Genomic DNA, 126,015 nt, shown 5'->3' on the forward strand with positions numbered 1-126,015 from the left:
GGGAGAAGCTCATAGTCATAGTGTGGTAATGGACCCAACTAGATGTGAGACCTGACGGGTACAGGTATGGGTCCAATTTTTTACCCAACGAGTCAAGTCCATGTTGAAAACTTGAACCTAGATAATATTCGGGTCCGAGTCAGGGTCCATCTGTATCCGACCATTGCCACCCCTACTTCTTTGCAATCTGTCTTGCGATCATAGCTAAATGTGTTAAATAAATCTGTATTTTTATTTAATGCGTAATCTACACCTTCTTCGAGAAATCATCTACGAAGGAATTAAAGTATAGATATCCACATTTTGAGACAATCGATGTAGGGCCCTATACATCTGAATGAATATAGTCAGTAATGCCTTTTGTGGTATGTTTTGACGAGCGAAACTGCACCCTACACTGTTTACCATAGTCACATTGCTCACAAAAGTCCAAATTGCACTTTTTCATGCCATTGATTAATTGACTTTTGCTAAGTTCCACCAAAGCTCTCTCACCAATGTGGCTCAACCGAATATGCCACAATTGAGTTAAGTCAGAATCATCATCATCAGATACAAAACCTGCAATTCTTTTTGTGATAGTATTCCTAAGCAACACATGAATTCCGTCGGATCGTCTTGCCTTTCATCACAATTAGAGCACCCTTTAGAACTTTCAGAACTCTACGTACGCAGACAAATTTGCATCCGTCGGAGTCTAAGGTACCAAAGTGATAAGATTCTTCTTCAGATCTGGAACACGTTTAACATCAATCAAGGTTCTCACAACTCCATCGTACATCTTGATAGTAACTGCCTCAATACGAATGGTCTTGTAAGCCACATCATTCCCCATCAAATTGATCCACTATCAATGCTCATGTACGTGGTGAACCAATCCTGATAAGGGCACATATGATAAGAACATCCTGAATCAAGAACCCACAAGTCTTTAGTATAGTCACAACTTGTCGAGACTAACAACACATTATCTGTTCTACTTACCGAGCTTTTATAAACTGCATCGACTACTTTATTGGCTCGCATTTTGTTTCTCTTTGAGTTTCTAACTATCCTTCTTATTTTGCCATTTTGTCTTGCAATAATAACAATGAATATTATATTTTCCTGATCTGGATTTGGATTTGGACCTGCCCTGACCTTCACGTCCTTTTTCATTTATCTCAACAGATCTCCTTCTTGCCACTAAACTATTTACATGTAAATGAGTATTATAATGTCTTTTCATTAAATCATTAGAGATAATAGTCAAAATCACATCCTCCATTTCATGGTAACTTTTTTATAAAGCAATGTTGTGACAAGATGCTCATATGAATGAGGGAGTCAAGACAATAAAATTATAGTCTTATCCTCAGTATCCATTTTAACACCAATATTTAATAATGCATAAGTAATTTTATTAAAATAATTCAGGTGCTCAGGGATATATGTACCTTCATTCATCCGCAGAGTGTTTGCTTAAAAAATTGTCGATTTATAATGGACTTCGTCATATATAAACTCTCAAGCTTCGACCAAAGGCTTGATGTTTAATCATCATTGACGATATTAAATAACATTTTGCTCAATAAATACAATTAAATAGTGCTCATAGCCCTAGAATCTGTTTTCCCAATCCCCATCTGACATGAATTCTAGTTTCTTCGACTTTCTTTTCAGAGCTTTTATTTAGATTTTGTTCCATTAACAAATCTTGAACATTGATTTGTCAAATTTCAAAATTATTTTTTTTAACAAATTTCTTTACTTTAAACCTTACATTTGAAATGTTATCGCCATACTGACAACCCCAAACCAGGCTCTAATACTACTTGTTGTGTATGGAGCTCTAAACATGACGAGTTGATTTTTGGAAAATAAAGTACGAAAAAAATAAAAGATTTACAAAAAAATAAAGTAATAAAAGAATAACAGAAAAAAGAACTTCTGAATTTACATAGTTCATCGCAGATGTGACTACATCTAAAGACGAAAAAAATCAATGTTTTTCCTCTAATCAAGGAGAAAAAAATTTTAAGAGACTCACATATGAGAAAACCAGATAAAAAACCCAATATCCCACAATGCTTGCTCTCTACACTTTTCTTTCTCTAGAAAACCCTAAAAGTTTCCCTTGTTTACCTTGTACACACTCTCTTTACAAAAGTAACTTTATGTAGAGTTAAGAAGCCATCAAAATACGTACAAGGCTTCCACTTTTTTCTACTTTTATAGAATATTGACTTTTATGTTTATCTATAGACCCACATGTCTATCATAACTCAACTACAACTAACCCAAAAGACAATTATCCTACATAATAGGAACTACCAAAACATAGGAAGCCTACATTAAAAGAAAAAACAATCCCTTAAAATTAATGATTTAAGACAATTATCAACATCTCTTTCTAAACAAAACATACTTCAAAATTTCTCAGTCTAGCAACACCCAAACTCTTAACGCCATTTCTTTTTCCACCTTCACCCTACACCCAATCTTTTATTTACCCTTTTGGTTCCCACCTTCACCATACACCCAATCTCCTATTTACCCTTTTTGTTCCCACCTTCACCCTGTCTTAAAAATAAAGAAGAGGTGAGTAACTCAATTTTTTCCTATGCTCAAGTAACAAAAGAAGAAGACCCTAAATCTTATTCCTCTAACATAATTTCCTCGAAAAATCCACTCTTTAAGTTTCCCAGACCTCGAATCCTCTAATAGCAAGATCCTAATTTCTTAGCCAATGAAAAGGAACATAAAGCACATAGACCTAGAATCCATTGTCTTGTTAGATCAGAATTGTACGATTAGCTGGTTGTTTCATATCAACAATCTTCTATCTTCAAGATTGTTCCAATGCTTAGGGCTATAGCATCAAAATATAGGGTTCCCATAGTTGCTTCAAACCTGATAGTCCATTCAATGGGTTCAGAGAGGATTTACTACAATGAATAGTTGGAATGACATCGGTTTGCTCTCGTAAGGGAAACGTGCTTTCCCTTTTAGTCTGCCCCTTCAAGCTTGCTCTCTCACACACACGAACCCAAATCTTGTCTCTCTAATTCGATATATAAGGAACGAAGACAATCTTTTAAGTATTTGATGTGAGGCTTCGAGAGTATATATATATATATATATATATATATATATATATATATATATATATATATATATATATATATATATATATATATATATATATATATATATATATATATATATATATATATATAAGGCTTAGGCGAGAATATATAGTGATTCCTCCCCCACCCTATCGAACTGTGCGTTCAAAAAATTAAAATCAAGGGCTGAAAAAGCTCCTCGCGCGAAAGGCCTGGGCTGAAAAAGTTTCAAACATCTAAAATATTCCTTTTACCCTTTGTTTCCTCTCCTCTCCTCTCCTCTCCTCTGCCACCTCCCCTCTCTCTGCGAGGCTTCCCTCTCTCTCTCTAGCTTCAGCCTCTAAGACCTCCCCTCTCTCAGCGAGACTTCCCTCTCTCTCTAGCTGTAGCCTCTGCGACCTCTCCTCTCTCTCTATTTACAGCCGCGACCTCCTCTCTCTCTCCGAGGCTTCCCTCTCTCTCTTGCTGCAGCAGCTGCACATCCCTTTCTCTATTTATAGCAAACCTTTGGGCTTTGGCACCCCTATCTCTCCTTTGCAGCCATTAAAGCCTTCTCAGCCCACATAGAGAAACCCTCTCATCCCACACAACACAAGCGTGAATTATACGCTCTCCATGGCTCTCCTCATTAGTGTCGCAGCCAGGGACCTCTCTCGATCGGTTTCAGGCAGTGTTTAAAAAAACGTCGAGTCGAACCGGTTCGACTCGGGAATCGACAGTAGGCGTCTCAAATCGCTCAAAAAATTGGGAATCGCCCAGTTCTAGAGAGAACTGGGCGATTCTGTACAGTGACTCGCCGAGTCACTGTACGGAATCGGCGAGTCCCATGAAGAACACGGGCTGCACAGTGTTCTTCACGGGATTCTTCAAAATTTGTCATTTTTTGATCATTTTTTTTGTTTTTTTTAGTATGTGATCTAATATGCAGGCTTTAAACAGCTTTATTCAGCTTTTTCACAGATTAAATGGTTGAAAAATTTTGTGTTTTTGGATCACGAAAGTTGTATTTTTAGGGTTTCCTCCTTTCCTTGTCTTTCATGCCAAATAGGGCATGAATCTGTCAAAATTTGTAGGCATTTTGATCGTAAAGTTGTTCATCAAAACCTTCTGTTATGAATTTGTGATAATCGTTGAGAAAAGCAAAGTTATTTGGAGATTGAAGGCTCCGGTTCACAAAACCAGGTAAGAAGTTTGGGTTTTTTTTTTTCCGCCATATGATTAATTTCACTGCATATTTTGAAGATAAAGAGTTCAATTTGTAGGTTTTTAATCTTTATTGTATCTATTATGATTTAACATATTCAATTTTATGTAATTTGGTCAATTACAGCATGAAATTTTAGACGAACACAGAGATGTCTGTAGAAAAAAATTTGTGCTGTTTTTTTTTTTTTCTTTTCCGCCTTTTGATTTTTTGTTCATGATATATTAGAAATAATGTGTTAGATTTCTAGCGTTTTTAATCGTTATAGTGTTGTTTATAATTAGATGTATTCAATTTGATCTGATTTATTCAAATTGAGTTTCACTTTTTAGATTCAATGACTGTTTGTGAAGAAAAGAACTGCTTTTTTTTTTTGCTCAATTTAATCAATTTAATTTGATTTATTGATGATAATGTGTTCAAAATTTAGGGTTTTCATTCCTTATATTGTTCTTTATCAGAAAATATACTCAATTGGATGTAATGTATTCACTTAGAGGTGGATTTTTGAGTTAAAATGGCTTATGTAAGATGGCTCTGTGAAGAACATAATTTTGTTTTTTTTTCCTTTTTTGTAATCCATGATCGAATTTTTTGTAATACATGATCAAATTTTTTGTAATCCATGGTCGAATTGTTTTTTTTTTTTTTTTTTTTTGTAATCCATGATCGAATTTTTTTTTTTTTTTTTTTTTTTTTGTAACCCATGATATAATTTTTTGTAATCCATGATCGACTTTTTTGTAATCCATGATCGAAATGTTTGTTTTTTTTTTTTTTGTAATGCATGATTAAATTTTTTTTTTTTTGTTTTTTTTGTAGCCCATGATAGAGTTTTTTGTAATCCATAATCGATTTTTTTGTAATCCATGATCGAATTGTTTTTTTCTTTTTTGTAATCCATGATCGAATTTTTTGTAATCCATGATCGAATTTTTTGTAATCCATGATCGAATTTTTTGTAATCCATGATTGAATTTTTTGAACATTTGTGATTTTTTTTTTTAATCCATGATCGAATTTTTTGAAAATTTGTGATTTTTTTTTTTAATCCATGATCGAATTTTTTTTTGTAATCAATGATCGAATTTTTTGAAAATTTGTTTATTTTTTTTTAATCCATGATTGAATTTTTTTTTGTAATCCATGATAGAATTTTTTGAAAATTTGCTATACTTTTTTATTTATTTATTTTTTATCCATGATCGAATTTTTTTAAAAATGATGATTTTCTGAAAAGATGTGAAAATAGTGATAAGGTTTTGATTATCATGATGTATTAAACCCAATTTTTAATTTTTATTGTTTGAGTTTGCTGTACTTTTTTTTTTTTTTCCATGATCGAATTTTTTGAAAAATGATGACTTTTCCAAAAGATGTGAAAATCGTGACAAGGTTTTAATTATCATGAGGTATTAAACGATATTTAAAATTTTTATTGTTAAAGTTTTTGTTGAAAAAATTGTATGTTGATAGATTATTTATGCCAAAAAATGCAGGTTATTATATTTTAATGCAAAACTGTATTTTTTTAATCTGTTGTTAATGCATTTTTTAGTGGGAATGACTGATGTTAGGTGGCTCTGTGAAGAATTGTTTTTATCATTAATTTTTTAATGTAAAAAATGTATGTTCTTGATAATTGAGTTGTAGCCATGTTTGGAGCTTGCATTTTGTATTATATTATCCTGAATGTTTGTAATTGATATGTACGAAAATATTATTGTCAATAGAGGTATTTTGCAATAACAAGTAACAACAAATATGACGACATGAACTACCCCAACATATTATCACTACACACGGTAATTATTTTTCTTGTTGAACTGTCAGGTTAATTTTTAACTTTTTATATCTTAAAACAGTTGAATCATGTCAAGATCTGCAGAAGACCCTGCATGGCAACGTGGGGTCAGACTTGATCCCAACGAAAAAGATAAAATTATTTGTAATTACTGTCAAAGAGTGATAAGTAGTGGGGTATATAGGTTCAAGCAACACTTGGCAAGGGTTAAGGGAGATGTTTTTGCATGCACTAGTGTCCCTAGTAATGTAAAAAAACAGATGACGACAGTTCTTAATGCTAACAAAGGTAAAAAAATTGCCAACCATAGGATGAATGAGGAGATAGCTAGTTTATATATGCCATCAAGCAGGAATGATACAAAAAAATAATATAATAATGACCTAGAAGAGCAATATAATAATGATCTGGACATGGCCACAAGATTGAGTTCAATATCAAAGGGAACGTGGGTTTAGAATGCCTGGTGGGTCTAGCTTAGACATGCATGGTGGGCCTGGCTCAGACATGCATGGCGAGCCTAACTCGAGCATGTATGGCGGGCCCAACTCAAATATGTATGGAGGGATTGGTGGCAATATGTATCAAGGAGAATTAGATGTTGAAGAAATTGTTTTTAGGTTACCTAAGAGTGTCAGTATTGCAGGTCATGGTCGTAAAGACCCATTTCTCTCAAAGCCTGAGTCACAACAGATGACCCTAAAAGACATGGTTAAAGGTACAAGAAACATGTTGGGCAGATATGTTGGTAAATAGTTCTACGATAAAGGGATTCCCTCTGATGCAGCCAATAGCCCATATTTTCCACCTATGGTCAGTGCAATCCAGAGAGTCGGACCCGGGGTAAAACCCCCGACGGCATATGAGCTCAGTGGGCCAATATTAGATGAAGAGGTGGAGGAAGTTGCAAAGTAGATTGAAGAATATAAACAGAGTTGGCCAAGGACAGGCATTACTCTCATGAGTTGGTTGAATACAGTTAGCAAAAAGGAGTTTTTAAACTTCTTGGCCTATTCCCCAAAAGGTACAGCTTTTTTGTCTAGCAAAGAAGTATCAGGGACGAAAAATGATGCAAACTTCTACGTACGACTATATAATCAGATAGTGGAGGAGGTGGAAGATAAGCATGTAGTCCAGTTTATTACGGACAATGCGTGTGAATGTGTTTCTGCGGACAGCAAGTTGATGGATAAGAGGAAGCATCTAGTATGGACCCCGTGTGCTGCACACAACATTGATCTTATGGTAGAGGAGATCGGTGAGATCAAAATTGCGAAGGAGACTCTAGAGGAAGCAAGGTTGGTGTCGAGATTTATATACAACCACTCTAAATTTTATTTATGTTTAGAGAACACTCTAAGAAAAAAGAGATAATCAGGCCTATCATAACCTGCTTTGCGACCGATTACTTAGCTGTGGACTCCATTCGAGAATCTAAAGGTACATTAAAGAGATTGTTTACTTGTGAAGAGTGGTTAAATGACCACCTCTCGAAGTCCAGTATAGGTATAAAAGTGGACAACATAGTCGCAAATAGGCAGTTCTAGTCTCGATGTTCCAGTGTTGTAGAGGCCACTGCTCTTTTGGTCACGGTGTTAAGAATGGTGGATGCTGACAAGAAAGCTACCATGGGTATCCTTTATAAAGGTATTGAGAGGGCAAAATCAGCTATTGGGGAAAAGTGTAGTTTTGCTAGCAAAGTGATCGAGATTATAGAAAGGAGGTGGAACACTAAATTTGGGCGTCCAATTCATTATGCTAGTAAATATATATTTATATCATTACAATGTTTCATTTTAAATCATTTTTTTATGAAATTGTAAATGACTTTTTTCTATCTATATATTTTGTAGGTTACTACTTCAACCCAAATTATTTGACACCTGAACATTCCCACAAGATTATGGAAGGGGTCAGATACATTATTGCAAGGTTGGAGAGAAGCCATCGAAACCAAGTAGCAGCAATACAAGAGGTATTATTTAATGTTTGGGTAAGAACTTCATTGAGTTGTTATATTTGTGAGGAATAATGCACTAAAACGTAATATATTTGTTTTAGCTTGTTATGTATAAGGATGCTATAGGATCCTTTGGAACTAGACTTGCCAGGAATTCTCGAACTATGATGGATTCAGGTTATCCCCTCGCTAATATTTTGTTCATTCATATATTTAATCTTATGAATGGTTCTTGCCCTTATCATACTTTTTGCATTTTAATCCAGCTGAATGGTGGGAGATATATGGTACTGATGCACCTCACTTAAAAAGGATAGCAATCAAGGTGCTCTCCCAGACATGTTCTGCTACTGGCTGTGAGCACAATTGAAGTACGTTCCAATGGTTGCACACTACTAGGAGGAATCGACCTTCTTCTGGGAAGCTTCATAAACTAGTGTACGTTCATTATAATTTAAACTTCCGAGAGCGACAAATAAGAAGGAAGCTTGAAGACTATGAGTCGATAGACTTAGACACAATATTTGTCACAGACACAGTAGATCAATGGGTAGTAGAAGAGGAGGAGTCAATATTGCATAAGAGAGCGTTCCTTGAGGCTATCGATGAGGAAGATCTTGAAGAAGGTGATGAGCAGCATGAAAGAGGAAGCAGCCAGCCAACGTATCCACAATTAGTTGGAGATGACGGTGATATTGCACTTAATGAGGGAGAGTGAGAAGGGGGTCTAAGAGAAAATGAGAGAGACGATGATTCTGAGGCCAGCCTATCCCAGCCATATTATTCACATATCGAGTCCCAACAGCAACAGTGTAGGGATGAGCACGACAGTGTAGGTGAGCATGAAAGATGGACAAGCTTCGGAGATTTTGGATTGGGAACACAACAAAACACTAACACTCAGGGATTTGGGTATAGTCAGATGCCTGCTAATATCGATGATTCGTTTTTCGATCGAATCAATGAATTGTCAAACGAATTCAATCAATGGCACCAGCGTGACCAAGAAGAAGAACAACGTCATCTGTCATTTTATTTTTAGATCGTATGTTACTAATTGTATGCTTTATTGTAGTCCATGCATGTTGATATACTTATTCCATGATAATTCTATGTTTATCCTTTTGTGTGATGTAAATTAAATGCTGAATAGTAGTTCAAGCAGGGAAAGAACATATCAATATGCGCATATTCATGCAAAAACATGAAAATTCTTAATGGGGTACCCTCATTTCTTATTGAATTCCTAAAAAACAATATTTATAATGAATTTTAATAATATTTTCGGATTTTTTTGAAGCTTTATTTTGACTGATTCACCCAATTCTCGATCCGGATCGTTGATTCGTCGATCCGGATTTGTTTTTGAGGTGCCCGATCCGGGTCACCGAGCCGCTTTTTAAACCATTGGTTTCAGGTATGGGATCCAAAACCCCAAAATTTTGAAGCTTCCTCTTTATACATGTTCCTTCATTTGATATATAGATTAGATGGAAGGAAAAAAAAAAGGATTTTCTGTGATTCTCTTCTTTCTACATGTTCCTTGCCTTTGGGGATTCTTTGAGTTCTTGATTCTCTTTCTCTTCCCCTACAATTATGCGATTTAATTGGAGTTTTTTGTTCCCTTGAATTGTACCATGGGAACCTGGTATTCATTGTTGTGCTATTTTTTGCCAATTAAATGGAGACTCTTAGTGTTGGTTTTTTGTTCCACCGCAAAATCCATCATTAGGTTTCACCTTCCCTAAACAAAGAAAATTGTCTCCTTCTTTGCATCAATGTCCGCAATATTATCCCTGATTCAGGTCTTCCAGTCTACAACTTTTCTCATAAGCCCTGAAGTCGTTCTTTGTCAAAGGACAAACATATCTGAAAACTAAAATTTAGTTTCTAATGTTTTTACCTTCTTGTGTGAACATGGGACATGTGCTTTATTAGTTCTAAAATATATCCATGGGTGACATGACGTGCCTATATTACCATTTCTTTGGGATGGTTTGCTTTCTCTCTCATGCAGTAGTTTATTTATTTGATATTCAGAAATGTGATGAAGGCTTGACAATGCTGATTTTTCCATTTGATTATCAGTTCTCATTTTTCAATGTTACAATCATTATTTCATGAGCTTTTGGTACTGTTGTTCTCTTTCTTGCATAAATATTTAGATTTAAGAAAATGGGAAGAAATGGTAACTATTTTTGGTGTAACATGTTTTCTATCATGATTAAAAAATATGAGAAGAAAAAGAAGTGATAAGTGGGCTTGCTTTACAATTTGCATCTTGATCCATTTGTACGCGGAAGGATGGGTCAGGAATATGAGTGGAAAGGATGCCGATGACTCACCGTTTCCTAATGTTGAAAGTCGTAGAGTCAGTGAAGTAATTTATGCTACAAGATCAAATTACTTACTAAATTCTTTCCAAACTACCTAGTCCTTCCCAATTTCTTTTGTTGCTATTGTCAACATCCTTACTATTCCATTCATGAAGTAGACGTCTTGATTTCTCATACCACTTCATTGATGTTGGTTTTTTTTACTCTGGAAATATTTCTCCCATCTTCACGCCTTACTCTTCCTATCTATCATTTCCTTGGGTTTTGTTTTATTGTAACAGTTATAGACTAATTGAATATTTCACTAAAGATGTCAAAGATGATTGGGATGAGGAAGCTTTAGAAAGCAGAAGCAATGCGATTTGTAACAAAAGCACAGGGATTTGGACTGAGTTTTTGCAGGGAAGGAATTCGAGTGGGAAAAAGAGGAAGAGAAGATGAGTAGAAAGTCCTGGCTGCTGGTTAGAATGTGAAGCTGGCTGACTTTAGTTGTAAAGTGAGAGAGAGGGAGAGATCATGTATGTCTAATAACTTAGCAAATTTGTACTCCTTTTCAAATTTTTACCGTTACCCATCATGATTATCAAATTTTTAATGTTTGCTTGAATGAATAGTGGAGCAGCCCGAGGTGTGCTGTACTTTACTCTTAAAGCAGAGAATTGTGCATCTCTTCCATCACTGTTTATATCACTCCTCTGGTATAATGTTTGTTTCTAATTTTTTGCATTCTAATAGTGGAGCAGACCATTCACATATTTTTTGCATTCGAGCATATAATGTTTGTTTCTAATTGTTTTGCAGCCAACTTGATAATAACCAGTTCACTGGTGGCCACATTCCAGCCTCCTATCGTAACATGTCAAAATTGTTGAAGTTGTGAGTATTATTTTCTTCTAGAGAGTACATTATGTCTTCTAGACAACCCCAAACAATTTGGGATAAGGCTTGGATGATGAATATGATGATATTACTTGTTTCTCTTTTTATTATAATGTACAACAACTATTTTGTGCTTCCAGTGTTTGTTTGATATGTGCTATTTATGGCACTTATTTCTTTTTCTTTTCTTTTTTAAATTTTGGTCATGTACCGTAAATACATGAAGAAGGATGTTGTGTAACTGTGCTTTATGGGGTTCTTCATAAGGATGTCGTGTTCAAGACACACCCCATGAATGTGCTCAATGAAAGGACTCTCAAAGGAACATTATTTGGAAACTATAAGCTACATTCTGATCTTCCATCTATTGTCGACAAATACATGAAAAAGGTACATGTCACATGGAGAAGTTCATCATACATTCAGTCTCATTCTCAGAGATCAATAAGACATTTGAATACATGCTTAAATGGGACGACCTTCGATGCATCATTCGAATGGAAGAGTGAAACTTGAAAAAGCAAAAAGAAATAAATTACATGTTGGTGGTTGAGTTAGCTCAGTTGGGTTAGCTTTTTTCAAGCATCATTTGTATATGGCTTTTTCCTATTTCATGAGGTGTTTAACCTCATTCTATTTTTCCAGTGGTTTGTAAATGATTGTAATTGGTTTTTGTTTAATTAATGGTAATCTTTTTTAAATGAAATTCTTTGGTTTCTGGTATTATTCAGTTTATGGTTTTTTTATTTTGAGACACACATAAAGAGAGAGAGAGAGAGAAAGAGAGAGAGAGAGAGAGAGAGACAGAGATCATTCAAATCCGAGGCTTATTGAGAGAGAGTTGGTTATTCAAAGCAGGTCCGTGATGGTTATAAAAATATTATGCACCCCCTCTGGTGTGGTAAAATGTGAGAATGTATCAAACGCTTGACATAAAAATTAAAATAAAGTGAAAACTATGGGGATATAAATGCATTTCATTATCCAAGTAAACCCACATTACACACGTTAATGAGATACATGGAAAATAAATAAATATCACACTTGTTACGAGAAAAATCACCAAATAGGTTCTTTAGATACCTCATAAAGAGGTCCTTTACATGCTCCCATAAAGGGGTCCTTTACATGCCAAAGTCCCAAAGTAATATTCAATTACATGAATATTGAATATTCACGTAACTCCCAAAGTCAAGTACAAAAAGAGGTATTTACATGTCTCCAAAATTCAAAAAATTTGTCAAGTCCTTTACATGACCCATAAATAGGTCTTTTACATACATGCAAAATTCATTGAATATTTATATAACCCCTAAAGTCAACTATAAAAATGGGTTTTTAGATGTCTCCAAAATTCAAAACATTTGTCAATACAAAAATATCCTTTAAAAAATCCTCGATGCGAATGTAGTCTCGCAATTTGTCATATCCTCCATTCAATTGCAGCCCCTTCATTTGTCATGGCTTCAACTCGGTTCGAGGTCCTCAATAGCTCTACATTCCACACGCCCTCACTAGATAATGACACTTGTCATGTCCACTCTCATTGCAAATTTTATACTTCTTCTAGTAGGTGGCCTTTCCTCCCATGAAAGTTTTATCCTTTTAGTCCTTGGTCATCCAACTGCTCGTGCACATGGTGGATCGAGTATAAGGGAGGAGACATCAACTGATCTAATACTGCCACATACTTTATCTTGAGTGGTACTGCAATGAGTGGAGGCTGACGGTGCATAAGTATTTGACAAAGACTTTCTTATTGCATTAACCTCCTCAGCTAACTTCGAGAAACCCATCTTCACTTTTTCAAATAGATCATCATTTTCTAATACTGGCTCTATAATTGTTCTCACTAGGTCATAAAGCTCATGACGTCGAATGAAAGTCAGAAATTTAGATATAGTCGAACTGCTAGCTCCACACTTGTCTTTGACATCCTTCTTTGCATCCATTGTCCAACAACTCAAAATATTGTTAGATGGGATCTTCAATACATTTCTCATGTTGAACACTTTGAGCACATGTGAACAAGGGATCCTAACACACTCAAAGAACTGACTTGTGCATGTACACTTCTTCCCTGATTCAATGAATGTAACTGTCTGAGGGATTGGCACACTACCAATGTCGTTCACCTTATATTTGGCAAAGTCATCATTGCCTTCTATTAATTTACTAAGGCAATTTGAGAACCTTACCACCTCTTCTTGGAACTTTCTAAATACTTTTTGAGTGTATGTCTTTGCTGCATGCTCCTCGATAAGGAAGGCTGTCATTAGAACAGGTGTGGATATAAGATCGTTACAGTCTTTCTCTTTTTCTTTGATGAACTTCTTGTTTTGCAACTTTTCAATAGCATTCATGAATTTTTGCAAACTTGTACTAGAAGTGACATATGTCTTTAAATGACGATTAAACTCTTCACTTTGTTATGTGGTTTTCATGCCGGTTGTGAACCTATCAGCTATGTATGCATTAACCCATGAGTGCGACAACCATATAATCACTTGAGCCAACTTTTATCTTGAAGATCACATTTTTGAATCATAGCCAACCAATTGGCATCAAACTGCTCAACTGTGTAGGCTGCAATACAATTCTTGAATACCACTAAGAATAATGGGTGTGCATGCTCAACATGGCTTAGATATGTTTTAAACTTTCCCATGTTGTGCCACCTAAATAGTGATGATTAATATTAAGGAAAACTGTCTTAACTGCAGCCATTATCGCTAAAGCCTGATCAGTGAGAACTGTACCTGGTTGGCGGCCTCCCATTGGCTCTAGCCAGTTCTCAAATAACCAAATGAAGGTTTCTGTAGTCTCATTGAAGATGAGAGCACATCCGAGGAAAATTGTGTTACCGTGATGAGTAACTCTAAGGATTGGGCCAAAGGGCATACTATATTCATTTGTTTGGTATGTAGTGTCAAAAGTTACCACGTCATTAAAAAATTGATGTGACAATATACACTTTGAATCAACCCATAAAACACCAAACAACCTCCCCATCTCATCAAGTCGAATTCTATAAAAGAAGTTAGGGTCCAATCCATTCTTTGTATGCAACCAATTCATAACAACATTACCTTCTTTCCCTTTCAGTTGTTTCTTTTTCTAGTTATGTGATTCTCAAGGTCTTTATCAATGAAAGTGACATTTTTCACCCCACCAGCTTCTTCAATAAGGTAATCTATCATAACCCTATGTTTAGCAATAGAAGACTCCAATGTGTCAATCGCCTTTTTCAATGTGTTTGGTATCTTTCGACGAAAGCGAATGAGTCTAGTCTTGCTGGGCATTGTGAGAATACGATTATGTTCTCTTATAACCTTTGCAATAACCCATCTATTCTTCTCATTCTTCTTAATGCGGATCTTTGCCTGATATTCACATTTTGTGTGAGGGTGAGCATTTTCACTTCCATCATACATCTCACTACGAAAACCTTACCTACAACATTCTAAAGTCCGACTAACTCTTTCACCATGTTTCCATATGGTCTTTCCCTTTCTTATACCAAACCCTACCAATTTTGCGTACTTATTATAATAATCATAAGCTTCATCTTCGTTAGTAAATGCCATTCCTATTGTCGGTTCGATACTTGCACCTCTTGCTAGGGCAGCCTCAGCATCTATAAGTATAGGATCTCCTTCTCCATTTATTGCAACTATGTCATCATCAGATGGAGAATCATGGCAAGCTTCATCCACTATAGCTAGAGCACCACACTCATGCCCAATATTTGAATTAGTAATGTTGAGGGGAGATGAAGGAGAAGCTGATGTTGAGGTACCCATGACACAAGCATAGTATACCTGTCCAACCTCAACAGCTCTATGCTATGGTGGATGTCCTCCCACTACATTATAAAACTGAATGTTAATTGGCACAAATAGCACAACAAGGATAAAGAGAGGTAAAAATTTAGAAGTATGATTCGTAAGGCACCTGGCTGGCCGACATTCAATATCAGGAAACGGTGAGTCATCGGCATCCTATCCACTCATATTCCTGACCATTCCTTCCGCCTACAAATGAATCAAGATGCAAATTGTAAAGCACAAGCCCAATTGAAAACATGTTACACCAAAAATAGTTACCATTTTCTTCCCATCTTTTTAAATCTAAATCTTAATGCAAGAAAGAGAACAGCAGTACCAAAAGCTCATGAAATAATGATTGTAACATTGATAAATGAGAACTGATAATCAAATGGAAAAATCAACATTATCAAGCTTTCATCACATTTCTGAATATCAAATAAAGAAACTACTGCATGAGAGAGAAAGCAAACCATCACAAAGAAATGGTAATAGGCACGTCATGTCACCCATGGATATATTTTAGAACTAACAAAGCACATGTCCCATGTTCACATAATTCAGATGTGTAGTACATGCCAAAAAAATTTCAATTGTTTCCCCACACAAGAAGGTAAAAACATTAGAAACTAAATTTTAGTTTTCAGATATGTTTGTCCTTTGACAAAGAATGTTACTACCCAAGCGCTTCAATTTGACATCAAATGATTAAGAGTGATTGTGACCTCCTTGTAACAATAATAAATTGTTTTATAATAAATAATTCCCCCTCCCACACACTCACACACATGCACGCATATACACACACACACACACATATATGGGTTGTGATTGGTCAGATGCCTTGATCTCGCCTCCCTGGATCTAAATGATTAGGTGACATGTGTCTCGGGTTCGAAAGACTCAGAACCTGACACCGCTCTCTCGAGAACCTTGTTCGCAGAATAAGGGTAGGTGCCCAACTGGTGAGAGAGGAATTTAAAACATGAGGTGGGGACCAACCTCACCTGGGTCTGTGACTTACTTGAGCTGACTCACGCAAGCACCCTCTTAGATCACGGCAGAAAACCCCCCAGCTACTTTAGCTAGTTCGGACTCACTTCCCTTGACCTGCATTCTCCTTGTTTTCTTCACAACACTAACATGGTTAATTTGCAAGACAAGTGGGCCGAAGGACCCACCCTTGTCTTAGGACGATGCACATTCATATGGCAGAGAAGATGAGAAATTAGGGTGATGAATAAAATGAGAAAAGAGAAGAGGATTCGACAAGGGGACGAGACTAGCATGATAGTTGGACAAGTACAGTGACCGGCTCAGAATGGTAGCAAGATGGCCACGGTAACTCAGATTGGCACATGACAATACTACTCAAAACCAAGGCCGATATGACTGTCCTAATCTGGTGTGGCAAGAACACGGGCATGGTACTTTGGACCACCACGACGATAATATTGCTCGATAGCCAGACCCCTATAACAGTACTCGACTGAGTCTATCCTTCAGTCAAGTGAGAAAAGAAAAGAAGAGAAGAGAAGAGAGCAAAGAGAAGATGCGAGACAAACGAGAGGGAAGGTCCTAAACAACATTAGGCATCGTCGTCGGCAGTCGTGGAATAACAACATTGTGGCCTCTAGACAACATTGAACACTGCTGCTCACGGCAAAAGGGCGAGCAGTGAACTGTAGATGGCGTTAGCCATCACCGTCGGCAACACGAGAAGGCAGCACACGACAATAGGTACATAGCGTAAGAAAGAAGCCGGTAGATGGTGTTATGCATCGCTGCAACCCTTCGTGGGCGGCGATAGGCATCACTGTCTGCGATAGGTGCAGGGCGCAAGAGAAGCCTACGGACGATATTACGCATCACCTCTTCGCAGGTCGCCATAGGCATCACCATCTGCAATAGGCACAGGGCGTAAGAGAAGCTTGCCGACGGCGTTACGCATCGCCGTGACCCTTTGTGGGCGGCGATAGGCATCGCCGTCTGCAATAGGAGCAGGGCGCAAGAGAGGCATGCGGATGGCGTTACACATCGTCGTGACCCTTCGCGGGGAGAGATAGGCATCATCGTTTGCGATGGATGCGAAGCATGACTGAGACCCTAGTGGGCAACGATAGGCATCGTCATCTGCAACCCGTAAGAGGAAGAAAGATAGTCTGTGGTCAGCGATACACATCACCATGCATAAACCATGTTGAAGAAAGAAATGAACGAAGAGAGAGAGAGAGAGAGCAGTTCACACACAGTGCTTCCATCGTCATGTGCGACCTACGAAGTCACAAGAGGAGGAAGAAAGAAAGAGGCATGCCCGACACTGCCATTGTTGTGCATGGCCTTTGAGAAAGACTCAGCAGAGAAGGCGAAGAAGAAAGAGAGAAGAAAGAGAAGAAGCGAGGAAAAGAAAACCAGAGAAAGAAGGGAAGAGATAGAAAATACCTTGAAGGTAGGACGAATACTGCTCTAAACTTTCTCTCTCCTCTCTCTCTCTCCAAGACGCACTCACGAATTCAAGGAAGAATCTCAAATTTTATTACTCAACGTAGAGAATGAAATGGGTGCTCTTTACAATGAGTTTTCTAGCTTCTTCTCAATGAGAGGTAGCGTCTATTTATAGACTAGAGCTAAAACGTGGGTGGATCACCCAAAACTAATCCTAATTGATGATAATTAAGGTTATATTGAATTCAAAGAAAAATAAAACTAGGTGAAAAATGACTGATTTGCCCCTGTCTAACAATTCATGGAATTCCAAAACAGTCTCTTTTGCTTCCCTAGAGTGTGTGTGATCTTCCTTGGATGATCCGGGGTTGCTCTGGTGCCCGTTTGTCTGAAAGATGATTGTTTTCTTGTAGGGCTTCGTATGGCGATCGATTTGATACCAACTTCGAGCCATAGATCATGTTTTAAGCCACGATCATGCGACTCAAAATTTTCATAGATAATGGAAACGTCGGTTGGATAATGGTCTCGTTTCTTGATGTTTTTCCATGATTTCTTCACTGGATCACACTGAGCATGCCGTCATGATCGCGTGGCAATAAACACAGCTCGATTTCATGCCTAGACGAAGATTTCGCAACTTTGGAGTTTTCATCGGAATCTTGAATTCCGACGTCAAAATTTTCAGTAACTTTATTGGCTTCTTGTGCAAAATCCGTGTCACACCCCAAGAATTTACAATACTGATATTCCTGAGATGTGACAGTCAAAACATATATATATTTCTTGATAGGACAAATTTAAAGTGGCGAATTCTTATAAGGTAACAAAAGAAAGTTAGCACAGCAACAATATCTTCCAAGGTTGATCTTGACTAGCACTCAAAATGAATCCGCATTTATCCCGAAAAAAATGTTTACCATAATTTGATGAGTTTGGCTACTCAGTAAGTGATCATCATAATCCTAAAAATAATCATGATTGAAAGATATCAATATTTTCAATAAAGAGATCTATTAACTGGAATGCATTAACAGTTTCACTTTAAAAAGTGCATAATTAAGTATAATCCGAATAATTGAAATACATATCACATTTTAAAATCAATGCATAATTAAAAAGATTTTATCAAATACCCTACTGGCGTCCCAAGTAGGTCACCTATATGCCCCATCAACGTCCTGATGGGTCCATTTAATCCCTATCGACGTCTCAGATAGGTCCACTTAATCCCTGCAGGTCCACTAATACCTCACCGACGTACCGGATGAGTCCACTTAATCCCTACCGGCGTCCCGGATAGGTCCACTTATACCTCACCGGCGAACCGGATGAGTCCACTTGCATACTTAAAGTATTTCTAAATCTCTTTAAACATTCGAAAGCAGTAATATTATGTACTCAACATATCACTGAAATCATTAATATGAATCTCACTGAAACCATTAATAACATTCACTTTCAATAACATTTCAAAAATAACCAATCAAATATTTTGGGCTCAAATTTAGAAAGGTAGCAGTTCGTAAAGACATTCTAGCATAATTTCCAATTTAATATGTATAGAAAAACTCTTATAGAAATTCAAGAATATGGAATTATCACAATTTATGAGATATCAATTGACAAATGAACATTTCACAAACAATGCTATAATCAAATGCAAAAATATCAGTTTTCAAATAATAAGGCAGTCATTTGCACATGAAATTTACATTGTCTGAATATTCAAAAACAGTTGAAAGAATTCTCACAATTTTACTAACAGCATAAATATCACATTTATTTTTAATAATTTTACAGTATCTAAAATTTTCTAACAATAGACAAGAAAAATAAATAAATTTATTTTTCTAAGAATTTACAGCATTTAAAATTTCTAACATAGATAAAATATCACAATTTTTATTAAAAAGATTATTTTTAAGATAATGAGGTCGCATGCGCATAAAATTTATCGCACCTAAAATTCATGATAATAAGTAGAAATAATTATTTCATTTTATTTTTAAAAAGAATGGATTATTTTTCGAGACAAAGAGGTCACTTACACACAAAGCTTATAAAATAAAGATCCTGGACGGAAATATCACTATTTATTAAAAACAGACTATTTTTCAAGAAGATGATGTCACTTACACACAAATATTTGAGAGGGAGCTTCCGATAAAATTCGGCTCGAGAGAGGAGTTCACTGTGTTTCGACCAGAGAGAGAGAGATCTTAAAATTTTCTAGGGTGGGAGTCCTCACCTCCCCTATTTAAATTCTTATAACATATTATTATATTATTTTATTAGGCTCCACCTCATACCTGAAGTGTCGCTTTAAAAGTCCGTTTTTAACATATGAAAACCACGTCCACTAAAGGACGTGGCAAAGCAGCAAGCAATAGCTTAAACCAGGTAAAAATTTTTGAAAATAGTGATGGTCCCTAAGGACCATCATGCTCATACGAACCATCACCTATTTGAAATTTTAGGATTGTTACATTCTTCCCTCCTTAAAGAAATTTAGTCATCTAAATTTGTGTACCTGATTACTGAAAAAGATAGGCGTATTTTTCTCTGATATCGTCTTCTTGTTCCCAAGTTGACTCCTCTCTTGAATGGTACTGCCATAATAAGCGGACCAAAGGAATCTCTTTCTTGCGCAACACTTGCACCCTTCTATCCAGTATCAAAATTGGCTGCTCAATGAAGGATAAGTCCTTCCTGATCGGTAAAGGTTCATATTTCAAGATATGGGATGGGTCGGGCTGATATTTTCGTAGTGAAGATACATGAAAGACATTATGGACGTCTGCCAATTCAGGTGGTAAGGCAAGTCTATAAGCGACACCTCCGATTATTTCCAAGATTTCAAATGGTCTGATGTAACGTGGGCTCAGCTTTCCTTTCTTGCCGAATCTCATAATGCCTTTTATTGGTGAGATTTTTAGGAAAACTCGATCACCTTCCTCATATTCAAGATCTCTCCGTCGATTATAGGCATAACTCTTTTGCCGACTCTGAGCTGTCTTGAGCCTTTCCCGAATTAATGCTATTTTATCTGTGGTTATCTGGACAATTTCTGGCCCCAAAAGCTTTCTTTCACCAACCTTGTCCCAACAGATGGGTGACCTGCATTTCCATCCATACAGGGCTTCATATGGTGCCATCTGAATATTGGCTTGGAAGCTATTATTATAAGAAAACTCAATCAGGGATAAATGGTCATCCCAGCTTCCTGTAAAGTCAATAACACATGCCCTCAGCATATCTTCCAAGGTATGGATGATCCTCTCCGATTGTCCATCAGTTTGGGGGTGAAAGGCAGTACTAAAGGTGAGTCTCGTCCCCATGACTGACTGTAGTCTAGCCCAAAATTTAGAAGTAAACCGAGTATCCCTATCCGATACAATAATGACAGGAACTCTATGCAATCGCACTATTTCCTTAATGTACAACTAGGCCAGTCGATCCAAAGTGTATATTGTGCGAATCGATAGAAAGTGGGCAGCTTTGGTCAACCGGTCCACAATGACCCAAATGCTATCATGTCCTGAATTTGTTCTAAGCAAGCAAGAGACAAAATCCATAGAGATGTGCTCCCACTTCCATTCTGGTACGGGTAAAGGCCGCAACAACCCAGCGGGCCTTTGATGTTCAGCTTTTACTTGCTGGCATGTTAAGCATTTAGACACAAATAGTGCTACCTCTTTTTGCATATTATTCCACCAAAAGTTTTCTTCAGGTCCTGATACATTTTAATACTTCCGGGATGTATCGTATAACGAGAATGATGTCCTTCTTCCAAGATAGCTTTCTTCACACTCTCATCATTCGAGACACAAACTCGAGCTTTGAATCTTAGCAAATCCTCACTACATGTAGAGAATTCATCTCTCTTTCTTTGCTTCACTTCTTCTATAATTGTTATAAGCTGAGGGTCTTTCTTTTGTGCCAATCGAATCTGTTGGATTAATTGGGGTTCTGCCTTAATGTTGGCAATCATACTTACCACACCATTAATGGATGGCGTTGGATGTCAATCCACTATTTCTTCTAACAATCTCATTTTTGGGATCATTAGATGAGCTAAGACTCCCGTAGATTTTCTACTTAGAGCGTCAGCCACAACGTTAGCTTTTCCTGAATGATAATGGATTGTACAATCATAATCTTTTAAGAAATCCATCCATCTTATCTTCCGCATATTTAAATCCTTCTGAGAGAAGAGGTATTTCAAACTCTTATGATCCGTGTATATTTCGAATTGCTCACCATATAGATAATGCTTCCATATTTTCAAAGCGAATACTATTGCAGCTAGCTCCAAGTCATGAATTGGATATTTTTTCTCATATTCTTTCAACTGTCTGGATGCATATGCCACTACTTTCCCATATTGCATTAATACATAGCCCAAGCCTTTATGTGAAGCATCACTATAAATCACAAATCCCCCACTCCCCTTAGGAATAGTTAAAATAGGTGCTGAAGTTAATCGAACTTTTAGTTCTTGAAAACTCTCCTCACATTCACTTGCCCACTAAAATTTGACATTTTTTTGTGTCAATCGAGTGAATGGGGTTGCGATTCGAGAAAATCCTTCTACAAATTTTCTGTAATATCCTGCCAATCCCAAATAGCTTCAAACTTCAGTCACATTACTTGGTTGTTTCCAATTAACAACGGCTTCAACTTTTGAAGGATTAACTGATAGACCTTCCTTTGATATAACATGTCCTAAAAATGTCACTTGTTCAAGCTAAAATTCACATTTACTAAGTTTGGCATACAATTTATTTTCTCTTAATATTTGCAATACCATTCTCACATGCTGCTCATGTTCCTTCTGATTCTTGGAATAAATTAAAATATCATCGATGAATACCACAATAAATTTATCCAAAAAGGGCCTAAAGATCCGATTCATCAAATCCATAAATGCAGCCGGTGCATTGGTTAATCCAAAAGGCATGACTAAAAATTCATAATGGCCATACCTTGTTGTGAAATCTGTCTTGGGAACATCTTCACTTTTAATCTTAAGCTGATGGTACCGAGATCTAATATCAATTTTTGAAAACACTTGTGATCCTTGTAATTAATCAAATAAATCATCAATTCTAGGTAATGGATACTTATTTTTCACTGTCACTTGGTTCAACTGTCTATAATCAATACACAATCTCATAGTCCCATCTTTCTTTTTGACAAACAGTACTGGAGCACCCCAAGGTGACACACTGGGCCTGATAAAACCTTTATCTAATAATTCTTCCATCTGTTGTTTCAGTTCCTTAAGTTCTGCAAGTGCCATTCTGTAAGGTGCCTTAGAAATTGGTGCTACCCTTGGCAATAATTCAATGGAGAATTCAATTTCCCTGTCAGGCGGTAATCCTGGCAATTCTTTTGGAAAAACGTCGGGAAATTCTCGGATAACCGAAGTGGTATCCAAATTTACTTCTTCCTTCCTATCTGCTTTGATATAGGCAGGAAAGCCTTGACACCCTTTTTGAATGAGGCGATTAACTCGAATACAAGAGATTAAATATGATGGGGAGTCTTCTTTGACACCATTGAAGTAAAATACTGGTTGATTCGGAATACTAAAGGTAACAATTTTCTTATAACAATCAATACTTGCATGGTATGCAGAAAGCCAATCCATGCCTAAGATTACGTTAAAATCTTGAATTTCCAGGAGCGTTAAATCAACCAACAGTTCCTTTTCTTCTATCTTTATTACACATGATTTGTACACTATATTGGTGTTAATTGAATTTTCCATCGGTGTGGCTACCTCTAGAATGTATTCTAATTGTTCTGGTTCTACCTTTAAGTGGCATGCAAATTGTTGTGACACGAATGAATGAGTAGATCCAAGATCAATCAAAACATGAGCTACTTTTTGGAAGATAGTTAGAGTACCTTGGATCATTGATTTTGAGGCCTGAGCGTCTTGCTCGGTAATCGCAAATACTCTTCCCTTCATCTGAGGCTTTGGAGCTATCTCTCCCTGCTTTGGAAGCTGTTGTGTCTGTAGGCTAGGACATTGCCTAAATTTTTCACATTTAAAACAGGCTCCGGTATTCCAATAATAAGGGCTTGATCCATGGTTTTTCCGACATTTTTTACATGGTTCTATTGGGCTTTGAAATGGCGAGGGCCTTGGCTTCTTGTTTGGCCTTTCAAACTGTTGTTGATTAGATGATGTAGGTCTAACATGACTTTTCTGATTTTTTGTCTTTTGGTAATCTTCAAAATCTTTTTCGACAATTTGGGCTCGATCCACTATTTCAGCATAAGTTCTCAATTTCAAGACCGATATTCTGCTTCTAATATCTGGCCTGAGACCCCTTTCAAATTTCTTCACCTTTCTTGCCTCATTGTTAATCATATGTGGTGCAAACTTGGCCAATTCAGTAAACTTGGCCTCGTACTGTGCTACTATCCTATTTCCTTGGATTAATTCCAGAAATTCCATTTCTTTTTTGTCACGAATAAAATATGGGAAATAATTTTCATTAAATGCCTCTAAAAATACTTCCCAAGTTAAGGGTTTATTTTCTTTGACCAATACTCCTTTTGCCATTCGCCACCTGTGTTATGCCTCACCTTCTATCATAAAAACTGTCAAGGCCACCTTCCTATCATCAGGACATTCCATAACCTCGAATATTTTTTCCAATTGCATAATCCATCCTTCGGCTTCTAGTGGGTTTACAGCACCCTTAAAAGAAGGTGGGTTCAATTTCTTAAATTGTTCGATATTACTCCCACCATTTCCTGTAACTGACTGCCTGGGTGGATTGTTGTTTTCCATCTGATGTTGCATTAGAGTAACCATATTTTCCAAGGCTTTGTGAATTCCTTCCATATTAGCCTCAGCTATTCTGGATCTTGACTTTGTCCCGGTCTGTACACACAATAAATACGATTTTAAGTACATTCTTTTTAAATTTCCATTCCTAAGAATCTTAAACCTATTACCATAATTGTCACACCTCAAGAATTTACAATACTGATATTCCTGAGATGTGACAGTCAAAACATATATATATTTCTTGATAGGACAAATTTACAGTGGCTAATTCTTACAAGGTAACAAAAGAAAGTTAGCACAACAACAATATCTTCCAAGGTTGATCTTGACTAGCACTCAAAATGAATCCGTATTTATCTTAAAAAAAAAGTTTACCATAATTTGATGAGTTTGGTTACTCAGTAAGTGATCATCATAATCCTAAAAATAATCATGATTGAAAGATATCAATATTTTCAAAAAGAAGATATATTAACTGGAATGCATTAACAGTTTCACTTTAAAAAATGCATAATTAAGTATAATCCGAATAATTGAAATACATATCACATTTTAACATCAATGCATAATTAAAGAGATTTCACAAAATACCCTACTGGCGTCCCAAGTAGGTCACCTATATACCCCATCAGCGTCCTGATGGGTCCATTTAATCCCTATCGACGTCTCATATAGGTCCACTTAATCCCTGCAGGTCAACTTATACCTCACTAGCGTACCGGATGTGTCCACTTAATCCCTACCGGCGTCCCGAATAGGTCCACTTATACCTCACCGGCGAACCGGATGAGTCCACTTGCATACTTAAAGTATTTCTAAATCTCTTTAAACATTCGACAACAGCAATAGCATGTACTCAACATATCACTGAAATCATTAATATGAATCTCACTGAAACCATTAATAACATTCACTTTCAATAATATTTCAAAAATAACCAATCAAATATTTTGGGCTCAAATTTAGAAAGGTAGCAGTTCGTAAAGACATTCTAGCACAATTGCCAATTTAATATGTATAGAAAAACTCTTATAGAAATTCAAGAATACAGAATTATCACAATTTATGGGATATCAATTGACAAATGAACATTTCACAGACAATGTTATAATCAAATGCAAAAATATCAGTTTTCAAATAATAAGGCAGTCATTTACACATGAAATTTACAATGTCTAAATATTCAAAAATAGTAGAAAGACCTCTCACAATTTTACTAGCAGTAGAAATATCACATTTATTTTTAATAATTTTACAGTATCTAAAATTTTCTAACAATAGACAAGAAAAATAAATAAATTTATTTTTCTAAGAATTTACAGCATTTAAAATTTCTAACATAGATAAAATATCACAATTTTTATTAAAAACATTATTTTTCAAGATTAGGAGGTCGTGTGCGCATAAAATTTATCGCGCCTAAAATTCATGATAATAAGTAGAAATAATTATTTCATTTTATTTTTAAAAAGAATGGATTATTTTTCGAGACAATGACATCACTTACACGCAAAGCTTATAAAATAAAGATCCTGGACGGAAATATCACTATTTATTAAAAACAAACTATTTTTCAGGAAGATGATGTCACTTACACACAAATATTTGAGAGGGAGCTTCCGATAAAAATTCGGCTCGAGAGAGGAGTTCACTGTGTTTCGACCAGAGAGAGAGAGATCTCAAAATTTTCTAGGGTGGGAGTCCTCACCTCCCCTATTTAAATTCTTATAACATATTACTATATTATTTTATTAGGCTCCACCTCATACCTGAGGTGTCGCGTTAAAAGTCCGTTTTTAACATATGAAAACCACGTCCACTAAAGGACGTGGCAAAGCAACAAGCAACCGCTTAAACCAGGTAAAAACTTTTGAAAATAGTGATGGTTCCTAAGGACGATCAGGCTCATACGAACCATCACCTATTTAAAAGTATCTTTTCTCTTTCTTTTTTTTTTTTTTTTTTTGAAATTTTAGGATTGTTACAATCCGACTGTTCATAATGTACGGCGTTCGGACCAGAGATAGCCCTAGACCTTACGCATATGATGAAACTGGTCTCGTGTGAATCCTATGCACGAACGCTTTGATTTGGCCACTCGAGCAAGGCATGTCGTTGTTGATTTTCTCATAATTTTCTTCACGGATTAACAACTTCTTTCTAGCTTTTCTCCTTGTTCGGGCGTCGTCAAGGGGCGTGCCATATATCGAAACGCTCGTCTTGAAGAGATGAACACGCTCTCAAAATTTGAGCACAATCCAACTAGGGACGAATGAGATACGGACCTGAAAATCATTGTTCGAGACTGCCCCTTTAATGGAGATTTCTTGTAGGGTGCCTGCACGGGAATAGTGTGCAGCTCCTCTTATTTCGGTCTTTTACCCATAATGTCTTCCTGGAGTGTCTGTTTAAGCTGAAATTTGACCTCTAGGGATTTTTAACCATACTGAATCTAATGGTGGTGGTCCCATGGCCATTTGATACTTTGATAGTAGGGTTCCAGTTAGAGAGATCCGTTTCAGGGTTCCAGAGGCTAATTCTGTCGAAACTGTTTCACAGTCTGCACTACCTTAGAGATGTCGGAATGTGACGAAATGTGGCGGGAGGCTTTTTAGAGCCCTTATGAAGATCTTGACTAGTTCTGGAGCCATTCAGAAACTGTCAAAATTTTCACTGTTTTTCAAGCTTTATTGACTGGTTTTTCCCTTTTATTCAATATTGGGGACCCATGTTGCTAAAAAATGTCTTGAAACGGTATGCCCCGCCGAATGTTGGGCTTCGAGAGATGCAAGAAGGATAAAATTTGAAAAATTTTCTCTAGCTTTATTTCTTTTTTCTTCCTAGCCACAGGACTACAACGCCGAGGAGATTCACACAATGTTGTAACTAGGATGCTCAAACGTTTGGATGCAATGTACAGGTCCATCCATGAAGCCTTTAGGGGGAGAAGAGACTTTGGGGGATCTTGTCGTGGTCCTCACCCTCACGGGACTGTAGGGGTTTGCGACATGATCCTGTGATGGACATGTACATTGCATTCCTCGCCCTCACGGGACCGTAGGAATGTCTTCACCTTGTCAGACGAGTTTGCGACATGTAGAGATTGGTATTTACATCCCTCACGCTATCGGACAATACCGTTGAGGGCCATTTTTTGTTTGTTAGGGATCTTTCGATCATCGTCTTCACCCTCAAGGACTCTTCTTGTTTTTAAAGGGATCTTCGATCATCGTCCTCACCCTCAAAGACTCTCTTTGTTTTTTGAGGGATCTTTAGGTCAACGTCCTCACCCTAAAGGACTCTTTTTTATTTTGGAGGGATCTTTCGGTCAACGTCCTCACCCTCAGTGACTCTTTTTGTTTTTGGTGGGATCTTTCGGTCAACATCCTCACACTCAAGGACTCTCTTTTGTTTGTGGAGGGATCTTTCTGTCTTCGTCCTCACCCTCAAAGATTCTTTTTGTTTTTGGAGAGATATTTCGATCAACATCTTTACCCTCAAGGACATTTTTATATTTTTAGAGGGATTTTTCGGTCATCGTCCTCACCCTCAAGAACTCTCTTTGTGTTTGGAGGGAGGTCAACATCCTCACCCTCAAGGACTCTCTTTGGTTTTTTGAGGGATCTTTCGGTCTTCGTCCTCACCCTCAATGACTCTTTTTGGTTTTAGAGGGATCTTTTGGTCATCGTCCTCACCCTCAAGGACTCTCTTTGTTCTTAGAGGGATCTTTCGGCCAACATCCTCACCTTCAAGGACTCTTTTTATTTTTAGAAGGATCTTTTGGTCATCGTCCTCACCCTTAAAGACTCTTTTTGTTTTTGGTGTTTGGGAGATCTTGTGAGGCTCTCACTCCTGGGTGAGCCATCTTGTGTTTTTTATTGGATCCTGACAGCTAAGGATTTTGTGTGGACGTCATTAGCTAGAATTGTGCATGTTTGGCAATTGGGTGCTGGGTGAGGCTGTGATACTGCGTCAACCTGCTTTATTGGTCCAAGCACCCTTTGCGGGTTTTCAACTGGATTAGGGAAGTGGCGTCGCGAAGACGGTTTTGACCAACCTCCTTTATTTTTTGGCTCTTTTACCCATGACCTTGCGGCCATGTCCACATCTTTTCATCCGTGTTTGCTCACGGCGCCCTTTTGGGGTTTTCACCATGCCTAGGCTTTTATTTTTACGGAACTCTTTTACTCATAGTTTCGTGACCATGACCGTCCATCATTTTTACTCATGGAGTTCCCTTGTTTAGATATATTCTATACCCGTTATTTTCTTTCTTTCTTTTTTTTTTTTTTTTAAAAGGCAAGTTTAAGGTCATGCCTTAGGGACCTGTGCGAAGCCTTTTAATGTCATGCGGCCAAGACGTGCACTATAGTTTAGGGTCATACAGCTGGACCATTGTGGTGATGAATGACAGCCTTTGGAGGACATGGAGTGAGCATGGTGGTGATTATACTCATTTTGGGGAAATGGGAAGGGGCTATCCATGAAAGATGGATGATGTATGAATGGTGGGTGAAAAGTGGCAACCCACTAACTGATGGCAAGTATGGGTGGTGGAATGGATCACCGTTTTGTGAGCATGGGTGAAATTTATTGGGGAATGATCAATGGTATTGAGTGAATGGACTCACTGGGGAGGTAACGAAGGCAGTACCCGCACATGAACTGGTCAGTTGGGGAAGGCGTGCGTGAAGGGCGTGTGCGAGTATTGTGGGGGCAAGTTTAAGGTCGTGCTTCCTGGACCTGTGCAAAGCAATTTATCATCATGCAACCAAAACGTGCACTATAGTTTAAGGTCATATAGCTCGGACCGTGGTTACGCATTCTAGAGTCATGCAACTTGGATCATGCAGTTTAAGGTCATGCAGCTAGACCTCCACTACAGTTTAAGGTCATATAGTTTAGACCATGGTGCTAAGCCTTTTAACGTCATGCGGTCAGGGTGTGTACTATAGTTTAAGGTCATATAGCTCGGACCATGGCTGTGCAGTTTAAAGTCATTCAACTAGAACCAATCAATTTAAGGTCGTGCAACTAGACCTCCGCTACAGTTTAAGGTCATATAGTTTGGACCATGCAGTTTAAGGTCATGCACCTATATAGCAAGGACCACTGTGTGGGCTGCTGTATAGGTGAAGCTCCACGAGGAGATAGGGTGGCTCGATGAGAGGCGGACCCATGGGGATTAATGGGGTAAATATGACTCCATGAGTAACAATATGCACATAACTCTGTTGAGAATGGCAGGCCGGAGCACCGATGTAACCCCATTGCTGGTTGAAGAGATAAGAATGACTTTAACTCCACTAGGGATAATGGGCTATAATTCGGATGTGACTCCTACTGAGGATGAGGGATAGTGGCCTGCGTGTAGCACCACTGGGAATGACAGTTCAGAGCATAGGTGTAACCCCACTGGGGAAAGTGGTAGAATACATCCGGTGGAGAGATGCATCCATTTCACAGTCTAAAGTCATGTGCATGGACTATTTGTCGCACTGTTTAACATCTTGCTACAGGGACGTGAGTTACAGTTTTAAGGTCTTGTAGCTCGGACCATAGCTAATAGTTTAAAGTCATGTGGCTGGACCATGCAGTTTAAGGTCGTGCAACTAGACATCCGCTACAGTTTAAGGTCATATAGTTTGGACCATAGCTGTATAGTTTATGTAATGTGGCTAGGACCATGCAGTTTAAGGTCGTGCAACTAGACCTTCGCTACAGTTTAAGGTCATATAGTTTGGACCATGCCGTTTAGGGTCGTGCACCTAGACCACTGTGGTAAGGGAATGTGACTCCATGGGGAATAGAGATGTAATTGAAGACTTGACTCCCTAGGGATGCAGAATGGTGGCCATGTGCACGGCACTGTGTTAAGCCTTGATAATGTACACGGCGATAACTTCTTGTGAAGCGCACGACGATAGTTTCTTGTGAAGTGCACGACAATAGCTTCTTGTGAAGCATACGACAATAGCTTCTTGTGAAGCACACGACGATAGCTTCTTGTGAAGCGCACGGTGATAGCTTCTTGTGAGGCGTACGACGATAGCTTCTTGTGAAGCTTATGGTGATAGGTTCTTGTGAAGCACACGACAATAGCTTCTTGTGAAGCGCACAACGATAGCCTCTTATGAAGCACACGGCGATAACTTCTTGTGAAGCACACAACAATAGCCTCTTGTGAAGTGCACAACGATAGCTTCTTGTGAAGCACACGGCTTGTGAAGCGTACGACAATAGCTTCTTGTGAAGCGCACGGTGATAACTTCTTGTGAAGCGCACGGCGATAGCCTCTTGTGAAGCATACGGCGATAGCTTCTTGTAAAGCGCGCGACGATAGCTTCTTGCGAACCGCACGGTGATAGCTTCTTGTGAAGCGCACGGCAATAGCTTCTTTTGAAGTGCACGACGATCGCTTCTTATGAAGCACACAACGATAGCTTCTTGTGAAGCGCACGACGATAGCTTCTTGTGAAGCGCACGGCGATAGCCTCTTTAATAAAGCACGTGGTGTTAACATCGCATGATGATAAGGCATAGACAGCAGCAGGTTCACGAAGCATAAGCGGCAGTGACTCGCATTTCGGGCCTCATGCTTGACCTGCCCCGGCTTGGACTTATTGTCATTTGAAGATGAGGATTGGAGCGTCATTTCGAACTTGTGAGGGGCATTTCGCGTAACGCTTGCCTATAAAAGGGGTAAAACTGTATTTTACTTTTTACCTTTGGTAAAACAATGTGAGAGTTTTAGAGCGAGAGAAAACTCCTAGCAAGAGCTTCCAATGAGAATCATAATGCGCAGAGACTTCATCGGCAACACTTCAGTGAGTTTGAAGGTATTCGCAGAGTTCTTGCGAATATTTTTTTAAAGTGCCACAGCTTCTAGAGAGGGTAACAGTGGCTTGCGGGGATCTACCGAGACTTTTGCGATGAGGAACGGTAGCAGTTGGAGCTTTTGTGAGAAACAGTGGTGTCATCAGATTGCAACACTATTTCTGGTGTGCACAGGGACTCTTTGGTGGACTTCTGAGAATCTTGCGATCATTGGTAGGTTGCAGAGGCCTCGGGGACACCGGGGAGGAGAACACAGACTGCTGGCAGTCGCACTGGGCTTTTCGATGACTTTCCGATGTCTTTATGATTGTTGTCAGGCAGAACGGAGCTCAAACTATGGCTCTGCTAGAAGCTCAATGATTTTTTGGTGAGTAAGTGTGAAGAAGGGAGAAGGAAACTTGCAGAGAGATTTCTAGAGAGTTTCTGGTGGTTTCTTGGTAGAATTAGTCGTCAGATAAGGGGAAAGAACAAGGTCAGAAGGGGGTCCCCGTTGGGCGGAGAAGTGTTTCTGGCGAGACCTGAAGGGTTGTGGGGGAGGAAAATGGTCATGAGAAGGTTGACCATCACCGAGGGGTGACAGTTGGAGAAACCGAAGAGGCACAAAGGTTAATGCCCCCCAGGGAATTGGGAATGTGGGAACAGGGGCCTCACAAAGGCATGCGTGGCATTAAGTCGCATGCAACGCCGCCTTCGCCCAATGCTAAGCTGTGCATGGCGACAGCCACACTGGGCAGTATGCTGCTAGCGGCAATGGTCACTCGTAGCATTGGACTGCCCACGACGATGGTCACTCGTGGCGTTGAGTTGCGCGCGGTGATGATCATGGACGGTGGTGTCTTGGTTGTGACTACCTCTTTGGAGAGGTTCAAGGTTTGAGGGACAGCTTTCTTGGTGTCTGTCACGATGATAGACTCATCACCACTTTTTGCTGGTTGGCCCGATTATTGGAGCGAGAATTATCATTGCCCTAATCGTTTCCCAAGCTGGAGGACTGCTAGTGAGATCCACCATGGTGCTTGGACAAACCATCTATACAAATCGCTTTAGAGATGAGCTCTGACATGGAGGGTGGATTAGAGGCCTCAAAATGCAGGGCAATCTTGGGTAGCATATTTCGTATGCAAGTCTGTACTGCTTCTCTTTCAGTCATGGGAGAGGCATGATAGGTTGCCAACTCTCTCCATTGGGCGATGAACCTATCGACTGACTCACCAGGCTCTTGAGTTAGAGTGAGGAGCTCGATGGTTTATACGTTTCTCTAGACTTCGTAGAAGCGTTTGTAAAACAATTGCTCCATTTCCTGTCATGTATGCACCGAGCTTAGAGGTAGCCGAGCCTACCACTGGAAGGCTGGCCCTTCAAGAGTCTCTATGAACTGACGGAGGACGAGTCACTCGCCAGTTGCCATCTCTCGACAAACCATTTGGAAGTGAGCAGTATACTGGTGTGGGGATGCAGTACCATTGAACAGCAGGAGCTACCCCTTTTGATAGTTTGGGGGAAACGACACCTGGTCGATATAGGAGGGATACGAGTTTTGGTAAAGCGACACCCATTGGATGCCCGGGATCTTACTCTTGAGACTGTGGGTCACCATGGCATCTACATTGGCTTGCGAGACCATGTGGGGAGCAGAGCTGTCTTTGGAGGCCGGTGGGGGAGTTTGCCCGAGAGTTGTGTCCTTTCCAGGCTGGGAATTGGCCTCATGGTGAGGAGTAGAAGCAGGGGGCCTGGAAGCCTCCAAGTGATCCATCTTTTCGAGAATGAACTACATCATGACCTCGAACATGTTCATCCTCTCTTCTTGGGCGTCATCCGGTTTGTTGATCACCATGACGCTAACCGTTTCTTCTGGAGGGTCAGAGCCATGTGGAGTAGTGGACTGCCGGGGTGGGCGAGTCATACGTGGCAAGTCAGACTGCAGCAGCTCAGCATGCCTCGATTGGACTCGAGTCTTGTACGCGGATCGTGTGAGGACCAGTTCTTGACGGTCTTGGGACCATGACTTCTTGGCAGCTCGGTCTTCTCTTGTGATGGTAACCATCGAGCAATGTTCTTGGACCTCTTGTTCAGGCTCTGAAATCCGAACAGGGAAGAAGGGGTTGTGAGACAGGAGGTCATCAAGAGTGGTAACCTCAACTGACGTAGGAGCCTTTCTAATTAGGAGCGACAAGCTTCTCTTCTGCTTAATCTTGAGGCTGCAATAGACTCCACTCTAGAATTGAGCCTAAGATTGAACTGCCCCATCTTTCTTGAGCATTCGAGAGTTGTGTCCATCAGCTGGAGCAGAGAGTGAGGTCCAAGGATAGGCTGCTACCTTGGAAGTTGTAGACTTCTATCTGCCATTAGACCTTTTCCCCGAGTTTCCTTATGAGGCCCGCGTGTATGGCTGACCTGGGGTGGCTGAGTCAAGATGGTACTCTTAGGGAAAACCTTTGAGTACCAGGTCTCGAGGTGTTTTCCTGGCAAGGAAAGGGCGGCAGAAGAAGGAACTAGTTTGCTACTCCGCCTGAGTCGGGATCGGGGAGGCAGCTGTGAAGCTGGTGTGTGTCCACCTTTGGAGGCAGCCCTCTAGGTGACTTGGGGGTCAACCCAGGATCGGTGAGCAGGTTCGACCTTAGAAGGCCAAGACCTACGAGCTCGTGTTTGTGAGGGACTAGGTAGGAACCCATCTCTCACAGGGTGAAACCGTGTGTGCTGACAGGGAGGACGAAGTGGTTGACCCCCGTACACTCGAACTGGCGCAGAACTGGCACTGCCCCGAGCTGTGGGATGCAGATGCATGGCATGTGCAGGGTTTGGCCCGAGAAGGCCTAGCATTGGACGAAAGTTGCCCTGAGGTGTGGCTCGAGTGGATGGACCACGAGCCTTTAAGTGTGTGCGAGAGGTTGAGACCCCAAGACCTCCACCTTGGTGTGTCGAGCCTCTAGGGATAGAGGTTCGGGGTGGTGTAAGAGTATGGGGGGTGGCCTTACGAGGACCCTCAGGAGCGATGACAACCTGCTTGCCTTTCGTGAAAGTGGACAAGGCAGCCTTTCGATGTACCTTAGCAATGTGACTGGCAAGGGACTTGCCAATAGCAGGGTGCGTGTTGTGGGGGTTAGCAAATGTGCTACCAATGTGAAGGGAGCTAAGGACCTTCAAGTTCCTTCTTGCACCAATCTAAGAAAGAACTTGGGATTCGGACTGTGAGTCCTGACTCAAAAGGAGTCTAGGGAACGAGGCTTGAGAAGCTCACTTCCCTAGGACGGTTATGAGTACAGGGATGAGAAAATGCTCAACTCAAATGAATAGGTTGGATAACCCAGATGCCATGGAATGTAGTGCAGAAAATAAAAGGTGATACCGATCAAGCAAGAGCGAACCGACAAAGGGGTAGCATATCCCAATGGAGTCGCCAAGTTGGTCGGATGCCTCGATCTCGCCTCCCGAGATCTAGGTGACCGAGTGACATGTGTCTTGGGGTCGAAAGACCCAGGAACTGAGACCGCTCTCTCGGGAACCTTGTTCAAAAAATAAGGTCGTGACTTACTCGGGCTGACTCATGCGGGCGTCCTCTTAGATCACGACAAAAAGCCTCCTAGCTACTTCAGCTGGTTCAGACTCGCCTCCCTTGACCTGCAATCTCCTTGATTTCTGCACAGCATTAACATAGTTAATTTGCAAGACAGGTGGGCTGAAGGAATCACCCTTGTCTTAGGACGATGCACATTCATATGGCAGAGAAGATGAGAAATTAGGGTGATAAATAAAAGGAGAAAAGAGAAGAGGACTCGACAAGGGAACGAGACTAACATGATAGCTGGACAAGTACAGTGGCCGACTCAGAATGGTAGCATAATGACAATACTACTCGAAACCAAGGCCGATATGACTATCCTAATCTAGTGTGGCAGCAAGACAGGCATGGTACTCTGGACCAGCACGACGGCAATACCGCTTGACAGTCAGACCGCTATAATAGTATTAGACTGAGTCTATCCTTCAGTCAAGTGAGAAAAGAAGAGAAGAGAAGAAAGTGAAGAGAAGATGCGAGATGAAGAAGAGAGAAGGTCCCAGATGGCATTAGGCATCGTCGTGGCCTCTTGATAGCGCCAGACACTGCTGCTCACGGCGAAAGGACGAGTAGTGAATTGCAGATGACGTTAGACATCACCATCGGCAACATGAGAAGGCAGCACACGGCGATAGGTACAAAGCGCACAAAAGAAGCTTGCAGACGGCGTTACGCATCACTGCCACCCTCCATGGGCAGCGATAGGCATCGCCGTCTACGATAGGAGCATGACGCAAGAGAAGCCTACAGACGGTGTTACGCATCGACGCGACCCTTCGCGGGCAGCGATAGGCATTGCTGCCCGTGATCGGCACAGGGCGCAAGAGAAGTCTACAGACGGCGTTACGCATTGTCGTGACCCTTTGTGGGCGGATATAGGCATCGCCGTTTGCAATAGGCGCAGGGCGCAAGAGAAGCCTGCGGACGGTATTACGCATCGCCGCAACCCTTCGCGAGCGGTGATAGGCATCGCCGTCTGCGATGGACGCAAAGCATGGGTGAGACCCCAGCAGGCGGCAATAGGCATCATTGTCTACGACCCGTAAGAGGAAGAAAGATAGTATGCGGTTGACGATACACATTGTCGAGCGCAAACCATGTTGAAGAAAAGAAACGAACAAAGAGCGAGAGAGAGCACACTTCGCACATAGTGCTACCATCGCCATGCATGACCTGCGAAGTCACTGGAGGAGGAAGAAAGAGAGAGGTATGCATGGCACTGCCACTGCCGTGCATGGCCTCAGAGAAAGACTCAGCAGAGAAGGAGAAGAATAAAGAGAAGAAGAGAGAGAAGAAGAGAGGAAAAGAAAACCAGAGAAAGAAGAATGGAAGAGAGAGAAATACCTTGAAGGTAGGAGGGGTACCTGTCACACCCCAAGAATTTAGTATACTGATATTCCTGCGATGTGACAGTCAAAACAAAGCAATTTTAGATATCTACCATGCATTGAATAAAAATCAAAACCCCTTTTTATTTTATTTTATTTTTATTATTTTAGAATTATTATATAAACATTGTCCATAACTAATATTAACATACATCCCCTGACATGACAAATTTACAATGGCAAATTCTTACAAAGTAACAAAAGAAAGTTTAAGCACAACTACAATATCTTTCAAAGTTGATCTTGACGAGCACTCAAAATGAAACTGCAGTTATCCTGAAAAAATGTTTACCATAGTTCGATGAGTTTGGCTACTCAGTACGTGATCATCATAATCCTAAAAATAATCATGATTGAAAGATATCAATATTTTCAATAAGGAGATCTATTAACAAAAATGCATCAACAATTTCACTTTCAAAAATGTATAATTAAGTGTAATTCGAATGAAATTCGTATAACATTTTAACGGCAGTGCATAATTCAAAGGATTTCACAAAATACTCTACTGGCGTCCCAAGTAGGTCACCTATATACCCCATAAGCATCCTGATGGGTCCACTTAATCCCTATCGACGTCCCAGATAGGTCCACTTAATCCCTGCAGGTCCACTTATACCTCACCGGAGTAACGGATGAGTCCACTTAATCCCTACCGACGTATCGGATACGTCCACTTATACCTCATCGACGAACCGCATAAGTCCACTTGCATACTTAAGGTATTTCTAAATCTCTGTAAACATTCGAACGCAGCAATATCATGTACTCAACATATCACTGAAATTATTAATATGAATTTCATTGATACCATTAATAACAGTCACTTTTAATAACATTTCAAAAATAACCAGTCAAATATTTTGGGCTCAAATTCAGAAATGTAGCAGTTCGTAAAGACAATCTAGCATAATTGCCAATCTAGTATCTATAGAAAAACTCTTATAAAAATCCAAGAATACAGAATTATCACAATTTTTGGGATGTCAATTCGCAAATAAACATTTCACAGACAATGCTATAATCTAATGCAAAAATATCAGTTTTCAAATAATTTGGCAGTCATTTCTACATGAATTTTACAATGTCCAATATTCAAAAATAGTAGAAAGAAATCTCACAATTTTACTAAAAACAGAAATATCACATTTATTTCTAATAATTTTACAGTATCTAAAATTCTCTAGCAATAGACAAGAAAAATAAATTTATTTCTAAGAATTTACAGCATTTAAAATTTCTAACATAAATAAAATATCACTATTTTGTTAAAAAGATTATTTTTCTAAATAATGAGGTTGCTTGCGCATAAAATTTATCGCGCCTAAAATTCATGAAAATAAGCAGAAGTAATTATTTCATTTCATTTGTTTTTTAAAAGAGCGAATTATTTTTCAATATAATGAATTGACTTACCTAAAATATTTGAGAGGCAGCTTTCGATAAAAAAAATTCGGCCAAAGAAAGGAGCTCACTGCATTTGTAAGTGGGAGAGCGAGAAAGGAGTTGTTAGGCGACGTCTTACCTTTCGTCCTATTTAAATTATTTAAAACACCTCCACCTCATACATGAGGTGTAGCATTAATAATATGCTTCCAATGTTTACAGCCCACATTCACTAAAGGACGTGGCAGATGATAAGAAAAGTTAAGGGTAAAAAGATATAAAAGTAGTGATGGTTCCTAAGGACCATAATGCCTATATGAACCATCATACTACAAAGAGTTTTTTTTTTTTTTTGTGAAAGTTTAGGATTGTTACATTCTTTCCTCCTTAAAAAATTTAGTCATCTAAATTTGTGTTCTTGATTACTGAAAAAGATAGAGATATTTTTCTCTGATATCGTCTTCTCGTTCCCAAGTCGACTTCTCTCTTGAATAGTACTGCCATAATATACAGACCAAAGGAATCTCCTTGTTGCGCAACACTTGTACCCTTCTATCCAGTATCAAAATTGGCTGCTCAATGAAGGATAGGTCCTTCTTGATCGGTAAAGGTTCATATTTCAAGATATGGGATGGGTCGGGCTGATATTTTCGTAGTGATGATACATGGAAGACATTAGGGACTTTTGCCAATTCGGGTGGTAAGGCAAGTCTATAAGCGACACCTCTGATTCTTTCTAGGATTTCAAATAGTCCGATGTAACGTGGGCTCAGCTTTCCTTTCTTGCTGAATCTCATAATGCCTTTTATTAGTAAGATCTTTAGGAAAACTTGATCACCTTCCTCAAATTCAATATCTCTCCGTCTGTTATCGGCATAACTCTTTTATCGACTCTGAGCTGTCCTGGGCCTTTCTCAAATGAATGATATCTTATCTGTGGTTACCTGGACAATTTCTGGCCTCAAAAGCTTTCTTTCACCAACCTCATCCCAACAGATGGGTGACCAGCATTTCCTTCCATACAGGGCTTCATATGGTGTCATCTAAATTCTGGCTTAGAAGCTATTATTATAAGCAAACTCAATCAGGGGTAAATGGTCATCCCAGCTTCTTGTAAAGTCAATGACACAGGCCCTCATCATATCTTCTAAGGTTTGGATGGTCCTCTCCCATTGTCCATCAGTTTGGGGGTGAAAGGCAGTGCTAACGGTGAGTCTCGTCTTCATGGCTGACTGTAGCCTAGCCCAAAATTTAGAAGTAAATCGAGTATCCCTGTTCGATACAATACTGATCGGAACTCCATGCAACCACACTATTTCCTTAATGTACAATTGGGCCAATCGATCCAAAGTGTACATCGTGCGAATCGGTAGAAAGTGGGCAGTTTTGGTCAGCCGGCCCACAATGACCCAAATACTATCATGTCCTAAATTTGTTCTAAGCAAGCCAGAGACAAAATCCATAAAGATGTGCTCCTACTTCTACTCTGACACGGGTAAAGGCTGTAACAACCCAGCATGCCTTTGATGCTTAGCTTTTACTTGCTACCATGTTAGGCACTTAGACACAAATAGTGCTACCTCTTTTTTCATATTATTCCACCAAAAGGTTTTCTTCAGGTCCAGATATATCTTAATACTTCTGGGATGTATCGTATAACGAGAGTAATATGCTTCTTCCAAGATAGCTGTCTTTACACTCTCATCATTCGAGACGCAAACCCGACCTTTGAATCTTAGCAAATCCTCACTACATATAGAGAATTCGTCTCTCTTTCCCAGCTTCACCTCTTCTATAATTGTTATAAGCTGAGGGTCTTTCTTTTGTACCGATCGAATCTGTTGGATTAATTGGGGTTCTTTCGGAGCTGGATGCCAATCCACTATTTTCTCTAGCAATCTCATATCTTGGATCATTAGATGAGCTAATACTCCCGTAGATTTTCTACTTAGAGCGTAGGCCACAACGTTAGCTTTTCCTGAATGATAATGGATTGTACAATTATAATGTTTTAAGAAATCCATCCATCTTATCTGCCGCATATTTAAATCCTTTTGAGAGAAGAGGTATTTCAAGCTCTTAGGATCTGTGTATATTTCGAATTGCTCACCATATAGATAATGCCTCTACATTTTCAAAGCGAATACTATTGTAGCCAGCTCCAAGTCATGAATTGGATATTTTTTCTTATATTCTTTCAACTGTCTGGATGCATATGCCACTACTTTCCCATATTGCATTAATACACAGCCTAAGCCTTTATGCGAAGCATCACTATAAATCACAAATCCTCCACTCCCCTCAGGAATAGTTAAAATAGGTGCCGAAGTTAATCGAACTTTTAGTTCTTGAAAACTCTCCTTACATTCACTTGTCCACTCAAATTTGACATTTTTCTGTGTCAATCGAGTCAATGGGATTGCGATTCGAGAAAATCCTTCTACAAATTTTTTGTAATATCTTGTCAATCCCAAAAAGCTTCGAACTTCAGTCACATTACTTGGTTGTTTCCGATTAACAACAGCTTCAACCTTTGAAGGATCAACTGATAGACCTTCTTTTGATATGACATCCTAAAAATGTCACTTGTTTAAGCCAAAATTCGCATTTACTAAGTTTGGCATACAATTTCTTTTCTCTTGATATTTGCAATACCATTCTCTCTTGATATTTGCAATACCATTCTTACATGCTGCTCATGTTCCTTTTGATTCTTGGAATAATTTAAAATATCATTGATGAATACCACAATAAGTTCATCCAAAAAAGGCTTAAAGACTCGATTCATCAAATCTATAAATGCCGTCAGTGCAGTGGTTAATCTAAAAGGCATGACTAAAAATTCATAATGGCCATACCTTGTTTGAAAGCTGTCTTGGGAACATATTCACCTTTAATCTTAAGCTGATGGTATCTAGATCTAAGATCAATTTTTTAAAACACTTGTGATCCTTGTAGTTGATCAAATAAATCATCAATTCTAAGTAATTGATACTTATTTTTCACTGTCACTTGGTTCAACTGTCTATAATAGATATACAATCTCATGGTCCCATCTTTCTTTTTAACAAACAATACCGGAGCACCCCAAGGTGACACACTGGGCCTGATAAAACCTTTATCTAATAATTCTTCCAATTGTTGTTTAAGTTCCTTAAGTTCTGTAGGTGCCATTTTGTAACGTGCTTAGAAATTGGAGCTACCCCCGGCAATAATTCAATAGAGAATTCAATTTCCCTGTTAGGCGGTAATCCTGGCAATTCTTCAAGGAAAACATCGAGAAATTCTCGGATAACTGGAGTGGTATCCAAATTTATCTCTTCCTTCCTATCTTCTTTGATATAGGCAAGAAAGCCTTGACACCCTTTTCGAAGAAGGCGATTAGCTCGAATACAGGAGATTAAATATGATGGGGAATCTTCTTTGATACCATTGAAGTAAAATACTGGTTGATTCGGAATACTAAAGGTAAATTTTTTCTTGTAACAATCAATACTTGCATGGTATACAGAAAGTCATTCCATGCCTAAGATTACATCAAAATCTTGAATTTCTAGGAGTATTAAATCAACCAACAGTTCATTTTCTTCTATCTTTATTACACAAGATTTGTACACTATATTGGTATCAATTGAATTTCCCATCGGTGTGGCTACCTCTAGAATGTATTCTAATTGTTCTAATTCTACTTTTAAGTGGCATGCAAAGTGTGGTGAAACAAATGAATGAGTAGATCCAGGATCAATCAAAAGCTACTTTTTGAAAGATAATAAGAGTACCTTGGATCACTCTTGCTGGGTGATCGCAAATACTGTTCCCTTCATCTGAGGCTTTTGAGCTATCTCTCCCTGCTTTGGAAGCTGTTGCATTTGTAAGCTAGGACATTATCTAATACGGTGCCCCAATTTTCCACATTTAAACAGGCTCCAATAACAAGGGCTTGATCCATGCTTTTTCCCATATTTTTTTACATGGTTCTATTGGCCTTTGAAGTAGCAAGGGCCTTAGCTTCTTGTTTGCCCTTTCAAACTGTTGTCGATTAGATGGTGTGCGTCTAACCTGACTTTTCTGATTTTTCATGTTTTGATAATATTCGTAACTTTTTTGACAATTTGGGCTAGATCCACTATTTCAGCATAAGTTCTCAATTTTAAGACTGATATTCTGCTTCTAATAGCTAGTCTGAGACCCCTTTCAAATTTTTTTACCTTTCTTGCCTCATTGTTAATCATATGTGGTGTAAACCTGGCCAACTCAGTAAATTTTACCTCGTACTATGCTATTGTCCGGTTTCCTTGGATTAATTCCAGAAATTCCATTTCTTTTTTGTCTCGACTAAAATCTGGGAAATACTTTTTATTAAATGCCTCTAGAAATACTTCCCAACTCATGGGTTTATTTTCTTTGACAAATACTCCTTTTGCCATTCGCCACCAATGTGTGCTTCACCTTCTAACATAAAAACTGCCAAGGCCACATTCTTTTCATCAAGACATTCCATTACCACTAATATTTTCTCCAATTGCATAATCCATCCCTCGGCTTCCAGTGGCTTTACAACACCCTTAAAAGAAGGTGGGTTCAATTTCTTAAATTGTTCGATATTTACTCCCACCATTTCCAGTAACTGACAGCCTGGTTGAATTGTTGTTTTCCATCTGATGTTGCATTAAAGCAACCATATTTTTCAAGGCTTTGTGAATTCCTTCCATATTAGCTTCAACTATTCTGGATCTTGACTTCGTCCCGGTCTGTACACATAATAAATGTCATTTTAAATACATTCTTTTTAAATTTCCTAAGAATCTTAAACCGATCGCTCTGATACCATAATTGTCACACCCCAAGAATTTACAATACTGATATTCCTAAGATGTGACAGTCAAAACAAAGCAATTTTAGATATCTACCATGCATTGAATCAAAATCAAAGCCCCCTTTTATTTCATTTTTTTATTATTATTTTAGGATTATTATATAAACTTTGTTCATAACTAATATTAACATAGAGGTCTAAACATATATACATCTCTTGACATGAAAAATTTACAATGGCGAATTCTTACAAAGTAACAAAAGAAAGTTTAAGAACAACTACAATATCTTCCAAAGTTGATCTTGACGAGCACTCAAAATGAAACCGCAGTTATCTTGAAAAAATGTTTACCATAGTTTAATGAGTTTGGCTACTCAGTAAGTGATTATCATAATCCTAAAAATAATCATGATTGAAAGATATCAATATTTTCAATAAAGAGATCTATTAATAGAAATTCATCAACAGTTTCACTTTCAAAAATGCATAATTAAGTGTAATTCGAATAATTGAAATGCGTATAACATTTTAACGGCAGTGCATAATTCAAAGGATTTCACAAAATACCCTATTGGCATCTCAAGTAAGTCACCTATATACCCCATCAGCGTCCTGATGGGTCCACTTAATCCCTATTGGGGTCCCAGATAGGTCCACTTAATCCCTGTAGGTCCACTTATACCTCACCGGCGTACCGGATGAGTCCACTTAATCCCTACCGACGTACCGGATAGGTCTACTTATACCTCACCGGCGAACCGGATGAGTCCACTTGCATACTTAAAGTATTTATAAATCTCTTTAAACATTCGAAATCAGCAATATCATGTACTCAATATATCACTGAAATTATTAATATGATTTTCATTGAAACCATTAATAAATAACATTTTAAAAATAACCAGTCAAATATTTTGGGCTCAAATTCAGAAATGTAGCAGTTCGTAAAGACATTCTAGCATAATTGCCAATCTAGCATGTATAGAAAAACTCTTATAAAAGTCCAAGAATACGGAATTATCACAATTTATGGGATGTCAATTAAGCAAATAAACATTTCACAGACAATGCTATAATCTAATGCAAAAATATCAGTTTTCAAATAATAAGGTAGTCATTTCTACATGAATTTTACAATGTCTAATATTCAAAACCAGTAGAAAGAAATCTCACAATTTTACTAAAAACAAAAATATCGCATTTATTTCTAATAATTTTATAGTATCTACAATCCTCTAACAATGGATAAGAACAATAAATTTATTTCTAAGAATTTACAGCATTTAAAATTTCTAACATAGGTAAAATATCACAATTTTGTTTAAAAGATTATTTTTCTAAATAATGAGGTCGCTTGCGCATAAAATTTATCGCGCCTAAAATTCTTGATAATAAGTAAAAGTAATTATTTCATTTCATTTTTTTTTTAAAAGATCGGATTATTTTTCAAGATAATGAAGTCACTTACCTAAAATATTTGAGATGCAGCTTTTGATAAAAAAAATTCGGCTAAAGAGAGGAGCTCACTACGTTTGTAAGAGGGAGAGCAAGAAAGGAATTGTTTGGCGACGTCTTACCTTTCGTCCTATTTAAATTCTTTAAAACACCTCGACCTCATACATGAGGTGCAGCATTAATAATAAGCTTCTAATGTTTTCAACCCACATCCACTAAAGGACGTGGCAGATGATAAGAAAAGTGAAGGGTAAAAAGATATAAAAGTAGTGATGGTCCCTAAGGACCATAATGCCTATATGAACCATCATACTACAAAGAGTTTTTTTTTTTTTCTTTTTTGAAAGTTTAGGATTGTTACAGTACCGCTCTAAAATTTTTCTCTCCTCTCTCTCTCTCTCTCCAAGATACACTCACGAATTCAAGGAAGAATCTCAAATTTTATTACTCAACGTAGAGAATGAAAGGCGGGCTCTTTATAATGATTTTTCCTGCTTCTTCTCAATTAGAGGTAGCCTCTATTTATAGACTAGGGTTAAAATGCGGGTGGTTCACCCAAAATTAACCCTAATTGATGATAATTAAGGTTTATTTGAATTAAAATAAATAAAAAATAGGTACAAAATGACTGTTTTGCTCCTATCTAACAACTCATGAAACTCCAAAACAGTCCATACTGCTGCCCTAGAACGTGTGTGATCTTCCGTGGATGATCCATGGTTGCTCTGGTGCCTGTTTGTCTGAAAGATGATTGTTTTCTTGTAGGGCTCAGCATGGCGATCGATTTGATATTAACTTCGAGCCATGGATCGTGTTTTTAAGCTATGATCAAGCGACTCAAAATTTGCATAGATCTTGAAAATTTTGGATCGATAGTGTGCTCGTTTCTTGATGTTTTTCCATGATTTCTTCATTGGATCACACTGAGCATGTCGTCATGATCGCCTGGCAACAAATGTAACTCGATTTCGTAACTTTGGAGTTTTGGCCAGAATCTGGAATTTCGACACTGGAATTTTCAGTCACTTTATTGGCTTTGTGTGCGAATCCAACTGCTCTTGACGTATGGGGTTCGGACCAGAGATAGCCCTAGACCTTACACATACGATAGAATATGTTTCGTGTCAATTCAATGCGCGAGCGCTGTGATTTGGTCGCATGAGCGAGGCAAGTCGCTGCTGATTTTCCTGCAATTTTCTTCACAGATCAGCAACTTCTCTCTAGTTTTTTTCCTCGTTCGAGCATCGTCATGGGGTGTGCCACATATCGAAACGCTCGTCTTGACGAGACGAACATGCTCACAAAATTTGAGCGCGATCCAACTCAAGACGAATGACATATGGACCCCGAAAGTCATTGTTCGAGATTATTCCTTTAATGGAGATTTATTGCAGGGTGGCCGCACAGGAATAGTGTGCAGCTCCTCGTGTTTCGGTCTTTTACCTATAACTTCTTTTTGGAGTGTCCGTTTAAGCTGAAATTTGATCCCTGGGGGTTTTCAACTGTGTCGGATCCAATGGCGGTGGTCCCATGGCTATTTGATGCTCTGAGAGTATGGTTCCAATTATAGGGTCCGTTTCAGGGTGAGAGAGGTTGATTCTGCCGAAACTGTTTATTAGTCTACACTGCCTTAGAGATGTCGAAATGTGACAAAACTTGGCAGGATGCGTTTTGGAGTCCTTATGAAGATCTTGGCTAGTTTTGGAACCATTCAGACACTGCTGAAATTTTCACTATTTGTCAAGCTTTATTGACCGGCTTCTCGCTTTTATTCCACGTCGGGGACCCATGGTGCTGAAAAATGTCTTCAAACAGTGATCTCATGCAACAGTTGTATCATAGTATAATGCAACCACATTTCTAAAAAACCATATTTGTGGTTTTTATACGACCCAAAATTTTACACACACTCCCCTCATCTCAATAATCAACCCCAAAAAAAAAGTTCTATTTAAACCCTAGATATGCTCAAAATGAGTTCCCTCCAACAACGAATCTAAACCATTCATTTGGTGAATTTCAAGATCGTAGCATTTATAAACTCAAAATCATTTTTTTTTCTCTTTTAACATTGTTCATCTAATGATAATAAAGCCATCTAAAAATTTGGAAAATAAAAAATCCTTCTAAGGACTTGATCTAAGTATCTTATCGAAATGTACGGCCTATAATAATTGGGCTAACAAAATACATTTGGGGTTGCGTTTTCAAATTTTCCTTTTCTGTGATTGTTCATTAGAATGAAAAAACGGTATATTTTAAAAAACATTTCAAATAAATGGCCCTAAGATGGTTTTTTAAGATTGTTGCAATATATTACTATACAACTGTTGCATGAGATCACTGCCCATATATAGGAAAACACTACAAAATGCCTATCGGTGAAGTTCTACAATACTTCACCTATGGCTTTATATCAAAGTTTATCACTCGGTCAAAGATGTCTTATAGTGTTTGAATTTTAATATTTTTTTTCCAAAGCATAATGATCTGAAATTGTGTAGATGTGTACACCTTAGTGAGATGCATATGAATAAAATATAAAACAAATAATTTGAATGATAAAAATTACTCAAAATACCCTTATAAAGTTTCAGGGGTAATTTCATCATTGTAGTTTATGACTATTATTTTTTAAATATTTATTTTGGTGTAGCTTCATCATATGTACACACACCCCAAATTTTAGATAAATTTGATTGGTACAATAATTATAAAAATTCAAATAGTACAGAAAACTATGATCGTGTGATGAACTTTAGACGGTGATGAGGTGTAGGTGAAGCAGTGTAGAACTTCACCTATAGGCGTTTTGTAGATGTTTCATATATATATATATATATATATATATATATATATATATATATATATATATATATATATATATATATATATATATATATATATATATATATATATATATAGAGAGAGAGAGAGAGAGAGAGAGAGAGAGAAAGCTGGGATTAGCCCTCTAACTCATATAAACATATGAGCCCAATGGTCCAGATTGAATCTGGGCCAATCTGTCGATCACAGATGTCCAGTAGTGTTTGAAATTTTTTTTCTACAAATCCAAATCATTTGAAATTTTAGGCGTATGTTTATCAAAAATAGATAAATCTTTGAAAATATCAAAAATCTATTTTACATGAAATAAATTGATCAAAATACCCCTGAAAAGTTTCAGAGGTATTTTGGTCATTTTATTTTTCATGAATAATTTTTTTTATATTTTTATTAGGTGCGCCTTGATGGGAAGAACACACACCTAGAATTTCAAATGAATTGAATCTGTAGAAAAATAAATAAAATTCAAACACTATTGGACATGCGTGATCGTTAGATCTACCTAGATTCAATCTGGGCCGTTGGGCTCATATGTTCATATGAACTAGTGGGCTAATCCCAGCTTTTAATCTAGGCCGATCTGACTATCATGCACGTCTAGTAGTATTTGAATTTTATTTTTGTTCATATATATATATATAATTTGAGGTATGTGTACATATGACTAAGTCGCACCAAAATAAAATATTAAAAAATTAATAGCCATAAAATAAAATGATGAAATTACCCCTGAAACTTTATAGGGGTATTTTGCATGAGTTTTATCATTCAAATTATTCGTTTCATAGTTTATTCATGTGAATTTCATTAAGGCACACACACACCTATAAAATTTTCAGATCATTATGATTTGTAAAAAAAATATTAAAATTGAAAGAGTATCGGACATTTGTGACCATGTGATAAACTTTGAACGATGATAAAGTCATAGGTGAAGTACTATAGAAAGCCGCATTGCCCCATATAACACATCAAAAACTATGCACATTTATTTAGTGGGAGATGAGGGGCGAGCAACGGTCATGAGGAGCATTGGAAGTGATGTTAAGACAATGGCTGCTGGTACAGGTGTGTTGGGGATCGTTGGTGGGTCCTCTCTACCCATGGTTTTTGTGGAGAAAGCTGAGTGGAAGAAGCTTAACATCAAGCCGGATTGTTTTGTGACAGGTTTTTTTTCTCCTCCTATCTCTGATTTTTTTGGTTTATCTTACTGGACTGAGAGGGAATGAACCTTCCATATGGTTATGATGTAAAGGTCATTGTTGTGAATAAAGTGGTATTTAGACTGAGATATGAGGAGGAGGTCGTTAGAGCGTTCAAACATCGCTTCTGTAGAATTCGTGGAAGCCTCCTCTCTTTTGATGCTTGGAAGCCGAGTGATCATAGTTCTTTTGTTCAAAAAAAGATTATGTGTATACGTCTTAGTGGCATCCCTTTGTATACTTGGAACTTAGAAATAATTAAAAGGATTGTGGGTCCCATGAGTTGCTATCTAGACCTGGATTGGGATTCTTTTTTAAATCGATTGCTTTGGGGTTCTGGTTAAAGATCCAAAGCCAAAAGCCCGACACTACCTGACCATATTTGCCTCAATGTTGGTGAGGATTCTTTTATTATTCAGATTCTTTGCGAGTCTATGGCCAAGAGAGTAGGTGTTATGGAAGGACACCACAAGGGTTGCCATGGCAAGGTTTCATGGTTGCCGGAGAAAACTAAGCTGCTGGCGCTGGCTGGTCCTTCGGAAAGGATCAATCACCATAATGGTTTGCGGCGAGAAATTAGGGGCTTCAAAATTCAAAAAAACGCTACTCCCAAATTTTCAAAAAAATGGATTCCTGTGGGAAGGTTTCTGCAATATATGCAGGGACTTTTGTTTTTATCAGTAACCCCCGTAAATTGAAGTCAGATGTTATGGTAGGCCTCAACACGGATTTAGCAACTGCAGCCCAAGATATTGTAAAGAAGGTGCCAGAAGACATGCCTAAGGATTGGATTCTAGATGATATTCTTTTGACACAAGGTGGTCACCTCATGGCTACTGCGAGCTCATCTTCTTTTCTTGACGCAAAAGTTTAGGTAATGGCGACGGACATAAATGCATGCAGAGGGAACGTATGAATTGCCATCAGCTCATTGGTAGGAACCTTCCTGTCGTACAAGTGGTGTACTGTAGTGCTATTTACTTGGATAGAGAGGCTATCTCTCTCCCTGAAAAACCTCCTGCCTGCAAACCTCTCCTCTATCCTTCATCTTCGGCTACTGCGCTTGTTCTATTCCTGGTGCATTGGAAGGGGCTGCGTCAAGCGTGGTGCATCGTCATTGTCTGTGCCATACTCTTTCGCAAGATGCATCCTTTGCCTTACCTGACTACAACGGCCAAGAGCTTCCCCAAGGCAAGTCGTAGCCGTTTTGACCCCTTGCTTATGATCCACTAGCCATTGTGGTGGTGGATCCAGATGAGTCGCGGTTGTTATTGGAGTTGCCCTAGTCAGCCGATGTTTCTCTGGATGGTCAACAATTGGGTAGTGTGACAGAAACCCCTACGGACCACTATTTGCTGGGGGTTCATGAACCTATACTGGTGGTGGATGCTACACTTGTGCCGGCTTTGCCTTTGGTAATGGTATACAAACCTTTACCTGTGATGGACGCTCCACGAACTTGTGCCGGCTTTGCCTTTGGTAATGGTATACAAACCTTTACCTGTGATGGACGCTCCACGACCCCCCCCCCCCCCCCCCCCCCCCCCTGATGTTTTGGCATTACCTGGTAATGCTCTTTCTGATGTTTCACCTAAGGTTCAAAAATTGCTCTGTGACATGGGTTTGGAGACGTTGCCTCTTGCAATGGTGATGACTGAGATTCGCAAGTGCAGGAATATTAAGGAGGCGACGAAGGAGAAGGTGTCTCAAAATGCAAATATGGTGAACCCAATTAATGATGCGGTTTGTACCCCGGCTGGAAACGCTTCAGTGAAGGCTAAAGGAAAGAAGATCTTCCGTCGAGGTTTCCGGTTATTGGTCAGGTTGGAGGCTCAAGGCATCCTTAAAGGAGGCTATCTGAATGCGGGCATTTCTTTTCGTGAACCTGAATTGGTAGACGTTGGCTCCTCCTCCTCCTCCTCTATTGAAGATGAAGATTGGGAGTCCATGGACTTGACTGAAGCTCGAGATGGGGTCGATCCGTCTGGACCAGGTTATTCATCCTCTCCTCATTTGTTTTAATGAATATTTTGTCTTGGAATGTCAGGGGCCTGGGTGATCCTAGGCGTAAAAAAGATGTTTTATTTTTAGTTCCAAGTACAAACATATAATTTTGGCGTTACAAGAGACCAAATTTCATAGCCTGCCCCTTTCAATGGCTAGGGAAGTTTGGGGCTCAGGGGATGTTTGTTTTTGTGGTATTGATGTTGTGGGAAACTTTGAGGGTGTCTGGATTCTTTGGGATCATTTGGTGCTTACTAACTTTGTGGCGGTTGTTAAAGATCATTTTTTGCTTTTGTGTTTTGTGGGTCATAATCAAGGCTATTCTTGGAGATTTATGAATATGTATAGCCCTTATGTTTCTTCTTTAAAACCTGCTTTCATTGAGGACATGTCTACTGTGGCTCAGTCCTTTTCATTTTTAATTGTAATTGGGGGGGATTTTAATCTTTTCAGGTGGTCTGATGCATTCTTGGCAGGCCACCCAATAAATTATTTGATGAGGTGTTTTAATAGGTTAAGTGAAGATAATGCTTTTGTGGATCCTCCTATTATTAGATCAAGGTTTACTTGGTCTAATAATAGTGTTAGGACCCTTGCCATGTACAAATTGGACAGATTCTTGATTGCTGCAAAATGGACAGAGGCCTTCCCTCTTGTTACAGTTAATTCTCTAGTGCGGCTGTCCTCTGACCATCTCCCTTTACTTCTTTCTACAGGAAGTATTAGGGGTGGTCCTAAACTTTTTAGGTTTGAGTTAAGCTGGTTGGAGAATCAAGAGGTGGTAGAACATATTAGGAGGACATGGTCTAATACAATGGTGATTGGGTCCATGGATTTCCAAATTCACAAAAAGTCAAGCACAAACTTTTTGAATGGAAGAAGGAACATCAGGTGGATTTCAGATCAAAGATTGAAGGGATTTTAGCAGAGATCGAGGCTACTGACCTTAGAATTCAAGAGAGTGGTGTTCTGACTGATCAGCTAGTATGTGAGCGTAATGAAAAATAAAGGAATTGGAGGTTAGGAGAGTGGAATAAATTTATTTGAAGCAAAGATCAAGGAACAAATGACTTAAGGAAGGGGACCTAAACACGAAATTCTTCCATGCAATTAATAGTGTTAGAAGAAGACAAAATGATATTTCAGGTCTTTCTATACCTAGAATTGATTCAGATGATAATGAGGCAATGGAAGGAAGTGTTATTAAGCATTTCAAGGATGCTTTCACTAAGGAATTGGTTGTCTCCGAAATTTGACAATGTCCCCTTCAATAAACTGGATATTAACCAACAAGCCTCCTTGGAAAAGGACATTACTATGGATGAGCTAAGATTCGCAGTTTTTGCACTGTCTAGAGATAAAGCCCTTGGCTCGGATGGATTTCTTTAAGTTTTTTTCCACAGATTCCGGAATTTGGTGAAGGAGGATTTATTGGTGTTGGTGAAAGAGTTTTTTATTAGAGGTTATATTTTCAAAGGTGTTAACTAGACATTTTTTGCACTGATTCCTAAAACATCTGTGATTAATGGGTTATCTGATATTAGACCCATAAGTCCTGCTTACAAGTATTTATAAAATTATTGCTAAAGTTCTAGTTGAACGTCTTAAATGGGTCTTGCCTTCGAAAATTTCGACCTCTCAATCTGCTTTTATCAAGAATCATCAGATTACTGATAGTGTCCTGGTTGCTCAAGAGTGCATTCATTCTTGAGTGCTAAGTAAGAATGCAGGTTTGCTTCTTAAATTGGATTTAGAAAAGGCCTATAGGGTGGAGTGGGGGGTGCTGTTAAAAATTATGAAGATGAGGTTGGGACCACGATGGAGAAGCTGGATCTTTGGATGCCTTAATACTGAACATTTCTCTGTTCTTTTTAAAGGCAGCCCAATTGGTTTCTTTAGTGCCTCTAGAGGGCTTCGCCAAGGTGACCCTCTCTCCCCCTTCTTATTCACCATCTATGCTGAGTGCTTCAGCCTTATACTATCCAGGATCGAATTTTTGGGAAATTTTAAGGGATTCCAAATTGCAAATTCTAATATTGTCGTCTCGCATTTGCAATATGCTGATGATACTATTATTTTCTGTGATGTGGATGAAACACAGCTTGGAAATATTGCAACATTTTTAGAAATTTGTGAGGTTGTTATGGAAATTAAGGTGAATTCTCATAAGTCTTCTTTGGTGGGGAATAACTGTACAGGGATGAGACTTCAAAGTTTGGCCTTAGTGTTGGACTGCAAAGTATAATCATTTCCCATTACCTATTTGGGTTTGCCAATCTCAGACTCAAAATTTCCAATTGCAGTTTGGGATAGGATTATTGAGAGGGTGCAAGTTAAACTTGATATTTAGAAGTATAAATACCTGTCCTTGGGAGGTAAGGTCACATTTTTAAGATCATGTTTAGCCAATCTTCCTGTTTATCAGATGCCGATGATTCAGATGCCAACCTTGATTGCTAAAAGGATCGAGAAATTGATGAGGGACTTCTTGTGGGTTTCGCATAGTGATAATAAGAAATACCACCTGCTTAGATGGGATAGAGTGTGTACACCTAAGCGGGAAGGAGGTTTGGGTATCCGGTGTTTGAGATATTTTAATTTTGCATTCTTGTGTAAGTGGTGGGGAAGAAGTATCTATTTGAGGGATCATTTGTGGTGCCAAGTCCTAATTGCTAAGTATGGGATGAAAAGTTATGATGTCTGGAATGGTGGTGGTAGAGGCAAAGATATTTCATATATTTGGAGAGCTATTTATAACTGCAGGCCTATGATATTGGGCTACTTCAGATGGAACATTGGTAGTGGTAGGCATACTTTATTTTAGCATCATAAATGGTTAAGGGATTACACATTGAAGCTAGCTTTCCCTAAAACATTCCGGTTGGCTTCAAACCAAAATATATTGGCTTGTGAGGTAATTGAGAGAAGAGGAGATATAATTACTTGGAGTATTTCTCTCATTTACAGGAGGCTAAGTGACGTGGTACAAGCACAATGGTGTGCTACGATGGAACTGTTAGAGAAGGTATATGTTGCACAAGATGCATAGGATATTCTTGTTTGGTAAATCGAAAATGATGGCTTATTTTCAGTTAAATTGTAATATTATTCCATCACTGGTGGAAATGGTCATCTCTTTTTATTGCCCAAATTTAAAAATGGTCGATTCCCCACGAAGTACAAATCTTTGTATGGTTGGCAACGCAAAATAAAATTTTAACTATTGACAACTTGCTCAAGAGAGGTAAAATTATGTTGAATATTTGTTTCCTTTACAAGCAAGATGGGGAGTCGGTTAATCATTTGTTGCTTCATTACCTCTTTGTTTGTATACTTTTAAACATATGTTCTTTTCATCAAGACGCACATAATAAAACTATATAAAAACATTATTCATAAAAAATAAAATGATCAAAATACCCTCAAAACTTTTCAAAAGTATTTTGATCAATTTATTTCATGTAAAATATTTTATTAATATTTTTCAAAAATTCAACTATTTTTTGTAAACATACTCCAAGTGATTTAAATTTGTAAAAAAAAAATTAAAATTCAAACACCTGAACACCCGCCTCCTTTTTTTTTTAACATTTATTTTTAAGTTTCACCGCCAACATCCTGTATTCCCCTCGCCCCGCCCCACAAGAACACCTAGGCACTTGCCCAAGCAGCCGCCTCCGCTCTTTTGAACATTATTTATTCTCAAGTTTCACCACCAACATCCCATATTTCTCATACTAAACGTTCATAATCTGAAACATGAACAAAGATTTGCTCACGACTTTATTTCGTGATTCACAATCGTGCTCGCCGATGGGCACATTCTAATTACCACAGCAAGCTCAGGAAGCTCCTAAAAAACACAAAATTCCACCCAAACATAAATAAAACTTCAAAGCTGGGGCAAATTTCAAAGCATTCATTTGACTGCCCCGGTCCAGTTTCAGAGCCGATATGGATGTTGTGTTACAGAATCCGAAATTTTAACTACCTCCACAATTAAGCGACCTTTAACAGCAAAAGAACATCAAAATGATCCGGTTATGGAAAAGGGGCTGGGATCTAGTAAACCCACACTCAAGTCAGCACGTTGTAGTTTCCATTCCGACTGACACCACCCCACTAACACCTTCAAGATGACTCTTAAAACTAATTGAAAAAATAGGTAGGAACCGGTCTTCCCCAATAAATTACCGAAAGAAAAAAAAAATAAAAAAATAAAACAAGTAGTGGTAAGTTTTTAAGAGAGAATCATAATACGTTACTGCCATTTGTCAAGGGATCAAGAAAAAAATCCCGCACAATCCATTACTATCCTAAAGAAACAGGGGAGAGTCCATTTTCTCCATATAAGACTGGCAAAGCAATAAGTAAATGGCATTCGCTTACAGGCCAAAAATTGCAAGCCCCTGAAGCCCCCATTCACCAGACTGAGGCCAGGGACAGAATCCTATCCACTGTGATCCCTGGTACACCATCGATTCTGTCTGCAACCATATGTTAACTCATAACAGCCACCCCACGAACCCCATCAACACATAGTTGAGGAACGTCCACAACCCCTTGGCTTAGTCACATTTGATGTTCCTATAAATCCTCCTAACAAAAAGAGTTGAGCCCAAATAACCAACAGCACCTGCATAATTTCAAGAGAGGAAAATGTCACACTTCCCAATATATTAGATAGACAAGAATTACCCATTAGAAGAAAAAAAATTCGGAAAAGAGTACCAATCAAACTGCTAAAACTCACCACATAGAATGCCTAAACCAAGGCAAAACATCAGAGTGTAGCCAAAATAGAAACCGGTCTGAAAGAACCCCGACATCTTGGTCTTCACATAGTAGTAGTAAATGGAGTACAGGTATACATAGACAGCTGTTGATGCAGCAGAGAAAAATGAGGTCCATTGCCAGTGGTAGTTCTCGGCATTCAGCAAGAAGTATGTTCCCACAATTGTCACACACACCGTGACGATTATGAGAATTAGGAAGACGAGAAGCATAAAACCATAGACATAGTAAACCTGCCAAGGAAGGTAGGCAACAAACAAAACCAGGTGAGTAGGTGAGACTACAATATAAGCAACAACCCAATGACTAACACTTTCAAAGTACGGGAAAGCACTACATAAATCAACAGAAAATGAAACAAACATCATCCATTTGGTTAACCATCCATTGAAATAATAAACGAAGGGATGAGAGCGGGAGCAACCACTCAATTACTGCCTTCTTCACTGGGCCCCACTCCCTTTCCATCACTGCTGACTTAAATAGCATGTAGTACATTTTCCATGGACTGTTTGCCTACCTTATAGTTCCAGAATGATGTAAACACAAAATACATCTCGATGAATATGCTGCCAAAAGGAAGGAGGCCACCCATCAGTGACACAACAGATGGGGTGAGATACCACTTCTTCTCCGGAATGGGGCGAGGAATGGTCTTGACCCGACAAGGGTTGTTAGGAGCTCCACTCCAGTTCCTTCCAACCACCGTGCCAAGAAGTGCGAGAGGGAATGAAATAAAGGCCCAGATTATGAATACAACAACCATTGTTCCAAAGGGGATAGCAGCCAAAGATCCATAAAATATAGCAATTGTGTTTAGTATGAAGCCGATGCCAAAGCACATAAATGGGAAAAGTGAGGCAGTAAGGATCATCGACTTTATTTAAATGAATTTCCATTCTTAGTATATGCAGTTGTTAACCAACAAAACAAAATGTTCAGACGTGGTATCTTCATATTCCGTGAATAAATGCGTACCTCCATTGCGTGAATAGAGTCCTCCACTTACATGGCCCGAAATGAATGAAGTGAGGGCGTAACATACAATAAAAGTTGTCACAATTGCTCCGCGTCTGAATCACAAAGTAAGAACACTTTGAACCCAAAGGTTGATAACTTAAAAAAGGAGGGGGCAAAAAATAGGACTTCCACAAAAATATCAAACCAGAAAAAACGGAAAAGGAATAACACAAATGAGTACAAATGATAAGATCAGATACCCACAAACAAGATCATATACACACAGGGACTGATACATACACAAAGGCTTGCACAGACCCACAAGTAAATTCATTGGCACAACAAAAACAACTGTCAAACAATTTTGAATCCATGAAACTCAAAGAGAGGACAAGATGGACTATCCACAATATCTCACAATAACCCATTAAAGGCAGAAATTAAGAAACACCAGGAAGCAAACAAGTAAATATCTTGTCCAAATGATATATTGGAGCATTGAACCCATTTAAACCAATAAAAATCCCAACCGAAAAACATGAGTAAGAAAATATTCACCATGATAAAAGCAAAGAAACTCATGAGGCCCAATGAAAAGTATATGAAGATATTTATTGCAAATACATTTCCATGGAAATGATGTTCAGGGGAGTAAGAAAATATTCACCATGATAAAAGCAAAGAAACTCATGAGGCCCAATGAAAAGTATATGAAGATATTTATTGCAAATACATTTCCATGGAAATGATGTTCACGTTTTTGAAAGGGAACTTCCAAATCTCCTTGCGCCATTAGCATTCAACCAGACCCAGGATGTGTCTTGTGTTGGACCTCAGCAATTATATGATAGGGTCTCATGGTGGTTCATATCTGACAGACTACATTTTATGGGGTTTCTAGACAGTTTTATTGTTTGGGTTCAGCACCACCAACCCTTCTTTTTCTATACTACATAATGAATCCCCCATGGGCTATTTTAAAGGTAAGAGGGGCATTGCACCACCAACCCTTCTTTTTCTATACTACATAATGGATCCCCCATGGGCTATTTTAAAGGTAAGAGGGGCCCCAGACAGGGAGACCCATTATACCCATACCTATTCCTTTTTATTGTACATTATCTTAGCAGAATGATTGATGCCACTAATGCGGTTAAATCCGTCCCTCCAGCTTTTCCATCCGGGTGCAATTATGGGGCCAATCATCTCCTCTATGCAGATGAAACCGTTATCTTTTGCGAGGCTTTGGTCCCAACGGCAACGTCCATCAAGCACAGCAACATCATTGACGACTTCTACAGGGTGATAGGTCAAAAACTTAATTGCAACAAGGGCAATGTTATGCTCTTCAAGGTCAATACAAGTCTGAGAGCTCAAGTGCTTGATACACTTCAGTTCAAGTTAGGGGACCTTCCTGCCAGATATCTTGGACTTCTCTCCTTCATGGGCGTCTGAGGCATCTACTCTGCCACAGTCTTTTTTGGGAAGACCATCGGTCGGATTGGCTCTTGGCAAGCATTATCTTTTCGTCGCAGGGCAACTTCAACTCTTACGATCAGTACTTGGTGCCTTTTCCATTTAATGGTTGCTCTCCTTCTACCACCCTAGCCTTGCAATATGATTGAAAGACTCCAGCTTAACTTCATGTGGACAAGGACTTCAGAGAATAGGGGCTTGCACTTGGTGAGCTAGGATACCATATGTCGAAAACCTAATGAAGGAGGGCCTCGGGATTTGTAAACTTCATGACTTCAATATGGCAGGCATGATGAAGCTTGCTTGGAGAATCATCTCCAAACCCTCCTCTCTCTTGTCCCAGTTCTTCAAGCACAAATACTTCCACCACAACGGTCCGGTCGGTGCACGATAAGAGTTGCTCACATGCTTGGAGGGGTGTAGCCTTAGGTTTGAATAGATTGTAAGTTAATGTAAGATGGATATGTGTTGGTGGCGAGCTGATTGATTTATGGGCTGACTTGTGGCTATCAAATTCCTCCTTATGGGAGATGCATGGCGCCAATGTTCACAAGGCACTTGGCAACCAGGTAAGGTTCAAGGTCTCAGACTACATGGAGGGTACACCACAAAGATGGACTCTCCCGACACCTACCTTCGGCCCACTCATTCACGCCTGGGAGGAGAATTATTCACATGTGCTCCCTATTCGTCCCTCTCAAGATCAGCTGCCTAGATACGTTCAGCTAATGACAAGCTCTCAGTGAATGCGCCAATACAACCAGCATTCAGATCCCTAAGGACAACCCCATCCCACCATAGAGGGAAGTGGTTTACTCGGTTGCCCTGCACTCTCAACTGCCTAGCATGAGCCTGCTCTAGTCTATGGGCCTTTCCTTGGTCACCATATGCCCATTTTGCCTCCAAGAAGAGGATTCCACTAACCATATCATAATGTCATGCGTGTTTTTGCAGGTACTCTGGATATCCATACTTTGGAGATTTGGAAAATGCATACCACTCGAGCAATTTGTTATCATGATGATGGTAAAATGGCTGAAATTCCAGTTCAAATCCAATGGCATGAAGAATGTCTGGTTCTCCTCCACCACTGTCTAGTACCTGTGGGCCGAGCGTAATGAGCGTATCCATGGCGGGAGGACTTCTTGGAAGCATCTCCTACAGTGCATCATCCACTTTGTCAGCAAGCTAGCAGAAGGGAAGGGTTGGGCTTTTCACCCCTCAGAGCAACATATCACCACAAACCTTAAGCTCAAGTGACATTCTGCGCCGCCCCCCCCCCCCCCCCTTCTTGTGTGGTCTCTCCCTCCCACGGGGTCTTTCAAGCTCAACATCGGTGGGTCATCCTTTCATAACCTGGGTACCGCGGGGTGTTTGGGGAGGTCATTAGGAACGACACAGGAGGCTTTGTAGTGGCCTTTGTTGTCCCTCTTGGTTCCACCAACAATGCCACTGAGCACAAGAAATGAATTGCCGCCCACTTATCATAGATAGTTGACTCACTCAACCATCCTAACTCACCCCCAAGGAGGCGTCGCATCCTTTTGACCATCTACATGGCAAAGCTTTCCTCCCTCGCTGATCACCAGTGGTTATCACAGTCTTTTTTGGGAGGCGAACATGACTGCCGACTACCTGGCCAAGTAGGCAGCATCTATGGCTCAAGCCACGATTTGGCAGGCATGTCCTCCAGATTTTGTCACTCATCTCATTTTGTGTGAGTTTGCCAACATCCCCCTAGATAGGGTTGTTCATTGATTGTACATGTAATATGCCTCGTTGTAACCTTTTCTTGTGACTATTAATAAAAAAACAAAAATGGGTAAGGGCTTGTCATCCCCACTAATTTACCCAAAAACAAAAATGGAAAAGAGAACTTCCAAATCCATGATGGGAGGTCTGTCGTGATGTTATGGCAAACATCAAAGGCAAGCAGCCCAGCCTACAACCTTTTATATGGGAATGCCAAAAGCAACAAAAATTTCAAAAGAAAAGGACAAATGAAGAACACAACAGAAGCATAGTCTTTAAGGACAAACATATGACTCGAACCCAATCTTCTAAGCTTTGTACACTCTGGCTGCCTACGGGATGACTTTAATGGAGAACATAAATTCTGTATGCACACTCTGAAAATATACACTAGCTTAAGGCACATTTCTTTCCTTCTTTCCGTCTTGTCTTAGTAATGAGGCACAATTTCTTTTGGAACATCCTTGGCATCCTAAGGAAATGATAATAGTAAATGAGAGCACAGCAGTTGTACAAATCCTTACTTGAGTACTTGACTTTATGAGGTCTGATAGATGACAAACTTTTTTTTGTATTGTACTAAGACAGAAGGATCAGTTGGTAGGTACAAATAATGTGAGATGGTTACCATTCACTTAATGCGTGATCTATATGAAAGATTATGTGAAATATTACCAATTTCGGTGATTGGAACAAGATAGCTTCTCACTTAGAGCTTTTTTGAATAAATAAAAAACTAACAAAACTTCCAAACTTCAACCATTATTTAACAGTCCACAAGAGAATGACATCATATTAGCTATTAAGGAAGCCACAATCATCCAACGATTGGAAACTGACATATAGAATGCATAAGAGTCATAACTGGTAAATCAAATTCTAACAAGCAATTGCATAATGTAATAAATCAAATTCTAACAAGCAATTACATAATGGAATTCTAGTCACAATTTATGAACCAAGTATAGTTCAACATATATAATGTAGTCCACATACCCTATGTACAGCATTCCAACTATGGCCAGCAAGATCACCAGAAGAACAAGCATTGCTAGCTGTGCACCTGTCCCAACAACTGCTGATAGTATAACCAAGTTGCGTGGGGGACGGAAAACATCACCGTGTACAAGTTTCCAGCCCGACTCCTCACTTACATCTCTTTCCTGATAACCACAGAAACAAAGTTTAATAAAGGTATACATTAGCACCAAACATCTTCATGATAAGATTCATGAAATTGTTGAACCCTCCAAGATAGGAACGGAACAAACTGAAATGAAACCCATTAAATTGAGTGCGCACCAGAGTCTCCAGATCGTCATCTTCTCTAGCATATTTGGCATAGTCATTTCTGAGAGTTCGCATCAATATCATTGACACCAACCCAGTGAGGAAAATAACCATCATAAAGGAATTGAAAATGGAGAACCAATGGATCTGCAGAAGATAAGAAACATAATACGTTGATTATTTTTCTCTGCACCTTTTTTATGCTATTTTCTTTCATGCATGTCAAGTCATGAATTGCATCCTTACATGCCACTAACATATGGGAATCCCAGGGCATGTTTGGGTGTGGCTTATAACTCGCTACACCAAATTGCTCTAGTTGACATAAGGGAAGAACACCTTTTGCATAGTTCTGCACTTACGCCCAAAGCAGTCAGTACCATAAAAGTGGTGTGCACATGTTGTAGGTACCATCCCTGCACCAAACATGCCCTGCATCCAGTGGTTTAAAAAACGGGTTGGTGCCCCTGATTGGGCACCCCAAAAACCCATCCGGATCGGGGAATCGGCAATCTGGATCGGGAATCGGTCGAATCGGTTGGATTAAGCCTTAAAAAAATCTAAAATAATTATTAAAATTTACTATAAATGTTGTTTTTTAGGAATCCAATAAAAAATGGGGGTACTCCATTAAGAACTTTCATTTTTTTTGCATCAATATGCTAATATTGAGATTTTTTTTCCTGTATGAACTACTGTTAACCATTATTATTATTTGTAACATTATAGTAAACATGAATAAAAATGTATCAAAAAATGTTTCCATATCATATGCTTAAAAATAAAAATAAAACCCCCAATAAATTCTAATGTTATGATATTAAAAGATTCAAAAACACTTTATCCAAAAAAATGAAAATTCAAAAAATAAAAAAAATGTCTATCGACAACATGCACAATAGTTACAAAAAAATAAAAATAAAAATCAATATGGAAATAAAATATACCAAAAAACCATTTTAATAATAATTTGGCACTCTAATTAAGTCATTTAATTAGAGAATTATGTAGATGAGGCTCATTGAATATGACACGCTAATTTGGAAACATGATATGCTAATATTTATAAATTAATTGGCACACTCATTAATAACCTTAAACTCTCATTAATTCATTTTCTTGCGTTTAATGAGTAGCATATTAATACATTTAGAAATGGGAGTGCCGCAATATTTAATAAGTAGCGTTTAATTAAGTAGCGTATTAATACATTTAGAAATGGGAGTGCCGCAGCGTTTAATTAAGTAGTGTATTAATACATTTAGAAATGGGAGTAGCGTTTAATAAGTAGTGTATTAATACATTTAGAAATGGGAGAGTCGCAGTGTATTGTTTAGGGGTGCTTGCGTTTAATAAGTAGCGTGTAAAAAATGGGAGTGCCACAGCGTTTAATAAGTAGCGTATTAATTTTGTGAATAGGTTTGGGATCCAAGAATTGTCCCACATCTAAAAATGGGAGTGCAAAATGATGATATAAAAGCCACAATTTTGCAAGATTGAGTAACAAATTAATGAGAACGTGGGAGGCTGTTGTTGCCTCTCTCAATGCTAGTAGAGGGAGGTGACGCCTTGCATGCAAGGCTGTATGGGTCGTTGTCAGTATGCAACGCGTGGCGTGCAAGGGTACATACCAGGGTACAGTGCAAGGGTACATACCAGGGTACAGTAGTGCCAGTGTGCAATGCGTGGCATGCAAGGGTTACGTACCCATTCACTGTAGCGTATCGCTTGAGCGATTTTGGGTCGACTCGCCAACTTTTAAACCACTGCTTGCATCGAATTATGTAAACCAGAATATAAAAATCTTAGCTATCCACAATTCGTATCCCATCTACACACACGCCTAACTATGGCATTTATATGTACTGTTCAAAAAATCGGATACGACAACCTACGCAGTCATGAGCTGGGTGGCCACCTGGAAACCTATGCAACAGGCCAAATTTTCTTTTCTTCTTTTTCCTTTTAACAATTTTCTTTTTGTGGTTATGTGAGAGGGGGGGAATGCTGGGGGTTACATATCATTAGTATCAAGAGAAGATGGATGTCTTCATTCTAAAGGTGTAAATAGGGAAGAAAGAAAGGGGGAACAACAAGAAGGTGCTCATGGAAAGTATCAGGCAAGAAAATTTAAGTTCAGGCATGAATTCCATACAACTCAAGAAAACAAATGCACCACAAAGGCACATATAAGGGAGAGCTTCCTCACCTGGTGCTCAAAGAAAGGGTAGTCCAAGTAAACATCAAACCTCCGTGCAAATGTTACATTTGTAGAAATCCATTTGACAGAATAAGTAAGGTCCAATGACTTCCCAGCCTCAAGAGTTTTAGGATTTTCTTGGGTAAGATTTACATGAATAATCTGCGAACACAAATAATCAACAAGGACAAGGACTGGAGGTCACGGAAAAAATTACGGAAAAAGGCAGACGAAACATCACGAGAATTGACAAACCTGATCTCCATTGTATTCGACAACAATATTTTTATGTGTGAAAAGAACATGCTTATTGTCATTGACTTTGTCAGAACGAATATCACCAACATAGCCTAAACATCAACATCATACATTGGCACTGAGGATCAGAGCATGGGATAAAACGACCTAAACGAAGGATCAGAATATAAATGTGAAGTATTGAGTTCATACCCCGGAGAAGTAAATCATCTAGCCAGTGGAATCAGCAAATGCCAACAACAAAGCCAAGAATTAATGTCAGAAAGAAATATGATAAGAACGAAGATTCAAAATAAGAAAATAAAACTCTGGAACAACTCCTAAAACCATTACTGGCATAACGAACATGTCCAGCAGTGGAACATTGAGCAATAATTTAAGGAGACAAATTGTAAAACCATGAGCTAATAAAAGGGATGTAAACATACCCAACATCAGACAAGAAAAATATTCAAGCTCTATGTAACCACACATTTATTCAGCAGTACATAAGTTATCAACATCACAAAAAGTAACAGTAAACTAGCTGACATACCCATAAAGAATTCAAACCAGTAAGCGTTCTCAATTGCATCCTTGAACAGCTTTGCCTTCGCATCATCCAGCTCAAGCTCACAAATGGAGCGCTTGTCAACATTTCCTATCAAAACATTAACGCAGTATTAATCCAAGTGGAAGTAAGTGATGCAAACAGATATACATGTGTACACACACACACATATGCACACACACACAGATATGCACCCCTCAATGACAGGTAAGAAAGCATGAAAATAGAGTGATGGAAATGGCAGCAAAACAGATAAGAAGGTGCACATACTTTTAAACTTTATTTCTATTTGACTGTCAATGAGCTCATTTCCACCAAGAACCTCACCAAGACCTCCCCACTTATGAGCAGGATTACCAGCTGGTTGGCAAAATGGAAGGCTGTAATAATTATATGTCTCCTGAGGATTGTTATAAGGTCCCACCTTGTTCACCCAGAGCATAACAGGCTCATCTTCTTGATACTGTACATTACACATCGTGGTAACCATTAGTAAAAATTCAATAAATTATCTATCAATGAGAAAATGTTGAAGCAATAAAGCACGATCTTTGATTTTCTAGATTTGAGCATCTCATATAAAATTATATCTGCCTAATCAACTTAAACTATTATAAGTAAGGAACTTATAAATAAAAGTCATGCCCCAGTTAACCACACAGACTACTTTTCAAGCACTTTGATTATACCCGTGGTGTGAAAGAGAGAGAGAGCGAGCGAGAGAGAGAGAGAGAGAGAGAGAGAGATGGCTATATGATCATTATATGAACAATTTTAAAAAGAGAAAAAAATTGAATGTCATCCACCAAATGCATGGCCTGCACTCATTGTTGGAGTGGAACTCATATGGACCTTCTCTAGGGTGCAAATTCAACTTTTATTTCATTCTAATATCGATATTTTGGATGAAGCGAATGTCTGTACAAATATAGAAGTCATTCAAATACCATAAATATGTTCTTTTGAAGGACTGGATTCATTAATCATTATGTTACTATGAAACATTGCATGATATATGGGAAATGTTTTCTTCATACTGGAACCCTACTACAATAAGTTGGGATGCAGTCGTCCACACTATCCAATGTCCATTAATTTGGACAGTGCAAATTTCTCGCCAAATTCAACAAGGGAAACAGGGGTGTGGGAAGCACCAGTTACCCCTCTACTTTTCCTATTTCTCTCTCTCTCTCTCTCTCAATATATATATATATATATCCGTCCAGTTTCTAACTCTCTTTAATCCCACTTTCTCTGCAACTTCCCTCTCTTTCACTTCTCTCTACTTCTCTCTGTCTCTCTCTAAGCTTTATATCTGAAGAGGTGGTGGCTTGTTTGCTGACGTTTGTGGGATTTTTTGCACTTTTTGTAGAGTGAGAATGTAAGTTTGGAGTTTTGGGGTGTCTGCTATTGGGGACGGCCTTGTTTTGCAATGAGATTATGTGGGTGTCAGTTTTGGGGGTTTGTAGAAAGAGAAAGTGAATCCATTCAGAAAAGTTTAGGTGTGGCACCAATAGGCGATAAGAAGAGAGAGAGAGTAGACTTAGGTGACCTGACCATGTGGGACGTCGACCTAGTACAACACCTGTTAGGGGGTGCAAGTTAGTTCAAATGAAAGGATTGACAAGGGCAAGGGGTAAGCCCAAAAGGACGTGGTTGGAAGCAGTCCAAAAAGATATGGGGACTTATGGCCTCACTGAGGGTATGGCCTTAAACAGAGCAGAATGACGAATCAGGATTTGTGTAGCCGATGCCAATTAATTGGGAAAAAGCTATGATGATGATGATGATGATGATGTATGGGGGAGAACTACAGAGTGAATATTTTAAGAAATGGAGGTTTAGGAGGGGGAAGGAGAGTATAAGGAGAGGATGATTATGGATGAACACTTTACAAGAGAGATTCATAGAAGTTGCATTTTGATAGAGAGAGAGAGAAAGTGAGAGATAGAGAGAGAGAGAGATGAAAGGGGATTTGATCTCAAAGAGAACAGCAATGGGCTTCATGGTTGAACATAGGTTGTGCACATTAAGGTTACAGCATGGAGAAACAATTGAAGCAAATACTAGCTTGCAAGAACAAGAAGGCTGCCTTCGAGGAGCTTCTCTATACAGTGAAGAGGCAAAAGAGCAGCCCTGGTTGGAGGCTCAACCTTTTTGAGAGAGAGATTTTGCCATTTCTTGGCCGGAATTTTTTCTTTCCAGCAGTGGAGAATGAAAATCCAGTAATCTCAGCCCATTTTGTAAGAGAAAAATGCTTTGGAAGAGAGGAAAGAACAGATAAAATGGGCAAAGAGGATACATAAGGAAACCCAGGCCACTGGGAAGTCACGATTCCTTTCTTGGCTAGGGCTGCAGCCTTATAAATGACATCACAATGCACACAAACATTCATTGAAACATTATAAACCTACCAAAGGGAGGCCATCTAACCATGACAGCATTTTCAGTTATGCCTCTCAATTTTTGATCTTGATCAAATGGAGAGGAGCGCATAACACCTTTTGGATTTTATCGCTTTTTTTCCTACATACCATTTTGATCTAAAATTTGGGTATTGGGCAGATTTAACTGCAGCAAACCTGTTAAAAATAACGGTTACGTTAGGATCCAGAAGAGGTGACGAGTCAAACACCTTAGGACAGGGTGCTTTGGCCAGAAGTCCCTCTAAACAGCAGCCATTTAATGGCCATGAGGAACAATTCTCTGACAAACTCAGAGCGAAAGACATGTACAAGCCCAAGGCTTGTTGTAAGTTTTGAACTCCGCTTTTTGGACAATGTTGACATTGACGGTAGATTTTCTGCAGCCCCTCAAACTCCCAGCAATCCTTCTCTTTCTCCCTTTTGAGGCCTCCAAAGCTTCGACAGTTCAAGGCCAAGGGGATGCACTTCATCCACATTGGGAAGCTAGAAGTCATAATTACAATACTGACTTGTGAGAACCACGCCACTTACATCTTTTTATGTGTTTTAAACAGCCGCAACATACACTGTGACACTGCCAAAAAGACCATGAAAGCATCCATAGCTAGAATAAATATGATTCGTCATGGCCCCGAACTTCACGACCTCCCTCACCAACCAACATTTAAATCAAGTCCTCAAAACGCAGACTGAAACACAGGGCTTCAACATGCTCAAAGGCTCTGTGAACAGCATAGTAACTTGGAAGGTCTGCTATAAGGCCATTAACACCTGTATGTGCTGGTTATGAGAGATATCATCATATTTGACGGTATCTAACTGGAAGAGGACATCGAGGGCAACAATAGTGCCACAAAAAATAAAACCAATAGAAGTGCATATCGCACAGGGTTGGACATTTGAGCACTCGTCAACTAAAGCCATTGAGCCACCAAGAGGAAGGGTTAGCAGTGATAGCTTGGGCAGATTCGCCATAGACACTTGAATGTCGCCAAGATAACTATAGCAGAGCCATATTTCCTGGATAGGTAGTCTGGGATGATAAGGCGAGAGCAAGACAAAGTCTTGAATAGCAAAGATAGAAAGATTCTTCATCTTGCCTCATACAACTGAGAAATACTTGTTTCCGTTGCAAAAATGGCAAAGCTACATTGATTTAAAAAACAGACCGCCCAGCACCTTAGGCGATCCAGAAGGCCTGGGGACTTCGCCCAGGCCTAGGAGGTAAAACTGGGCGGTCCGTCCCCGCCTAGGCGGTACGAACCCGCCTGGGCGGCCGCCTTGCGCCTAGCCCTGAGCGGCCGCCTAGCGCACAGCCTTAGGCAGCTGCCTAAGGCCTGCACCCCACCCAAAGGCGGAAAAAATGATTTTTTTTTTTTTTTTCGTTTTGTTATTTTGAAAGATTTAAAGGTTAAGAATGATGGTTTTTAGGTTCATTTAAACCCTAAACCCACAAGAAGCCCCTTTAGACTAAAAAAAGTCCAAAAAACTACATTTCATTGGATTGATCATCGAATCATCAAAGCGTTTATCAAAGTTTTGGAGTTCAAGCCACCAAAGTAAGTGCATTTTTTAGATTGCTTGCTTTATTTTGAGATGTCTTCTTCAGGAGTTAATCGGAGTGGAGATCCGGGTTGGAAATATGAATACAACCCGAATCCAAACGACAAAAATTGCGTTAGATGCTATTTTTGTGAAAAAATACAAAATGAGGCATAAACCGGTTTAAGAAACATCTTGCCGGTATTAAGGAGGATGTTACCCCTTGTAAAAATGTTCCTGAAGCTGTATCTTCTCCAACTTCTAGTGGTCGGAGTGGTAATCTGGGTTTGAAGTATGGTTATATCGCGAATCCAAGTGATAAGAATCATATTAAATGTAATTATTGTAGAAACGATACTAATGGGGGCATTCACAGGTTTAAAAAACACCTTGTCGGTATTACGGAGGATGTTGCCCCTTGTAAAAATGTTCTTGAACCAAGGAGGAAATTATACAATATTTGAGTTTAGAGAAGCACAAAAAGAAGGATACAGCAGCTAAGACTCTTAGGGCCTCATCTACACAGACTACACATACTAGTAAGAGGACGGTAGAAGAAGAAGAGGAAGAGGCAAATTCAGAAGGAACAGAGGAAGAAGAACGTTATATTGAAGAGGGAGATGACTCTAATGATGATGGCCTCGACTTTTATGCATATGATGAGGCTTGTGCTATTGATATTCCTTCTGATGATGTTGATGATGATGATTGAAGACTCTTGCCTCTTGGTGCTGAGTGTTGAGTCTGTTGACTGTTGTGTTGAGTCTGTTGATTGTCGACTTTTTTTAGACTGTATAGTCCAGTGTTGAGTGACTTGAGTCTGTTGACTGCTGTGTTGACTTTTGTTAGCCTGTATATTTTCTATATTTCTATATATTCCTGTTGTGTTGGGTGATGACTTTTATATCACTTGTATGGTTTTACAATTTACTGTTTTAACAATATGGATTATCAAAATTCTCTTCGCGACTTCTATTTTTTTTTTTTTTTTCAAGTTGGATTGTTGGAATATGGTATATTGGGACAATGGGATTTTTATTTTTTTTCAACTGGGCAGCCGACCAGGTTCTAGGCGCCCGCCTAGGAGCTAGGTGGCCTGGACCCCCCAGGCCGCCTAGGACCCACCTAACGCTTTTTGATACACTGCAAAGCTACACCTGGAATACCTTGAAGATCCCTGGTGGGAGCTCGCGGCCTAGATCAGAGATGCCACCTAAACATAGCCTAGATCAGCGATAACAGCTCAAAAATATAAGGCTTGCGGCACAGAGAGGAGGCATAGAAGTCTCCTCAACTACATCTATGAAGAGCAAATTGCAGCAGCATCAAGATTCACAAGGTTATTAGCTATATGAGAATACTTGGAAGTCACCACCTTCCCCTGTTCAAACGCCTAGAAGGGGACAAAGATATGAAAAATTCCAATCTTCAATTCGGAGGGGAAGTATGGTCAAGATGCCTTTCACACACACCTAAATTGGATGAACATTGCCCTCCACACCATCAATCACCATATTGGCAATAATATAGAGGAGATAGTTGAGAGCTCATCCTCTTGGTGGAAATCACAAGCAATACCCTTGCCACTGCTAGAGAAGACCCACAGTCCATTTGTGAAAAAAACTCATCCCTGCAAGACCCAAGATTTATCCAAGCAAAGATGGCCCCAAAGCTGCCGAAGTTGTAGAAACCGACAAGAACTAGGACGGAAGTTCCGCAATGACTTGAAAGTAGTTACTAATATGATATACACAACTCCACAGATATCTAACTTAAGCTTGAACCCTAGATTTTTACCAAATTTAATTAAAGAATCCATCTCATCCTACTATCTTGCTCAACCATCAATGTTCCAGCAACTTTAACATCGATCAAACCCTTTAACTCAAACCCTAAACTTTACCTTAACCTCATCAAAACTTCCCCTAGACCAAGATTGATTCCTAACCCTTTTATGTGTCATATCATCCACTCCTACTGAATTTAGGAAAACCCAATACATCCAAAACCCTCCTGTACTAAACTTCATCCAAAACATAAGCCCTTTAGAACAACCAAATCCTAACCTAATTATAAGCCATCCCAGGCCTTAGACCTATGTAGGAGCCCAGCCCCCTTGGTCCTACATCAAACTTGTGCCGGCACGAATGCACACGCAAGTGCCCAATCAAGACTGAAAACAAACAACAATAGCACTTCCACTCAACAAAATGTAATCACATTCAAGTAAATGTAAGTTGTATTACAATTTTAAAATAGAATCCATCCAATTCCATAGAACGTGAAGAAAGGAAAAAACTTTGAAAGACTCCGGGGAACAGTAATCAAGAAAAGCCGTGAAATTTGGCCATTAGTCAAACTAAGATCAATTTTTTGAGAAAATGCATGGGGCAAGCTAGCAAAAACATCTGATGTACATTAAATTTATAAAGGAAACAAGAGCATTACGTTTCAAAAAAAAAAAGAGGAAACATGGCCATGAAAGCAATAATAGACATAATATAAGCCTATAAAAGAGTTGGACATTTCAGGTTCAGACTAATGAAGCACAAATACTCCAAGATGTGACAAAAAAAATTTTAGACATCAAATAATCTTAACTTCCTAACAGTGACAACAAAATCAATCCCAGATCTAGGAACGTGATGTCTTAAAGAGAAGAACAATCCACTCAGTGAACGGCATAGCCAGAGAAATCAAAGCCATAAACCCATTTTCTCTTCTTTTTCTACCGCTTAATAATATATCACAACCCCATATATACAGAAGCATCTACATGAAAGCAGAGAGTTCAGATCTCACAACTGATAGTGCAACAAAGCCAGAAAAATAATTTTAAAAAAAAGAATAAATGACAAATCAATAATAGAAGCAATTTCTTCCAATTTAAGAGCTTAACAAATAAAATCCTAAAAAAATATATATAAAAAGAAAAATTATTTCCCATGAATCTAATAAGTTTTTTTTTTTTTTGAGAACTACCATGAATCTAACAAGTTAAGCCATTACAAACGCAAAGAAATCTCAAACAGAAGAAGAAGTGGATCTACCAACACCAAGTCAATCCACCCAAAAACCCTAATCATTACAGTGAATTTGTTGAGAGTAGAACAAAACAATAACCAGATCTAGAAACGAACAGGATTATAATAGCAAAAAGAGGAAAAAACTTTGGGCAAGAAGGTACCTTGTGATCTGATTCTGAAGCAATGGATGGGGTGATGAACAGGAAGAAGAGGAAGAGGTCAGAGAAGAAGGAGCGGGATCGGAAGGTGGGGAGCATTGCGGGATATGGCGAGGGGCGGATCTGACGTTGTAGATGTTGGAGGAGCGCCGCTCCCACAAAAGAGAGAGACAGAGAAAAAGAGAGAGAGGATACGAACCCGAGCTGCGCTTTTAAAACTCGTTTGAAGTTAGATCAAACCACACGGTTCTCGTCCGGCCTGCGTTGCTCTTTCAATTCGACTCCTCCAGCTTTATTTTTCCTTTTTAACATCCGCCCCCTCTCTCTCTCTCTCTCTCTCTCTCTCTCTCTCTCTCTCTCTCTCGGCTTTTCTCTCCCTCTCTTTTCCCTTTCGTCCCCAACTTTGCTCGGATTGCCTCTAGAAATCTAAGGCGTCGCAAGCCGATCCCGCCGACCCGACTGGACCTAATGCACGGGGTAGGGCGACTCATCCCAGGTCTAGGTCTAGACTCAGTTAGTGGGCTCAACTAGTTGGTACGAATCCAATTGACTTCGACGTGACTAGGGTTGGATTTGGGGCGGTCCTTTCCAAACCAAATCAAATGTTTCGAGTCGATCAACAGACCAGATTATATTATAGGTAATATATATGTTTTTTTAATAATTTTATATTCTTTTATGTAGATAGACCTGGACTTGACCCTGGCCCAGGTCTTACTAGGTGCTAACCCAATCGGGTTCAACCCTGACCCAACCCATGGACACCCATTCTCTAGAACTCATGCAATGTCATCATGCATGTCTGTGGTTTCTTATGCATCTGTTTGTTTTTGGCATGTTGACTCAATATCAATATCTCTATAGACTTTTTAAAATTTATGTTATACCTAAAGGAAGTTTGACATCTAAATTTTTTACGCACATCCATATTAGAGACTAACATATACATTATTTTTTACACTCATAGCTATATTAGATACTCACTGCTAAAAGATTGAGGCCAAGTTTCCATAATTTTTGAGAATCAATTATCCTTTAAAATTGACATAAGAGCCTTAGGTTTTAAACTCCTTCCTAGGCATTAGGTTTGTGGAAAATCATAGATATTTGAAGATTAAGTTTGACCAAATATAAAATCCCAAGATTTGACTGATTGAATTTCTCAAATTGAAAGTTAAAGATGCATGCAATGTTAGTGGGAGATGTTGTGTAGTGGGTCTGAATGATTGAGAAAAAAACTTACAAAGATAAATGATGAGGAATTTGATGAAAAACATGAGTTTGACCAATGCAGAAACTCTTTTGGCTTCAAATGAATTCATTTCATTCAATGTTTCCTCAGAAAATGCATCAAAAGTTTTATGGGATAGGCTAAATATACTTAAGAATGTAAGTCTCTTCCTAATAAATTTTTTATTCGTTGACAACTGTTATAATCTCGAGATGCGTGATTTTTTTGTAAGAGCATTTCAATGAGTTTAATGCTTTGATTAGCAAGTTGATAGTACTAGATATGAAAATTGATAAAGAAGATAATGCGACCATATTACTTTATTCTATGCAAGAATCATGGGATGGATTGTGAAAATCAGTAGTGTAAAATCTCTTGAATTTGATTATGTTGTTTCAGCATTTTTTACAGAAAAGTTTCGACAAAAGTCCGATAAGGAATCTTTTGGAATGTGTTTGTAACACTGGGTAGGTCGATGGAGAGACTATATGAAGAGGTCAATCAAGATCCAAATCCAGATGGCATAAGAAAGTGAAGTGTTGGGAAGTAGAAATTTAGGCCATATAAAGAAATATTATAAGGGACGAAAAAGAAACCAGGAAGCCCCTAAATCTAGTCCTAATAACAAACCTAGTTCAAGTGAGTCTCAAAGAAATTTAGTTGAAGGAATTGAGTTATTTAAAGATGGAGAAGTTTTGGCAGTGGATGGAAAAAAAGTTTGGCAATATTGGCAATTTGATTCAGGTGCATCCTTTCACATGACTCATATAGGGATTGATTCTATGAATACCAACCTTGTGATGAAGGTATTATTTACATGGGAAATAATGACTCATGTAAATGTTGGGTGTGTTTTTAGTCACATACAAAGATTGAATTCATTTTGATGCATACTCAATAACGATATGTCAATTAAGCCTCATATGAAGCTGGGTGAAAATGAAATACCCTATGTGACATGAAAGATACGATATGATCAAGATCAATTCTATAAGAAGGCCTGAAATGCCTGAAGAATTCCCAACTCATGACTGATAAAGATATAATGCCAAAATCCCATCAGCTAAACATATTCAAGGTTGATTTAAAATAATGAAGCCATCTCATCTTGAAACAAGTTCTAGGATACATATACTCCTAAGGCTCTATGCACGCCTATCCATATGATATATGGGAGAACAGTGTCACGATCCCGCCCCCGACCACCGTACCTTATGCAGTGACGGGAGATCGAGCGTGGGTTTGTGATTCAATGTAATGTTTATCACTTAGGTAAGAGTGGACTCAACGCCTTTATATTTGGAAATCGAGCAAACCATGGAAGAGAGCTAAAGCGACAAGCTTAACTAGCAGAAGAGAAAGGAAAAACTCTACACACCAAAATTCATAATATAAAATCTTCCAAAATATTACATTCAATTCAGGGCATCTAGGCCCAATATTACACATATCCACCAAGAATAAAACAAAACCAGGACAAAATAGCCCAGACATAAACAAGGTCTAAGCCCGTTCTTCAAGAACACTAGCTTTGTCTTCTAGCTGCCAAACACGAACTTTGAGCCCTGCACCAGTCACTATCAATCTACAAGGATATGAGAAATAATAGCATACTATACAACCCAATAAGCAGGTCTAGTGTCATGCATCTGTGGTGGTTCTATCAATGTATGAAAACAATACAGTTCATCAATATAAAGTCATAGTTTAGCATAAATGCATATTAGGTCAAGGCAATGAATATGAACATTTCATTTAAACGACAGTTACCTTTGAATCGGTGTAATCATAAGCATTCGATCAGTGAAATCATTAATCATCCAATCATTGTACTATTAAACATTCCTTATACAGAAAATCAACTCTTATCCACTCACTCCCTAAATCACCTACTCCCGCAGTAGAGGCCCTATTCATCAGGCTAAGCTAATCCCATTGCTTAAGACCTCTACCATCGTACAGAAGGGAGGGTAATGAAAAGTGGGTTAATCCAGTTCGTAATACCCTCAACACACGCACACAATCCTCAACACGCATTGGGGGTTCGCTAGGTCATTACCTTGCAAGGCATCAATTATTTCATTTCATAAATCTATGGTGTGACTCTATCCTCTCCCTTAACCCTTTCCTATCATTGCACAGGTTAGGGGATATGCCAACATCCCTTTCCTTACTATCGATGAGTGTCCCATGGCATAGCAAGCAATATCATAGCAGTATCCACCACCAGTAAGTGTCCCACCGTGTAATGGTCAATATCAACATAAGCATTGGCCATTAATCACAGTATCATAATAATATCCACTACCGGTAAGTGTCCCACCGTGTAGTGGCCAATTCGTTACAGTGTCATAACAATATTCACTACTGGTGAGTGTCCCAACTCGTAGTGGCCAATTCATTACAGTGTCATAACAATATCTACTACCAGTGCGTGTCCCACCACGTAGTAGCCAATTCACTGCCTCATAATAGATGAATCACATTTTCATAAATCAATGCTTCATATAGATGAATCATATTTCATCATAAAATCATAGCATTAAGCAAAATACATGCATTTCATAAGCTTTCACAGGGCATTTACACATAAGCCCTCTCAGTAGCCTTTGGCATTCATTATGAATTCATTTCATCACTATCGCACTTGTGGCCCCTCTTTCTCACAAAGTGCAGTTTACACGGCATCAGTTACATATCTTTATGGTATTCTTATGGAATTTATCATATGGCATTTACGTTTATCATATAGCAAGATAACCTAGCGTCACATGGTCATACAAGGATGCAGTGACAAGTAACACTGACATGCCCCTCTTAGCGAGGGCGTGGATCCGGACTTAGGGGGAGTTTCAAAACGTCCCAAACATGAAACTTTGAGCTAATGCACAGTTCTTTACAAAAACGGTGATTTGAAGGAATTTGGATGCCATTTGATGGGTCAATAGCTCAGTACAAAGTGAGCATTAGTTTCTGGAAATCTCCCCTACAACAGTGTGCAGCGACATACTCACGCATTTTGGGTCATAATTCAAAATCCGTGGGGGATTTCAAAAGCTTCAAAACATACAATTTTGAGTAAATTCACAGACCTTTCCAATGACAGTAATTTCAAGGTTTTTCGACACCGTTTACTTGGCCAAAAGTGTTGCCCAACAAGGGTCACAGTCGCTGGAAGTTACAACGACTGTGCGTACATGTCTCTGGATCTTAAGCTATATCTCCTAATACGTACGAGATCTCATCACGCCATAAAAAGAAAACTTGAAGTAGACATACGTGCTTTTCACTTGAGACTGATTGGGTCCCATTTGGAAGCCATTTGGTCATCGAACATATAGATGCAATCACATTCACAGTTCTCGAAATTCATATTCTCAAGTTAATATGCTTTTAAAGAGCACTTAATAGTTCCTGGCCACGGTACACTTTGGGAGTGGAACCTTGTTCATGTTAGCAAGCCTCATAATGAGCAATTTCATGAGCCTTCATGAATAACAAAATTATCTATGCATGGCTAAAGTAGTCATGGCATTTAGAAGCATAAAAGTTTCCAACCTCATGTCAACCCATTCATACTTCATGTTTTCCTTTATATCATCTAATCCATTTCAATATTTTTACAACAGTCATAGAAGCATAAAAACTAAACCCACCTACCTTGACTCTCACGGTGTCTTCAATTTCCTTCAACAAACTTCTTTGGTTTTCCCACACCTTCACCCATTGGCTGTCTTCAAGGGGCGACATTGAGCTCCAAAGTTGAGAAAATGGGGAAGACGGTGTTACATAGGGGAGGAAAAATGTTTAAAAAGGAGGGGGTGGTTGGAAAGCATTGTGGCTGACATTATCACTCATGGCTCTGACACGTACAGAGAAAATTGGCATTCACCATTAGTTATGCACATGTGTTATAACTTGTGGTTTATAATGAGAGATCATGAAGACGTTTCTATTTGAGATGAAGCTCCGGAATGCATATGTTCCTTGGCACAGAAATGCATCTCCACTGGATATTGGAGGAGTTTTGGGCGAGATGTGATATGCTTCTCTAAAAGATCCATCATACATTGAAATAATGGGGCTCTAATAGGCGAGACTTAAGGAGAGCCTCATTATATGATGATATATTGAGGTAAATCCCTAAGATGTACATGTTAAGGCCTCATATGCTTTAAAGTCCAATGGTGATATGGCTTGGGAAATATTTGGACCTGGCTTAACCGATGTATGTATCTACCATCAGTTCAAATATACCTTAATTAACACCCCGAAGCTTGATGCCTTTGGGATTAAACTGAGACTCTCAGGAAACCATGTTCAAGGAGTTGTGACCCTCTCCCTGAAGTTTCATATTAATCGGATGTGGGTCAGCCCATTATTTGTATAGCTCGACAGTTGGAGCTTTAAAAGCCTTAGGCCTCATGCATTCGAGACAGAATAATATTCGAGTATTGATTTTGGAATTCTCCCTTAATGCCAAGAATTTTCCCATGAAATCAGGACCGTTAGATTCTTGGATCAAATATTTTGTCACCCTTAAAAGGGGTGGAAATATTTTATATAAATGAAGAAAGCATATATTTAGCTGGAAGAGCAGAAAGTCGAACTAATGAGCAATGAAGAAGGACATTATCCTAATTTTTCTCACAAGGCAGTTCAGTTGGATTGCGAGACTGCACTCTCAAATTCGAAAGAGGATGGTTGACCAGACGTGATAAGCACAGATTCAAATTTGCACATGGTTGAGATTGGGCTCAAAAGATCTACCCGCATATTCAAGTTTGCATGAAGACCCGAGTTCGAATTCAAACCTACGTGAGATCAGCTGACCTAATCCAAAATTCAATCCATGGATTCAAATTCGTATCAGAGATAAAGATGGAAATGAAGATTCAATGTGAAAGTTAAGGAAAGGATAAGCAACATCAATAGTAAAAGCTTTGCGAACAGTCAAGAAAGGGTTTCACATATCTTTCCTTAAGAGAAACGAATGTATAAGTCTTGAGGCTAGAATCAAGGGTAATTGGCCTTATCTATTTCTGCTGTAGTATTTGGTCAATGTAAATTGTAACAGGGGATTGAACTCCTGTAGCTATTCTATTCCCAGTAATATAAAAAAAACATGTGATTCTATTATATGGAATGCATAGGTGAAGCCCCAAGTGTGATGTTCTCTAGTAAAGAAATTAATTGGAGTATGTGTTTGTTTTAATTATTTCTTAAAACATCCTCATCCCTTTTACGATATTCACATTTCGGAGGATCCAAATCTTTGGTGACTCCATTGGGGAGTAGTTCACGCTTCATCTCTAGTAGGGTATAGCGAAGAACATAATCTTTTTCTTTTAGATATACCTTCAATTCGGGTGTCTTTCTCTTTAATATTATCACTTACTTATCACTTTGAAGAGTGATCCCTTGTGTTATCGCACAGGTCGTCAAAAGTTATTAATGTTTGTGATAATGATCTCCTTTCATGTGAGCACTATGGAAGTTCTATTGAACTTCTCCGCATGCGTGGATCACCTTGCCATCGCCGAGAACCAGGGCAACTCAGATGTTACAAGGCCAAAGATTGCAGGCCACAATCGTGACCCCAAGTGGCCTTGGTCCCGAGCATCAAGCTGCTGATATTAGTCTTGACTTACCCCAGCGAAAAATAAGGAAGGAGGGGTGGCATCAGTGCTTTAGATAATACTGCACATGAATGCACGCCCTCACTACGTTTCGCGAGTTCCATAAAACCAACTCATAGGGAGAATCCTTACGTGGTCCCTGCAAAGGTTCCATCAAGAAACACGACTCCTAAACTTTCGACCCTTCCTTCGCAGCGGTCCCGATTTTCGCCTCTGGATGCACATTTCATGTCTTTGATCATCCACGATGTCAATACGCCGGGTTCTAAGTACTTCAACAATCAATCAATGGTTAGTCTTCCTTAAGATACTAACGTCACTGGCTCGCGCCATTTTACTCACATCCCGGATGTTGAATGTCTTCGCGACGTCAACGCTCAGGGTGCCAAGTACTTCAACCATCGACCAACGGTTAGTCTTCCTTGTGATAACCTCACCAGTTCGAGCCATTTCACTCATACCCGGCTGTTGTACGTCCTCTTGATGTCAACACCCTAGGTACTAAGTACTTCAACCATCGACCGACGGTTAGTCTTCCATGTGATACTAACCTCACCGGCTCGCACCATTTTACTCATACCCCAATTGTTGAATGTCTTCGCGACAACACCCCAGGTTCCAAGTACTTCAACACCTCGGGTTCCAAGTACTTCAACCATCGATCGACGGTTAGTCTTCCTTGTGATACTAACCTCACCGGTTCACGCCATTCCACGCACACCCTCGTTGTTGTACATCTTCATGACATCAACACCCCGGGTTCCAAGTACTTCAACCATTGATCGGTGGTTAGTCTTCCTTGTGATACTAACTTCACAGGCTCACACCATTTTATTCACAGCCTAGCTATTGAACATCTTCGCGACGTCAGCACCCCGCATTCCAAGTACTTCAACCATCGACCAGTGGTTAGTCTTCCTTGTGATACTAACCTCACCGGTTCACGCCATTCACTCACACCCCGCCTGTTGTACGTCCTTGCAATATCAATAGCTCGGGTTCCAAGTACTTCAACCATCGACCGACGGTTAGTCTTCAAGGTGATACTAACCTCACCGGCTTGTGCCATTTTTCTCACCAGCTGTTGCACGTCTTTGTGACGTCAACACCTCGGGTTCCAAGTACTTCAACGATCGACCAACGGTTAGTTTTTCTTGTGATACTAACCTCACCGGCTTGCACCCTTTTACTCACACCCCAACTGTAGAACATCTTCGCGACGTCAACACCTCAAGTACCAAGTATTTCAACCATCGACCAATGGTTAGTCTTGCCAAGTACTTCAACCATCGACAAGCGATTAGTCTTCCTTGTGATACTGACCTCACCGACTCATGCCATTTTACTCAAACCCTGGTTGTTGAAAGTATTCGCGATGTCAACACCCTAGGTTCTAAGTACTTCAACCATCGACCGATGTTTAGTCTTCCTTGTGATACTAACCTCAGTGGCTTGTGCCATTTCACTCACACCCCAGCTGTTATACAATTTCGTGACGTCAACTCCAGGGTTCCAAGTACGTCAACCATCAACTAACGATTAGTCTTCCTTGTGATACAAACCTCACCGATTCACGCTATTTTACTCACACCCCGGCTGTTGAACTTCCTCACGACGTCAACACCTTGGGTTCCAAGAATTTCAACCATCGACCATCAGGTAGTCTTCCTTGTGATACTAACCTCACCGGTTCACATCATTTCACTCACACCCCGGTTGATGTACATCCTTATGACATCAACACTCAGGGTTCCAAGTACTTCAACCATTGACCGGTGGTTAGTCTTCCGTGTGATACTAAGCTCACCGGCTCGAGCCATTTTACTCACACCCCAGCTATTGAATGTCTTCGCGACGTCAATACGTCGGGGTTTCAAGTACTTCAACCATCGACCGATGGTTAGTCTTCCTTGTGATACTAACATCAATGGCTTGCGTGAACTCACTAACACCACGACTGTTGTATGTCCTCGTGACATCAATACCCCAGGTTTCAAGTACTTCAACCATATCAATGGTTAGGCTTCCTTGTGACAATAACCTCACTTGCTCGCATTATTTTATTCACGCTCTGGTAGTTAAAAGTCTTCGTGACGTCAACACCCGGTGTTCAAAGTACTTCTACTATCGACCAGCAGTTACTCTTCGTTGTGATACTAACTGCAACGGCTCGTGCCATTTTACTTACACCCCTTCTGTTGAATGTCTTCGTGACGTCAACACACCGAGTGCTAAGTACTTCAACTATTGATTGACGATTAATCTTCCTCGTGATACTAACCTCACTGGCTCAAGCCATTTTACTCACACCTTGGCTGTTGATCGTGTTCACGACATCAACACCCGGGGTTCCAAGTACTTCAACCATCGACTGATGATTAGTCTTCATTGTGATACTAACCTCACCGGCTCATGCCATTTCACTCACACCCCAGCTGTTGTATGTCTTCGCGATGTCAACATCCCTGGTTCTAAGTACTTCAACCAATGACCGAAGGTTAATCTTCCATGTGATACTAACCTCACCGGCTCGTGCCATTTTACTCACACCCCGGTTGTTGAAAGTCTTTGTGACGTCAACACCTCGGGTTCTAAGTACTTCAACCATTGACTGACGGTTAGTCTTACTTGTGATACTAACCTCACCTGTTCATGCCATTTCACTCACATCTCGGCTGTTGTATGTCCTCGTGACGTCAACACCACGGGTTCCAAGTACTTCAACCCTCAACCGACAGTTAGTCTTCCTTGTTATACTAACCTCATTGGCTCGCGTCATTTCACTCACACCCCAGCTATTGAATGTCCTCACGATGTCAACACCTCGAGTTCCAAGTACTTCAACCATCGACTGATGTTTAGTCTTCCTTGTTATACTAACCTCATCGGTTCACGCCATTTCACTCACGCCCCGGCTGTTGTTCGTCCTCATGACGTCAACACCCCGGGTTTCAAGTACTTCAATTGTCGATCGGTGTTTTGTCCTCCTTGTGATACTACCCTCGCTGGCTCGTGCCATTTTACTCACACCCCAGCTGTTGTACGTCCTCGCGATGTCAACACCTTGGTTTCCAAGTACTTCGACCATTGACCAGCGGTTAGTCTTGCGATATGTTTCTAAACATATTCATGGTTGAATTAAAATGATGAAGCCATCTCATCTAGAGACAAGTTCTAGGATACATATACTCTTAAGGCTCTATACACACCTATCCATGTGATATATGGGGGAACATATATAACTCAATATTGGCATTCACCGTTATTTATGCACATGTGTTATAACTTATAGATTATAATGAGAAATCATGAATATGTTTCTATTTGAGATGAAATTCCGGATGCATATGTTCCTTGGCACATAAATGCCTCTTCACTAGATACTGGAAGAGTTATGGGTGAGTGTGATATGACTCTTTAAAAGATCCGTAGTACATCGAAATAATGGGGTTTTAATAGATGAGGCTTAAGAGGAGCCTTATCGTAAGATGATATATTGAAGTCAAAATTTGATTGTACACTCATGTTTGACTCCCACTTCTATATTAGCACATACCATCTTCATGTAAAGGGTCTGGGCTAAGTCAATAAAATTTTTACTTTTTTTGCTTAAGTCATGGGTCACGGTTTGGAGAGAGAGAGAGGAGAGAGAAAATCTAGATAGGTACCCTTAAGCCTCAAAGGTAACTTTCTCTCTCATCTATTCTTTCTCTTCCTTCTTTCTCCTTCTTTCTCTTTCTTTCCTCTCTTCTTTTTCTCTCTCTCTCTCTCTCTTCTTCCTCTCTCTTCTTTCTCTCTCTTCTTTCTTCCATTTTTCTATCTTCTTTCTCTCCTTCTTTCTCTGTCTTTTTTCTCTCTTTTTCTCTCTCTTCTTTCTTTCTTTTCTTTATCTCTTCTCTCTATCTCACACGACGGTGCACACTATCGAGCGTGACCTTCTCTCTCCTCTCTCTTCTTTCTCTCCCTTCTTTCTCTCTTCTTTCACTCTCTCTTCTTTTTTTCTCTCTCTTCTTTCTCTCCATTCTTTCTCTCTTTTTTTTGTCTCTTTCTTCTCTCCTCTCTCTTTTATCTCTCTCTTCTTTTTCTCTCTTCTTCTTTCTCTCTTCTCACTATCTCGCATGGCAGTGCGCATTGCTGAGCACGACCTTCTCTCTCCACTCTCCTCTCTTCTTTCCCTCTCTTCTTATTCCCTTCTCTCTCCTTTTCCTTCCTTTTTCCCTATTATTCTTTCTTTTATTTCTCTTCTTCTTTCCTTTTTTTCTCCCTTCTTCTTTCTTTTCTCTCTCTTCTTCTCTCTTTCTCTCTCTTCTGTCCTTTTTTCGCTTTGATCATTTCTTTTCTCATGCCTCCCCTATCTGTCATGCACGGCAGTGCACACTGTCGAGAGTGATGTTTCTCTCTCTCCTCTCTTTGTTTATTGTGCATGGCAGCGTACACTACCGAGCACGACCTTCTCTCTTTTCTCTGTCTCGCACAGCAGTGCACACTGCTGAGCACAACCTTCTCTCTCTTCTCTCTTTTCTCTGTCTCACACAACAATACATACTACCATGCACAACTTTGTCTCTCTTCTTTCTTATCTCTGTCTTGCATGGTAGTGCACACTACCGAGCGTGACTTTCTCTCTCTTCTCTCTTTTCTTTATCATACATGACAGTGCACACTGCTGAGCACGACCTTCTCTCTCTTCTCTCTGTCTCACACGACAGTGCACACTGCCGGGCGTGACCTTCTTTCTCTTTTCTCTGTCTCGTAAGGCGATGGACACTGCCAGGCATGATACTTCTTTCTCTCTCTTTCCTCTCCATCTTGCACGGCAGTGCATACTGCCAAGTGCAAAGTCTTTCTTTCTCCTTTCTTCTTTCTCTTCTTTTCTTGTTTGACCAAAGGGCAGGTTGAGCTTTGTGTTATTGTGCCAGTCTTGTCGCTGAGCAGTTTAGCCATTGTGCCGGTCAAGTTACCGAGCTCGTTTAGTTGCCGCGTCAGACCAACCGCTGCACCAAGCCAGCTGTTGTGCCAGTCTTGTCGCTGAACAGTTTAGCCGTCGTGCCAATCAAGTTACCAAGCCCGTCTAGCTACCACGTATGTCTAGCCACTGTGCCAGACTAGCCGGCGTGCCATTCTTGTCACCAAGTAGTCTAGCCGTCGTGCCGATCAAATTACTGAGCCCATCTAACTACTGTGTCTGACCAGCCGCCACACCAGTCTCGTCGTTGTGTCAGCTTAGCCACCCGGTCAAACTTCTTCTCTCTCTTTCACTTCACTTCTTTCTTTTCTTCTCTTCTCTTATTTTTTCGTCTTTTCTCCCTTATGGAAGGTTTAGTGAGAGCCAAGCTAACATTCACCTTCTCTTATCTCTATTCTTATTCCTCTCTTTAAAACAAATATTTTTCCTTTCTTCATCCTTGAAGTGCTGGGTGAAGCCAAACCAGCCTTCATCTCTTTTCCCTCTCTTTACCCCCCCACCCCCATCTCTTCCCTTATTTTCTCTCTAAAAAAAATTCTCTTCTCTCTAATATTTTTTCTTTATCTAACCACTCTTCTCTTTCTCTTCATTGTAAAATATGTATTAAAAGTCCCTTGCCAAGGAGGTACCGTATGGCTCTCAAATTTACATGGACTTCATTATGTTAATTATTTTATTATCCTTTGGGTACACATATATGTGTGCGCTCACCCTATGACAAGGTGGGGTCCCTAGACCCACTTGTTTGTACTCTAATGTATGTGTGTGGTTGCAGGTAGGAAGAAACAAGTCAAGGGAGGCGATTCCGAACCGACCACAGGCCAAGGAGCATTCCACGTGATCTAAGAAAGCACCCAAGCGAGCTAGCCCGTGTGTGTCACGGACCCACGTGAGGTAAGTCGTTCCTCATGACTCAAATTCCTCTCTCACTGGTTGGTATTCCTGCCCGCGTCTTTCTTATGCAGTTTCCAAGAGAGTGATCTCAGGTCCCAGGTCTATCTCGAACCCGGAACCATGCCATCAGGTCAACCCGACCGAGAGGGCGAGATCGAGGCATCTAACCAGCCTGACAACTCCACTAGGGACATGCTATGTTGGATCATTCTTATTTGGCCTTTCCTTTATTTTGTTTCCTGCTCACTATACACACACTTATCTTTGGGGTTGCTCAATCCCTTTATCCGAGTAAGGCATTTCGTAATCCTTGCACTCGTGAGTCTTCAGGAACAGTGGAGTCACTAAGCTGGTTAGATGTCTCAATCTCGCCTTCGGGTAGGGTTGAAATGGTGGCATGGTTCCAGGTTTGAGATAGACTCGGGACCTGAGACCGCTCTCTCTAGAAGCGTATAAGGAAGAGAGGAATTTGGGTCTTGAGGCGGGACTTACCTCATGTAGGTTAGTGACACGCTCGGGCTAGCTCGCATGAGCGCTCTCTTAGATCAAGTGGAATGTCCCCCTAGCCTGTGGCCGATTCGAAATCGCCTCCCTTGACCTGTTTCTTCTTCTTACCAGCAACCACACACACACACATTAAAGTATAGACAAGTGGGTCTGAGGACCCCACCTTGTCATAGGGTGAGCGCACACGTGTGTGTGTACTCCAAGGAGAACGAAATAAATAACATATTGAAATCTGTTTCAATTCAACAGCCTTACGGTGTCTCCTTGGTAAGGGGCTCTTAGTACAAATTTTACAACGAAGGGAAATAAAAGAGTGGTTAGATAAAGAACGAATATTAGAGAGAAGATAATTTTTAGAGAGAAAATAAAGGAAGAGAGGGGGGTAAAGAGAGAAAAAGAGACGAAGGCTGGTTTGACTTTTACTCAACACTTCAGGGATAAAGAAAGGAAAGGTATTTGTTTTTTAAAAAAGGAATAAGAAACAATATAAGAGAGGGTGAAGGTTAGCTTGGCGCTCGCTAAACCTTCCAAAAGGGAGAAAGAACGAAAAAAAAGAAGAAGAGAAGAGAAGGAAAGAGAGAAGAGACGTTAAAGAGAGAGAAGAAGTTTGACCAGGTGGCTAGGTAGGCACAGCGGTGAGACTGACACGACACTGATTGGGTGCGGTAACTAGACGGGCTCGGTGACTTGACCGGCACGACGACTAGACTACTCGACGACAAGACTGACATGACGGCTGGTCTGATATAAAAGTTGGTCTGACATGGCAGCTAGACGACCTTGGTAACTTGATCGGCATGATGGTTAAACTTCTCGGCAACAAGACTGACATGACAGCTGATTGTCATGCACGACAGTGTACACTGTCGAGCATGATCTTCTCTCTCTTCTCTCTTCTGACTGTCCCGTACGGCAGTGCACATTGTCGAGCGTGACCTTCTCTCTTCTCTCTTCTTTATGTCTAGCATGGCAGCATACACTATCGAGCATGACCTTCTCTCTCTTCTCTCTTATCAGTCTCGCATAGCAACGTACACTTCCGACCGTGACATTCTCTCTCTCCTCTCTTTTATCTGTCACGTACGGTAGCATACATTGTCAAGCGCAACCTTCTCTCTCTTCTCTTTTCTCTCTTCTCTCTATCTCGCACGATAGTGTACACTACCGAGCGTGACCTTCTCTCTCTTCTCGTTTATCTCTATCTCGCACGGTAGTATACACTGTTGAGCACGACATTCTTTCTCTTCTCTCTTCTCTCTTCTCTTTATCTCGCACGACAGTACACACTACGAGCTTGACCTTCTCTCTCTTCTCTCTTCTCTTTGTCCCGCACGACATTACACATTAAGAAGAGAGAGAAAGAAGGGGGAGAAAGGAAAGAGAGGAGAAGAGAGAGAAAGAAGAGAGAAAAAAGAGAGAAAGAAGAGAGAGAGAAAGGAGGAGGAGAAAGGAGAAAGAGGAGAAGAGAAAAATATGAAAGAGAAAGAAGAGAGAGAAATGAGAGAGGAGAGAGAAAGTTACCTGTAGAGCTCAAGGGTACTTGCCAAGATCTTCTCTCACCTGTCTCTCTCTCTAAAATGTAGCCCAAAAACTCAAGAAAAAAGGGAATTTGTAATTGATTAAAGAAGGGTCCTTTACATGAGCACATCACGTGCTTATATAGATTTTATGTCTAAACATGGGTGGATACCCAAATTCTAACATAACTAATGAAAATTAACAATTACATGAATTAAATAAATTCTAAAAAAAGGGGGCAAAATGGCGATTCAACCCCTGCACTAACAATCCGTGAAATTTCTAATCAGTCCCTATAATGGTCATGCAACCTTCACAATCTTTCGGGATTCGTTCAGGGTCCTTCTAATCTTCATCTGGTCGAAAGATTATCCTTTTCTTGATCGGCTAGGGACGACGGTCGTTTTGATACCCATTTTGAGGCATGGATCAAACTTTCAGGCCACAATTATGTCGCAACAAAAACATGGGAAAACATGCGACCTTAGATTTAGGATTCAGCTTGTTTCTCAGTGTTTTTCACCAGTTTCTTTGTCGTAGCGTGACGAGCATGTTGCCACGATCGTTTTAAAAAATTGTGGCTTGATTTGGTGTCCGGATGACTGTTTTTTAAATTGGAAAACTGTGACTGGAGTTTGGATTTTGGTGGCCGAAATTTGCGACTGTTCATCCCTTATTTCTGATGAATCCGACCGTCCATCACGTACGAGGTTTGACCTGGAGGAAGTTCTCGACCTTGTGGTCATAACGGGTCCGATCTTGCATCGATCTAACGAGCGAGCACCGTGAAGCGAGCAATTGATTGAGAGGATATGTTGTTGGAAATGTTTTGCTACTTTTGAACTTTTTCAGCAAACTTCTATCTTCGAGATCTCTCGGCTCGGGTAGTGTCATCATGCGTACTGCGTATCAAATAGACCGGGTCATCGAGACGAACAAGCTCTCTTTAATTTGGGCTTGATCCGACCTGGGATGAGGAAGATACAACCATGTGAAGTTTGCCCTTGAAGTTGAGAACCATAGTTTCCATAAAAATTGGTTCACTGAGGGTGCACCATAATAGTGTACGACCTACCCATTGTAGGTAATGTGGCCATAACTTACTCCAGAAGCGACCAAATACACCAAAAATTGGAACCCAGGGGTTTTCGAACGTTCTGAATCCAACGGAGATAGTCTAGAGACCATTTGATGCTCCGATAATGGTGTTGTAGTTCAAAGTACATTTTCAGCATGATGAGCATAATTTCTTGAAACTGTTTTGTCGTCTGCACTGCCTAAAACTCGTCGGATTACGACGAAACTTGGCAAGTGTTCTTAGGAGACCCTTAGACATGATCTTGAACTTTCTTGGGCCATTCTAAGACTGTCAGAAATTTCACTTCTAGATCAGGGCTTATCGACCTACGGCTTCCATAGTCCACAGGCATTTTGATACTTGTGGACCTAAGTCGCAAACTGCTCTCTCCTTATTTCCACTAGTGATATATGTGATGGAAAATAATCTCAAACAATGTACTGCAGGTAACTCTAAATTTTAAGTTGCACTTTGTAATTTATTACTAATTCCTTGTTTCCATTAAGATATTTATGTTTATGTTTACACTACATTCAGGCTTCTTGTTTGACCCAGAATATTGTTTTAAATCGGGTCAGATCTAACACTTAGAGATCGTATAAGGTGTCAAGTACTATATTGAGAGATTGGAGCCTAATGAACACGCACAAATTAATACAGTGAGAAAGGTAAGCTTCAATCAATACTCAAAGTACTTAAACAATATGTTTGTTTATTTTGCAATATTATTTTAACTATGTAGAATGTTTATGTTTTTAGCTTCCCATGTATATGGATGCACAAGGAGAATTTGTGCTAACATGGAAAGGAAAGACAAGAAGTGAATTAAAAAGCTAGGTAGCGAACAAACTTCATAAATTATTGTTTCCTAATATAACATGTATAATTACATTTCTAGATTTTTCTCAATTGATTATATTTGAATTACTTCGTGTCAACTGCATGGTGGGAGTGATATGGACTGCAAACCCACACTTAAAAAATATTGCAATCAGGATTCTAGGCCAAACCTGTGACTCTTCCGGATGTGAGAGAAACTAGAGGACTTTCCAGTGGATTCATATTCCAAGGGGGAACAACTTGAAGACAAAGAGGTTGCACCACCTACCATATTTGAACTATAATCTCAACCAGAGTCAGAGGCAACTAGAGAGGGATGTTGCTAATTACAACCCAATTAGCCTAGACTACATATTCCAAGAGGACATTCCAAAGGAATGGTTGAAGCGGGTGCAGCCAACAGTGAATATGACAGCTTTGGAAGGATGGGTTCAAGATCTAGATGATGATGTGGAAACCTTAGGGACAATCCAGGAGGATGTGCAAGATGATGGACTCATACAGGAAGAATTGCAAGTGGGAGAGGTAGAGGGGACCGTTGGGGTTTAGTCTGGAGGGAGCACCACTGTGGTCACTGTCCGCAGGGAGCCGAGTGATAGAGTCCCTGAGACTGAGTCCCCGCCCTACTAGCTCTTGCTCCTCGACCTATCTAGCGCTATCTCAACCCTAGGCAAGCCCCCTTTGTCGAAAGAGGTCAGTGCACCAACACAAGAGACCCTCTGGACCCCTTTTGTGCTGGTGCAAGGCCCAAGGGACGTGCACTCCCGTTAGTCCCAAAGGCAGGATTCTAAATCGGCCTTACTACAATCACGGGGGTGTGACTCTAAAACTACCCCCTAAAAATACGGACGCATGTTAACAGGAGTCTGTGGCACCTCGAAAAGGGATCCAAACGCCTTCCTGGTAGGTGTCTGAATTCTAACTGCTAGTCCCCCTTCCTCAGAGTAGGTGAGGCACGAAATTCGAAATAAAAAGGCGCGGACAAAAGAAACCTCAAAACATCAAACACAATGGGGTAAGAAAAATGGTTGTCTTATTCATGAGAAAATGAGGCTACAAAATCTAAGGGGACCTTTGGCCCATTTACAAAAAAATAAGAGGTAAAAGGAGGCTAGCAGAAGCGGTCGAGTGCCTCCTGCATCTTCGCCTTCAGCTCCTGCGCCCTCTCCAGCGCAGCCTCTACCTCCTCTTCACCATGAGTGATCTTCGTGGCGATTGACTTAGACAGAATGGTCACTGCTGATATGTCTGAACGTAATTTCTCCAAGCGGTGGGAGTTTGTAGCCATCACCTCCCGATAGCACTACAGTCGGCCCCTCAAGTTAGCCACGCGAGTTTGTAGCAGAGCGATCTCGTCCACAGCATTCTGGATCTCTTATTTTATCTCCGCCTCCTCCCTCACAAGCCAGGCTTCACATCATGACCTCTCACGAGAGCTTGCTAAGTTGCTAGCTTCGTCTTCAAGGAGGCCAAACACACCGGGCAAGACATTCGTGCCGAAGTCTCCACTAGATGAGCCTCAACTCCCCAATCTATGAGGTTCTATAGCAGCTTCTGTACCCGATTGAAGGTCTCTGCATCCATGCCAATGGCCCACTGGCTGGCCGCACAAGCCTTGATCCCTCGACCCCTCTTGGAGGTCAGGAAGGGGGCACTCCTTGAGCTCCTTAAGGACCATTTGAAGCATGCGCCGCACATTCCAGGCTTTGAATCCCAACCCCAATGAAGCCAAAGCCGAGGAACTCACTGAAGCAAGCGGGGGCACGTCAAGGAATGGTCTCCCGACCACAAGGGCCAAAGACTTGAAAGTAGTAGTGGGAGATTTCGATGGGGGGCCACCAACCCCCTGCCAACTCTTGATGCCAGACGCCCTGAGAAATGAAGCTGAGGCCTAATCAGCAGAAAACCTCACATGTTTCGTTACTATAAAGAAAAAAGGGAAGAGAGAAGCCAAGGGGTCAGATCAAAAGAAAGCGGTGCACCAGCCATGTGACCAAAACTAGACAAGCAGCATTTCCTGAAGGAAGAGGTGGACTATTGCGGGCCATGGTCCCTGCTCAAAAGTGCTGCTTTGAAAAGAGGCAAACGCTGAAAAGGAGGCCTGAGCAGAAGGCACGAAGGGTGTTTGCTCTTACTGGGCATGCAGACCCTAGATAAGAGCAAAAGGCAACCACCCATCCTTTTATAAAAGCCCGGCAACCAAAAAGGGCCAATCAATGGGCGACCCGCTCTCCAATCGTAGAGGAACGTCTGCAGCACTTGAAGAGAGGCATCAAAGGAGGAACACCGAAGCACCGCCGGCGTGTGAATCGAAGCATCGCACGAGCTAGCGCCATGCACCTCAAAGGTACAATCATACGAACGACACACGAAGTGACATGCCACACGTGCCAAAGATTACACTGAGTCTCGAGAAAACAAAACCATCGTACGATGTCAACGCTGCCTCTCTCGTCTAGCATTAACTATTTCATGCATGATGTCGCCCGTCAGGAACGGCACGCTTACCGCTTTCCAAACGCCGCTCAGGCATGTAGCCCAACCCCGTTCGGTCTACCTACAACACGGGCCCACTCAGAGCACCTAGGGCACGCCTCTATGCTTAGAGGGCAAGCGAACCTCGTTCCTTGTCCCACCCACATATGGGACCCGCTGCGATCTCTAAAAAAACAAAAAAAAGTGGGGTCTTGCGAAAATTGGCAATGACGCATTCCCCAAGGGTTGGGATGAAAACCCACAAGGGCATCCAAACCATCACACACAACAGGGAGCAATCGTCCCACGGGCATAATGGGCATTTCATCGACCATTCCTTATCCCCATCATTAGCGAGGGTAAGGACTGCATCGGACCATAAAAAAAAAGGAGAGCAACACATAGCGGCACAAGGAAAGGAAGGAGAATTCAACTCAAAGGGGGATTTTATCTCATGAACAAAAAAACGGTTACATGTTTGTTGTTACAATACAATTCATAACCAAAAAAGAATGTTTACATCCATTCTGAAGTGGTTCCTTTCCCTTCAGAAGTCCCACCGCCTTCCTACGGTGGCAGTGCCTTCAAAGAGGTTGCATCCATCTCCTTAATAAGACTTGAAGAAGATAGGGAGGGCCTCCTCCTTCAACGCGCCCTCTGACGAGGGCGCCGGTATAGAAAAACTCGTGAGCCAGCTGCCCCCCTCATGCAATTTACCATCATACTTAAAAAGGTATGTTGGGACTTAGGGTGGTAGGCCCTCAACGCCTCATACATAGTCGTGAGCCTCACGCCATGGATCCAGCACAAACATAAGAACTTCAGAGCAATAAGCTCACCCTCTATCACAGGTCCATCTTCACTTCTGCGTGGGTGAATACATTCACAAGGACGCCCAACACCCACGCACACCCCAAAGGCCGGTATCAAGCAGTTAGCCCCTATAGTGGGCATTGCTCACCGGCCAAATTCTTCAAAGAAAATGAAGTCTCCGCGTTGCCTCCACACAAAGGAGCATCAAGAAAAGGGACTTCGTCACATAAGGGAAAATGCTGCCCTCACGCTTTCCGACCTAGCCCTCTTTTAAAGGGCCTAGGCTTCTCAAAGCTTGCTGCTTCCTGAGCAGCATGCCGCTCGGCTACTCAGCCACGTGTCAACACAATGGTTCCTCGTTGACCGTGAAATTTAAACCTTCTCACACCACACCTACCAGGTGTTGCTCACGAAGTTTCATAGTCAAATCTCACGCTGCCATGGTGCCAGCCTAGCATTATAAGCAGATCACTCAAAACGGATCTTGCGCCAAGGCATCGCCATCCACGTGGCCCTCTCCATCTGACTTAGCCCCAGCATGCAGGTGCCTCGTCAACTGAGCACTGCCTCTCTAAGCACGCTTTCTTTGGGACAGCTCATCATTCCACCCCCCTCGTGTACCATCTTCACTCCACCCCCCTCGGGTGCCTTCCTCTCACCACCCCCGGGGGTGATTTCTTCGTACCACCCCCTACAGGTACCATCTTCACCCCACCCCCCACGGGTGCCTTCCTCTCACCACCCCCATGGGGGTGCCTACTTCACAACACCCCCGCAAGTGCCTTCTTCATACCACCCCCGCGGGTACCATCTTCATCCACCGTTGTGGGTGCCTTCTTCAGACCACCTCTGTGGGTGCCTTCTTCATACCACCCCCGCGGGTATCAACTGCACAACCCCCCCATGGGTGCCATCTTCATTCCACCTCCCCGCGGGTGCCCACCTTCTTTCAACCATCGCGGGCACCATCCAACACCTCCCGCAGACACCACCATCATCAACCTCGTGCGGCCATGAACAGCCTCGGTCACAATAAATCCACTCGTCGGGGCAATACCAAAAAAAAGGAAAAAAAAGAAAAAGGAAAATAAAAAAAAAGGGGGAGAAGACCCCCTGCCTTGGCCATCAGCTGCTACAATCAACCAGAGGCAGGGCCACACCTTCAAGACTCCCCTGTCAAGGTTCACTACACTGGTGACCCCTCTTCCCCCTCAAAAAAAAAAGAAAAGAAGCCGTGCACGAAGGAAACCATCGTGAGTAAAAGTAAAATAGCTTCAGATGAACATAGCTAAAAAAAAAAAAGGGGCTATGGGTAAAATCGACCAAATAAAAAGTAGGTGCATGGTGGAAACCTGTAAAGGGGACCATAAGTAAAAATGACAGGCGGGCATGACCACGAAGCCATGAGTAAGAGAGGAAATCAACGGGTGGATGTGACTATGAAGTCACGGGTAAAAGCGCCCCAATAAAGGATATGGTGAAAACTACTTTGCAAGTGCTATATCCCCTCGATCCAGGTGAAAGTTCGTATAGAGCGCCTGGATCGAGCCTCCTTCTTCAGGCCTGCGGGCCAAACCTCTTCACTCCAAGACCTAGTGCCTTCTAAAAAAAAGCTGGGCCCTAGTGCTATCCAAAAAAATCTTAGCCCTAGTGCCTTTAAAAAAAAATCCGGGCCCCAGTGCCTTCGAAAAAAATCCAGGCCCCAGTGCCTTCCAAAAAAATCCAGGCCCTAGTGCCTTAAAAACAAATCCAAGCCCCAGTGCCTTCCAAAACAAATCCGGGCCCCAGTGCCTTAAAAAAAATCCGGGCCCCAGTGTGTTCCAAAAATCTAGGCCCCAGTGCCTTCCAAAAAAATCTAGGCCCCAATGCCTTCAAAAAATCCTGGCCCCAGTGCCTTCCAAAAAATCCAGGCCCCAGTGTCTTCCAAAAAATCTGGGCCTCAATGCCTTTCAAAAAATCTGGGCCCCAATGCCTTCCAAAAAAATCCAGGCCCCAGTGCCTTCAAAACATACGGGCCCCAGTGTCTTCAAAAAATTCGGGCCCTAGTGCCTTCAAAACAATCCGGGACCCAGTGCCTTAAAAAAAAATCCAAGACCTAGTTCCTTTCAAACAAGTTTTTCGGCCCCGGTGCCACCTTTTTTTCATCCATGGCCTTAGTGCCGCCATGTCAAAAAAAAAAGAAAAAAAATCCTCTCCTCCTCTTTCTTCCATCAAACTCTCACAGCCAGGGTGAAGTCCCCCTAAAATGGGATCGCTTCAGAGGTCATCCTCCTATTGAGTCTAGGTAATTCGAGAGACCCCTAATTGGACCTGTAGGACATAAGCCAAAGAGGTACCTTGCCTGCCATTCTTCTCATTAAACTTCAGCATCTAGGGTGAAGTTCCCTAAAATGGGACCGCCTCAGAGGCCATCCTCCTACCGAGTCTAGGTAATTCGGGAGACCCCCAACTCGACCAGTAGGACGTAAGCCAAAGTGGTACCTTACCTGCATTTTCTTCCACCACCAATCTTCAAGCATCCAGGGTGAAGTCCCCTAAAATGGGACCGCCTCGAAGGCCATCGTCCTTTCATGTCTGGGTAATTCGGGAGACCCCCAACTGGACCTGTAGGACGTAAGCCAAGAGGTACCTTGTTTGCTCCTAGCGTTTTTGTTTGCATAGGGATAAAGCTCACAAGAAGGGCCCCGCCAATTGGAAAGCTAGGACCTCCCCAGTCCGAATGGGATAAAGCTCACAAGAAGGACCCCCATTGGCTAGAAAATCAGGAGTTCACGTTGTGAAAAAAGTTGTAAGCCCGTTGAAGGCAGACCATTAGCGTGACCTCCCAAAAAAATAAAAAAAATGAATTCTAACAGAACCCGGAGAAAGCCCTCAACAAGGCACCGGACCACTAGAAATCACTTTGGTCGGTCCCCGGTCAAGGGAAAAGCTCAACAAGGTTTGCCCCTCTAGGATTGTGCTGTACCGGTGACCAAGAAAAAAAATATTGATTGAGAGACAATCAACATGTCTTGGCAAGGATTCATTAGAGGAGCTACGACGTTAAATCTTTCTGAATGTTGCACTTCTCACTTTTCTCGAAGCGCAACATCCGTCGGGGCAAGTTGTTGTACGTCATTTTTGACGTACTTCCATGAGCTCATGCAAATAAGGAGAGAGTCGGCGACAGTCTGGTCACATGAGTTCACGAAACGCATGCAGACTAAGATTGTGCTGAAAATAAAGCCTCTAGCCTAGTGACTTGGAAGTACCCTTCATTGTAGCCCTATGCTAGCAGTTGCAACAGGGGACCTGACCGCCGCCATTGCACTTAAAACCTTCGAAAAATCCCTGAGGACCAAATTTGGGGTCAATCAGACCCTCTAACGGGATCTACCAGCATACGGCCTGGCAATTGATAAGTTTTACCATAGCACGATGCCACTTCACCAAACCAGTCCCGAAAATGTGGACTGCTATGATGTTTTCCAAAAATAACTTTGCCAACCCACGACACCTTCCTCCAAAACCAAATAGAGCTCAAACATTGACATGTTCTAGATCATGCCAGCCCCATCATTTTGACCTATGGTACACACTATGGCGTGACTGAGAACCTCTATTTCTCTGAGAGGAAAGTGGCCGGAGAAACCAAGGACAAAATAGGGTTAAGCAATCTCCGGATTCGGTGAAGCATAGCTCAATATTTAAGCTCTGAATTAATGTGATGAGGAGTTTAATAGAACCACCTCGCAAAGAGCTACATTGTGATGCAACTCTTGCAATCAATCCTTGGTTCGATGAATGCAAGTCTTCAAGTCACCAAAGAAGCAAATCCAGCAGGTTGTCGGAATCCCTTTCTCCGGCAACCTTTCAAATTAGGCAAATGCGCAAATCTACACCAAATCAGCCCATATTTGGTGCACAACGATTGCAGCAGCCTCCTCTCTGACTTGCAAGCAGAGCCAGGGGAAAAAATGACGCAGCTCGAAGATGCATTGGCAGACAAAGTTCACAAAAATGGCTGAGCTTTCACCCTCAGAAGAAAGGCCACCACAACACGATTGAAGGGCATCAAAATGCTCACAATCAAAAGAAGAACGAAGATATGTTGCTGAAACAGTCGAACAATTGCCACAAGTTACAGGACTAGCTTCCAAGTTATGCCCATGGCGGAGCAACCTGCATGCAGGGATGGTCTCGTATTTGGTGAATCCTCTATATAAACAAGCTTAACTCACTTGTAAGAGGACCCTTTTTTTTTTTTGGAAGGAGAGATAACCCTGTCTTTGCAAGATCCATTACCCCTAAAGGCTGGGAAGAATCAAGGCTAGATTTCACTTGTTAGCTTGTATTTATTTGTGAGCCCCTAGTCTTTGTGGGAAAGGAGAGAGAGAGGGAGAGAGAAAACTGTGAGAGAGTGAGGATGCCCCTGAGTGTGTGGACCCGTGGGTACCCCGATAGCGCGGGTCACCCCCACTTCACCTAAGCCAAGTCACTCTTCCTCTCTCTCTCTCTCTTTCTCTCTCTCCCACCGCCGCGTGCGACTCTGCCTATGCTGTAGCCCGCGTCTACCTACGGATGTGAGCAAGCTCGTGGGCCTCGACCTCGGGTTTCCCCACGCCCTCCCTCAGCGGTCAGCAACCCCCCACTCCCCCCCCCCCCCCCCCCCCCAACCCCCCCTAAGTGGATGACTATGAAGGAGGGACATTCGAATCCCATCCCAATAGCATAGTGAAGGTAACAGGAGAGAGGTTGAGTGTCACACCCCAAGAATTTACAGTACTGTTACTCCTGAGATGTGACAGACAAAACATATATACATCTATTGATAGGACAAACTTACAGTGGCGAGGTCTTACATAGTAAGTAAAGAAAGCTAGCACAACAACAGTATCTTCCAAGGTTGATCTTGACTAGCACTCAAAATGAATCCGTAGTTATCCTGAAAAAATGTTTACCATAGTTTGATGAGTTTGGCTACTCAGTAAGTGATCATCATAATCCTAAAAATAATCATGATTGAAAGATATCAATATTTTTCAAAATGAGATCTATTAATAGAAATGCATCAACAATTTCACTTTCAATAATTGCATAATTAAGTATAATCCGAGTAATTGAAATGCTTATAACACTTTTAACGACAGTACATAATTCAAAGGATTTCACAAAATACCCTACTGGCGTCCCAAGTAGGTCACATATATACCCCATCAGCGTCCTGATGGGTCCACTTAATCCCTATCGGCGTTCCAGATAGGTCCACTTAATCCCTGCAGGTCCACTTATACCTCACCGGCGTACCGGATGAGTCCACTTAAACCCTACCGGCGTCCCAGATAGGTCCACTTATACCTCACCGGCGAACCGGATGAGTCCACTTGCATACTTAAATTATTTTTAAATCTCTTTAAACATTCGAAAGCAGCAATATCATGTACTCAACATATCACTGAAACCATTAATATGAATTTCACTTAAACCATTAATAACAGTCACTCTCTATAACATTTCAAAAATAACCAATCAAATATTTTGGGCTCAAATTTAGAAAGGTAGCAGTTTGTAAAGGCATTCTAGCATAATTGCCAATTTAATATGTATAGAAAAACTCTTATAAAAATTCAAGAATACGGAATTATCACAATTTATGGAATATCAATTCACAAATAAACATTTCACAATAATACTATAATCAATTGCAAAAATGTCAATTTTTAAATAATAAGGCAGTCATTTGCACATGAATTTTACAATGTCTAAATATTCAAAACAGTAGAAAGAAATATCACAATTTTACTAAAAGCAGAAATATCACATTTATTTCTAACAATAGACAAGAAAAATAAATAAATTTATTTTTCTAATTTACAGCATTCAAAATTTCTAACATAGATAAAATATCACAATTTTTATTAAAAAGATTATTTTTCAAGATAATGAGGTCACGTGCGCATAAAATTTATCGCGCCTAAAATTCATGATAATAAGCAGAAATAATTATTTCATTTTATTTTTAAAAAGAATGGATTATTTTTCGAGACAATGAGGTCACTTACACACAAAACTGATAAAATAAAGATCCTAGACGGAAATATCACTATTTATTAAAAATAGACTATTTTTCAGAAAGACGATGTCACTTACCCACAATTATTTGAGAGGGAGCTTCCGATAAAAAATTCGGTTCGAGAGAGAAGTTCACTGTGTTTCGACCAGAGAGAGAGATCTCAAAATTTTGTTTTAGGGTGGGAGTGCTCACATCCCCTATTTAAATTCTTATAACGTATTATTATATTGTTTTATTACGCTCTACCTCATACCTGAGGTGTCGCGTTAAAAGCAGACTTTTATCGTACCAAAACCACGTCCGCTAAAGGACGCTGCCAGCTGCAAGCAGCAGGAGGCAAAAGCAGGCAAAGGAAAAAAATTAAAGGCAAAGCAAAAGTTAATCCAAAGCAAAAGTTTTGAAAATAGTGATGGTCCCCAAGGACCATCATACTCAATCAGACCATCACCTATTAAAAGCATCATTTCCCCCTTTCTTTTTTTTTTTTTTTTTTTTGAAATTTTAGGATTGTTACATTCTTCCCTCCTTAAAGAAATTTAGTCCTCTAAATTTGTGTACCTGATTACTGAAAAAGATAGGGGTATTTTTCTCTGATTTCGTTTTCTCGTTCCCAAGTCGACTCTTCTATTGAATGGTACTGCCATAATACACGGACTAAAGGAATCTCCTTGTTACGCAACACTTGCACCCTTCTATCCAGTATCAAAATTGGCTGCTCAATGAAGGATAGGTCCTTCTTGATCGGTAAAGGTTCATATTTTAAGATATGGGACGGGTCGGGCTGATATTTTCGTAGTGAAGATACATGAAAGACATTATGGACATTTGCCATATCGGGTGGTAAGGCAAGTCTATAAGCGACACCTCCGATTCTTTCCAGGATTTCAAATGGTCCGATGTAACGTGGGCTCAACTTTCTTTTCTTGCCGAATCTCATAATGCCCTTTATTGGTGAGATTTTTAGGAAAACTCGATCACCTTCCTCAAATTCAAGATCTCTCCTTCGGTTATCGGCATAACTCTTTTGCCGACACTGAGCTGTCCTGAGCCTTTCACGAATTAATGCTATTTTATCTGTGGTTATCTGGACAATTTCTGGCCCCAAAAGCTTTCTTTCACCAACCTCGTCCCAACATATGGGTGACCTGCATTTTCTTCCATACAGGGCTTCATATGGTGCCATCTGAATACTGGCTTGGAAGCTATTATTATAAGCAAACTCAATCAGGGGTAAATGGTCATCCCAGCTTCCTGTAAGGTCAATAACACAGGCCCTCAGCATATCTTCCAAGGTTTGGATGGTCCTCTCCGATTGTCCATCAGTTTGGGGGTGAAAGGCAGTACTAAAGGTGAGTCTCGTCCCCATGGCTGACTGTAGTCTAGCCCAAAATTTAGAAGTAAACCGAGTATCCCTGTCTGATACAATACTGACAGGAACTCTATGCAACCGCACTATTTCCTTAATGTACAACTGAGCCAGTCGATCTACAGTGTATGTCGAGCGAATCGGTAGAAAGTGGGCAGCTTTGGTTAACCGGTCCACAATGACCCAAATGCTATCATGTCCTGAATTTGTTCTAGGCAAGTCAGAGACAAAATCCATAGAGATGTGCTCCCATTTCCATTCTGGCACCGGTAAAGGCTGCAACAACCCAGCGGGCCTTTGATGTTCAGCTTTTACTTGCTGGCATGTTAGGCATTTAGAGACAAATAGTGCTACCTCTTTTTTCATATTATTCTACCAAAAGGTTTTCTTCAGGTCCTGATACATTTTAATACTTCCGGGATGTATCGTATAACGAGAATGATGCGCTTCTTCTTAGATAGCTTTCTTTACACTCTCATCATTCGGGACACAAACCCGGCCTTTGAATCTTAGCAAATCCTCACTACATATAGAGAATTCATCTCTCTTTCCTTGCTTCACCTCTTCTATAATTGTTATAAGCTGAGGGTCTTTCTTTTGTGCCAATCGAATCTGTTGGATTAATTGGGGTTCCGCCTTAATGTTGGCAATCATACTTACCACACCATTAATGGACGGAGTTGGATGCCAATCCACTATTTCCTCTAACAATCGCATTTCTTGGATCATTAGATGAGCTAAGACTCTCGTAGATTTTCTACTTAGAGCGTCGGCCACAACGTTAGCTTTTCCTGAATGATAATGGATTGTACAATCATAATCTTTTAAGAAATCCATCCATCTTATCTGCCGCATATTTAAATCCTTCTGAGAGAAAAGGTATTTCAAACTCTTATGATCCGTGTATATTACGAATTGCTCACCATATAGATAATGCCTCCATATTTTCAAAGCGAATACTATTGCAGCTAGCTCCAAATCATGAATTGGATATTTTTTCTCATATTCTTTCACCTGTCTGGATGCATATGCCACTACTTTCCCATATTGCATTAATACACAGCCCAAACCTTTATGTGAAGCATCACTATAAATCACAAATCCCCCACTCCCCTCAGGAATAGTTAAAATAGGTGCTGAAGTTAATCGAACTTTTAGTTCTTGAAAACTCTCCTCACATTCACTAGTCCACTCAAATTTGACATTTTTCTGTGTCAATCGAGTCAATGGGATTGCGATTCGAGAAAATCCTTCTACAAATTTTCTGTAATATCCTGCCAATCCCAAAAAGCTTCGAACTTCAGTCACATTACTTGGTTGTTTCCAATTAACAACGGCTTCAACCTTTGAAGGATCAACTGATAGACCTTCCTTTGATATGACATGTCCTAAAAATGTCACTTGTTCAAGCCAAAATTCACATTTACTAAGTTTGGCATACAATTTATTTTTTCTTAATATTTGTAATACCATTCTTACATGCTGCTCATGTTTCTTCTGATTCTTGGAATAAATTAAAATATCATCGATGAATACCACAATAAATTTATCAAAAAAGGGCCTAAAGATTCGATTCATCAAATCTATAAATGCAGCCGGTGCATTAGTTAATCCAAAAGGCATAACTAAAAATTCATAATGGCCATACCTTATTCTGAAAGCTGTCTTGAGTATATCTTCACCTTTAATTTTAAGCTGATGGTATCCAGATCTAAGATCAATTTTTGAAAACATTTGTGATCCTTGTAATTGATCAAATAAATCATCAATCCTAGGTAATGGATACTTATTTTTCACTATCACTTGGTTCAACTGTCTATAATCAATACACAATCTCATAGTCCCATCTCTCTTTTTGACAAACAGTACTGGAGCACCCCAAGGTGACACACTGGGCCTGATAAAACCTTTATCTAATAATTCTTCCAATTGTTGTTTCAGTTCTTTAAGTTCTGCAGGAGCCATTCTGTAAGGTGCCTTAGAAATTGGTGCTACCCCTGACAATAATTCAATGGAGAATTCAATTTCCCTGTCAGGCGGCAATCCTAGCAATTCTTTAGGAAAAACGTCGGGAAATTCTCGTATAACCGGAGTGGTATCCAAATTTATTTCTTCCTTCCTATCTTCTTTGATATAGGCAAGAAAGCCTTGACACCCTTTTCGAAGGAGGCGATTAGCTCGAATACAAGAGATTAAATATGATGGGGAGTCTTCTTTGACACCATTGAAGTAAAATACTGGTTGATTTGGAATACTAAAGGTAACAATTTTCTTATAACAATCAATACTTGCATGGTATGCAGAGAGCCAATCCATGCCTAAGATTACATCAAAATCTTGAATTTCCAAGAGTATTAAATCAACCAACAGTTCCTTTTCTTCTATCTTTATTACACATGATTTGTACATTATATTGGTGTTAATTGAATCTCCCATCGGTGTGGCTACCTCTAGAATGTATTCTAATTGTTCTGGTTCTACCTTTAAGTGACATGCAAAGTGTTGTGACACAAATGAATGAGTAGATCCAGGATCAATCAAAACATGAGCTACTTTTTGGAAGATAGTAAGAGTACCTTGGATCACTGATTTTGAGGCCTAAGCGTCTTGCTCGGTAATCGTAAATACTCTTCCCTTCATCTGAGGCTTCGGATCTATCTCCCTCTGCTTTGGAAGCTGTTGTGTCTGTAAGCTAGGACATTGTTTAATCTGGTGTCCCAATTTTCCACATTTAAAACAGGCTCCGGTATTCTAATAACAAGGGCTTGATCCATGATTTTTCCCACATTTTCTTCATGGTTCTATTGGGTTTTGAAATGGCGAGGGCCTTGGCTTCTTGTTTGGCCTTTCAAACTGTTGTCGATTAGATGATGTAGGTCTAACATGACTGTTCTGATTTTTTGTCTTTTGGTAATCTTCAAAATCTTTTTCGACAATTTGGGCACGATCCACTATTTCAGCATAAGTTCTTAATTTCAAGACTGATATTCTGCTTCTAATAGCTGGCCTGAGACCCCTTTCAAATTTCTTCACCTTTCTTGCCTTATTATTAATCATATGCGGTGCAAATCTGGCCAATTCAGTAAACTTGGCCTCGTACTGTGCTACTGTCTTATTTCCTTGGATTAATTCTAGAAATTCCATTTCTTTTTGGTCTTGAATAAAATCTGGAAAATACTTTTCATTAAATGCCTCTAGAAAGACTTCCCAAGTCAAGGTTTTATTTTCTTTGACCAATACTCCTTTTGCCATTCGCCACCAGTGTTGTGCCTCACCTTCTAACATAAAAACTGCCAAGGCCACCTTCCTATCATCAGGACATTCCATAACCTCGAATATTTTTTCCAATTGCATAATCCATCCCTCGGCTTCCAGTGGGTTTACAGCACCCTTAAAAGAAGGTGGGTTTAATTTCTTAAATTGTTCGATATTGCTCCCACCATTTCCTGTAACTAACTGCTTGGGTGGATTGTTGTTTTCCATCTGATGTGGCATTAAAGCAACCATATTTTCCAAGGCTTTGTGAATTCCTTCCATATTGGCTTCAGCTATTCTGGATCTTGACTTTATCCCGGTCTGTACACATAATAAATGTGATTTTTAAGTATATTCTTTTTTTTTAAATTTCCTAAGGATCTTAAACCTATTGCTCTGATACCATAATTGTCACACCCCAAGAATTTACAGTATTGTTATTCCTGAGATGTGACAGACAAAACATATATACATCTATTGATAGGACAAATTTACAGTGGCGAGGTCTTACATAGTAAGTAAAGAAAGCTAGCACAACAACAGTATCTTCCAAGGTTGATCTTGACTAGCACTCAAAATGAATCCATAGTTATCCTGAAAAAATGTTTACCATAGTTTGATGAGTTTGGCTACTCAGTAAGTGATCATCATAATCCTAAAAATAATCATGATTGAAAGATATCAATATTTTTCAAAATGAGATCTATTAATAGAAATGCATCAACAATTTCACTTTCAATAATTGCATAATTAAGTATAATCCGAGTAATTGAAATGCTTATAACACTTTTAACGACAGTACATAATTCAAAGGATTTCACAAAATACCCTACTGGCGTCCCAAGTAGGTCACATATATACCCCATCAGCGTCCTGATGGGTGCACTTAATCCCTATCGGCGTCCCAGATAGGTCCACTTAATCCCTGCACGTCCACTTATACCTCGCCGGCGTACCAGATGAGTCCACTTAAACCCTACCGGCGTCCCAGATAGGTCCACTTATACCTCACCGGCGAACCGGATGAGTCCACTTGCATACTTAAATTATTTCTAAATCTCTTTAAACATTCGAAAGCAGCAATATCATGTACTCAACATATCACTGAAACCATTAATATGAATTTCACTTAAACCATTAATAACAGTCACTCTCTATAACATTTCAAAAATAACCAATCAAATATTTTGGGCTCAAATTTAGAAAGGTAGAAGTTTGTAAAGGCATTCTAGCATAATTGCCAATTTAATATGTATAGAAAAACTCTTATAAAAATTCAAGAATACGGAATTATCACAATTTATGGAATATCAATTCACAAATAAACATTTCACAATAATACTATAATCAATTGCAAAAATGTCAATTTTTAAATAATAAGGCAGTCATTTGCACATGAATTTTACAATGTCTAAATATTCAAAACAGTAGAAAGAAATATCACAATTTTACTAAAAGCAGAAATATCACATTTATTTCTAACAATAGACAAGAAAAATAAATAAATTTATTTTTCTAATTTACAGCATTCAAAATTTCTAACATAGATAAAATATCACAATTTTTATTAAAAAGATTATTTTTCAAGATAATGAGGTCACGTGCGCATAAAATTTATCGCGCCTAAAATTCATGATAATAAGCAGAAATAATTATTTCATTTTATTTTTAAAAAGAATGGATTATTTTTCGAGACAATGAGGTCACTTACACACAAAACTGATAAAATAAAGATCCTAGACGGAAATATCACTATTTATTAAAAATAGACTATTTTTCAGAAAGACGATGTCACTTACCCACAATTATTTGAGAGGGAGCTTTCGATAAAAAATTCGGTTCGAGAGAGAAGTTCACTGTGTTTCGACCAGAGAGAGAGAGATCTCAAAATTTTGTTTTAGGGTGGGAGTGCTCACATCCCCTATTTAAATTCTTATAATGTATTATTATATTGTTTTATTACGCTCTACCTCATACCTGAGGTGTCGCGTTAAAAGCAGACTTTTATCGTACGAAAACCACGTCCGCTAAAGGACGCTGCCAGCTGCAAGCAGCAGGAGGCAAAAGCAGGCAAAGGAAAAAAAGTAAAGGCAAAGCAAAAGTTAATCCACAGCAAAAGTTTTGAAAATAGTGATGGTCCCCAAGGACCATCATACTCAATCAGACCATCACCTATTAAAAGCATCATTTCCCCCTTTCTTTTTTTTTTTTTTTTTTTTGAAATTTTAAGATTGTTACATTGAGAACCTGAAGAGGGCTCCCATCCAAACCGTGTTGACAAACAGCCGGAGGGCTTTGTAATTGCTCTAAGAGGGCCATCTGCCCGGGCGAGTCCCCGAACCCCCAAAGCCACGCAAGAGCATTCATGCTTCAGTCGCTAAATCTCTTTCACCATCGCCACCCCCCCTATCTGCAAGCAGGAGGGTCTACGTGTCCTCTATGCGTCGAACCTCCGCAGTTGTTCTAAACAGGGTTTTCGCCTCCATCACTAGGAGGGAGACCAGGATGCCACCGACACCACTTTGGTATTTGCAATACCTTATGTTGATTTTGTGTGTAGTTGATTTGAGGGGCGAGGTAAGCATCATTCTCCTCTCTTAGAGAGATTGAAATGTGCAAAACTTTTTAATCAAATATCTGATTTGTCTTAGCTTGACGTGCGACTTCAGCTTCTAAGAAGGGAATGGGGATATGTAACACCTTCATGTCACCATGAGCATAAATGACTGTAAAATCAGTGGTTTCCTTGTTAACTTACTCAATCTGAGCTACCATCGGCTCAGGTTCTTGTGGGGGTGGAATAGAGAATGAAGCTTCCTCTTTATGGCCTTTGGACATCACTTCTACTGGGGAAGTGGGGAGATATTCATCAATGGGCATTAAGGGAATCACTTTTTCATATCTATTTTCTTCTTGAAACATGTGATTAAGTGATCTTGCCATGTCTTCCACATCTTCATGAGAGGTTTGAGTAGTCTCTCTTAAATTTGAGCTTGTAATGGCTTTCATAGGAACCATCAGCTCTTGAGAGCACACTGGGTATGTAAAATAGTACTTTGCATCAGCATAATGTGACTCAGTAGTGGGAAATTATCTTTTATCATCATAGACCTTGTGCTGCCTTCTATCTTGGATATATTTGAAGTACTGATGGAGTGTGGATGGAACTAACCCATGGTCTTGTAGCCAAGGACGACCTAGAACGATGTTAGAAGAAGTGTCTGTATCAATAATATGAAACAGAGTGGAAGCATTCAAGTCCCCAATTTTTAACTTGAGGTGGATAACACCAATTGTTTTCTCCCCTGATTGATTAAACCCTTGAACTGTCAAGTTTGTAGGCTCGAGCTGCTCAACACCTATCCTGATTCGTGTAAGAATCCTCTTAGGCATGAGATTCACTGTTGATCCTCCATCCAACATGATCCACTTGATTTGGCAAGCATGAACTTCACCAGTTATGAAGAGAGACTAGTTATGAAACCTTTCATCCAACTGAAGGTCATCATCAGAGAAAGTGATAGCCATGCAACTATTAAGGATGGCAAGGTCTACCTCAATCTGCTCAATCTCTGTCTCATACACTTCAGGCTGAGAGAGAGCTTGTATCAGAGCCATAAGAAAGTCTAGTGATAGCATGAGTATATCATAGACACTCAAGAGAGCTGAGAGTCTCTTCAGGTGCCCAATCACATCATATTTGACTTTTTTAGCTTCAAGAAAGACATCTCCTTATTTTATCATTGGTTTTGGAGGGACAGGTGGTAGTGGAGTGGTTTTTGAAGAGGAAGGTTGCTACAGTTGCCAAGGAAGCATCGGTTGTAGTTTTTGGAGAAGGAAGAGAAGGCTGGCTGGGTTGTGCAGCCGGAGTAAGTGCTGACAAGACACGGTAAGATGAAGGTTTTGATGGTTCGGTATTTTTAAAGAAGGAAGGTGAAGGATTTGGGTAAGGGACAAGTGGTGGTCCCAGATATTTTAGAAGAGGGGGTGGTTCTATAATGGAGACAAGTGGATTTGGATAGGGTACCAGTGGTGGTCCAGGGTGCTTCAAGAGCTTAGGTAGAGCTGGTATTTTGATTGGCTTGAGTATCTTTCCTGATCTCAACCTCATTCGATCAACTGTAGTTGTCGTGCTTCCTTCAAGAAACACCAGCATGTGGCATGCTTCATAACTTAAAGAACTTTCTTCCTTCGAGTTCTTCCATATGTCCCCCAAGTCAAACTCTGCAGGCCGTTAAGGTTTTTGTTCATGCTTCGGGTTTAGAAGCTGATTGAATATCTCTTCTGCAGTGGGACAATGCTTGTCCTTTTTGGCAGTAAAGGCCATATCATCTCCAACATTCAAGAATCCGGCCTTTTGAGTGACCATCTTCCTTATCCGTTTACTATGCCTTTTATTGATATTGCAAAGTTTGAGCTCTTCATTAAGAGCCTCAAAATATGGGCACTCCATGGTGAGTTTAGAGAGAGGTTGTGAGAAAGGAAGAGGTTGAAAAATTAGGGATAGAAGAAAGGACAAAACCTTTAGGGTCATCATTTAAATTGGACCGAATTAGGTAGCTTTTGGGGTCATCACTTGAAATAGACTCAAATAGGCTTTTAACATCTTCACACTTGTTGGATGTGATCGATGACCTTTAACGTCGTAACCCTTGCTGGACGATTGCAGGGGATCTTCAAGGTCTTTACCCTGCATGGACCATTGAGGGTTGCTTTTAGAGCCTTCACCTTTGTTAGACTGTTCTGGGGTGCTTTTAATGTCCTCACTCATATTGGATAGGTTTTGTATTGTTCTCATAGTTATGTATTGACCACCCTAGCAAAAATGACCTGTCTTGGGATGAAGTCATACAAAGTGGGAAGATGGGGAATAGGGGGAAGGAATGCCATTTTAACTGACAATTGGAGGAATTTTGTTTTTCAGCGTTGAGCTCTCAAAGGCCATTTGTTCTTCTTGTTTTTCTTAATAGGTATGGTCCTATGCGTTTGTGGCTTAGGTACTACATTTGATTGCCGAATAACTTTCCTCTTTTGGCTTTTCATCTTACCACGGACATGGTGTTCCTGCCATGACTCAAGTATTTTGACAGGAGCTTGGGGGAGCATGAGTCTTTTTAGCTATCTTATGAAACAAGACTTTAAACTCTTGAGCAACCTTTGATGTGGAGGTGGTGTTCCATCTATGAACACTTCAGCATTTCTTATGGGCTTATCTAAGATAGCTCGGAATCCCCAACAATGGAACAAGTTGTGTCCCTAAATTTGATGATATTGACACCACAAGTCCTTACATTCTTCTTTGAGGTGCTTTGGCTTCTTAGGCAAACAAGGTGTAATCATCTCTTGTTGTACCAGCATATTGAAGATGATAGGAAACATGTCAGAGGATAGCTCATTCATGGGGACACTGCGAGGATGCTCCTCTTGAACTGTGACCATGTGCAACGCTTCCATTGTTGCACTTGCTTTTTTAGACTCATCTAATCGAACTTTCTCTTCTTCCTTCTCACTATGAGAAGTATAAGGTGTCTTGGTGGCATTTTTAGGGGTCACTGATTTAGGTGGTTCACGAGTTCAGACTGGTATATTCACAATAACTCATCCTTCAGCTATGAGCTCTTGTATAAATGTCCTGAAACTCGAACACTGCGATATCTCATGGCCCCATACTTGGTGAAATGGACACCAGAGATTTCAGTCACCTGAACCAAATGTTTGGGTTGTCTTGAAGAGAGCAAAGTGATCAACCCTTGTAATTCCAACATTCCAAAAAGGTTCAAAAGAAGATCAGATGGTACTTCAAGTTGCAAGTGTTGTACATCATTTTTGATGTACCTAAATCCCTGACACAAATAAGAAGAGAGCCAGTGACAACCTAGTCTTGCTGGTGCTGAAGACATCGCCATTCTAAGGGAATACTGCAGAATAGGCCTAACACTAGGCAACCTTGTAGAAAGTGCCATCAAGTCAATATACACACAAAATAGTCCCCGAGGCAGAACTCAAGGCAAGATATTCTCAAGAATGACCATTCAGCGCTCCCCTTCTCCAAGCAAGCCTATCCTTCCAAAATTGATTGAGTTCCCTTCTTCTTAGATGTTATGATGTTTCTCTGATCAGGAGGACTTCTCTTAAGGCCCTTGCACCTTCTTAAGAGATAAGGTGGCTCCCGAGCATTATCGAAGCTGGAGAGGCTGCCTAGCCCAGTAGGCGTGAAGATGTTGGCAAGCAACTTGTCATCAAAAGGGATGGTGTGCTCACTTTATCATGCTCTTCACAGTTAAGCTCGTTTCTACTTGTCGTTTGCTCCTAACTCTTGGATCGAACACAAATAGAGAGAAAACTTTTAGAGAGAGAAACTACCCATCGCCTTTGCTAAATTGGGCATGATGAAAACCCACAAAGGGCACCATGAGTAAAGTGATTGGCGGGCATGATCATGAAGCCATGATACTGTATAACACCCTGCTATCTGACCTACACTCAACCCCATATCTCTTAGAGTTAATCTAAGGATTCCAACCCTCAGATCATTACTATAAATGAAAGTCTCGGATGTCGCTTATCCCCACATGCTAAGAATTAATAGGACAAAGGTTGTGTTTAGAGAGCCGGGGGGGGGGCATGAGCTTCTGATCAGTGCCCCTTTCTTTAATCCTTTGATTAATCTGATCATCTGAACGTACAACATTCACCTGGAGAGGGGAATCTTTATCATCTCTCTCCCTTACCCTTTCCTTCAGTGTTCCCTTGGTTTGACAATGTCTTGGGCACCAGTAGGATTAGGTTGTCATTGGCTCTCTTCTTATTTGTGTCAGGGATGTAGGTACGTCAAATAGGCCTCGACGACCCGGTCATTTTGACATATGACACATATCTTGACATGACCTAGAATCAAAGTTTTTCTCTTCGTTCTCTCTCGCTGGAAGCTGCAATGTGGGTGCGGTTGTACTCCCCTATAGTGGCTCGGTTACCCAAAAATGATGAGGTAAGTGCCGAAACGACCCCTGTCATAAAATCTCTCTTTGTTGGTTCCTATCTGCATGTAGGAGAGCATGTACACAACGTGTGCGAACCCTTCACGGTTGTTTGAAACATGATTTTTCCCGTCGTCCACGCGAAGAAAAACAAGGCCCGACTAGTAAGGTTTGCACTCATTCTTCTTTGATGGTGACCACATGCGAAGCTTCCGTAGTCTCGAAAGCTTTTCTGAAACATTCTAAATGAATTTTTCCTTTTTGAATAAGAGCTTCAATGTGGTCTTTAAGATGGAAACAGTCTTGCACAGAATGGCTCAACATTCGATGGTAGGCATAATAATTCTTGTGATTGATGAGTCCTACCTGGTCTGATCTCCTTGGTCACCTTGGTTCAAGACGAACTATCATACCTTGTTCCAAACAACATTTTTAAGAGAACTGGTACCCAGGCTTTGTTAAAACTATACTGCTTGTTCAATCTTTGCTCAAAGTCATTGGGCTGATACATATTTGTGGTGGAGGCACCCTATTATTAGCCTGAGGTTAGAATTGTCATTGTCGGGGTTCCCTTTGACCTCTCAATGGTAATATTCCCTATAAAGTCTCTTATGTCTCTAGAGGAATACCAACCGATGAGAGAAGAATTTGGGTCTTGAGACAGAACTCACCTCACATGGGTGTATGACACATTCGGGCTGTTCGCGTGGGCGCCCACTTAGAATATGTCGAATGCCCCCTGGCCTGTGGCCGGATCGGAATCAACTCCCTCAACCTATTTTTTCTTTTCTGCAACCACATACACACATTACAGATATAGACAAGTGGGTCAAAAGACCCCATCTTATCTTTGGGGGAATGTACACAAGCGTGTACATTCAAAAGGGAAAATGGGGAATGGTGCCGTTGAATCCATATCAATTGGACAGCCTTCCGGCATCTTCTTAACAGGGGACTCAGACATCATTCCTTAGTGGAGAATAAGGGAAAGAGGGTGAGATGAAGAAAGTAAAGAGGGAAGAAAAGAAGACAGAAAGAGGATAAAATAGAGAGAGAACAGAGAAATGAAGGAATGAAGACCAGTTTGGCTTTCACCTGGTTCTTCAAAGAAAGAGAGTAAAGAAAGAAAATAGAAACGATGGCTAGTTTGGCTTTCACTTAGCTCTTCAGAGAGAGGAAGAAGAAAAGGAATGAGAAAGAGGGTGAAAGTTAGCTTGGCTCTCACTAAACCTTCCAAAAGGGAGAAGAGACGAGAATGAAGTAAGAGAGCAAGGAGGAAAAAGAAGAGAAAAGAAATGGAGAAGAAACAAGTAGAGAGAGAAGAAAATGAATCAGAAAAAAAGAGGGTGAAAGTTAGCTTGGCTCTCGCTAAACTTTCCAAAATGGAGAAGAGACGAAAAGAAGAAAAGAAGAAGAGAAGAGAAGAGAAGTGAGAAGAAAAGGAGAAGAAACTGGTAGAGAGAGAAGAAAGGGAATGAGAAAAAGAGGGTGAAGGTTAGCTTGGCTCTCGCTAAACCTTCCAAAAGGGCGAAGAGATGAAAAGAAGGAGAGAAGAAGATAAGAGAAGAGAAGTGATAAGAGAAGAGGAGAAGGAGAGAAGAAGAGCAAAGGGAGAGAAGAGAAGAGAGAAGAGAGAAGAGAGAAGAAGAGAAGAAGAGCGAAGGCTGAGAAGAGAAGAGAGAAGAGAAGAAAGAAAAGAGAAGAGAAAGAGAAGAGAAGTGAAAGAGAAAAGAAAGAGGAGAGAAGAGGAGAGAGAAAAGAGGGTGAAGAAGTAAGTAGAGAGAGAATAAAAATAGGCACAGTAGGTTGACTGCTGTGTCAGGGTGGAGAGAGAAGAGAGAAAAGAGATGTTGTGCACGACAGGGTAACCCTATTGTTCCAGACAGAGGGAAGAGGGAAGATGGAAGAGGGAGGAGAGAGAAGAGATGTTGCGCATAACAGGTTGAACCTGTTGTGCCAGATAGAGAAGAGAGAGAAGAGGGATGAGAAAGAAAAGGGAGAAGAGATGTGTGTATGGCGGAATGAGCCTACCGTGTCAGACAAAGAAGAGAGAGAAGAGGGATGAGAGAAACGAGGGAGAAGAGATGTCGTGCACGACGAGTTGACCCTGTTGTGCCAGACAGAGAAGAGAGAGAAAGAAGAGCAGTGAAAAACGTTAGGCACAACGGGTTGACCCTACCATACTAGACAGAAGAAAGATAACAGATGTTGTCCACGACGGGTGACCATGTCATGCCAAATAGAAGAGAGAGAAAAGAGAGTAGAGAGAAGAGTCAAGCATGACGCGTTGACCTTGCCGTGCCAAATAAAAGAGAGAGAAAAGAGAGCAGAGAGACGAGTCAAGCATTGCGGGTGACCCTGTCATGCTAGATAGAGAGAGAAGCATGGATGACAACTTAAGAGAGTGAAGAGAGAGAAAGAGAAAGAATAAGAAATAGAAAGGAAAGAAGAAGAGAGGAAAATGAAAGAAGAGAGAAAAGGAAAGAAGAGAGAGAAAGGAAAGAAGAAGAGAGAAGTAGGAAAGAAGAGTTGAGAGAGAAAGAAGAGAAGAAGAGAGAGAAAGGAAATAAGAAGAGAGAGGAAGGACATAATAAGAGAGAAAGGAAAGAAGAAGAGAAAAAGGAAAGAAGAGGAGAGAGAAAGGAAAGAAGAAGAAAGAGAAGGGAGAGAAAGAAGAGAAGAAGAGAGAGAAAGTAAAGAAGAAGAGAGAGAAAGAAGAGAAGAAGAGAGAAAAAGCGAGGAGAGAAAAAGAGAGGAGAGAAAAAGAGAGGAGAGAGAAAGTTACCTTGATGGTCCAAGGGTACCCACCTAAAATCTTCTCTCTCCTATCTCTCTCTCTCTCCAACAAAGAAAATCGTGACCCAAAAGTTAAGCAAAAGCCCAAATTTTAATTGATCAAGGTCATTACATGGGCACATCACGTGCTTATATAGAAATTGAATCTAAACATGGGTGCATGCTCAATTTCTAACCTAATTGCTGAAGAATAGTACTTAATTAAATTAAATAAAAATAAGAAAATAGGAGAAAAATGACAATTTTTCTTTTCTCCCACAAATCCTAAAATTTCAATTCAGTCCTTGTCATGGCCATGAAACCCTTACAATCTTTTGGGGTCCGTTCGAGGTCTTTCCGGTCTCTATCCGACCAAAAGATTATTGCTTTCTTGATCAGATCAAGGAGACAGTCGTTTTGATACTGATTTCGAGCTACGGAACGGGTTTTTGGGCCACGATCACAAGGAGTGAAAATTATAAGAAACGTACGATCTTTGATTCAAGATCACCCCCGTTCTCATTGTTTTTCCATGATTCTTTGCTGTATTTTAACGAGCATGCTGTCATGAATGTTTGGCAACAAACGTGGCTCGATTCGGTGCTCGAACAACCATTTTCCAAATTAAGTCTTTTATCCAAAATTTGGTTTTCAATGGCCAAAAAATGCATTGACTTTGTCGCCCTTTTATGGTGAATCTCGCCATCCATCATATGTGATGTTCGGCCTGGAAGAAGCCTCCGACTCTGTGGTCGTAACGGATCTGGTTTGAGGCCGATTTGAGATGCGTGCGTAGTGACGTGGTCGTTCGATCAACAATACCTCTTGCTGTAAAATTCTGCAACCATGCTTCTGATCGTGATCTTCTCTCTAGTTTTGCTCTCGGTTCGAGCCATGACATGGTCATGCTATATATTGAAACGTTCAGGCCGACGAGACGAACATACTTCCAAAATTTGAGCTTGATCCAACTTAGGACGAGAGAGATATGACCTTCCAAAGTTTACCCTAAAATAAAAAAACTCGATTTCCATTAATGGAAACTAATTCAATGAGGGTGCACTGCTATAGTGTGTGACCTACCCGTTTTGGGTAATTCAACCATAACTTGATCCAAAATAAAATGAAACTTGGTCCCTGATGGTTTTCGAATGTTCCGGATTCAATGACGATGGTACCACAGTAGTTTGACACTCTAGTAATAGGGTTGTAGTTGTAAGGTCCATTTTTAGTGCATTAGAGGCCGATTTTCCAAAACTGTTTCTACATCTGCACTGCTTTAAGCTTGTCGGATCTGACGAAACTTTGTAGGTGTTCTTAAGAGACCCTTAGGGACGATCTTGAACCTTCTTGGGCCATTTTGCAACTGTCGAAAATTTCACTTCTAGATCAAGGTTGATTGACCTACGGCTTCCGTAGTCCACAGGCATTTTGGAACCTGCGGACCTAGGTCATAAATCGCTCTCTCCTTATTAATATCGGGGATAAAAGTGTTGAAAAATACCCTCAAATAGCTTGCCCCACCGAATGTTGTGCTAAGAGAAAAGCGCGAAGGACAACATTCGGAATCAAAACTGGCCCTTCAGTCTTAAAAAGAACTTCCTGGCCACCGGATCAACACGACCGCCAAAGGGGTACTCGTGTAAAGCTGCTTCTCGGAGAGGTGACCAAGGTGCTCTGACGTTTGGGGGCCTTGTTTAAGGGCTTGTAGACCCAGACGTGGAGACTTTTGGGGGGAGAAGAGACGTTGAGGGATGTGTTTAAAGTCCTCACCCTTGTTTTATGTTGAGGGATGATTTTAAAGTCTACACCCTGTTGAACGTATTATTTTGGTTCCAGCAGTTGGGGGCCTTGCTTAAGGGCTTATAGACCCAGTCGGTAAGAATCCACGCTTGTCTAGCAGTCGGGGGCCTTGCTTAAGGGCTTTCTTCCCAATCAGTCAGATTTGTTTTGCTTTTGGTGGGGGACATCTCATGGAATGCCCATCATCCACGTCAGAAGCTTTGATTTGTGTAGACAGCCAAGGAGCCCTTGGTGGGCGTTGTTTACTACTACACCAGGTTTGCTTTGACAAGCAGGGTACCTCTTCGATGCCCCATCCAGCTGGGTCCAGTCGAAGGGCTTTTTATTGGCTTGCCCAAAAAGTTCGAGCTAGTTAGGTGCCTCGATCTCCCGTCCTCGGATCTACGAGATTGGGTGATGCATCTCTGGTTGGAAAAACCCGGGACCTGAGCTCGCTCTCTCAGGAACCTCGTTCACTGAACAAGGGTAGGTATGCAACTAGTGACAGAGGAATTTGGGTCGTGAGGTGGAACTTACCTCACTTGGGTCCATGACACACTTGGGCTGGCTCGCGTGGGTGTCCTCTTAGATCATGTTGGAAAGCCCCCTGGCATATGGCCGGTTTGGAATCGCCTCCCTGGACCTGTTTCTCCTTTCCTGCAAATACACACATGTAAGACGTCCCAACAAGTGGGTCTGAGAACCCTGACTTGTCGAAGATAAAATAAAATAAAATGGAGTGAAATGAAAAGTAACACGGAATGAGATGAAATGAAAATGAAAGAGATGAATTGAAATAAAATAAGATTAGAAGATGGAGTTAGGATGAAATAAGAATAACATGAATAAAAATAAAATGAAGTAAAGGACAATAAAATAAAAGGGCGAAAAGAAAGAGAAATAGAATAAGATGTGGTAAATAAAGAAAAAGAGGTAAATAGAGTAAAGTAAACTAAATGATTAAAATAAAATGGAAGGATTTAAAATAAAAGTAAGAGAAAATAAAATAAAATAAAATGAGGTGATGAAAATAAAATTAATAGGATAAAATAAAATAAAGTGAAACAGGTGATTAAAATTAAATAGGATGAGATGAAGTAAAATAAGTACTAAAGATGAAATAAAATGAAAAGGGGTAAGAAAGAGATTAGAGGAAGCAAGATGGCGGGTGGAAGTTTGCTACGATTGGGAGGAGAAAGAACAAGGGAGCGATGACAGCAGCGTGGTGGTTGGAGTGGACAGACGGTGTCAACTGGTTCAAAGAGAGAAAGCGGTGGATTGAGTAGAGAAGGTCGCTGGAAACAGAGTGGTGGCAGCGACAATGAGGTTGCGAGGTGGTCCACAACAGTGAGAGGAGAAGAGAGGGGAGAGACGATGACTGCTGTAGCGATGCAATTGGTGATCGAGAGAGATGGGGGTGCGAGAGGTTGCAACCGAATGGGAGGAAGGTGATGGGTGACCAGGGAGATAGCGGAAAGACTAGGTGAGAGCAACAATCAGGTTCGGGAGAGAGGAAGAGGCCTCAGCAGGGTGGAGTGGCTGAGATGGTGGCTGATTGCAGTTGTTGAGGAGAAGTGAGGACAACAGTCGAGGTAGAGAGGGGTGGAGACAGAGCGACAATGGACGATGGAGAAGAGTGGGGTGTACGGTTGTGGGTTGAAGGGAGATGTAGAAGACAGGGGCAGAGCCGGAGAGGGTGTAGCAGGCAGCTATCTTGTGCGAGAATGACCAGGAAGAGGGGAAGCTTGGTTGTAGGCAATGGAGGTAAAGGAGAGAAGAGAATGTTGGGTTGCTGGTGGCAGCGATAAGGAATGGGGATGGGAAGGATAGATGCGCACGACGATGGGTTGGTGGTCGTGCAAGAAACGACAATAGATAAGATGATGGGCATTACGATAGGTAAGAGTTCGCACATGAGACGGTGATGGGCGAAGATGGGTTTGCACGACAATAGGGGAAAGATGGGTTCACGCAGCGATCGGTAGGGAAAGATGGGTTTGGGGTATGATGGTCTCACGGGACTATGGGATGTGAGAGAGAGGGAGTCTCCACGAGGGTGCACCAAGAAGGGTGCTGTGAGGGACTATAGAAAACAATAGAAAAGGAAACGGACGAGAGGGACTACCAAAACAAAGAGGGGGAGGCGAACCCGAGGGTCCATATGAAGGAAATGGTCATGCAGGGAATAAGATAGAGAGAAAAGGGAAATTTGGTGGTCATGAGGGACCATAGAGATAGAAGGAGAGAATAAGGAAAGAAGAAAGAGTGACACAGACGGCGATAGGCTTCCACCGTATGTGAAAGAGGAGAGAGAAGGAGAAAAGAGAGAAAGACAAGAGAGAAAGAGAGAGAGGAGAGAGAAAGAGAGAAACACTAAGCCTAGGGGTACTGACCCAAATATTTCTCTCTCCTTCTTCTCTCTCCCAAGACGTGACCCAACAATAGGTAAGATAAAAATTTCATTTAGGAAATGAAGGGCCCGTGTACAATGCTAGTACATGGTATATATAAAATTTGCCCCAAACATGGGTGGATGATAAAAAATAACCCTAATTGCTGAAAATTAAGATTAAATTCAATTAAAAGAAATTAGAAAATAAGGTGTAAAATGACATAGTTGCCCCTTCATAACAAATTATGGAATTCCAAAACAGTCCCTATGCTGCTCTAGAACTTGTGTGATCTTTCATGGATGATCTGGGGTTGCTCTTATGTCCGTTGATCGAAAGATGATTTTTTTCTTGTAGGGCTCGGCATGACGATCGATTTGATACCAACTTCGAGCTATGGATCGTGCTTTTAGAGCACGATCATGTGACTTGAAAGTTGAATGAATCTTGAAACTTCGGATCGATATTGTGCTTGTTCCTTAATGTTTTTCGATGATTTCTTCGTTAGATCACAGAGAGCATGCCATCACGATCCTGGGGCAACAAACACAACTTTATTCCATGCACGGACGAAGATTTTGCAACTTTGGAGTTTTGGCCATAATCTGAAACTCTGACGATGGAATTTGTAGTGACTTCATCGGCTTTGTGTGCAGAATCCAACCGTTCATTATGTACGAGGTTCGGGTCAGAGATAGCCCGAGACCTTACACATAAGTTGGTATCGGTCTCACGTCGATCGAGCTCACGAGCGACATGATTTGGCCGCTAGAGCAAGGCACGGTGCTGCTGAATTTTTTGCACTTTCTTCACGGATCAGCAACTTCTCTCTAGCTTTTCTATGCGCTCAGGTCGTTACGGGGCATGCCACATATCAAAACACTCGTCTTGATGAGATGAATATGCTCACTAATTTGGGCATGATTCGGCCCTGGACGAGTAAGATATAAGCGTCAAAAGTCATTGGTCAGGAATGTCCCTTCAATGGTGTAGAGTTGCAGGGTGGCCGCACGGGAATAGCGTGTGGCTCCTCCTGTTTCACTCTTGCCTATAACGTCTTCTTGGAGTGCTCGTTCAAGCTGAAATTTGACCCATGAGGGTTTTCAACTGTGTCAGATCCAATAGTTATGGTCCCACAGCAAATTGAGACACTGAAAATGTAGCTCTAGTTATACGGTCAATTTCAGGGTGCAAGAGGTTGATTCTACCGAAACTGTTTCTCAGTTTGCACCGCCTTAGACATGTCAGATTGCGACGAAACTTAGCAAGAGACTTTTCAGAGACCTTTTGAAGATCTTGGTCAGTTCTGGGGTTATTATAAGACTGTAGGAATTTCCACTGTTTGCTCGGCTTTTATTGAGCGGGGGCCCCATGATGATGAAAAATATCTTCCAACATGCCCCAACGAATGTTGTGCTTTGAGAGAATCGAGAAGTGCAATCATTTGAGAATTTTGAAGGATCTTGTTGAAGTCATCACGCTCAAGGGACTATTTACGATTTTGAAGCGTGAGGCCTTTGTAGGGAGCTTCTCGGACATAATTAAGCTTGAGGGATCTTGTCGAAGTCCTCACCTTCAAGGGACTATTTGAGATTCTGTAGCATGAGACTTTTGTAGGCACCTCCTAGGACAGAATCAGGCTTGCGTGGAGGCCAATTGCTAAGAAGCTTTTAGTCGGCATTGTTCGCTGCTACACCAGGTTTGATTTTGATGCTCAGGGTATCTTTGTAGGTCCCATCTAGCAGGGTCAAGTCGGGGGCTTCTGACCTATCCCAAAAGTTTGGTCTCATGTAGGCTACGGGATTTGGCGAGGAATACCCTAAAGCCTGTGGCAGGTTAGACTCTGGCTTCGTCAGTTTCTTGCCTTCGTGATGGTTCTTAACGTTCTGGAGCGATCTTTTGGTCATCGTCCTCACCCTCACCCTCAAGGACTCTTGTTGTTGTTGATGTTAAATATGGGTGATATTCGGCTCTGACTCCTTGATGAACCAATTTGTGTTGTTGATTGGGTACGGGCATTTGACGATTTTGTAAACCTCAATGGAATTATGCCTGTTTGAAAATTGAGTGTCGGCTGAGGCGGCGATAGTGCGTCAACTTGCTTTGTCGGTCCAAGCGCCCTTTTGTGAGTTTTCACTTGAATAAGAGTAGTGGCACCATAAAGACAGTTATCACCAACTTCTGTTATTTTTGGGCTCTTTTACCCGTGACCTTGCGGTCATGTCCACCCTTTTCATCTATTTTTACTCACGATGCCCTTTTGGGGATTTCACCGTGAATGGGTTTTGTTTCAACAGAACTCTCTTACTCATGGTTTCGTGACCATGCCTATCCGTCATTGTTACTCATGACATTCCCTTGTCTAGGTGTACACCATGCCTGTGAAGGCGTGTTTAAGGTCATGCCTCCGAGACCTGTGCAAAGCCTTTTAACGTCATGAGGTCAGAACGTGCATTATAGTTTAAGGTCATACAGCTAGACCGTAATGGTGATGAATGGCAGTCTGTAGATGCCATGAATGGCGTTCCCTGATTCAGATGTACACCATGCCCATTTTTTTGTGAAGGTGTTATTAGGGTCATACCTTCGAGACCTGTGCGAAGCCTTTTAACGTTATACGGTTAGGACATGCATTATAGTTTAGGGTCATGCAGCTGGATTGTAATGGTGATGAATAGCAGTCTGTAGAGGCTATGGAGTGAGTATGGTAGTAGTTTCGACTCACTTTAGGGAAATGGCAAGAGGCTACTTATGACGGATGGATGATGGGTGAAGAGTGGTGACCCACTAGCTGTCGACGAGTATGGGTGGCGAGATGGCTCACCATTTTGTGAGCATGGGTAAGACTCACTAAGAAATGGTGAAAGATGGTCATAATGAATGGACTCACTGGGGCGGTAAATGAAGGTGGTGCGTGCACACGAACGGGTCGGTTAGGAAAGACGTGCGTGAAGATGCATGTAAAAGGCATGTGTGCATATATGGTTACTGGGGAAGTAATGGAGGTGGTGTGCGCACACGAATGGGTCGGTTAGGGAAGACATGCGTGAAGATGCATATAAAGGGCGTGTGCGCGCATGTGGACTCATTGGGGAGGCAAAAAAGTTGATGTGCGCACACGAATGGGGGAAGACGTGTGAAGATGCACATAAAAGGAGTGTACGCGTATGTGGTGGCATCTTTAAGGTCATGCCTCCTGGACCTATGCGAAGCAGTTTAACGTCATGCGGCCAGGACGTGCACTATGGTTTAAGGTCATGCAGCTAGACCGTGGTGATGCAGTTTAAGGTCATGCAACAGGGATCATGCAGTTTAAGGTCCTGCAACAGGGACCATGCAGTTTAAGGTCATACAACAGACCTCCGCTATAGTTTAAGGTCATATAGTTTGGACCATGGCTATGCAATTTAAGGTCATGTAGCATGGACCATGGTTATGCAGTTTTAAAGTCATGCAACTAGGACCATGCAGTTTAAGGTCGTGCAACTAGACCTCCACTACAGTTTAAGGTCATATAGTTTGGACGATGGCTGTGCAGTTTAAGGTCATGCAGCATGAACTGAAACTGTACAGTTTTAAAGTCATGCAGTTAGGACTAGAGCCGTGCAGTTTAAGGTCATGCAGCACGAACCATTATGTGGGTCGCCATGTGGATGAAGCTCCATGGGGGATAGATTGTGAATAGCAATCTGACTCCCTGGGGATAAAATAGTTAAGGCTATTCACAATGAGAGAGCTTTAGATGAGGATAGTGGCCCTACAAAGAGTGGCAAGTGAAAGCGAATCTTCATTGGGGATTAGGAGGGCCAGTGTGACTCCACGGGGATAATGATGGGGCTTCATGTAACTCCACTAGGGGTGACAGGCCCGGGCATAGGTGTAACCCCACTGGGGATAGTGGTAGAACACACCCAACAGTAACAGAGTCTAGCATAAGGGCATGCATGACAAGAAGTGTGGTCATGGGCAGTTGAGGTGCATGATGGAGGCTTAAAGGGGCTATGAGTGGTGTGACTCAACTAGAAAAATGGAGGCCAGGAGAGTCTTGACAATGGGTGGTAAAAGTGCTCTATCAGGTGTAGGGGTATATGGTTGAGACTGCGGTACGCCTCTTTGAGATATTGCTTTATAGAGGCCGGCGCATGCCTTGCATGCTTTGCTTTGAAGCCTCACAGTCGAAACTATGGTACGTCTCTGAGAGACGAGCGCATGCTTTGATGATTACATGCTTTGCTTCGAAGCCTCGCAATCGAAACTATGGTACGCCTCTGAGAGAGGAGCGCATGCTTTGATGATTACATGCTTTGCTTCGAAGCCTGACAGTCGAAACTGTGGTACACCTCTTTGTGATATGGCTTTATAGAGGCGGGCCATGCTTTGATGGTTACATGCTTTGCTTCGGAACCTCATAGTCGAAACTGTGGTACACCTCTTTAATATATGGCTTTGTAGAGGCGTCCCATGCCTTGATGATTGCATGCTCTGCTTCGAAGCCTCACAGCTGGAACTATGCTACACCTCTTTAATAAATGGCTCTGTAGAGGCGGTCACATGCCTTGACGATTGCATGCTATGCTTTCAAGCCTCACCGTCGGAACTATGGTACACCTATTTGATGTATGGCTTTATAGAGGTGGACACATGCTTTGAAGTGCATGCTCTGCTTCGAAACCTTACAGTTAGAACTGTGGTACACCTCTTTGATATATGGCTTTATAGAGGCAGGTGCATGCCTTGCTTCGAAGCCACACAGTCGCAACTGAGGTACACCTTGATTAGGGAGGACACATCGGAAGGGTGGTGTCCTTTCACCAGGGGCTTGTGAAGAAGGATGTAGTAGAGGATGTGTAGGAGGGTGTCGGGCGGTAACCCCATGGAAACATGTAGTAACAGGAAGCAGTTTATAGTCGTGCAAATGGACTATATGTCGCACAGTTTAACGTCTTGCTACAGGGATGTTTGACATTTTTACTTGTGATGACCCGTAGAGGAGGATCAACACTCCCGTCATTTGAGAGCGTGCCCCGAAGGGTTTTCACCACCCGCTTTATTTTGACAATCTTGCTCATAGTGCCCTTGTGGGTTTTCACTATGCCAGTCCTTTTTCTTTTTGACATATTTTTCACATGGTGGCCTTTGGGGTGTACACCGTGTCTGTCATCATTTCTTTGCAAAAGCATGTTTAAGGTCATGCCACCGTGACCATCAATTTGGCGTGTTTTAAGGTCATCCGTCGAGACCTGAGGTCATGTTTAAGGTCTTACCTCCGAGACTGTCTGTTGTGCAGTTTAACATCGTGCCACTAGGACGTGTGCTATAGTTTAGGGTCATATAGCTTGGACCGTGCAGTTTAAGGTCATGCAACTAGACCTTCGCTACAGTTTAAGGTATTATAGTTTGGACCATGCAGTTTAGGGTCGTGCATCTAGACCGCGATGTTTGAGCAAACCTTCAATTTGAACTGCCTTGCCGAACATCTTGGCGAATGTATTGGTCCATGATGAAGTGACATGAGGAGCCAATTCTAGGTGCATCCCGTCTATGCAGTACTTTATCTCTCGCGGCTCACCTATCGGTGTGACTAGATTGATGGCCAGATTGCGTCACCTTTCGATGTACTCGATGACTGACTTGTGTGGCTTTTGTTTCACCTCAAGGAGTTCAAAGAGTTGTACTTTCTTTCCCATGTCCCAGAAGCTCTTAAGGCACTCTTCCTTCATTTGTGCCCATGACGAGATTGACCCTGGTAGTAACTGAGAGTACCATTTGAATGCTGCTCTTGTAAGGGTTCCCACAAATTGTCGAAGCATTAAGTGCTCATTGTTTGGTGTATTGCCACAGGCTACAATGAAATGGGCCATGTGTTGCCGCGATGAGCCAGTACCATCAAACTTGGGGAAGTCGAGTCTTTGATAGGCCAGTGGAAATGGAGTTTGGTCAACATACTCTGGGTAAGGCTTTTGTTAGCGATTCAGCTCTTCCATCACTGGGATATTATACTTTTTCAATGCTTCAACTACCATGCACTTCACTAATTCTTCATTCCCAACCTGAGTCGGTGGGGAAGAGACCGGGAATGAGGGAGGCAAGGGTGGGAGTGGCTCTTCTTTTGATGGTGTCGTTTCGATAACCAGGCAAGGTGATTGAGAGACAGTAAAGAGGGCTTGGTGCCCCGAGGGGGTACGAGACACCAATACCTATTGGCACAAAGTTTCTATTGTTTCGTCTTTTGACCTCATTTCAGCTTGTAATCGCCTTAATGTGGCCTTGAGTTGAGCAATATTGTCTCCATACGATTTTAGTACTTCATCGATCACTATAGCTTCAACAACTGCCATACTTGAGGACTCTTCTTCTATTTGTCCATTACATGCCTTGAAGCTTACAATCTTGGATTCAACTGCTGATGCTTCAACAACATCATTAACGAGGGTCATTGAGCCTTCCCTCAGGCCTACTTCATTTTCCAAGGCTTGGGTATCCTCATCATCTAATGAGAATGTGAAACTCTCAAAAGACGATGCAGTCACATCATCATCATTGAGGGAGCATTTTTCAAGATACCAGAAGAACATGTGATCGTCCTCATAAGGAGTCATGACACTTTCAAGACATGGAGCCCATTGTGGTCAGCCACATAAAGAATCATGGTGTCTTCGGGAGCTGGAGGTGCCATTTAATCGGGGTGGTCAGCAAAGGGAATGCTGACCATCTCATCCTCTATTAGGGAATGATTTTCCTCAAACGAGAGTGATGAGCTCTCGTCAGAGGTAGGAGTCATTGGGTGAATGAGGACGAGGGATGTCGTCCCATCAGAATTGAGCTCTTCATCACCTAATAAGAATGTGAAGCCCTCATAAGATGAGGCCTTACCATCATCGTCAAGAACGCACATGCAACATGATTGACATGGGGGAAGCATGCAGCTAGCTTTGCGGGGAATCATGGTGCCTTCGGGGTATGGAGGAGCCATATCAGTGGGGCTGCCAGCAGGGGAAGTGCAACTCATCCCATCAAGTGCTGGGAAGTGGCTTTCTTGGAATGAGAGTGACGAACTCTCATCAAAGGTAATAATATTTGGATGAGAGAGGGTGAGGGAGGCCACATCATTTGAACCATCTAGAGGGGACGAGAGTCCATCACTTCTCTGAGATTCTAGGGCGAATCCCGATGAAGGCTCGGAGAGGGTGAACGATGGCAAAGTCCATTCTTGTTTATAAGATCAATCTCAACAATGAGCTTTTCAGCCCTTTGAAGCAGCTCAAGAGCATTGGTTCTCTTTTCAGTTTCATCTCAGGGAGCTGGGATGTTGCGGCAGACTTTGGAGGGAGCTGGTGGACATCTTTCTTGCATCATGGGAGGAAGACCAGTCCCTTCGTAATTCAAACTTTCCACCACCAAGGGGTCATGGGCAACGCCCTCAGTGGGTTCGGCTTCTGTCTCACTCGAGTCACCGGGACCACCCCGCAACGGTGCCTTCCGGCTCATCAGGAGTCTAGGGAAACTGACTCGGATCTATGAGTTGCCCCGAGTTCAATCTTCTCGAAGAAGGCTTTGCTCTCGATGCCTCGACTTGAGGGAGTTTGATCAGGTGATGGCTCAACTGGCTTGGGGTCACTGGGGTCAGACTGGCTCTTTGCCCTATCTGGAGGCTCGCCTTTGCTTAGAGTCAAGCTTGGATCTTCATAGATAATCGACTTCATCATTCCCTGACCAATCCTTTTAGTGTTCATCTGATGCCGTGCTTTTCCAGCATCATCCACATTAAGGGGAATGAGAGAGGGAAAAGGGCTTGCATAGTTGTGAGGGAATTCTTCAATCACTCTTTTTTCTTTGCCCCTGAGCTGAGCTTTCAATGTCTTGGTCTCTTAGCCCCATTTCTGAGCGTGGCCATGATTTCCCTTCTCCATGGCCAGGTAGTACTGCCTTTGAGCAAAGGCGAATTGTTCTTCTAACTCATTGACGTGATTACCCTTGGAACCCGGTGGAATGCTAGATCTATGCATGCGTGCACAATGCAAAGATGCGCTCTGGGCAGGTGGGGGGATAGGCGCATGTACGCCCTCTACAGAAGGACTTCAAGTGGCCTGGTGGTCAACCCGGGATCGAGTAGTGTGTCCGGCCTTAAGAGGGCAGGTGCCGTGAGCATGTGTGTGTGATGGAATGGCCATGTGACCATCCCTCATAGAGTGAACAAGCATGTGCTGCGAGGAGATACTAGGAGGTTACCCTTCATGTGCTTGGGCAGACATAGAAATAAGGCTGCCCCGAGCAATGCAGTGCATTTGCAAGGGGTGTGCAGGGCCGGTCCGAAGAAGAGCCAAACCCTGACGGTGTCCCGAGGTATCTTGGAGGTTGCCCCGAGGATGTCCAAGGCCAGGTCCAAGAAGACCCAAACCCTGACAGTATCCCGAGGTAACCTAAGGATTGCCCCGAGTGGTGTAGTATGCATGGGATAGGGATGCAGGGCTATGTTCAAAAAGACCAGAACCCTTACCATGTATTTGGGTAACTTGAGGGTTGCCCCTAGTGGTGTCGTGTGCATGCAAAAGAGGTGCAGGGCCAAGTCCAAGAAGACTGGAACCCTGACTGTGTCCTGAGGTAACCTGATGGATTCCTCGAGGTGTAGCTAGAATAGATGGTCCACTAGCTTTGATGGGGGTGTGCGAGGCGGTGGCTTCAGAGCCACCTCCTCTTGGTGTCGAGCATCTTGTTACAGGGGCCCGTAGTGATAGAGAATGGGGGATAGCCTTGCGGCGACCCATAGGAGCAATGACAGATGGACTGTCAGTCACGGGAGAGGGAGAGCCGGCCTTCGGGCTGCCCCAAGTAGTGGGACCAGTACGGTAACAGGGTGCGTGCAGTGTGTGGTGGCATATGTGCCACCAATGCAAGGTGCGTTGGCAGAAGGTCCACCATTGCAAGGAGGTAGGGATTGAGGGATTTTTAGGTCCATCCTCACTTCTATCCAGGTGATGATCTGGGAGTGCGACACAGGGTCGATGCTCAGGAGAAAGGTCGGGAACGAGGCTCGCGGAACCTATTCCTGATGAAGACTCACGAGTGCGGGGATTACGAAACCCCCGACTCAGATGAAGGGGTTAAGTGACCCCAAAGACAGGTGTGTGTATAATGAGCAGGAATAAAAAGAAAGGAAGGTTAAACAAGAACGATCCAACGATGGGGTAGCGTGTCCTCAGTGGAGTTGCTAAGCTGGTTAGGTGCCTCGACGTCGCCTCCTTGAATCTAGGTGATCGGGTGACACGTGTCTCAAGTTGGAAAAACTCGGGACCTGAGATCACTCTCTTTGGAACTTCGTTCACAGAACAAGGGCAGGTGTCCAACTAGTGAGAGAGGAATTTTGGTCATAAGGTGGGACTTATCTCACGTGGGTCCGTGACACACTCGGGCTGCCTCGCGTGGGCTCCCTCTTAGATCATGTTGGAAAGCCCCCTGGCCTATGACCGGTTTGAAATCGCCTCCCTTGACCTATTTCTCCTTTCCTGCAAACACACACACACGTTAGACGTCCCAACAAGTGGGTATGGGAATCCTGACTTGTCGAAGATAAAATAAATAAAATGAAGTGAAATGAAAAGTAAAATGGAATGAGATGAATTGAAATAAAATAAGATTAGAAGATGGAGTTAAGATGAAATAAGAATAAAATGAATAAAAGTAAAATGAAGTAAAGGAAAATAAAATAAAAGGGATAAAAGAAACTGAAATAGAATAAGATGCGGTAAATAAAATAAAAGAGGAAAATGAAGTAAAGTAAAATAAATAATTAAATTGGAATGAAGTAAAATAAAAGTAAGAGAAAATAAATTAGAATAAAATAAAATAAGGTGATGAAAATAAAATTGATAGAATAAAATACAATAAAGTGAAACATGTAATTAACATGAAATAGAATGAGATGAAGTAAAATACGTGCTAAAGATAAAATAAAATGAAAAGGGGTAAGAAAGAGATTAGAGGAAGCAAGATGGCGGGTGGAGGTTTGCTGCGGTTGGGAGGAGAAAGAACAAGAGCGTGACAACAGCGTGGTGGTTGAGTGGAGAGACAGTGTCAATTTGTTCAAAGAGAGAAGGTAGTGGGTTGAGCAGAGAAGGTGGCTGGAAATAGAGTGGTGGCAGCGACAATGAGGCTGCGAGGTAGGTGCACAACAGTGAGAGGTGAAGAGAGGGGAGAGACAATGACTGTTGTAGCAGCGCAACTGGTGATCGAGAGAGATGGGGATGCGAGAGGTTGCAGTCGAATGGGAGGAAGGTGATGGTTGGCCAGGGAGATAGTGGAAAGACCAGGTGAGAGCAACAACCTGGATGGGGAGAGAGGAAGAGGGCTCCGCCGGGTGGAGTGGCTGAGATGGTGGCTGATTGTAGCTGTTGAGGAGAGGTGAGGACAGCAATCGAGGTAGAGAGGGGTAGAGACAGAGCGACAATGGAGATGGATGATGGCGAAGAGTGGGGTGTGCATTTGTGGGTTGAAGTGGAAGACAGGGGCTGATACGGAGAGGGTGTAGCAGGCTGCTGTCTTGTGCGAGAATGACCAAGAAGAGGGGAAGCTTGGTTGTGGGCAATGGAGGTGAAGGAGAGAAGAGAATGTTGGGCTGCTTGTGGCAGCGATGAGGAATGGGGATAGGAAGGATAGACGCGCACGACGATGGGTTGGCAGTCGTGCACGAAATGATGATAGATAAGATTATGCGTACGGTGATAGGTAAGAGTTCGCACATGAGACGACGATGAGGGAAGATGGTTCCCACAGCGCTAGAGGAAAGATGGGTTCACCCGGTGATAGGTAGGGAAAGATGTGTTTGGGGTACTATGGTCTCACGGGACTATGGGATGTGAGAGAGTGAGAGTCTCCATGAGGGTGCACCAAGAAGGGTGCTATGAGGGAGTATAGAAAAAGAAGAGAAAAGGAAACGGACGTGAGGGACTGCCAGAAAAAAGAGGGGGAGGTAGACCCGAGGGTCCACATGCAGGAAATGGTCATGTAGGGAATTAGAGAGAAAAGGGAAAGTTGGTGGTCATGAGGGACAACAAAGAGGGAAGGAGAGAATAAGGAAAGAAGAAAGAGTGATACAAATGGCGATAGGCTTCTGCCATCTGTTAAAGAGGAGAGAGAAAGAGAAGAGAGAGAAAGAGAAACACTA

The 126,015-nt window shown here is 40.8% G+C and overlaps 2 protein-coding genes and 1 long non-coding RNA gene across 3 annotated transcripts; all 3 read right to left on the reverse strand.

Annotated features, from left to right (window-relative positions):
• Positions 1-54,101: 54,101 nt before the first annotated feature.
• LOC148779843 (transmembrane 9 superfamily member 1) lies at positions 54,102-70,575 on the reverse strand. The gene is made up of 12 exons (XM_088851741.1): positions 70,300-70,575; positions 63,415-63,607; positions 63,130-63,234; positions 62,787-62,804; positions 62,592-62,686; positions 62,346-62,498; positions 60,149-60,283; positions 59,843-60,009; positions 55,634-55,731; positions 55,179-55,561; positions 54,618-54,891; positions 54,102-54,500 (listed from the first exon to the last, which is right to left on the reverse strand). The coding sequence occupies exons 10-12, from the start codon at positions 55,530-55,532 to the stop codon at positions 54,433-54,435; spliced, it is 696 nt and encodes a 231-aa protein (XP_088707867.1). The 5' UTR covers positions 55,533-55,561; positions 55,634-55,731; positions 59,843-60,009; positions 60,149-60,283; positions 62,346-62,498; positions 62,592-62,686; positions 62,787-62,804; positions 63,130-63,234; positions 63,415-63,607; positions 70,300-70,575; the 3' UTR covers positions 54,102-54,432.
• On the reverse strand, positions 55,505-70,575 carry TMN1 (transmembrane nine 1). Its single transcript, XM_088851740.1, has 9 exons — positions 70,300-70,575; positions 63,415-63,607; positions 63,130-63,234; positions 62,787-62,804; positions 62,592-62,686; positions 62,346-62,498; positions 60,149-60,283; positions 59,843-60,009; positions 55,505-55,731 (listed from the first exon to the last, which is right to left on the reverse strand). Exons 1-9 carry the CDS (start codon positions 70,393-70,395, stop codon positions 55,560-55,562), a joined length of 1,134 nt encoding a protein of 377 aa, XP_088707866.1. The 5' UTR covers positions 70,396-70,575; the 3' UTR covers positions 55,505-55,559.
• Positions 70,576-72,884: 2,309 nt separating this feature from the next.
• LOC148779844 (uncharacterized) lies at positions 72,885-113,121 on the reverse strand. Its single transcript, XR_016044299.1, has 2 exons — positions 113,002-113,121; positions 72,885-73,092 (listed from the first exon to the last, which is right to left on the reverse strand). It is a non-coding gene; the product is annotated as an uncharacterized LOC148779844 (long non-coding RNA).
• Positions 113,122-126,015: the final 12,894 nt, after the last annotated feature.

This window comes from Amborella trichopoda, chromosome 11 (genome assembly GCF_054954075.1).
Source record: "Amborella trichopoda isolate Santa Cruz 75 chromosome 11, AtrichopodaSantaCruz75HAP2 v2.0, whole genome shotgun sequence".
In the NCBI taxonomy this organism is placed as follows: domain Eukaryota; kingdom Viridiplantae; phylum Streptophyta; class Magnoliopsida; order Amborellales; family Amborellaceae; genus Amborella; species Amborella trichopoda.

Bases quoted from the DNA above. Each gene is read 5' to 3' on its own strand.
- LOC148779843 (XM_088851741.1), bottom strand. From the start codon at position 55,532: ATGATCCTTACTGCCTCACTTTTCCCATTTATGTGCTTTGGCATCGGC. The intron at 54,892-55,178 runs GTAGGCAAACAG...CTTCCTTGGCAG, and splicing joins CATCATTCTGGAACTATAAG to GTTTACTATGTCTATGGTTT. The intron at 54,501-54,617 runs GTGAGTTTTAGC...GAAATTATGCAG, and splicing joins TGGTTTAGGCATTCTATGTG to GTGCTGTTGGTTATTTGGGC.
- TMN1 (XM_088851740.1), bottom strand. From the start codon at position 70,395: ATGCTCCCCACCTTCCGATCCCGCTCCTTCTTCTCTGACCTCTTCCTC. The intron at 62,499-62,591 runs GTTTGTCAATTC...TTGTGTTCGCAG, and splicing joins TCGAATACAATGGAGATCAG to ATTATTCATGTAAATCTTAC. The intron at 60,284-62,345 runs GTGAGGAAGCTC...TATCTTCTGCAG, and splicing joins ACCCTTTCTTTGAGCACCAG to ATCCATTGGTTCTCCATTTT.